This window comes from Pieris rapae, chromosome 3 (assembly GCF_905147795.1).
Source record: "Pieris rapae chromosome 3, ilPieRapa1.1, whole genome shotgun sequence".
In the NCBI taxonomy this organism is placed as follows: Eukaryota; Metazoa; Arthropoda; class Insecta; order Lepidoptera; family Pieridae; genus Pieris; species Pieris rapae.
Window position 1 is genome coordinate 1,496,196 of NC_059511.1, and position 117,709 is coordinate 1,613,904.

General features: G+C 33.5%; 1 protein-coding gene across 1 annotated transcript; it reads left to right on the forward strand.

The window, feature by feature from the left end:
- Nucleotides 1-650: 650 nt before the first annotated feature.
- On the forward strand, nt 651-115,358 carry LOC110991503 (thrombospondin type-1 domain-containing protein 4). Its single transcript, XM_045634728.1, has 17 exons — nt 651-768; nt 16,209-16,370; nt 56,961-57,018; nt 59,827-59,966; nt 67,705-67,828; nt 68,371-68,473; nt 69,577-69,707; nt 107,987-108,170; nt 109,738-109,898; nt 109,982-110,515; nt 110,676-110,948; nt 111,509-111,650; nt 111,750-111,925; nt 112,438-112,633; nt 113,591-113,662; nt 114,071-114,177; nt 114,366-115,358. The coding sequence occupies exons 2-16, from the start codon at nt 16,333-16,335 to the stop codon at nt 114,175-114,177; spliced, it is 2,439 nt and encodes an 812-aa protein (XP_045490684.1). The 5' UTR covers nt 651-768; nt 16,209-16,332; the 3' UTR covers nt 114,366-115,358.
- Nucleotides 115,359-117,709: the final 2,351 nt, after the last annotated feature.

Below are 117,709 nucleotides of genomic sequence, written 5' to 3' on the forward strand. Positions count from 1 at the left end.
CATACATACTTAAATATGTACTTACACTTATGAACATGAACATTAAATAATAGGACTTTATTTAAATTTACTGCTAATTCTCCAATCATGCGTAGTGCGAGTGTGAAAAACTGACAAGAATGTTTCCGCTGCAGTTTTTAATATTGGTTTCTGGCTTATAAGGAGCTTCGACTCCATGGTTCACTTGACGTATTGACAGAAAATATTATATTAATAATAGTTTGTGCAGGCAGAGATTAAAAGTGATAATTTTGCTTAGAAAATTAAAAATACCCCGCAAAATAAAGAGCGGAATGTAGAAAATGGTTACTAAGGTTTATTTATCGTAATAATTAGATAACTCATTATATATCTTTAAACGATTTAGAAAAAAGGATAGAAATTAGCACCAGCTAGCACCAGACAAATTGATTCGCTTTTAGTGTATGATATCAAAAAATGTATTCTGAATATCACACAAACAAATTGAGTAAATAATGTCTATAGCACACATGTATAGAAATTTTGAATATCTACTTACGCCGCAAAAACAATTTTTTTAGAGCGTAACGGAATTGAACAATTGGAATTTGTGGAAACTGTTTTCAGGTGTATTGAATCTCAACCCGTGATGTCTGTGTTTGCCGGCAATTCTAACGCCATAGTCGAACATACGGCGCGCTAGGGACCGGACGTGCCATACCAGAGCTGTGTGCACTTCGCGTCGTTTAAATCTAACTCAAAACTTTGTTTAAGTGTATGTGTGGATGATTTTAGTGGCATTATGAGGTCAGTATATCTGATAAGCACTTTTACTTAACAGTTTGCGTATTACGAAAGTGTTGCGCTTATCTCGCGTATGTAGATCGCATTTGTTTCTTTACGTTTTTGTGTCATACGATTGCCGGATACATAGAGTTCAGTGAATTAACCTTTACGTAATTTTTATTTTACGAATTAATTATTATAACAGTACCAATACACTTTGAGTTTAGAATTTAATTTATAAATAATTCAATGAATAGAAATGTCAATCTAAAAGATTTGATATGATATCAATATCTATGAATTATTAATGTTGGGGTCAATGACTTTTTATGTTTTTAGTAATTATAAAGGAGTTTTTATATGTGATATTTTTTGCAATATACTCTCATTAATATTTAATTGACAAATTTTTGTAGTTTTATCTTGATTAAATTGATAATTTTATTACTTATCAAGATATCATGTATACTCATTAATATTAAGTCAATATCAATAAAAGATAGCAATCTTAATTATTGAAATTTATATATGCCGTTTAATTTATTGGTGATAAATTTTGGTTGTTTCTTTTGTGTGTGTTAACTAATTCAATAATTATTATTTTTAAGCATAATATAGGTAGAATACGTTCGAGTGATATATTTCAATAAAATTTAATGATGCATTGTTGCGTCCTTCATTTGCGATTAACGAAAATCTTAATTCTAAGCCATCCTCCAAAGCTCAGTGGCTAACAGAAATTTCCTAAAGGTTCTAAGTTTTTGTCTCTGACGAAATAGAGTGTATAGACACAGAAGAGTGACGATAGAGGAATCACATAAACCTATTAATGAAACACTCAGAAATGTGTACCCCATACCACCTCGCTACTTCAGGGAGGTAGGTCTTAGAAACCTTGTACAAAGTTTTCAGGGAAAACTTTAGAACCTTTTTTTAGAATCGTTCGCCATTTAAAGTACAAAGAAAGTACTACTTAAAACTTGACCCAGTTAAGTTAAAGCTTACGATTACGCTGCTCGTAATTCGAAACATCTCTGGCAAAAACTAGACTTAACAGGAACAAGACTTTGCATATTTTATGGGCGTTTAATCCTAATAATTCTTGAAACTACTTGGCTTACAAGGTGTTAAAGATCCCGTAAGTTTACGTTCCGATTTTCTTTGTAAGTTCTATTTGAAGCTGAATATAAACTATTTACGTAAAGTGTTATAAGTATGATGTGAATCTACATGGTACTTACAATTTATTTATGCCTAAAATTATACAAGTAAATATGACATCACAAATTTTACAGGCATACACAGCAATTATATTAGACGATAATCGAACGAAAAATTAAATAAGCAACCATATAAAAATCAAAAAAATAATAAAAAAGCCCGTTAATTTCCAATCATGTCACAAAAATAATAATATACAGGTTTGTTACATTTTATACATCCTTTATATCCTATCTACCTTCAATCAGAACTCCTTCGCGGGTATAGGCCTCTCGGCCTCGGCCTCGGCCTCCAGCTTTCTCCAACTGACTTTGTCCATAGCTTTCTTTCTCCGTGCGATTCCTGCGAACGCTCCTAAGTCTACTATCCACCTTTTTAGTGGCGCCCTCTTCTTCTTCTTCCTCTTGGTCCTTTTCATAAAGTTGTCTTTAAAGTAAATAAAAATAATAATAATAATAACTAACACTGAATAGAAACTTAAACCTAATTAAGAGCATGAGATATAAAGTTACGGTAAGCGGGAAGTCGATATATCAATATGTTGTTTGTTATGCTGATGTGATATTTGAATGAATGATGGTTGAATTTAAAATATTTTTCAGTGGTAGAAATTTTACACGCTTAATTTTCAGATATATTACAAAACTTGTGTACCTACTTTTGTATTAACTATACCTACTCGTGTATGCTGGTATACAAATGCGATGATGTGATGAAGCGCGAAGGTTCTCTGGGATTACGTAAAAATTGAATATATTGAACTAAATTTATAAATTATAATTTGTATGTTAACGTATGTAAACGTATGTTATGGTACATTACTATTATCTCCACTTGCTGCAATCCCGCGTGTTATCTCATTTACTTTTTTTTTATTATGGCCCGCACGGTTTGTGCATTGTGGCCCAGGGTCAAAACAGGGAAACGGGTAAAAGTATAAAATTATCGGATGGAACGGAATTAAGGAAAGGAAAATAATCTATAAAATAAAAGATCAATTCTTAATTACTTTTACTATGAGCGGAGTGTCTGAAGGACTCGTTACCATAGAGTCAAAAATTATAAAATATTTTGTCCTATTATATATTATATATTAATTTTTCAGTTTGTAACACTTAGTTCACTTCAATTTTCATATATTTTAGATGGAATATTTTGTAAAATATGTCGTAGTTTTAGTACTATGATAACATAAACTAAATAAATAAAGCTTAAAAAATACGTTAATTAGTTTCAAAACAATTTTTATAGGGTCAAACTTTTAACTTTCACAATTAAGTTCTCTTTTTATCTATTTAAAATTTTTAATTACTGTTACTATGTGGGTTATATTGTAAGTACATTATTATTTGCTGTTTGTATTTCCTGAGTATACAAGCCGTCAACATTGACGTCGATCCTTGATGCCAGTGAGTAGCAGGGAGCTGGCTTCAGATGGAGCTTTGCTGGCATAATTAGCTAGGACTTTACGCACTACGGACCAAATCGGCGTCAAAGTGCGGAAACTATAATGTCAATAAAATAAAGCGGAATTTGTAATTACCGTTTATCAATTATTCAACTTAGCATTGATGACGTGAGTGTTGAGTCACAATTATAACACTTTCGGGTCACTTAGCGCATCACGATAAAAATATAGATTTGTTTGTAAGTAGTTTATGGAGATCAAAGCATTTGTAGGCATTACGTTGTAAAAGGTTTTAGCATGTATTTAAAGACTGATTTATTCATAAATATTTGACCAAATATTTCATCTCTAACACTGATCTGAATTTGAACACTGATAGCTTCATTTAAAATAGACAATTAGATAAGTTTCATGTTATCCAAGGAAATAAAATTCATCTTCTGGCGATGCCTGGTGGGCACTGGAGGTTGGCTGACAGTCTTGTCTTTTTCTGTGCCAGATGTAGCAATCTTTCGCTATAGCAATTGCGAGCGGTTTTTTTCCTTTATCTCCTCTCTTACGATTTGGATTAAAAGTTTTATTAATTATTTCGATATATGTACTTCAGAAGGTAAATGTAATATTCGTATATTTTGTAAAGAGTTATTACCATGGCAACGATGACAGTATTGCGTACATATCAACTAAGATTGTGATGGATTTCGGACACCACAGCCAAAGGCGGCCTTGATACCGTGTTCCGGCTGCGCTGTCCCTATTTCCTGCTTTGGCCGATCGCTGATGGCCCCGTAGGGTTTAAGTGGGTACGCACGTCAAAGCATTTGCCCACGAAAAAAATGACCGATATCACTCCTAAACGATATGGCGTTACGTAGACCAGGCACGTTAAAGATAATTAAACAGCACAGTTATGTCAAAAAAAGCTTTTGACAACGTTATTTTTTATGAAAAAAATCTCACAATATGGAAAAACCATTCGGTTCAATGACCTTTGGATCGACACTTTGGTGCGCTGATTCTTTCAACTAGGCCTAATTTATATGAAATTTCATGGTATCATTATCTGTATTAATCCGTTGTAAAATATATTGTTTTTTTTGTCTATTTGTAAATTTCTGTAGACGATTGTAAATTTCTGTGCGTATACGTATACGCATATTACGTTTTTTTACTAGTACAAAGGGGGCCGTCTCCTTATTAATGTTATGTATTAAATATTTGTTTGTTGTGTCGTACTGTATCGTATTGTAAAAATATCGAGAATCTCGTATATATACAAATCATACAAATAATTATCGAACCGTTATGATACCTGATATTAAAATATTACACGAAATTTTATTGTCACCACCCGATAAATCGTGTCCATACGTGATATAATTATCACCTGTCATAGAATCACAGCTCTCGGATGATTCATACGTACAATGAGAACAATAATGTTTTTATGCGGAAACTGATGGTGAACATGAGTTTGCCATAATTTTTTTGTCATTTATAGCTTTTTGTAGAAAATGTGTTAACTTTGCATTAAAGAATATTTGGCGTTATAAAACAACTGTATTTATTTCCACCACATAAAAAAAAACCTAAACTCTTATATTTTTAGTCATATTTTTGACCCACTGGACTGATGATTAAGAAGTACTAAACGTTGTTAAAAAAATTAATACTGTAATCAAAATAATAGTCTTATCCAGAAGATATCGCTTCTTTTACCGTTCGTCGACAGCCTATAGAAGTATTTTACAACTAAATAAACTTATACCTTGATACTTATACTTTGTACCGTACTCACCTTCTGGTAGTGCATTTGCCCAGTTTATATCAGACGCCTAATGATATCGTCTTCACCTTCTAGTAGTCTATTCGCTCACTTCATATCAGAAACCTCCTAATGATCCTCCGTTCAATGAACACCTATACATAAACATAATAAAACATAGTAAATAATATATTAGTAGTGGTTTAATTAATTTATTAATACCAGTAAAAATAGTTATCACGTTTTTATCTAGTTCAAATCCTCTTCCTTTATGTGTACTAATTTTAATATCCCTTTATCTATGGTGAGTTAAATCGTACGATTTAATTGGGATGTAGGGCAGAAGATAAGCTATGTTACCAATTCAATATTTGAAAGGTTGATAAACTGTGTTGTTCTTAAACTTAACCCATAGGTTCCATCACCGTTATTGATATTTAGTTGCTGCTGAGTTCAGTTTCATCAGACGTTGAGGCAGAATACGCCATCCGTATCACCTCGACGATTTTTAAAGCAGTTTTTGCCGCTCATCAATTATATGTAAAACCAGCTGCCAACTACTATTTCCGAACAATTCTTCAGCGTACCAATTCTTTAAAAGCCACGAACTCTCGAGAGGATTTGAGAGTTTTGGGTCGCATTCAGCGGAGTGATTAAAAATAAAAGGGTGTTCTAAATTCAAAATTATCGATTCCATAAATTAAGTCTATAAAACCTCTTTGGTACTTGGCGAAAGAAAGTTGATATTGATGGGTGTATAAAACAGTTGAAGGCTGACAGTAATTGCCAGTTAGGTACTAATTAAAAAATCCCGAGAATGCAATATCAATGTGTCCTACATTGACACTTTTTGCTTTGAAACCAGCTTTGGAGGACATGCGTCTTTAGATTCGAGTCATTTTTAAATCGAAACTCCACAGTCTTGTGAATAAACGTTGGTTTGCTAATTGTCCTACTGTATTTGTTGGTTACGATGTTTTTATTTATTTATTTAGTTAAAGTTTTCTTGGTAAAAATATGTTAAGGGCACAATGCAGTTTCTCCCGCACTAATTTGCTTGTCATAGATATATTTAGATAGTTGTTGAACTGGACTATGTTTTTGACAAATCGCAGCAATTCACAAAATTCTTTACACAATTTCATAATATTACGAGTTCTTGGAGTACTTTTATCAAAGAAAAGTATATTTAAAAGTTATTAAATTATATTAATAAAATTAAATCTGTAGCGCTAAAACCTCTTAGGCCTGAACCTCAGATTTCTGATAATTTGTTAATCTAATAGGCAAGTAGGTAGCCTTCTATGCCTAACACGCGACGACGACTTTTTGGGTCTAAACATGCTGGTTTCCAAACGATGTTTTCCTTCAGCGTTCGAGCGAATGTTAAATGCGCACATAGAACGTCCATTGGTGCACAGCATCGAACTTAGAACCTCAGGGAGTCGTACGCTGTAACCACTAGGCTAACACAGCTCATTAAATGATTTTTAGTATACATTAACGATTTATGTTCACTTCAGCTCACCAATGCTAAACTCTTCTCTTTCGCTGACGACACAGCTATAGTCTTTTACTCACACTCTTGGGAACAAGCCTCACGGTTAGCTCATTTAGGTCTTCGACAAATCTCTCAATGGCTTTTAGATAATCTCCTATCTCTAAATACGTCTAAGACCAAATACATATGTTTTCACATCTCGAAAACCAGCAAACCAAACCCTATCCCCCCTATTAAATTACACTCATGTCTGAACCCTTGCAACCCTTGTAACTGTCCTCTCCTGGAGCCCACGAAAACAACCAAATACCTGGGATTAATTATAGATTCAAGGCTTTGTTGGAGCCCTCAAATAAACTATCTATGTTCACGAGTTCGCAAACTTATAAATGTTTTCAAACGCCTTAGAAAACCTTCTGACCCACATACAACCAAGATAGTGTATACTGCATTATGCCAGTCGATATTATCCTACTGCATATCGGTATGGGGTGGAGCGGCATTGTCCTCGATGCTGAAAATTGAGCGCACCCAACGGGCCATTCTTAAAATATCCTTCAGAAAACCTTTCCGATACTCAACCTCAAAATTGTACAGCGAAGCAGGGCTCCTAACTGTAAGACAACTTTATTTAATGGCAATATGCAGGCTTTTTTGGAAACAAACACCCCCTACACCAAATCTAACCAAACGCAAACCTTTATATAAGCATCCTAAAAAACGCACTTTCTTCGCTCAACGCTTTTTCTCCTTCCGAGGTCCATTCATCTTTAACCACCTTATCAAAAATAAAATTATTACTAACTTTTCAAAAATCACACTTCATACTTTCACTAAAAAACTCAAAAAATATCTTATTAAGCTGTCATATACTAACACAGAAAACATTCTTATCGTAAAAAAATAGAATAGGTATAAATTTGTTAAGTAAAATTAATTAATTAAGTAACGTTTAGATGTAAAAGGAAGAGACTGGCTGCCCACAACACAGGGAATCCTAGTGTGGGGGCCAGAGCACTCTACTTTATAGAAACAATTATTGTATTTTGTGTCTAATAAAGTTATTTCTTTCTTTCTTTCTTTCTTTCTTTCTTATTTCGTCATATTGTGTATACGTTAGGATTCTTCTACTGGCCTCTCCATTTTAGCTACGGTGTCTTGGAACCTTGAATCTTCTAAGGTGTCTTGCAGATGCAGCAACTCTTCCGTACGAAACCATATATTTTTTCTTTCTAACGTTCTGTTTGGCTTTGACTTTACCCATTATAATTCATAGTAGGGACTGGAATCGTGAATGGCAAGTATAACGTTTATTTATTTACGATTTTATTGAAACAGACAGACAAAAATGTGATTCCCAAAAAAAGGCTGGACTACTTCCGGGGTTTGAACCGGAGACCAAACTCTCGAAAATATTACAACAAAAACGTGCCAAAAAAATTCATTCAAAAGTTGAAGGTATGTCATTAACGGAATCAAAGGAATATTATTATAACTTTATTAACAAGTGTACGAAATACATATTGTGTAAAGATGTATTGATTAATATTTTGACTTTGCGTGCTTCAGATGTTTTTAGGAACCAAATAAGTTATGCCATCATAATAAAACAATCTATTAAGAAGGATCGCATGTCAAAATACATACATACAAAACAAAACTGTGGTTTATTCGTCGGTCTTCTAAATGCCTTTTAGCTCTGAGTATATTTTAGAAAAAAATCTTGTGAAAATTGAGCCGTAATCTATAAAACTTTTTTTTGTATAAAGTTTTAATTAGTAAGATACAAATACACCCGTTATATGTATATATTTCGCGCGTATTGCTTTACCATGACCGTAATTGTGTGTAATGGTGTCAAATTCTCCTTACAATTGTATGTTTACTCTCAGTCAACTGAGCAAATAATGGTCTACCATGAACTAATTTACATTTATAACCTATAGAAATACAGCGGATGTCATTTTTTATCGCACTTTTGATTTGTATTATAATGTAATTTACCATAAAATATGTTGACTGAATGCTGTCAAAAATTAAAAAACTAAAAATACCAAGCGCAGTGCGCAGTAATGGTCTAGAAGCTTCATATAGCGAACCCCATTTTCTGAATGGACTCTTTCTATGTGCGCATTTAATATTTGCTCGAATGGTGAAGGAAAACATCGTGAAGAAACCGGCTTGCGTTATACACAAACAGTCGATGCTGTGCGTCAGGCACAGAAGGCTGATCACCTACTTGACTATTAGATTTAAAAAAATATCATTATACGGAAATCTGAAAGCCCAGGCCCCAATAAATAAACCGTGCAAGCAATTATTACTTTCTGTTTAAATTTAGTAAAATAAATATAATAATAAAAAGCGATTAAGGGTTCGTTATAACGAATGAATCGTTTTTATTTCATTATTACGTTTTAATTAAAAGATAACTGTAAAAATGCTTTATTATAAACAATATACTGAATTCTTGCTTAAATATTTCCATTTAGAATTAAAATAGCTCTTACAAAATTTGTAAAAAGTCTTGATTACGATGAAACAGAAAAATTGACATCCATAGCTATTTGAGGTAGACTGAAAATTAAACTTTACACACTCTTATACGTATTCACACACTCTATTACGCATTAACACACCACTTAAGTCTAATGTATGTAACGTATGTAGAATTTGTACATTTTCTGTCCGGAAAAATTCCAGTACTGTTACCACAGGACTTCTACGGGTCCTATTATAGGCTGTCTCTCACAAAAATGTTCATTACTTGCAGCAAGTAAACCTTAATCACTATTATTATATCTTAGAACCGCTTTGAATGTTCAATCAACCTAACACGAGTATATTAAGCGAAATTACTTTGAGTGTCACAAGTTACTCAAGAGTTCGAGAGAATTGGGTTGTGGACAGGGTAAAGATAACGTGCCATAAAAATAAGCAATGACCAAATGACCTAATTAAATGTACCCGGAAAAAGGAGCACGAAATATTCTCTGATATAGAGAAAATCACTCAAACGAAAGTGATAGTTCTATAAAAAAAAATATATTTTACTAGTCTTCGGGGCTGAGAGAAGCTCTTTTAAATACAAATTTTCTTCTCAAATACAATAAATCTTTGACGCAACAACCTTTTTTGGTATTAAGATTTCTTATTTATTTATTTATTAACACTTCGTTACATTACAATATAAAAATTGAACATAGTTAAATGAAAAGGAGGACAACTGGCGGCCTTATTGCTTTCAAGCGATCTCTTTCAGGCAACCACTGTGAGCGAAGAAAATGTATTAAATTACATAGGGTAGGCAAGAAGTGCAAAAACACATATTACACATAGTTATTAAAAATAAACTGAACTGGAACAAAAAAAAATACTAAACTAATACTGAATCCGTGAAAAACAAAAAGTAAAGAGTGCACATGAATCACGAAAATCTAAATCAAGATCATCATCATTTCTGTATCTGTTTCATTCTAATGTTTGTCTCCTGTGTTTGTTTGGGTCTAAAGCAAGCCGGTTTCTTCACGATGTTTCCCTTATCCGAGCGAGTGAATAAAGAAAAGTGCACAGCTGGATAGAACCTACGACCTCAGAGATGAGAGTCGCAGTCGCACTCTAAGACTAACTACAAGATACTGTAGTATACGGGAATCCTATTATAAGACTCCATATAGCACGGTCGCGGTAGTGAGTATTCTAACAGCAATTTGAAGGGCAATGACCTTTATATTTGCACTTTACGCGTAGTTCTCACAAAACTAGCCGTACGATGAGTTTGCATTACAAACACTCAATTAGTTACACCTTTGATGCTTGACAGTAATTTTCTTTTAGTAGTAATTTGGAACCGTACAACACAAGACACACGAAAGCATACTGCTACTAAGTTTGTCTAAAGTATTTCTTAATATTAAATGATATTTAAAAAGCTTTCTGTGTTGGAAATATCAGTTTGATTAAATCGTTTTTACCAATACATTGTTAGTAAATTGAAATAGAACTAGTCTGGCCATAAATAATGTTACATAAAACTTTTCTTTTTTTTAAACTTCTTTTTATTATTTTGAATTTGGAACGTGTATTTTTAAAAATTTCTTTCGATTTTGCGCCATTTTTTCGTGTCATCAAATTACAATATGGATTGGGGTGTTAAAGAAAATAGGACTGCAGTGATCGCCTGATCACAAAAAAGGTATGGAGCGGTCGGTCATTTAAAGACATTTTAAAATTTATTTGTTAGAGATATAAATAAATATGTAAGTATTTATTATAATAACATAACTTCATTAAATAAATGCATTTTCATTTGTAACAGAACTTTGGCTGAACAAAGTATATTATATCTAAAGCCCTATTCTCACTAATAATAAAGCTACTGTGTAAAGACCTTGACAGTTTCAAAGAAATTAAATTTGTCGTCACTCCCCTGGCTCGTCGCGGTCTAATTGCAACAATAATTTTATGGACATACCAATTTAACAATACTAAAATCCTCCGCCAGAACGGCGTCCATACGAGACAGCGCATAATCGTTAATTTTAAACGTTTTCACATCGTATTCACACTTTGCCCATTCATGTAATTAAAATTTAGGCAGTTCGTTACTCTTTAATGTATTTATTTCTTTAACAGTTTTTATAGGAGCGATAAAATGTAAACCAATAAAACAGAACATTCTAACATTGCTACTAGAGTCTCGATAAGTCGAATGGCAAGGGGACGACAAAAAAATCGAGTTAACGAGTTTTTAACTTAACAAGAACTTCGTGATACATAAGATTTAACTGCTGAAATTTCGACTTAGAGTAGCGCGATTTCTACGTGTATTTTTCGATTTGTAAAGTTGAATTTGTATAAAAATTCAACTTAAGTTTTGTATGTTTATTTTATTATTGATAAAAATCAATGTTTTCTTTCATTGCACGTATAGAAGCCTCTAACCTATTTTTTTTTTTACTATTTCAGGGAATTCCAAGTAAGTCATTTTATTTTATTAACTACGACTTACAGTCTTCTTTTTGAAATTCAAGTTATAGAGCATAAATATGTATTATCAATACTTCATAGGGAAATAATATTTGATCGAGTAACAAAGTCTAAATAATTCTAGATACCCCGTGTTTTTAAATAATAAATATACAGCGTAATATTTGATACCACGTATTATTAAATAATCTTCTAAGAACATTCATTAATTTCATAATTAAGTGGCTAAGGTGCTCATTTTACAGACAATTTTACAACCAAATGCACTTGCAGCATTCGAAAATGTAATTAAAAATTTAGGTTAGCTTTGAAAGAGATTCCGCTGAAATAGGACAGGTACTCGAAAATAAATAGGCTCTTTTCAATGTTGAGTTTGTGTTGCAGACTCAACACAAACTTACTTGAAAAGAGCCTTCTTCATTCTAATTAATGTGGGTAAATTGTCAGTTTGAAAATGACACTGAGGGAAAATTTACGAGATGCGATGTGAATTAACAAGAGTTACTTACTTGGATTAATTTTAAGCTTATATAATATAAAAAAACCGTACTATACATTCAAAAATTATTTTTAAAATATGTTAAAATAGTGTTGGCCTAGTGGTTTTAGCGTGCGACACTCATCCTCGAGATAGTAGGTTCGATCCCCAAACACAAATAGACTTTCTATATGCGCATTTAATATTCCTTATTAGATTGACAAATGATCATAAAACAGATACAGAGATAAAAATCTTGTAGATAAACTTTTATATTATAATATATAATACTTTTCATATTAATTTTTGTTAACACAAGAATTTGTTTGGTCGAAACATAGGCAGGCTTCCTTTGTACCTCTGATGATCGCGCCTAGACTCATGATAATCTGGTAGCAATTAAGGTTATGCATAGAGTGAACTTGTCTATGCCTATAATATCTCCAGCGTAAATCGCCAATCCATGGATAGGCCATACACTGCGAAGGGATCCAAATCATATTCCCAAGCAGACGCTTGATCCAATCAAGGAAACCCGCAAGGAAAGCGAAGGCGTGGCCGTCCCAAGCAAACCTGGCGCCGTACAGTAGTCGACGAGGCAAAGAGAGCTGGTAAGACTTGGAGCGAGGCGAAACACGAGGCTCAAGACCGAACGCGATGGAGACTTGCTGTGGACGCCCTCTGCCCCATCTAGGGGTTATAGGACATGAAGAAGAAGAAAGAAATCGCCAATAAAACGCCAAATAATTAATTCTAAAGAATTTAAAAAAAAAATCGAATTTGATTCATAGCTGTTGTAATGTGGGCGTTTAGTGTTCTAATACCATTATAGAATCATTTTGAACTTTGACAAATGGCTATTTGATGTTCCGCTAACGGTTGTGACAGTCTGTGGGCGATCTTATGTTTTTTTCTTTACTACTTAATACTTTCTTTTGTGCCAGTCCGCCTGTTATGCTAATTGATGTCTATGTTCGAACAAAACATAAAGGAGATCATGTTGAAACATTTTTTTAACATATAAATATTAATCGTTTTGACGGGATTAATTATTTTAAAAAGCACGGAATGAATAGATGTTTCATTTAGTTTAAAAGAAAACTATATGACATTTTAACAATTATATTTATTTTTTAATAATAAATATTTTAATAAATGATATCTAAATCCAAGAAAATCTTATTAAATTCCAGGATATTGTGAAGAATAAAACTAAGTCATTAAATAAAAAAAAATCAGTGGCGTTACAACCTTATCAGATTTTTGTATCATGATCACTTGTCTAATAGGCAAGTAGGTGATCAGCCTCCTGTGCCTGACACACGACGACTTTTTGGGTCTAAAACAAGCCGGTTTCCTAGTGTTGTTTTTCTTCACCGTTCGAGCGAATGTTAAATTCGCAAATAGAAAGAAAGCCAATTGTGCATAGCTGGGTATCGAATCTTAGGGATAAAAGTTGCACGCTCAAGCCACTAGGCCAACACTGCTCATATAGCATGTATTTTAAGCCGATAAACTTTAATCTATTTATGGTCACCATTAAGTCTAATAGCTTTGGGACGTTAAACTGATTTATTTTTCAAAACACGTGGAAAACGCAGAAAGTTGGTTTTAGACTATGTTGTGATTGAATTGACTATGTTGAACGCCTACCCAATAATGTAATTATACGGCCTTCTATGTATACAATTCTACAGTATTTTAATATAGATAATTGTTAAATTGTAGTAAAAATATCCGTTATATCATAATTAAATCGAGTGATGGTTGCTTCTGCGTGCGATTCTCATCCTTGAGTTCGTAGGTTCCATCCTTGGCAGTGTACCAATGGACTTTCTTACTATTTGCGCATTTAACATACGCTCGAACGTGAACTTATTACTAATATAAGTGTATATTATAAAGGAAATTAACGGAAATCTTTTCTCAGTAGTTTTGAGTCGACTATTATATTTCCTCAAACTTGAAATACGATTAAATATATTATTTAACACTCGTTCAAGGTGATTCTTAATTCCAGCGTAATTGCGAGAGATTTTAACACTACACTGCATGAGTCACGCTAGGTACCAGCAGTGCCCTTGCGTTAAATTTCCGGGGAAAACCATGATTGTTTTCTTATGCTTATATTGTATACAGTAGACAGTGAGAGGGGTGGCCCATACCCATGTAAGGAATCAGTTAAGAAACAATAACTGTTTAATAAACTTTCTTATCAACGTTAATAAGTGGATATTGTGACATCAAAAAGTCGCACTAAGTCAAAATTCATTTATGAATAAATATATATATTAGGTAACATAATGTACACTTATGAACGTCAAAAAAAAAGAAATATTAATTGAATCTAATTTTACATTTACTGCCAGTTCTCAAATCAAGGGCGTAGAACGGAAGAGAAGAACTGGCAATAAACTCTCCGCCACTCTTTTTAATCGCCAAGTTTTAAAGTGATCGATTAAGACTTAAGACAATTAAACGTCAACACGATTTATTTAACATAACCAAAATTTAAATAAAGAGTCAATTTATCATATCATCTATGGTACTTTCCTCTCGGAACATAATTCAATTAATCTGTGATAGCTTACATCAACACATCAACAAATCACTCTTCTGACGTTTCAATTTTGACATTGACACGTAACTCATCTCCACATTGTTCTGTGTTCGGAAGCTCTCAGACATGTCTTAATAAATTTCTAAGGCGCCTCTTAAGATAAAGTTACCTATGTCGTAATAACCATTAATCTTTGTTTTTAGCACGACAACATCGAATTCCATAAATTAATCACCATAGGCTTTTCTATTTTTAAATTCTACGATTGAATTATGTTACCATAATATATGTTACCATAATATTATGTTACTCAGATTAATATTTTGTTACTGAAAAAGTAATGATCTGTGATCAATGACCTTAATAAAATGAATCGTCATAACTAAATTATCCGTTTAGAAATATTTAAATTCCTGATATACTTAGTTTCTATTAAAGTAGTAGTTGTTTAAATATATGTACTACTATGAACCAGAGGAATCGATCCGGAAATATTGAATTTCCGTATCGAATAATTTCAACACTGAAATTGTCAAATCAGGAATGGAATTAAAAGTTTTATTATAGTGAATTGACGCCACCAATAATTTAATCATTACAGATAAAAACAATTTAAAGCAAACAGTAAAATAGTTCTTTATCAAATTTTTATAATTAATTAATTAACCTACAATTTTTAAATATATTCTATATTCTATTCGGTATACTAAATTTGATAATTGTTTTAACAAATTCAATACGTTACTTTTAAAACTAAATTTATAGTTGAACCAGTCAGAGAATTAATTAATACAGTAGACATTCCAATAACGTACGTGGGAAGCTGTACGCACTTCAGGGTAGCGCGATTTATAGACTGAGTTATTTGTTTTACGTCAGAAATTGATCGATTGACCGATGTGGTCGAGATTTTTTCTATTTTTATTTAGCTTTTTATGTGGAGGATTATTTCATGGTATCAATGGCTATATAATTGAAGTTCTATTTACTGTAAATTAATAATATTGAAATATCTCTTAATCTCATAATTATTTCATTACAATTTTTAAAAAATCTGTCAAAAATACGTCCCGTCTTTAAAGGGACTGTCCCCATCCCCTAAATGGACGCAAAATTGTCCCGTTTTCAGGAACCTCGCGAAACTTAAGCAAGTGCTAAGTTTCATTCTTATTTGAAATCGTCACCAGCTATATTAAAACGAATTTGTTCTAAGTATAACTAAGCAATTTGGGTAAAAAAACCTATATTTTGTGATTCGTAACTTTTAGGCCTTTAAGTTTTTTTTAATAAATAACTTTAAATAAGTGTTTTTTTTTTCATTGACTCATCTAATATATTATAATCTTAAAAATACATCTAATATTATTATATATATAATAATATTTAATATTTGATCAAAATTAAACCAATTTCCCGGTTTGAATCGAAGAATAAATGCTCACTTTAACCATAGACAATCCTGTGGAAATTTTATCAATATCCAATTTACGTATAATCGCAAAAACAACTTTATCTTCTAATACATTTATCTTTTTCCAGATACTACGCTATCTATGCGAGAATTCAAAATGACTGAAACTGGAGTGACATGATACTAAAAATCGTTAGTAACGATTAAAAGTGAAGTGACAAAGTGGAAAAGTGTGTGAGTGACTGAACCAACATGTTGTGTCCTTTAGTATTGTGTGTCTGCATTTCAATGTAAGTATTGTGTTACAAAGTTTTTGCTTAATTTTTTTGCGTATGAAATTACAAACGGATTGCTTATACAATTGCGAGAGCACAGGTGTCAATGGTATGGATTTAATTGTTTCCTGTTTGCTTAAAGAAAGACGTCTATAAAAATAGAATATTATTTAATATTAAGCTACACAATCGTTAAAGTACATAACTAAAAATGTAAGTGTGTACAGGATAATCATATGTTCAACATCAACGTCTTTGGTAGATTTTTGGAGGTTCATTCATTTTTATCCAGTACGCCCTGCACTGGCCTCTCTGCATCCACTAGGAGCGCTCCTTGTCCATGTCGTCAGTCCATTTAGTCGGTGGGAGGCCGCACCGTCTTTTGTTCTGCCGAGGTCTCCATTCAAGGAGCCTGCTGGTTCAACGGCTCTTGATCATGTGGCCTGTCCTACACCAATAAAAAAAAGTAAAAAATCATTTATTCATATAGGTAACAATGTACACTTATGAACGTCAAAAAATAAATATACATTAAATGCTTCTAATTTTACATTTACTGCCAGTTCTCAAATCAAGGGCGTAGAACTGAAGAGAAAAACTGGCAATAATAAGATATTATTTGAAAAAGAAGTCGGTTAGCGCCTCTAAGTTAAATACTTAATATTTGACCAATTATTTATCTCGAGTTTGAGAAAACAATTTTAAGTTTAAAACTAAAATCTTCTGTACATTTAATCATAGTTAGCCGGTTGAACAGGGTTCTAATACTTGTACCTGACTTTTTCACGTAAAATCTAGCCAAGTTATTAATATTATTCAGTTAATAATCTTTAACTTTATGCGCACGTTGTTTTAGAACTTATAAATAAATACAATATAATGATTAAATATCAATGTGATAGCTTAGATGTTAAAGGATCAAGTGTATATCAATATCAAAATCTTTTTGTCAGTCCCATTATATTATTAATTTCTCTCTTTCAATTGAATTACACTAAAGCTGTGGTGAAAAGAGATAAATCTGCTGAATAACAAGACAGCTTATAAATGTATCCACTGAACATTTTTTCTGGACCAGAAAAAAATTGATTCCCGTTTATATACTGTGATATTTTACAAATCACACAATACTAAAAGTGACGAAATTTTGTGACTCCAAAGTACTGAACATTTTCCAAATAAGTTATGACTTAAAGGCTTAAATAAGTTATGTTATAAAATTTAAAAAAAAAACACAATACTAATAAAATGGTTTGGTTACAAAGTTCGAAAGCTAATAACGCCGCTATAAACTTTATAATATTTGCTTAACTGTCTGACAACCATAAACTAAACTATTGAATTTTATAAAATGATTTATGTTCTCTATTGATTCTGTGTACAAGATACTTTATCTATTGAAACATTATTGTCTACTTAAATTTGTTTTACAGTTTATATTCTAGCCATAAAGTTGATTTAAAAACGATTGAACAGGGTTATAATTTAATTGTGATTGACCTTTCTTAATTCGTGTTTTATGTTTGTAAACTGTTTGGATTAAATTAAATTATGATACTATACTTATTTATTAAGTCAGACTAACGAAACACATACAGAGAACACATAACATATAAAATACGTGTGTGTACATACTTATTTATTTATTTTTTAGAAAGTTAAAATCTTTTCAAAAATTTTATCTTTCGGCTTTTTCTACGTTTATAGAAATCATCAATCGTCAATAGAAAAAAACTAAAATGTTGTCTAGTAGTAGAGTAGCTAACTTCAGGGTGTCGCCATTCGACCACCTTTCATCTAGAACGGGCTACATGCCCGTATCCATATTTTGAGTTGAAGTGTTTTTTTTTATAGAACCCCCAGTTTTACGGGCAGGAGGCTCACCTAAATGTCTGTGGCTAAGCGTACAAAGTTTTATGCGATAGTTGTTAATACGATTTGACAACTTTGTATAAAGAAGTAGTGACAATACTTTAAAATAAGATAAACACGAAGTTGCAAGTGGAAAACCTGTGCTGTTTGTACAGTAGTGTGAATTACAAAGTTGTTATCAAAAGATAACTTATCAATGTAGTGATTTATTAACTAAATCCGCGACACCATAAATTCGTTTAAGGAAAAGTTTACGTAATTAAAGCACATTCAGCTATTACTTTAATTGCATAAGATATTTATGAATGGCTGTGGGCGATCAGGGTTTGCAAATTCCACCTCATTTGGTAATCTCTGGCAAGTGTTGAGATCTCGTTGTGTGAAACAGATAATTAAGTAACATCTATATATAATTAGTTAATATAGTCAAATAAAATGCAATATATAACAAAACACAAAGAGAGAGAAATATCGATTCAGAAATTATAAACACGAAAATTGATTTCAAAGAGTGCGTGAAGGAACTTATAATTTTTTTATTATAAGAACATATTTAGTCAAGAACGCTGTTAATGAACGAAAAATTTAAGACAAAGCGTTTTATAAAGTGCTTCACAAGTCAATGTAGAGTGTTGCCGCATAAAATTTAATAATTTCACTAATACTCAGAAAACTATAAATAAATAACAATAACTTAAAAAATAATTTCTAGAATATATTATTAAAAGGTCCCTTTACGCAAGGTTACGAAGATACTGGCAGCGTGCCCTCTTTGCTCGACAAATTCTTTGTCCAAGTAGCTGCCAGCTCTTCTGTCTCCTGTGATGTCGAGTAACCTTTTTTCTATTTCTTTAAAAAGTCTTATAGCGCTAAAACCCCACGCATATAATATACATACAATATTACATACTCTTTTGAAAACTAGCACTAGTGATTGCAAAAAGCTTTCATACCTTTAAAGAATACACTACAAAAAGCTATATACATTTTTGCAAGACCCTTAAATCAAATTCATTGTTAGAATGATCTATTGGACATGGAAATGAATTCGTTAGCGTAAAATAAAAATATATTTCGCATTTTCAACGAGAAATGCTCTCGAGATGTCAAAATGACAGTCTTTTTCTTATTTATTACCTATCTTTTGAATCGTAGGACACGTTCACGACATTCTGTTGTTTGTGAAGATTTATAGCCGGAATGGGGATTTATTCTGTAACAAATTATAAACCTTTTGTTAAACTTTATCATTGTTTGAAATATTTTTTTAATTTTCTAGATATAATATTCAAATTTTAGGAGGGTAGATTAAAATCATTCACAAGCCTACCCTCACTTTAAATTGCCGATTTTTTTTGCCTTTGAATTGTGAATCTTAACCATCCAGAGCACCACTAACGCATTAAAAACTAAGATTAAATCGCTTCAGCTGTTTAAGAGGAGTTCAATGACATACGTACAGTTGAACTAATAGAATTTTTTATATATAAATTTATTCAATTATAAATATTATATGTATAAACATAAGTACTTCCATATAATATATGAGAGTGCTTAAAAATACGCTAAATTACCTATTAAATTTGTAACATTAAAGAGAGAAACATACTTTTACCTTAAAATAGTAAGATCAGTAGTATATATATTACTTTTTAAAATAATTTATATCCAATATTTATATCCAAAATGGTCGTTTCAATGCGATTACAAAACATCACGTTTCATTCTGAGAACTAGACATAATGCAAACTCAATACACGAGTGAATTGATTAATAATTCGTTTATAGCAGAAATCAATTTCATACCCATCTATGTACCTGTCGCGCCTACGTTCAGCCGGACTTTATTTTTTTAATATTTAGAAAATCATATCAGTACGCTGCTAGTATCTTCTGAACTTTGCCTATAGGTACTCCTTTTGATAATATTTATTTATTTATATTTTAATTGTTTATTTTAAGGTAGTAACATTAACATGGTCACTCTTTTTTAAAATTACATACTTAGTTCGTAACGTATTTGTTTAAAACAAAGTTCATATAGTTTAACTTTGTACAATTATTTAATAAAATGCTTTTTTGAAATAATACAGTGGCCGCCAAGGCCGTAAGTGCTTAAAGGGCCGGCAATGCACTCGCGAGCCCTCAGCCATTGAGAGTGTCCAATATCACTTAACATCATATAAGCCTCCTGCTTGCTTTTACCCTGTTCTCTATAAAAAATACAGACTAGACGATTCCTATTACGATATAACTATACGTTTCATAAGAGCAATATGTATAAATCGCTAAAATACCGATAGGCAAAATTCATGGTTAATATCTAATATAGTCCAATATGTTAATTAGGCTCAAAAAAGCTTGTTATATTTTGCATGACCTTCAAATATACGGGTACCAGAAATGGGTCAAAACTGATGAGTGTATATCTATTTATTTAAATCAGTATTTAAAATCCATATAACTCAATGTCTTTCTCTCTATTTCAAGTCTCTTTTCAACATTCACATTTATTACTTGTGTTATAAAAAGGTATGTCTAAATCTAATTATACATATTTTTTACAAGCTACTCATACCTATATTCGTTCAATGTCAATCGTTTCACAATACCGACGGCTGTCGATTAAATGTTATATCGGGAATCGAGTGTTCAATTGGATAGTTGAACTTCATAGCAAATAGTTCTTCGTGTGAGGCTGCGAATAGATCAAAGGTTTTGCTGATCGTTTAGATATTTTAAGATGAGAGATTTACGTACACTGTGGAGTGTGTACTAATACTTCGTCTGAAAGTGCCGTATTAAAGTGACACAATACGGGACGTTGGTTTAATTCTGGTCAAATAATAAGTAAAAATAAATAAAACATTCTTCATTTAAATCTTGGCCTCAGATTTCTGAATCTGTTTCATGATCAATTTTTAAATCTAATAGGTAAGTAGGTGATCAGCCTCCAGAGCCTGACACACGTTGTCGACTTTTTGCGTCTAAGACATGTCGGTTTCCTCACGATGTTTTCCTTCACCATTAGAGCAAATGTTAATTGCGCACAGAAAGAAACTCCATTGGTGCACGGAGATCGAACCTACGACCTTAGGTATGAGAGTCGCACGCTGGAGCCACTAGGCCAACATTGCTCGTGTAAGTCAAATAATAAGTATTCAATGAAAATTTGTTATATTAATCAGACTAACAAATTTGTTTTAATAACGTTACGATAACGATTTCAAATAAGAATGAAATTCTTGGCAATTTTTTTTTAATTCGACTCAAATTTACCAGGCTGCAATTTTTATACAAATAAATCGTCGCTTATTAGTCACTTATGAAGGCTGTAGGCAACATTCTACTACCGATTGATGATATAAACGGGTCATCAATTAATTGCCAAATGATCCAGTCCACTTCATATCATTTTTATTCACGTTAATTAACAAACATTATTATTATATTTTTTTTTCGTATCTCTTTCGCTAGTAAAAAAAATGTCGGGCCGTATTTAACATGGTTTACCTTACATTTTACACTAATATAATATTAATACACCAAAAAGAATCTATATAAAGAAGTGCAGCAGAAAATTTCACCGCAAACCCCACTTTATGAAACATACTTAAATTAATGGTTGATGCGGATTAAACCCTTGCTACTCGGGCATCCCTAAACAGCGTTAAAATATTTAATAAAACAAATTTTGCAAGTATCCCTTACTAAAGTCTCAATATCGTTAAACAAAACAAATGTATCGATACAAATAATATTGTTATTACATCTGTTGGCGACTCATAAATAGAAATATAAATATATTATAAGTTAGGTTTGAAAATTGTAACTCTATAGATAGAAATTATGTGCGAGTGTTAAGAGTTATAAGTTAGACAAAATATGTATACAGATTTAAGTGAGAAATATGGTTCATTTATAAATGTAAATATATTAAATAAATAAATAGAATACTTCGCCGAATAAAAGGGTCACAGCTCTCGACGCGGTATACCGGCGCAAATGTATATAAGCGTAGCTCTCGTCGCGGTATACTCGTGGAGTACTTAAGCTCGGCGCGGGCGAGTCTAGGGCAGTCGCGGTTCAGACTTGACACGGTGCACACGCGCAGTCTCGGTTCAGACGTGACACGGTGCAGACGCGCGTAGAGACTCGACTCTTTCCTTTATCCCGTGACAACGAGCTGTGATCCACGAATAATCGGCGAAGCAAGAAACAAGAACAAGCCGCAGTTTCATTTCAAGACAACACCTACAATTACGCACTAGCAGGGGTGCGTGGGTCGAGGCGGTACCAGCGTTACGACGAGCCGTCTTGACAAACGAGTACGAAGTCAAACCCCACCGGTATACAAAGCCGCACCGAGGTTACTTAGGTTACCGCACGGGTGTTATCAAACGAACACGATTTAAACGTACTATACCGTGCGGGCCTTAGTATATCTGCGGAGGTGACGTCGGTGGGTGATTGGCTAACCAATCAATAGTGGTCCTTCGAGCCGGATCCTGCAACGGTTGTCACCAAGAAGTGAATATTGCGAGAAGGAAATGCCAGTCACAAGATCACAGAACGGGATGCAGCGAGGGGAATCGACGTTGACTGTTACCTCCGCCACTACGTCCGAAGTCCGGACCACAGGCGAAGAGAAAACGATCGAGCAGTCTACGTCGACGAGCGCAGCCAGCCAATCAGAGCAAGCATTGACTCTGATACCAGCGGGTTATACCCGGCGGGCCGCATCGAGAACCGTATCAAAAGCCAGCTCAAGAAGACTAGCCGAGGCCAGAGAAGAGTTGGCTCGCTGCGAACTGCGGGAAGCGCAGGCAGCAGCACGCCTGGCCAGATTACGATTAGAAGCAGAAACGGAAGAGGAAGACTCCGTAATAGAAAACGTCAACGATGACTATGAAAAAAAGGTAGCAAACTGGATGCGCTCATCGGAACAAAAGCCAGAAGAAAAAGAAACAAAGAGCGACATTCGAGCAATAGCGGACGCAATAAAGGAAGTCATGACGAACCATCTAATGCCGCAACCGAAATACATTCAAGAGCTGCCAATATTTGAAGGGTACAGCTCCGAATGGACAGCGTTCCGAGTTGTATACGAAGATACATCTCTCATGTTCTCGGACGTTCAGAACATGGCGCGGCTGCGTAAGGCGATTAAAGGCACGGCGAGAGAGAGTATTAAGAGCCTCTTGTACTCAGAAGCGAAGCCAGAAGAAGTTATTAACGCTTTACGCCGAAGATTTGGTAGACCCGACGCATTGGTGTTAGCCGAACTTGAGAAATTAAAAGCGCTTCACAGAACGACGGAGAATCCCAGAGACATATGCGTATTTGCTAGCCAAATAAACAACAGCGTGGCCGCCATAAAAGGATTGAAGAAACCGCAATACTTGTACTCACCGGAAATTGTGAAAATTATCATAGAGAAGATGCCTGCGATTCTGAGGTTCAGATGGTACGACTACACGGCTGCGAGGGGAGACGAATCGTCCTCAGATATTCAAACAATAAGCAACTTCCTCAATTCAGAAGCGGATAAATGCGGCGCATTCGCGATACTCGAAGAGAGCAAAAGTGTACGACCGAGCGCAACGATACGAAGACCGGTGAAGCAAGCTACTTTTAATATTGTTGAAAAGAGTAGACCAGAAGAAATCAAGTGCCCAGTTTGTGAAGGCAACCATAAGCTCAAAGACTGCCAAAGATTTCTGAATGCAGTAGTCAACGATAGATGGGAAACGGTTAAGAGGCTTAAGGTTTGCTTCAAGTGCCTTGATGGAAAGCATCGGAAAGAAACATGCCGAAGACCACCGTGCAAGTTGTGTCGAAGATGGCATCACAGCTTATCACATGTGACATCGGAGAGCGAACTATGTCATGAAGAGGCAGCGACCAAGACAGCGACGGTCAATACAATTAGTACACCGAAAGCTATTTTAAAGATGCTTAAGGTGGAGCTATACGGACCGGCTGGGAGCAAACAAGTACTGGCGCTGCTAGATGAAGGCTCAACGGTGACACTGCTTGACGAAAATGTGGCTGCTAGCATCGGCATTAAGGGTCCTCGCGAAACCTTAAACATAGAAACTATCGGCGGAGGACAAATAAAAAATCACGAATCAATGATTGTAGATATCAAAGTGAAAGGGATAAGACAATGCGAGAAGAGCACACTTAAGCGGGCAAGGACTATCAAAGAGCTGAAATTAACCCCACAACTTATCGATAAAACACGGCTTAAGAAGTGTTTGCACTTGCGGGGTTTACTGCAAGACGTGTGCTACGAAGCTGAGGCGCCGAAGCTGCTCATTGGCCAAGACAATTGGAAATATATTGTCTCGTTACAGATACGACGCGGAAAGCCAGGGCAGCCGGTGGCGTCAAGAACAAAGTTAGGATGGGTTATCCATGGCTACGATAGCAACGGCGTGTCTCCGATGAATTATGTGAACACATGTGCACACGCAAGAGTCGTCGAAGACAAAATAAATCAGCCAGTGAGAGAACGTCTTAAAATTGAGTCTTTGGGGGTTCAGCATGACAGATACGACGTCGGACTGTTGTGGAAAACGAAAGACGTACAACTTCCAAATAATTTCTCAGCGGCCTTCAACAGATATCAAGGAATAGAGAAAAAGCTGCGTGAGGCCGCTAAGTTTAAAAATGAATATAGCACGCAAATAGATCTGTTGAAAAGCAACTACGCTGAAGAAGTAACAGCCGACTGCACATCGAACAAAAAATGGTACCTGCCTCATATCCCAGTGAAGAAAAAGCTAAGAATTGTGTTCGACGGTGCAGCCAATCACAACAGAGTCAGCCTCAACGACATTCTGCTGTGCGGACCGGACTTCAGGACCGGTCTACAGTCAATATTACGAGTGTCACTGCGAGTACGTCAAGAACTCGTATCGATAGCGGCCGATAAAAAAGAAATGTTTCTGCGGGTGAAAATATGTGAAGAAGACAGAAATAGTCTCAGGTTCCTTTGGCAAAAAGACAAGAAAGCGCTAGTGAAGGATAACAGAATGTTATCAGTGATTTTAGGAGCTGCGTCACCTTGTGCCACGATTTATATAAAAAACAAAAATGCAAAGGCCTTCGTACATAAATATCCAGAAGCAGCGCAAGCAATAGAGCAATATCGCTATATGGATAACTATTTGCAAAGTTTTTACTGTGTCGACGATTACCAACGAGCTATACAGCCAGTGAACTTGATCCACATGAAAGCGCACTTTGAGTTACGAGGATGGACGTCGAACAAAAGAGTGATCGTTGAAGACGACACCGAAGCTCGGAAAAGCTACTTAGAGCATATCGGTAGAATAAAAGACAATCGGCTGCCGCGATGTATGTCACTATTCTGCACTGAGGGGGAGCTGCATACTGTCGCAGACGCGAGTGAGACAATGTATGCAGCCGCAACTGGAGGTAATGGAAAATACTTAGTAAACCTCGTTGGTGCCAAGTCGAGAGCAAAGTCTCGGAAATCAATATCTACGCCGAGACTTGAACTGCAGGCAACCTTGTTGGGGACAGAACACATAGACAATTCTAGACCAATCACGAACCTAGCTGACAATTCGAAAAAGGAGACGCTAAAACCAAACTACATTCTCATTGACCGATCCAGTGGAGCTGCGCGCATACTACATTTTCCTGATGCAAAGCTGGTGGGCAGAAAAGATTTGAAGTCCGTCCAACGACTCTCTGATCACTTTCGGAAGAGATCGCTACGGGAGTACTTGCCCAAACTACTGCCCAGGAAAACGAATAAACTACAGAAAGGCGAGCAGCTGCAACCAGGCGACGTGGTTTTTATCGTAAAACGCACGCTACCACGATGCACTTGGCCGAGGGGAATCATGGAAACTACATACCCCGGGCCCGACGGAATAACCAGAAATCGTGGACGTCGCAACCAAAGGGGGAGTGTTACGAAGACCATCGTCGAGGATCCTGATCTTGGTGCCTGCGGAGTCGCCGTGCAGAAACGACGGTGCTACGCACGAGGGGGAGAATGTTGGCGACTCATAAATAGAAATATAAATATATTATAAGTTAGGTTTGAAAATTGTAACTCTATAGATAGAAATTATGTGCGAGTGTTAAGAGTTATAAGTTAGACAAAATATGTATACAGATTTAAGTGAGAAATATGGTTCATTTATAAATGTAAATATATTAAATAAATAAATAGAATACTTCGCCGAATAAAAGGGTCACAGCTCTCGACGCGGTATACCGGCGCAAATGTATATAAGCGTAGCTCTCGTCGCGGTATACTCGTGGAGTACTTAAGCTCGGCGCGGGCGAGTCTAGGGCAGTCGCGGTTCAGACTTGACACGGTGCACACGCGCAGTCTCGGTTCAGACGTGACACGGTGCAGACGCGCGTAGAGACTCGACTCTTTCCTTTATCCCGTGACAACGAGCTGTGATCCACGAATAATCGGCGAAGCAAGAAACAAGAACAAGCCGCAGTTTCATTTCAAGACAACACCTACAATTACGCACTAGCAGGGGTGCGTGGGTCGAGGCGGTACCAGCGTTACGACGAGCCGTCTTGACAAACGAGTACGAAGTCAAACCCCACCGGTATACAAAGCCGCACCGAGGTTACTTAGGTTACCGCACGGGTGTTATCAAACGAACACGATTTAAACGTACTATACCGTGCGGGCCTTAGTATATCTGCGGAGGTGACGTCGGTGGGTGATTGGCTAACCAATCAATAGTGGTCCTTCGAGCCGGATCCTGCAACGGTTGTCACCAAGAAGTGAATATTGCGAGAAGGAAATGCCAGTCACAAGATCACAGAACGGGATGCAGCGAGGGGAATCGACGTTGACTGTTACCTCCGCCACTACGTCCGAAGTCCGGACCACAGGCGAAGAGAAAACGATCGAGCAGTCTACGTCGACGAGCGCAGCCAGCCAATCAGAGCAAGCATTGACTCTGATACCAGCGGGTTATACCCGGCGGGCCGCATCGAGAACCGTATCAAAAGCCAGCTCAAGAAGACTAGCCGAGGCCAGAGAAGAGTTGGCTCGCTGCGAACTGCGGGAAGCGCAGGCAGCAGCACGCCTGGCCAGATTACGATTAGAAGCAGAAACGGAAGAGGAAGACTCCGTAATAGAAAACGTCAACGATGACTATGAAAAAAAGGTAGCAAACTGGATGCGCTCATCGGAACAAAAGCCAGAAGAAAAAGAAACAAAGAGCGACATTCGAGCAATAGCGGACGCAATAAAGGAAGTCATGACGAACCATCTAATGCCGCAACCGAAATACATTCAAGAGCTGCCAATATTTGAAGGGTACAGCTCCGAATGGACAGCGTTCCGAGTTGTATACGAAGATACATCTCTCATGTTCTCGGACGTTCAGAACATGGCGCGGCTGCGTAAGGCGATTAAAGGCACGGCGAGAGAGAGTATTAAGAGCCTCTTGTACTCAGAAGCGAAGCCAGAAGAAGTTATTAACGCTTTACGCCGAAGATTTGGTAGACCCGACGCATTGGTGTTAGCCGAACTTGAGAAATTAAAAGCGCTTCACAGAACGACGGAGAATCCCAGAGACATATGCGTATTTGCTAGCCAAATAAACAACAGCGTGGCCGCCATAAAAGGATTGAAGAAACCGCAATACTTGTACTCACCGGAAATTGTGAAAATTATCATAGAGAAGATGCCTGCGATTCTGAGGTTCAGATGGTACGACTACACGGCTGCGAGGGGAGATGAATCGTCCTCAGATATTCAAACAATAAGCAACTTCCTCAATTCAGAAGCGGATAAATGCGGCGCATTCGCGATACTCGAAGAGAGCAAAAGTGTACGACCGAGCGCAACGATACGAAGACCGGTGAAGCAAGCTACTTTTAATATTGTTGAAAAGAGTAGACCAGAAGAAATCAAGTGCCCAGTTTGTGAAGGCAACCATAAGCTCAAAGACTGCCAAAGATTTCTGAATGCAGTAGTCAACGATAGATGGGAAACGGTTAAGAGGCTTAAGGTTTGCTTCAAGTGCCTTGATGGAAAGCATCGGAAAGAAACATGCCGAAGACCACCGTGCAAGTTGTGTCGAAGATGGCATCACAGCTTATCACATGTGACATCGGAGAGCGAACTATGTCATGAAGAGGCAGCGACCAAGACAGCGACGGTCAATACAATTAGTACACCGAAAGCTATTTTAAAGATGCTTAAGGTGGAGCTATACGGACCGGCTGGGAGCAAACAAGTACTGGCGCTGCTAGATGAAGGCTCAACGGTGACACTGCTTGACGAAAATGTGGCTGCTAGCATCGGCATTAAGGGTCCTCGCGAAACCTTAAACATAGAAACTATCGGCGGAGGACAAATAAAAAATCACGAATCAATGATTGTAGATATCAAAGTGAAAGGGATAAGACAATGCGAGAAGAGCACACTTAAGCGGGCAAGGACTATCAAAGAGCTGAAATTAACCCCACAACTTATCGATAAAACACGGCTTAAGAAGTGTTTGCACTTGCGGGGTTTACTGCAAGACGTGTGCTACGAAGCTGAGGCGCCGAAGCTGCTCATTGGCCAAGACAATTGGAAATATATTGTCTCGTTACAGATACGACGCGGAAAGCCAGGGCAGCCGGTGGCGTCAAGAACAAAGTTAGGATGGGTTATCCATGGCTACGATAGCAACGGCGTGTCTCCGATGAATTATGTGAACACATGTGCACACGCAAGAGTCGTCGAAGACAAAATAAATCAGCCAGTGAGAGAACGTCTTAAAATTGAGTCTTTGGGGGTTCAGCATGACAGATACGACGTCGGACTGTTGTGGAAAACGAAAGACGTACAACTTCCAAATAATTTCTCAGCGGCCTTCAACAGATATCAAGGAATAGAGAAAAAGCTGCGTGAGGCCGCTAAGTTTAAAAATGAATATAGCACGCAAATAGATCTGTTGAAAAGCAACTACGCTGAAGAAGTAACAGCCGACTGCACATCGAACAAAAAATGGTACCTGCCTCATATCCCAGTGAAGAAAAAGCTAAGAATTGTGTTCGACGGTGCAGCCAATCACAACAGAGTCAGCCTCAACGACATTCTGCTGTGCGGACCGGACTTCAGGACCGGTCTACAGTCAATATTACGAGTGTCACTGCGAGTACGTCAAGAACTCGTATCGATAGCGGCCGATAAAAAAGAAATGTTTCTGCGGGTGAAAATATGTGAAGAAGACAGAAATAGTCTCAGGTTCCTTTGGCAAAAAGACAAGAAAGCGCTAGTGAAGGATAACAGAATGTTATCAGTGATTTTAGGAGCTGCGTCACCTTGTGCCACGATTTATATAAAAAACAAAAATGCAAAGGCCTTCGTACATAAATATCCAGAAGCAGCGCAAGCAATAGAGCAATATCGCTATATGGATAACTATTTGCAAAGTTTTTACTGTGTCGACGATTACCAACGAGCTATACAGCCAGTGAACTTGATCCACATGAAAGCGCACTTTGAGTTACGAGGATGGACGTCGAACAAAAGAGTGATCGTTGAAGACGACACCGAAGCTCGGAAAAGCTACTTAGAGCATATCGGTAGAATAAAAGACAATCGGCTGCCGCGATGTATGTCACTATTCTGCACTGAGGGGGAGCTGCATACTGTCGCAGACGCGAGTGAGACAATGTATGCAGCCGCAACTGGAGGTAATGGAAAATACTTAGTAAACCTCGTTGGTGCCAAGTCGAGAGCAAAGTCTCGGAAATCAATATCTACGCCGAGACTTGAACTGCAGGCAACCTTGTTGGGGACAGAACACATAGACAATTCTAGACCAATCACGAACCTAGCTGACAATTCGAAAAAGGAGACGCTAAAACCAAACTACATTCTCATTGACCGATCCAGTGGAGCTGCGCGCATACTACATTTTCCTGATGCAAAGCTGGTGGGCAGAAAAGATTTGAAGTCCGTCCAACGACTCTCTGATCACTTTCGGAAGAGATCGCTACGGGAGTACTTGCCCAAACTACTGCCCAGGAAAACGAATAAACTACAGAAAGGCGAGCAGCTGCAACCAGGCGACGTGGTTTTTATCGTAAAACGCACGCTACCACGATGCACTTGGCCGAGGGGAATCATGGAAACTACATACCCCGGGCCCGACGGAATAACCAGAAATCGTGGACGTCGCAACCAAAGGGGGAGTGTTACGAAGACCATCGTCGAGGATCCTGATCTTGGTGCCTGCGGAGTCGCCGTGCAGAAACGACGGTGCTACGCACGAGGGGGAGAATGTTGGCGACTCATAAATAGAAATATAAATATATTATAAGTTAGGTTTGAAAATTGTAACTCTATAGATAGAAATTATGTGCGAGTGTTAAGAGTTATAAGTTAGACAAAATATGTATACAGATTTAAGTGAGAAATATGGTTCATTTATAAATGTAAATATATTAAATAAATAAATAGAATACTTCGCCGAATAAAAGGGTCACAGCTCTCGACGCGGTATACCGGCGCAAATGTATATAAGCGTAGCTCTCGTCGCGGTATACTCGTGGAGTACTTAAGCTCGGCGCGGGCGAGTCTAGGGCAGTCGCGGTTCAGACTTGACACGGTGCACACGCGCAGTCTCGGTTCAGACGTGACACGGTGCAGACGCGCGTAGAGACTCGACTCTTTCCTTTATCCCGTGACAACGAGCTGTGATCCACGAATAATCGGCGAAGCAAGAAACAAGAACAAGCCGCAGTTTCATTTCAAGACAACACCTACAATTACGCACTAGCAGGGGTGCGTGGGTCGAGGCGGTACCAGCGTTACGACGAGCCGTCTTGACAAACGAGTACGAAGTCAAACCCCACCGGTATACAAAGCCGCACCGAGGTTACTTAGGTTACCGCACGGGTGTTATCAAACGAACACGATTTAAACGTACTATACCGTGCGGGCCTTAGTATATCTGCGGAGGTGACGTCGGTGGGTGATTGGCTAACCAATCAATAACATCTAATACTTCCAAATCAGAAATTACTCAAATGAAATTGAGGCGTCCAATTTGTGTCATCGACGTATGTGGCCGATTGAATGTAATCATCTTAATTGACACACACTTTCTGATAATTTTTATTAGTCTATTTGATATTCGTTGTAATTGTTGTTTGGGTAAATAATTTAATTAGTGCTGGATTTATTATAAGAATGTTTCGCTAAAATTGCGGGAAATGTTACGATTTTTTTCAGTATACTGAAAAGGCAGTATCTGAATTCGATATACCATCCGTATCGACATAGGGTCCTTCAAGAAATAAGCGTTCCAATTGTTAAATGACCGGCAACGCACTTGCGAGGATAAAGAAAAACCTTTAAAATGCCTGTTTATGTATCTATACTAATGTTATAAAAAGTGAAATGTTGTATAGTTGTGTTTTTAATTAAAATAGTCAAATAGTGCTGGTACAAATGTAATAACTTATAATGAGTGTTCGAAATACATAATTTATGTTTAATCAAATTTGAGGATACAAAATATTTTTACTCGGCTTATATAAAAATAAATCAGTGGCGCTACAAACTCTTTAGGTCCTGGCCTCAGAATACTGAAGAGATGTCGTTATCACTGCACCATTTCTAATCAATCATATTGTCAAATTATGAGACAGCGTCTCACTGACCGCCCCAGCTAAAAAAAATTTTTTTTTATACATAAAACTACTTCTTTTTGTACATCTTTGTAAATAACAATTAGTATTTATACATTCGTAAATAGTAAAGCAGTGTTTTACAAAATACTCAAATATTCCGCCTTTGATGCGAAGGTATGAATAAAACATGTACTCTGGACAACGTGTATTTTCGTAAGGAAGCGAAAACTTTTGGATGAAGCAAATTTTGGGGATTATATTTTTATTATTTATTCAGAAACAGTGATAACAAAATACTAAATAATATACATAAAGTACAGGCAACCCAAATGAAAAGAATAATGAAACAAATGAAACATGATATTAATCGATAATCATTAAAGTCAACCTTACATATGGTCGTAATGTAAGTTATATATTTAGTTCATTATTTCTTAATCCTACAGATAAATCAAACTATATATAACTAAAAACTACTATTATACTATATAGGTACTGAGATATAGCCAAAGATGGACTACATATTATATTAAAAAAGGTCAAACATTTGTGAATGGAAAAAAAATTAAAATACATTTTACTAAGTAATATCTAATTCGGCTGTATTGTGTGATGGTGGTTTGCCATACCCACCTTTGTACATACCCGTACTTTGGTACGGGTATGTACATGAGGGTTCGTTTGGTGTGCTCATGATTCATCATTGATGGTAATTTAGTGATATGGATTATATATATATATTCTTCATACTCCTTTTAAGCATAACCCTCGATAGCTATTTTATGATTAGCTATGAAAATAAATAAACTATTTTAATCAAAACAATGCAGTGCATAGTAATGAGGAAGAATCAACGTGAAATGTCAAATAAATAAATTGCGGGGCAAGTGGGTGTGCGAATCGTCACGAGTGGTTTTATAGGTTGCTTGGAGGTCCTGTGTTCTATTTAGATATTCATCTATCGTGACAAATTTGAATGGCTTTTATATGGAATCTCCTAAAATATTGAATGTTTTAAACCTTTAGTAATATATAAATGTAGTGATATAAATTATTAAATAAACAAACAAAAATATCTTTAATCATATATGTAAACAAGTATATTTTTATGAACGTCAAAACAAATTAAATAAATTGTAAGTTTACATTTACTAGTTCGCAAGTCAAGGGCGTTATTATCATTAAGTTACGAGTTTTTTTTAATAGAACACGTGGTGTTATTTTGCTGTCCCTGCCAGGATTTGCGAGTTCGTTATCGGCCTTTAAAAAATCTATAAGCTCTTTTCTTTTGGACCCTTAGTCATATTGGTTCGAAATAATAATAAAGAAAACCGTTAGCGCCATAACCACTTAGGTTTAGGTATTTGGTTTCTGGGTTGTCCACTATGTGGGATTACCACTAGGTCACGGAGGAGTATTTCATATTATATGCATCTAAGTTTCTCTCATGTGTTTAATAATACTAAATATATATATATATTATATAATAATTATCAAATGATTGTGTTCAAAATACTCTGAAAACTATTTTTAAAGAAAGATATGAAGTTACTATTATTATATATAATAATATTACTTGCATATTCTTCTCCCTATGAGAACTACCTTCATTTTTTTATTTAACACATAATTTTTAAAAGTGCTGTTCCAATAGGCCTAATTGCAATAAATTATATGACTTTCACTTAGTAAAATAAAAGAGATATGATATTTATTTATTTATTTATTTGGAAACCAAAGAGATACATCTTTACAATAAAAATAAACTTAAAAATAAAACATAAAATAAACACATTAGATGTATCCACAATAGGTTTCACTTATATAACTATATGATACAAACAAAACAAAACATGACAAACAATTCAACTCATAACAGTGCGTCATAAAAGCGAAATTCACACACACACTTACTGTCGCTTTCGTACATAAAATGTTAATAAATCAAAGTTCTACACCTACATCTAATATGATTGCTAACAAATTCTATCGTAAAATGAAATACCCATTATGTTTATGTTGTTACAATATACGATATTGATGGGTCGATTTTCGTCGTCATCGACGTTATTAATTAGCGTGTCATAATGTGAAAAAAATCCATTTAAGAGTAGTGTTTGCCTAGGCTCAGTGTGAGCCTCTCATCCCTGATATTGTGGGTTCGATCCCCGGCTTTTGCACATGCGCATGTAAGTAAATTAATTGCAATTATATTGACAATATTTTACCATATAACTTCATGCATTAATTGTATTGTCTAGCGAAGTGATTTAAAGTAACTAGATCTAAATTTCAGACGTTCTATGAATATAACCTTGGTTCGTATTTTGATGTATGATAAGTGTGTTTTTTATAAATAGCTTTTTAAGTAATTCCTCAAATTGACTACAACTGTGACTGTCATGACATCTGCATATTTTATTAAATAAAGGTACCACCTTTACTTACATATTTGTAGAGTATGGGCTGTACTTAATTTTATCTTTCGCCTTATTCTATGTCACTTACAATAGAACTAAAATGTTGACTATAGCTTACTTTAGAATGTCGGTTTTTGTGACGGCTTGAGCGCGCATTGTAATAATTTCCTCTCATAATTCTTCCTTAACGCGCCAAAAGAAGTATAACTTCAAAAACTGTGATGAAAAATTACTCGGTGGACATTTTTAACAACTCACAGAGATCTTTATCCGAGTCGTTTTGGCAGCCTTGCTTGTTTATTATTCTACGTATTATTATTTGGAGCGGTGTTGCTGAGGTCGTAGATTCGATCCCCGCCTGTGCACCAGTGGAGTTTCTTTTCTATGTGCGCATTTAACATTTGCTCGAACGGTGAAGGAAAACATCGTGAGGAAACCAACATGTATTAGTCCCAAAAAATCGGCGACGTGTGTCAGGCACTGGAAGCTGATCACCTACTTGCCTATTATGAAACATGAAACAGATTCAGAAATCTGAGGCCAAGACCTAAGGAGGTTGTAGCGCCACAGATTTTTTTTTCATATCATTATTGTATTCTTTTGCCTTTATATATTCCTACATTATTGCTATATTGTATATACGCGGTTGCTTGGCGGACGCCTGCGACTTCTTTGATACAAAAGTCTCCTCGGGAATTAAGTGCTGCGTTTACTGCACAAGACGCCATGCGACATAATTTCCATCTTAAATTCTGATATGTAACTACTAAACGAATACATCAACAAAAACCCCGTTTACTCGATCTCCCTTTCTCACTCTCTCTCAATCAGTCTCAATAGCTCTCTCTCTGTTCTTTAACAAAAACGCTGCACATATTCGTGACGTTCCGTAAAAAATTACCCTCATGCGCCTAACGAAGTTTCACTTTCATATATTTTCATAAGTATTTGTCCAAGTTGTTTGTTTGTTTGAATACATAAAATTATAGAATCGTTTTTCGTTCATAATTCGAATACGATAAAGGATAAAATATCTTGCGACACCCATGTATCGACCAGCCGATCTAATAATAACTGCAGACGCCCAGCCTATGGTGACTGGTGACATAATTTTACGCTTTGTTTAATCTTCTTAACGATGTACGTACATAAAACGTACTTTGTCTGTGATCTAAATTATTATTTTTATTTACAAGTAATATAAATATTTCACATACATTAATAAGTTAATAAAGTATCAATGATTATAAGAAAATATTGAATGTGTGCAAAAGATCTCTTAGAATAAAGTTTCTTTAAAGCTTTTGGGATTGAGTAACATTTCCAGACATTTATATTATATACATAATAATAATTTAATTTTTCCTGTTGCAGTGTGTATCTTTAATACTGGCAGCATTTACTCGCTGTCTTGCGATAGTACTATTAGTAGTACTATCTACCAGGCGCCATATTAAATCATTAAATAGCGCCGGTGCGGGTTGCACAGCCTCTACTCCAATGGAAAAAAAATCTAAGATTGAGGAATATTTGTGGAAGATGACATACATGCACATTACTTATACATTTGCTTTATTTGAATGAAAATATCACAATAATATTCAACTGAATATTATTGACCTTAGCTCTGTGTAGCGAAATGTACGAACGAATGTGTTCGACGTTAATTTACCTAAAAAAATTAATAATACGTAAATTTCTTCGAAAAAATTGTGTGCTAAAAATGTAAAATAAATGATAAAATGCTTTAATTTAACCAAAATATCACAGATTAAAGCCATCAGCTTCATTGCTTACAAGCTCCGTTTTAAATTGTAAATTCGGTGCATAATTTCGTATCTCCGAGCTTTGCGAGTTAACCAGCATGCATAATGGATTATGACAGTACACGACTACTACACAGAGGCAGTGACAATTCTATTCTGTGAGCTGTCATAGTGTTTATTGTAATCACCCAGTTCTGACATGCATTTTCGATATTGAGAAACATTCATAGCGATTTGGATAACGGAAAATATGTTCTCTACTGTGTAGTTACGTAATTAACTGTGTCCAGTTTATGTTTCCAGCATACAAACTTCTACTATTTAAGATTATTTATACAATAAATAAATAAAAAATAAATAATTGTCGAAATTCAGTTGTAATGACGTGATTAATAGTATGGTATATTTTATAAAGATTATTTATACACCATACAAGTTATAAGACCGCCGCCCATGAGCACTCACACTGCGAGAAGGCTCGCTCGTTTCCGGCCTTTCATAAATTGGTACACTCGTTTCTTGAAGGGAGATACTTGTATATTTAAGATTCCTTTTTCTTGTTAATATTGTTTTATGGTATTTGGAAAATGATATCTGACTATTACACTTGAGTTTATCCTACTTATTGCGGCGAATATAGCAATACAGATAGGTAGCCGCTTTCTTACCTAATATCCCAAAACACGTTTGTACAATAATCTATACTTCTACAAGTCAGCAGTACCCTCTGCTCACATAGGTTATCATCATTTTATACGCTCGGCGATTACCAAAATTGTCGGATTTACGCTCCAAAAGTATATATACACATGCACTCTTCATTTTGAGCATTTGTGTAATATAAATGTGTATGTTATTAATAGCATTCAGAGGTTGTTTAACAGCAGAGGAATCAGTCACCCACTGGAATGCGAGACCAACTTTCTGAAATCCAGTACGAGGTTGCTCCGTGTAGTCTGCAAAGTGCCCAGATGTCTTCTGTGCATTTAGAAGGAGTTAGGCTGGCGCGAGTCCATCAACCGTTAACCTCTTTTTAAAGTTATACTTCTTTTGGCGCGATGAAGAAAAATTATGAGAGTGAATTATTACGATGCGCGCGCACATCAACACCTAAATTCGACATCGTAAAGTTAGGTCTAGGTGGCATGGAAATCGATAACTATGTTCAAGTTGTATATTGTAGTATTTTTATATTTAGAACACGTGTTTCGTAACAGTATTCTATCGTAGTATCGTATTCTGGTGCCGGTGATAGTATTTACTAATTATTTATTTATTTAAATAAAATCTTTTTGATCAACTTTAATATTTATCGTTAATCATTATTGCATTTTAGTTATTTTTTTCCTAACGCCAAAGAGGCGTTCTAACGCGTGTACATAACTACACACTCTTTTTTATGATTCATTTAAAAAAGAGGGGTTATATAAAGTGAATATTATATTCTATATTCAAAGCGCCCCCTATCCCAGGAACTGTAAAACATAAGCGTTTACATCACATAATGAATGAATACTTATGAGACAACTGTCAGTAACAAATGCTTTCAGGTTTTCTAATCGCCGATATGTTTTCATATAACTGCTTGCTCGTAATGGGGTCAAAATCACTTAACAGCCATGCTTTCAGTGATTCAACGTTCCATGAATGGATCATGGCCTATATTGTATGTCCAGTGATGCGGATCATCGACTCTGTTGCAATCCCCTACAAAGGATCACTGTCTCTTTGTCACCGACAATGGTGGGGCATTATTACCACGTTTTTACACTTCCCCCTAATTTTATCGTATGTTAAATTTACTTTATGAATACATTATATATATAATAAAAATCGTTATATCTACAATAATAATAAATAAAGATATGTTTCTAAAAATTTACGATAAGCTTCATGTCGCCTACGCATTGCTTGAAAAGTATGAAATTATGCGATGTCGGCGTATAGTTGATAAACGGTTCGGTTTTCGTTAGATCCGCCATTTAAAAAGCTTCAATCATTTGCCTTTCTCGGACTAAGATAGTCCACGATTCTTCTCCATACGGGAAGATACAAATTACAAGGGCACGGATCAGTATAATTTTTTAGTTTTGATAGTAATTCGTCTATTCTTCCATATGTTTCCTAAAAGTTTCACAACGTCTTTCGCCGATTTTCCTTTTTTATCTCAGAGACAGTGCTGTCATTATTGAAGATTTGCGATCCCAAGAGTACATAGAAAATATGCCTGGGAGTTTACCGGATCGACGCGCTATCATAATTTTGGTTTTTCTCTGTTCACTGCGAGGCCAATGTTTCTACTTCCTAGCTCGAGTAACAATTTTTTTTTCAACAGCTAATCCTTGTCCTCTATGGAGGTTCCAGAAGAGCGGTGTCGTCGGTATATCGTAATTACGTCGTTACTAATCTTTATCTATTTGAAAACTTTCTTTCTTGAAATACATTTTTCATTGTCTTTTACCCATAAATATCATGAGAGGAGACGCCAAAGTAAGTAAAGTCGCTTTTAGGAAAGCGGAAATAAGACACTCCACTGATACTTAGCTTCTCGGCGACAGATCTGCCTGATCACGTGGTTAATAGAAAATCAGGCGTCCGTTATAAGAAAAAAAACTACACTTATAATATGCTATAAAAATAATAAACACTGTCAAATTATATTAAGTCTACTCGCAATTTTAATGGTTACATTGTAATGGTGTATTTAAATCTGTTGGACGTCCTGGTGGACAGAAAAACTGCGTCCAGTTAATGTTCCAACTTCTCTATTAAAATATAATTTTATATTATTAAAATAAAATAAAGTTATGTTAACTAATTATATATAATTTTACAATATATCAATGTACCCGATATTGTACAATAAAGTTTAATACCAGCCATTATAGCTGGTCGAACATCATTCTAACTTTGATTGCATTGAATGTGACATTTATGTGTGTTCGCATAATATGGGTTAATAGATAATATTACGTATTTTAATTATGAGTTAAATATAAATTATAATGCTATGTGAAAGTTTCGCTGTGTAGCAAGTTCATAGCCATAACCTATTATATTTTTTTTACAATAATTAAAATTACAGCAGAATGCTTTGTATATGACATTATCAAAGTATTTTTACTTACTTAATGACGATTTTGATAAGTTTTAGACAGTGAGATCCATAAATGAGAGGTATGAGATGCTGTTGGACATTTTAGGATATCAAAAATAATCTCTGTATGCAGGAGGCTTAGGAACCGAAATTCATAAAGTCAAATTCAATTCTTTGTTACTAAATGCCCAAAACATTTACGCAAAAAATTATTTAGAATACCTCAATAACTAAACATACCAGATCCCCGAGATCCCAGTTTTCCTAATATTTACACATATATTTTAATTGCTTTCCTTTGTTCTATTATTAGTCTTATGTAGTTTTGCACTGTTTGTGCTCACCTTTAATTTTAAATCGAACACGTTGAGTCCGCCAGTCGCCCTCCTTTTTATTAATTATTTTAATTGTAATGTATTGAAGTTTAAATAAATAAATAAATATATGGAGTGATCTCCAATCTCCATATTTTCATCATTAATCTGTGATATATTCTGCTGTATTCTACTTCTTCCCTAGCTGTAAGTAATTATTGAGAATTCTAAAACAATACCTACTTGACAATAAACAAAAGAGCACAGACATTGCGGTAAATCATAATAATTCATTTAGGCTTACTGTCACAAACCCTAAAAGTACTTAGAATCGTGAAACATATATATGTAGACGACAGCCCTTTTTGTCATACTGTCAACAAAAGCGGACATATAATTAAACTGTTAACATGTTAATACCAATTCCTTGAATCAAAACTTATTTATATTTCAGATGCTCTTGTCACATAACTGCATTCCATATAGTTTCTATAGTAGATTTAAAATTAGGTTTAAGTGAAGTTTTGGTGAAAAAGTATTGTTTAGAAATGGTACTGTAAGTTCCAATCACCATTGTAAAATAAAAGTATCCGTTGGGATCTTAATATCGTAAAGCTTACTTATACAGGCTACATAGCCATGTAAATTCTGAGGCATTTGTTGTGAACTTCATTGAAGGAAAAAAGTTATAAATATTGACGTATTAGTAATTATGAGGAATAAACTACATTTGTAATACCAGTTTTATTGATATAGGAAGCGAATGGTAAACATTAATTAAAACTTTTAATGACGCGAAGCTATTGCAATTTCTAAAGAACTTTTAAGTAAAGCTCTCGAATGCTTGTTAATATTTATAAAAAGCTTAGATTAAAAGATTTTAAGATGAGATACATAATATTAAGAAAGATTATTATGATAATTTATTGAAAAAAATATTTTCTGAAATACGGATCATAAATTAGCCAATAATTGCAATAACTATATAGTGATTAATATTGACGTATTAGTAATTATGAGGAATAAACTACATTTGTAATACCAGTTTTATTGATATAGGAAGCGAATGGTAAACATTAATTAAAACTTTTAATGACGCGAAGCTATTGCAATTTCTAAAGAACTTTTAAGTAAAGCTCTCGAATGCTTGTTAATATTTATAAAAAGCTTAGATTAAAAGATTTTAAGATGAGATACATAATATTAAGAAAGATTATTATGATAATTTATTGAAAAAAATATTTTCTGAAATACGGATCATAAATTAGCCAATAATTGCAATAACTATATAGTTATTGCAATTATTGGCTAATTTATGATTGAGCTGATGAGCAGAAAAAGTAAAAATATTTTTATATATTTTTATATAAAGTTTATAGATTATTAATTTTATTCAAGGAAGAGCTTTTGTACTTGGAATACTTGAATGATATTAGCAAATATTGACTCGAACAATGATAATGTGTTAAGTGCAATTGATAGTTCTTGCATATTAGCTTTCTTAGCAAATAAATGTGGGTTTACGTTTACTCAGTGACAGAGACAACATGGTCTCGGCTTGTAGGAAATATCTTGTATTGACTTTGAATAAACACATCTGAGAAATTTATTAACACGCGCATTATTGCAGCATTTATAGAATTTCCGGAAAAGCCTTATAATTGAAATATTAATTTAATTATAATAATGTAAAGTAACTCCCTCTTATATATAAAAAAATCAATCTTTTAACTACTATTTCGTCCCTTTCTTGCAAGTTGTGATGACAAGAGACGGGAGAAAATCGAAAATTACACCTGATAATCACATCGTGACACACACACCTGACATCAAGGGCAATTTTGGGCAGAAACTACTTGACATGTTAAACGAATTTATATAGAAATATAAACAAACGGATTTATTAATATAGTGAGAAGGAACAAATTTTACTGCCGTATAAATGGGCCCCAGTTCAACAGTCGAGTTAAAATCACACATTATTGTATTTGATAGTTTTGTTATTACATTAACACAAAATTTACTATCACGGTTCGATTAACAAACATATGATTCAATTTACAATAGATTCACCTGGATTAAATTAACCAAATCGTAGAGAGCTTTACGTATTTCGCAAACTTTTTAAAGTACGCTAAAGCTCCATTTGCAGATTACCTAAACTAAATTTGCTAGCAACCGTTTTAATATGTATGAGTGCTAGTACAATTTCAGTATAAGGAATGTGTGTAGATACTTTGTAGTCTGTAGTATATTTCCTGTGTCATATTACGCTCATATTGTTATTAAGATCAAATGACCGACTGCGTAGTGGCCTATGTTTACACAGTAAACTAATAAAACATACAGGAAGATAATATAAACGTTAATATCGGAGTTTGGAAATATCCGGCTTCTAAAAGGGTATTTTACAGACATTATTTCTATAAAGAGACTTGTATGGAGCGGGTATTTGAATACTTGCTTTACAAAATCTTTGATCACATGCTTCTTTTCGTTACATTATACGTGATTAGATTTTTATTCTGACGCGTAACTGAACGAACTTTTTTAGCGAAATATTTCATTTAATTTCGTGTTCTGCCGACGATGATGAATTTCAGCGGTAGGTATTAATGCGAACAACTCTTCTGAGTCTGAACTCTTCGTGGTAAATGCAGTGTATGATTTAGGTATGTTACGTAAATTGTTATCCTAAGGGCCTGTTTCACAATGTATGGATAAAGTACCAAATAGCTATGCAACACATATTATTTGGAAGATAAAAGTTCTGAATAAGAAACTTCGCGTTTCATGACGTATAGCGCTATCTGACAGTCGTGAAACGCAACAGTGTTTATCCTACCAATAAGTAATAAATAGTTTATTTGGAACTTATGCGGACATTTTGAAACAGGCCCAAGTATTTTATTATGTGTGCCATATAAAATTAAACACAACTAACATAATGTTTAACAATATGCAATAGTAATGAAAAATACATTATCTGATAACAACATAGATAACTTGAAAATAGATCATGCGGTTCATTTGTTTCTAGTTTTGCAGTTACTATACTACTATTTTAGTTAATTATGTAACAGTTAAATATTCTGTTTGAAGTAAACCGTTTGCTATTCGAATCGAACATAAACTATTTGATTTATATGTGATAAATCAATTGAATTAATTATACAAGAAGATTTTGCTGTGCTGTATATTTATTTATAATATGACTGTTTTATTCTGACATTTATCTAACATTTAGTCTGGTTTGTATAAAGAAAATCTTTGTTCTGAACAATATATCATGGCACGTTTGGTAACGAGAGAAACGTAAAAAAATCGAAGCGCCTTTTTAGGTATAGGCCTCAGATTTCAGTATCTGTTTCATGATCATTTGTCAATCAAATGGACGAGTACGTGATCAGCCTCCTGTGCCTGACACACGACGTCAAATTTTTGGGTCAAGCCGGTTTTCTTACGACGTTTTCTTTCACCGTTTGAGCGAATGTTAAATGCGCATATAGAAAGAAAGTATATTGTTGCACAGCCTAGGATCGAACTCAAGACCTCAGGATTAAGAGTGCTCACTGCTGTTGAGATAAATATATTCCAAAAAAAATCATATAATCGTATCAGCAATTTACAGCTAAATGCTTAAATATTGGGTTTGGAACGCAAAATATCTAAAACCCTGCAAAGTATACAAAATCAAATATTTTAGGATTTTATACGTAACCCAGAGCTGGTCTGATAAACGGAATGTTCCTAACGGCTACCGAATGCCCGTTATCACAAAACACAGACGCGTTGACCTTTGGCAAACAATAGGACGATCCTTTTTTATTCTTAGATTATGGCAATTTGCATTACATTTGGGAAATAAAAACTTTTGTGTTATGCCGTCTTGTATTGTTTAAATAAGCGTACCATTATTTCATTTTTATCTAACATTTCGTTGCATACGAATAATTATTATAATATTTGTACTGGTTTAGTATTGACTTAAATTACTGTAATAATTAGGAGGACAACAGACGGCCGCCAAAAAGATTTTAAGTGATTAATTAGTATATTAACTAATGAAACATACCCTTACTTACTCCCTGTCCTGTGCTGGCCAATTGCTGGATTTTAGCTGCAACATGTACTCCTCCACAGTAGATAGGTAGATAGGCGGACCTATTGGTATACGACCTCTAGGCTCAGGTAAGCTTTCATCGCCATTGGCTTATGCGCCCAAGGTGCTCCATCCAACTTAGTCAATTTTTAATGCTTATAATGTTGGACTTGGTTGCCAACATTTACAAAATAAACAAACACATAAAATAACAAAATAATTAATAATAATTTTGATTTACGCCACTTGGAGAATTTTTGCATTGCCTTAATTACCGTAATAAAAGTATTACAACTTCCTTATAATTTTTCAATGTCGTTATTTATTTGAAAGATTCCTTAAATATACCTATTATTTTGTAAAAACCTAAGTGTGACTGTAAAGTGATTGTACGCTTCGTTAGATTATAATTGGCCAGAAGTAACTTTAGTCCAAAACGAGTTGACACGCGGCAAGTTAATAAAATACATAACTTATTACAAGTATATAATACTTTATAATTATTTCCAGATACTTCATAAAAATTTGATGAGAAATGGATACATAAAAATCTGAGTCCCAGGCCCAAAAGGTTTATGACCACTGTTATTGTAATTGAAATTTAAAAACTATATGATTTTACAATAGTGTCATGTTCAGGTGTTATTATGAGATATTATAGAACGTTTAATAGAATAGACAGGTTAGACTTATTGAAACACAATTTTTTTATAATTTTGACTTAAGAAACTTTAAACGAGAAATAGAGCCTCGTAAAATATAATCATTAATACAAAATTTAAGCCAGTCCAGGCGCCACAAAGTATGCGTAAAAAAATAATTTAATTTGTATATTAACATCTAAAGATAATGTTAGAGAGCTCGCGAATATATCTTTTAAAGAAGAATTGTATAATAACTGTTTCAGATGTTATGCACGGCATTACATTTTATCACAAAAAGTTTAGTATAGTGTAAGTATTTCTTTACTTAATCCTTATTTGCTAATTTGTTGAATCGAATGAGTTCTTTTGATTGGATTGGATCAAAACAAAAGAATGGAACTTTCACTCGAAAACAGATAACCTAACTCCACAAACTTAAGTCGATAATTAAGTTGGTATAGGTAAGAGTAGTCGTCTTTCTTAATGTTCATATTGTATATTAGAAGCTTTCTTCGATAATTTGTAAAGTTATTTATGTTGAAGTCATTAAATTATATAAAGATGTATATATTTGAAAGTCAATATACATCGCAAAACAATAGGATCCATTCTAACGACTTTGTTTTTATCTTAATTGTATACATTGATTATTTTAGTTATAAATGGGTTCCATACCTGAAGTCAGGAATTCTGAGAGTTCACTCTGTAGTGCAAGTAATGTTTGATATATAAAATTTTGTAGGAAATAATCTTAAATATATATTATATAATATATTTCACTCAACGTGCTGTATTCATTTCTAACCCCTTCTGACCCCCGAATGTTACAAATTCAAGAATATTGACACAGAAAGCTGAAGGACTTTAACATACACAAGATACCATAATTACAAATCAGCTGTCTGCAAATAAAACACATATGAAGAACCACACATAAGAGATAAAAATTATTGCGAACTGTCTGCACACAGCCTTATTGAAATGACCTTTTAACCAGCACTAGTTTTTCTAGTTTCGTGTGTTTGAATAAAGCGTGACTGTAGTGTACATATTTTATTATTCCAATACAACTTTATGAGGTTATTGTGTTTATATTTTTAGCATATTTATAAAATACATAAAATAGTTAAGTTACATCCGTTACGTGTTTTTGAATGCCTGAATTATAACGATATTCATACCGAGATAAAGGAGTTATTATTACAAATATCCCGAGATCAAATAGTTGTTTTATTTGCATTAAAAACTTGGCGATTGCAAAGAGTGGCGGAAAGTTTGTTGCCAGTTCTTCTTACCCGCTCTACGCCCTTGACTTGCGAACTGGTTGTAACATTTACAAATACAAATGTACAATTAATTTAATTTGTTTTTTTTTTGACGTTCATAAGTGTACATGTTTACCTCTATGAATAAAGATATTTTTGAGTTTGAGTTTGAGTTTAAGGTACATCACAAATAACCTTGAACTGTTTTAACGAATTTAATATTCTTACAATTTGATTTAAAACAGTAATTAATAATTTTTGAAATAATATAAAATCAGTGGCCTTAGAACCTTTAGTTCTAAGCCTGAGACTTCTTTGTCTGTTTCATTAATTTATTTATTAAGTCCACATTTTTTTTCATGATAATTTATACTTAGAGACAAGTAGGTGAACCGTGTCCTGCGCCTTAAGCACGCCGTCGACTTTTTGGGTCTTAGGAAAGCCGGTTTCCTGACGATGTTTTCCTTCACCGTTCGAGCGAATATTAAATGCGCACATAGAAAGAAATTCCATTGGTGCACAAGTGAGAATCGAACCTACGATCTCAGATTCATAATAAATTAAGAATTTAAATTTATTTTATTTCGTAAATGTTTGAACCTATTTGTATTCCATCTTTGGCTATTTATTAAAATTGGTTTTATATACTATACATGTTAGCTTTAGGATTATGAAATAAATAATAAAAGTGTTAACAGCTGGTATATTCGGAGCTCCTTACAATGTCTCCTTTGTATGTGCTAAGTATAAACATACAGATTCCTAGCGGAACTTGGCGCCTGGCGTACGTTGAATACTTCCATAACATAATATGGCGATCTTTATCGTTTAAATTCAGTTCATATAGCGATAACTGAAACGATAAACATGGTGAGAATATTATTAAGTATATTAAGTGTGAAATTACTGTATCGTTGTAGCGTAACAAATATTATTTGTAAGTATGGAAAATATGGAATATTTTCACGTAATTCTATAATCAAATTTAATGAAGTCTGATGAATCTTATGATTAATTCAAAATTAGAACACTATCTAATGCATACATGTAATTCACACACATGTAATTTCCCTCCAATAATTCTGTTGCTAGGCAACCAAACCAGTTGTCATTTTGTATCTATTCCCTTCATATTTTATTTATCGAATAAAGGAAACCAACGAGGTTGATCCGTGAAGGTTTTATTCAGTATGTGAAGTATTTTTTAGCTTGGCAAAATTCCTTGCCTTTGTAGCGTTGAATCGTAAAATTAAACCTTATTTACATATAAAATAATTCAGACAGATGAACCAATTTTGCACAATTTCAAAATATCAATGCAATTGACATTTACCAATTAAGTGTTGGCACCGATGCCTGCTAATACAAGTGCCTTATCCAAGCAAACTTAGTGTTGTTCGGTAATACTAGTACTAATCCTTGCGAGTATAGAAAATACTACTTAGAATATCTATTATCTAAAATAGCTAAATTTCTGAATATTGACAGAAGAATATTAATTAGAGTTTTGTGAGCGGGTTCAGTATTATAGGCTAAATCATAATGTGTAGCTAGAAAGATTCAACCTAAAGTTTGGGAGCTTACAAGCAATTTTTTTGACGTCAATGATGTTGAATAAATTTTTTATAGAGCAGGAGGGCCAAAAAGCCCGAGCTTTATCAGCCTTTCGAAAGAAGCCTTTATACTCTTTCTTTAAACTCGTCTTTTCTCCTAGTTCGCAAGAAAATGTCTTATAGCGGACCGTGGAAAGAGTTCCAGTCGGGTAATGCGATGATGATGTGATGGTGATGAAACGTACAAATAAAGTATTTCAATTAGTGTTATATCGATACCACAGTAACACATCACTAGTAATCCTATACCACAGACGTGCCACGAGATATAGTTAATTGCGAGCTCAGTGTCTGGAACCGTTACTCGCTTTGTCACGCATTTCATGATACACCAAGTACTGACTTCTATCAACTAGGACAAATTGAAGATACAAACCCTTTTACAGGAAACATTTGAATATGGAATATCAAGAGTTTTGTATTCTATATTTCTTTCTTATGTTATATTTTTTACACCATTCGACTTGTAGCCTACGATCTGAGCATCACTCCATGACGTCATATCCTGAAACGCGTTGACGAAGTTATTCCAGAAGAATATAGAACTTCTCAGCCGAGAAATATTCTTAACCTTAATAATTATAGGTACCTATTCAAAGGTCTTATGTTTTGTATCACGCAGGATATGAATCGCATTACAACGACCAACAGTTAAGCCTTGACTTGTTAAAGCCATCGCGGTATATGCTTAAAATAATATCTATAACTAAGTGGCGTAGTTTTGCTCTTTCGCGAATTTTGTAAACGTTTTTGACATTCATAAGCATGCCTTAAGTCGCATTTAAATTGAATAAATAAATTTTGATTTGATTTGATTTGATTTAAGCATTCTCATACTCACATACATACTCTCACTTTCACACAACACAACCAAATTTGGTATTACTTAGTAAAATGTATTGAATAATTTGTTTCGTAAATATTATGTATTTCAACTTTGTTTATACTTTTAGTGTAATTGTTTGTAATAATATATTTTTTTGTTAGCTGTAGGGTTACGGAATAGATAAATAATTAAAAACGGATAAATAAAATACTGAAGTGTTTGGTACTTGTCACACAAGTACCTTTAACGCTAGCGGCATTAAATTTCTGTATTTCAATACTGAAATAGTAATTATATCAGGTATATTTTTCTATTATACTCGTATATAAGAAAAAGTCTCATATTAAAACTACGTGTATAATACTAGAATACAGGATTTTAATGACAAATAAATTCGTTTATATAAAAATTTAATATTCATAAAAAAGATACAATGTGTTACAAACAAATCTTTCGCCTTTGTAAAAGGTGATAAACCTAGACTTAAAAAATCTAGATTTCTAGACATCAAAGCGGTTTACGACATGTTTTATTGACTCATGAACTATATTGTTGCTAAATGTTTAAAAAATTTTTTTTACCCATCTGCAATCAGCCTCTTGGATTTCATCAGATTTTATGATATGTTTTAAGGGAGTTATGTAACTCGCTATCTATCAAACAGCGGCAACTAAAAAATTAAAAAAAAAAACCCGAGGCCCGAAATTAGGTGGTTGGCGTGTTGCTGCAGTTTCCTTTTGTATTATTCGGTTGATCTTAAATGTCTTCTTCGATTAGCAAATATTTATGGTTGGTATGGTTTAATAATAGTAAAATATGTATGTTTTAGAACATAAACTACAAATCCGTGAAAGTTTCATCCTCATGCGCCTGATGTAAGATGTATCACTTCAAAAAATTTTATACATAATCAAAAGGCGTAGCCAAATCGGACTAAAGAATATTATTATCTTGTAACAATTAACTCAAGTGGCACCTTAATGGATTATAAATAGATATGAAATCGTGATCACAGTAATTAGTTATGACAAAGACAATGGTCTACATGACCACAGTCATCCGGTGTTGGGAGTGGTTTTGCACGTTATGATGTCATCCACTGATTAGGCTATTTTTATTGCTTTGAAATACTTTATAACCTAATTTGAATGACAGCTTCGATTGATTATTTAGATGTGAATTAATATTTAGTGAACTGTAATAGAACTCATGCGCGAAAGATGCATACTCTGTGGAAATACACAAATGTATGGTCAGAAAGGGTCTGTTCTGATTCAATTAAAAAAATGCAGTATTATAAATTATATAGATATTTTAATAGGTATTTTTTTATATTGCTTAAACTTAACGTACAGAAACATCAAAGCACCACTAAGAGCTTTAACCTTGGTGCATCATCTTAAATCTAAGCAATTACATCCCATGGCTAAAAACTACCTTGCAATTTTTGACTGTTATTTTAAGATTTGAGCAGTGTTGGCCCAGTGGCTTTAGCTTGCGACTCTCATACCTGAGGTCGTAGGTTCGGTCCGGGCTGTGCACCAATGGATTTTCTTTCTATGTGCGCAATTAACATTTGCTCGAACGGTGAAGGTAAACATCGTGAGGAAACCGACATGTCTAAGACCCAAAAAGTCGACGACGTGTGTCAGGCACTGGAGGCTGATCATCTTGCCCAGAAACAGATTCAGAAATCTGAGGTCAGGACAGCGCCACTGATTTATTTTATTTTAAGATTTGAGGGTAAAAAATTAACAAAACTCGGAACAATATATGAGGTTGTCTGTCCTCGTTCTTGTCCGTATTTCGTTTACTAGGCGACATTGCCCGAACTAGGTCACTTCATGGTAACACTTTTGTTTATTGGTTAGAAATGTCATTGGATACAATGAGCGCATAAAATCACACCACATCAAATGAACTTATATCAACTTACCCCACAGACCACTAAACACAATCCGTAGAGAAATTGAGACAAATCACACCTTTTAAACTAGACTACGGCAAAAATAGCCAGTTTTCCAAGGAAACTTATTCAATGCATAAATGGTTCTTGTACTCCCTCCCGTTCGGTGGTATGTTGTTTCGTACTCTGATAATACAGGGTGCCGGTGTGGGCAATTTTAGAACTGGATGAGGGCTGTGGCGAGGGTTGTGTTTGTGGAAACCAAACAGCAATGCTGAACTCGATCCCAGGGTGGTGTCCGGGGGCGTCAAGTCTGGTGGTATGTGGGTCCAAGGAGTATTTTCGGCATGGCCCTGGTGTCGTGATCAGTGGTTTTAGGCAGACTCTTGCCTCGCGGACAAGTTCTACCAGGAAGGTCCAGGGGGTCACCAGCAGTGGAAGCTGCGGTTTCTGCCCTAATTTAGTCCGGTGCTTAATCGAAATTGTACATTATTTATAAAACCTAATTGATGTGATTATCCGAAGAAGTTAAAACTTGTGTAGAGCACAGTCAATTTTAATTATAAAATGTATACATACAAAATTATGTATATATATAATTATACAAAATCGTCGGAAATGGAACCATTGGAGTTGCACCACAATCTTTCTCATGAAACTAAGCTTGCGTCTTCTAAAAGTTAAATACAAATGACAGGTCGGAGAATCAGTGCCGATTCGCTTAGCTAGTAATACGTGTACACAAAGGGCTGATCTTATCGCAATTGTAAACATTAATTATCACGTTATTTACATAGAACGGATACAGTTGAATTTGGTTAATTAATTTAATTAAGTGATTTGAATTGTTTCATTAATTAACATCATTTGGTAGCGATTTTGATCGCACTAAATTCTATTCTGTATTTAAAAATTAAACGTATTATGTGCAATGTAATTACTGAGCTATAATAAAAAATAATAATAATAATCAATCGTTTATTTGGAATAAAAAATGGTTCATTTAAATCTATTTATTATAAAAATCCGCACAATAAGATGTATAATAATAGGCATGCAATTGTCATATAATAAGAACATTAACACAATGTTAAAATACTAAGTAGTTATTTTTTATTGTTGTCAAACTTATATTTTAGGTCTAAATACTCGCATAACCTTTCTATAAAAGCACCTTTTCTTTAAAAATTTAATCACCATACCAATTGTAAAAAAATATAGGAGAGAGACAAATCATTAATAAAACTGTATAAATAACGGCCTAATAATACATAATATGCTTTACAACTACATGGACAAAAGAAATTTATCAACAAGGATTGTAGATTAATCTTTAGACAAATACAAAAAATGTAGAAAGAAATCTAACACAATAATAAATTGTCCCGACGCATGACTTCATAATGACAATTCATATTTGTTTTCACAGTAAAATTAGTCCTATCTGTCAGCTTTCAATGTAAGCCTGTGATCTCATTTCGGCGGAGAACTTGATTTATCGGCAGATTACAGTAAAAATGACGCAAGCGACCACCATACCGTGACAGCTCCACTCCTCGGTACTTTAACCTATTTTTATGATCCAAATTCCAATGGGACAGACCTTGCTACCACGAGTGATTATTGACACAAATTAATTGATTTATTATGTGTCTGTTTTGGTGTTCAATTTATGTATTATATATGTATGTAGTGCTTGCTTCTGTTTCCGATAAATATTAAATCTTTGTAATTGTCTGCGCTTAAACACTTTAGAGATTTCATCATTTGTTACATTTATATTTATTCTAATATTTAAATGTGCGCATATGTGAGTAAAATAACAGCACAGTTTCCAATTACAATTCAAAAGCACGATAGAAGGCAGCTTTGAAGCCTGCGTTAAAACTCGACCAAGATATAAGCAATCAATTATCTGTGGAATATTTGAAGTTATACTTCTTTTGGTGCGTTAGGGAAAAATGATGAGAGTAAATTTATACGATGCACGCGCAGACCGTCACAAATAACTGACACCCTGAAGTAAGCTGTAGTCATCATTTTAGTTTTGAAGTTAAAATTTTTGTGGTGCGTAAGGGAAAAATGATGAGTAAATTTTTACGATGCGCGCGCACATTCTCACACAAAACCGACACACTAAAGTTAGCTATAGCCAACATTTAAGTTAATTCTAATGTTAAATAAGACGAAGGATAAAATGTTTGAAAAGATTTTGTTGTTAAGCCAACAAAGAGTAACTTCTAACGCGTGTACCTATATAATTTTTTTTCTTATAGAAACAAAACACCATCGACAAAATACGATACAAGAAAAAAAGTTCAAACCAAATCAGTGTCAACAGTGTCGTAACACTTCATGACAAATTTTATTACGCCATTTCATTCGTGTCTGAGTTACAAATGCTTTCGAGGGAGGTTTTTTATACGATAATAATCTAGTTATAGGTGTTTAATGATAGATTTACTATTATAATGTATGCCGTTAACAGTAGGAGGGCACTTATTTATTCAAAGGACAGCCCTTTCCGATCATATCGCTTGTTTCGTATTCAAACTGTCATTTATCGGCGTTATAAAGAACACGAACGATTGTGACGGTAATGATAATTGCAAACTTAGATTATGACTAATGTAAGTTTGCAGTCTATGAGATTTTTAAGGACCTATACTATCACCAAACTCCAAAAAAGTATAATATTGTTGCTTTCCATTTTTTCGATCCTTAAAGTAGGCTAAATGGAATATATATATATATATATATGTTGGAGTTGAGTAGTTTTTTAAGCATTTTGAAAGATCGATACACGATTTAATTAACTTCGCTGCATAGAAAAAACATCCAAACAGCGAATTTTTGACAATTTATGACGAATATTTATTTATATATATAGAACATGATTTTGAAATTTACTCGATATACTTTATCACAAGCCTAGTAATCCATTTTAGAAATAAAATGGTAAAATTACATAAACTCAATGTTTTAGATCACTAATTGTTCGGCGCGCCTCACTGCCCTCCATTGCGCCATTGGGACAGGGCCTTAACGCCCATATCTATTTGTTCTAACTGACATAATCTATTATAACAACATCGACGGGACTTATATATTTTGTTCGTCACAACCGATAGTCGTCACATCCGTTGACATTATTAGTAAGTAGCTAATACAAAAGAATTCAGCGACTTTTAATATTGGTCAATATAACCGGTATGTCGTTCTAAACGATGTCGTCGTAAACGATTTTGGCTGTATATAAAAATTAATTGCTGTTCGTTTGTCTCGCTGAAACTCAAGTGTGGCTGGACCGATTTGGCTAATTATGATCTTGAAATATTTGTGGTAATTCAGAGAAAGTTTAAACGGAAGATTTCATACATAATTAAGTAAAGGTTAATAATAAAAACGACAATTGAACTTTCCAATAAAAACTGTTCCTTTGAAATATTTGTTGTCTTTCGTCTTTTTGTTTTAATTTTTTTTTTAATAAAAAGACGAAAGACAAATGGGGAATTTTAGAAAACGACATCTCTAAGACTTACTATGAAGTATGGTTTAAAGATAAAACATGTAAATAAAAAAAATAGTATATTTTTTAAACATTTACATTAAAATGGTAAAACAGAACACTTATATTAAATAACAATAAATTAAGGTACTCATATTCTATTTCTCTTTCGCGATTTTAATTGGCTGAACAGTGCTTAACCTGTAGTGAGTCGATCGATTTTAGAGAAAGCATTGTTGGGTGCCTTTTTCGAACCTAATTCGCGGTTTTGCTGAAGATTTTTTTCTCCATTACAAAAAAATTCTGAATTTTTTTTGTGTGCTTATTTTATCTTGTATATGTTTTAATTATATTTTTTTGTAACACATATGTTAACTTCAATTGTCATACATTTTAGTTGGAAGATTAATAAATAAATATCAATATTTGTTATCTCCTAATAAGTCACTAGTTCAAGTTGTCCTCTTCATCATCATGAAAAACCAACTTCTTTCCACGTAGTCCATCACGAGTAGCCCTCTTTCTCGGCGTACTCCTCTTCTCGGAGTCAACAGTTGGTGTCGGAGAAAGAACTAGATTTGGGGAAAACATTTTCGCCGGAAATGCCTCAAGAATCGGCGTTGACGTCATCAGTCGCTTAACTTTACTAACCTTCCGTTTCTTCGGTATAGAATTATACTTTTCAAGGCGTTCACCAAGGAGTTCGCAAATCTGTGACAGGCTGACTTCCATATTTGAATTTGTTGTTTTACGTTCAACTCAACAATTTGTACTGAAAAAGTAATGCACTTGTATGACATTTTATACTAAATTTAATTACTTTATTAATTGCACATCTAATTATTTAATAACAAATCAGTTAATTGAGTCAAATATTCTAGGTAATTACTTGATTACTAATGAGGGTAAATACCGTGTGACTTGTTTTGGATATTTTTCGTAAACATTGTCGTGTAAACAAGAAAACAATATTGTTTACGATGTTTGACAATGACCTCTGTTACAATGTTATTTACGCGAGGAAATTTAAGTGGCTCGCCGAGGCTTTTGTGGTCAGGTTGTCAAATTACTAGGATTTAAAATAGACAGGCGTGGGTACTAGGTATGTGTTCTAACAATAAAAGCGATTATGGCTGTTACTATTTATGTATAATTTCTAAAACAATTACTCTTCTTTATACAAAATATACGATAAACATCAATTATATTAGAACGTATAAACTACCAAGGAAATAATAGAGGATAAAACCGGAACAAAATTGAAACTTAAACCTCATTAATATAAAATCGGCATAGTTAACAAAATAGCGGTAAGGAGAATTATTGTAAAGATACACTCGACACTCCCCTGCTGGTTAGCCACTCGATCACATATCTGCCTGATTCCGTGCCTGAGAGGCTTGCATGTAGAGGTCCCTGTATAAAAAAAATCATCAGATGAGCCTCCTGCCTGTTTGTCCCCTACAAGATTAGGAGATTTCGACACTCCCCTGCTACTTAGCCACTCGGTCAAATATATATGACTGCCTGCCTGATAGGCTAAGATGTAGGGGGTGTATATAAAAAAAAGTTAAGTTACAGATTTTCGATAGAAATACCATTTAAACGAAACCATCGGTGATCAGAAAACGTATCACATTCAGCGATCCGTTTGTCTAAACGTGCAATTCGCGAATAGTTATGACTAAGTTCGCGATAAGGAATAAATCGTGAGCACTGTCTTCATAAATCATACCAGGCTTCCTATTGTTAGCGATTCTCTAAACAGGTGAGCCCGCATTTGTGTTAATCTGATTCAAAACACACAGGTACCGTTTGCCTAGTTTAAATACAAGGCTTAGAGGCAGGTCATGGTCCAGAGGCTTTTATGTTTGTTCGTAATGGATATTTTATTAATTTTGTTGTTATTTGACACGGCCAATTGATATGACATTTATTTTTGTTGCTTTCGCTTGCATTTGTTATTATTACTTACGCCCTCAACGTTATTAATTTTTGTGTTGTGAAGTTTTGTGTTTGTACTGGACTAGGTTTTACTTCTTTGAGGGCAAGGTGCCTTTATAGCGTTGGCGAGTATTTAGACCATTATTTTGACACTATTTATAAATAAATTATTATTATGGCATTATGATAATGTTGTTAATAATAACATGTTGTTAATATGACATTTCTCTATAATTATTAGATATATATTAAAATTAGATAATTAATTTTATATAGATTAATTTTAAATATCGTAATTTTACCAAAAAACGATTTAGTCAGATATAATAGACATTAAGTCAGATCGGTTGTACCTAGAGATTTTTATCTTTTGCATTGTAAGTATTATCATGTTTTTAGTAAAGTGTTAGCTTATTTGCTATAGCGTGCACTCTCATCTCTGAGGTCGTCGCTTCGGTCTTCGGCGTGCACCAATGGACCTTCTCTCTATGTGCCCATATAAAATTCCTTCTAACGGTGACGATTCATCGTGAGGGAACCAACCCAAAAAGTCGCCGACGTGTGTCAGCCACAGACTGCTCATGCATTTGCCTATTTGATTGACAAATAATTGTCAAACAGATCAGATAATTTTTTTATTAATTATTTTTTTAAATAATTGTATAGACACTATGCAGGCAGGCGTGTTAACAGAAAATCATTTAAATTATTCCCAGTAAATTATTTTTAAAAACAAACCTATTACTTACTATTTAAAAACATTTCAATCAAATGTGGTGTACTCTAAAATTAACTTGCATTATCTTTTGAATCTCGGAAGTGAGGATTTAGGTCTGCATGAACCATATGCTCAGATGAACGGGATATCTCATATCCTTGTCATAATGGTATCACGATTCTAATTAGATGGTACTTGTAATGAGGAAATGTTCCACCAACACGTAAATATTCTTCTAATAGTAAATTTGATTATTAACGAATTAGTATCAAAAGTTCAATTAGATTTATTATGATTGCCGTGTTAGTGTTAAGCGTGCAAATCTCTCCCGTGATTTCATACAGGTTTTTAACACTTGTTTGTATGTTAAATATCAGATTTTTTATCGGACCTGTGAAAGAAAAAATGTGTGAGCACAAAGTACACATATCAGAATTGAAAATTACTTTGTAAATTAATTATTACTAAGGTACAAACCCCAATAGATGATAATGTACCCCGTATATAATCCATCCATGTATTTTTAAATCTATATTCACACTGTTTACACAATGTAAACGAGCCAATGATAATGTTAATGAATAATAAATCTGCGTCTACTGCACAAGACGTTCTGCGACAGAATTTCCGTCTAAAGTTCTAATATGTAGCTGCTAAACGAATACATCAACCAATAGCGTGTATTTTTTCTCGATCTCCTTTCTCACTTTCTCTTAATTGGTCTCAAGCGCTCTATCCCTTTTCTTCGACAAAAACGCTGCACATCTTCGTGACGTTCCGTAAAACTTAACCCCCATGCGGCTATAGAAGATTCACTTCAAAAAAAATCATTATCACCAGGCATTTGTTATCTAGTAATAGTAATGTTACAGAGTGTTTCTGCGAACTCAGGTGCACAAACACGACAGTTTTGTTATGACATATTATTGTGTTTAAAGTGACAAATTATTGTTCCAGATCCATCAGTACTGCACTTAGTGATGCAGACATTGCGACCACAGAAATTGGAATACCGGTAAGTACCTAGAAAGTTTCCGTTAGCAATAATATGCACCTTTCTAGTAGGCTTTTACTTTTTATTTTTTTATTGAAACAGTAATTAATATGATAAAAGATATGATCAAATTGCATAATTTATTGAATTGATGCAAAAAAAACTAAAAACCAAAACGCAGGAACTCAGCGGTTCATGAATTACAATGCAATACACAAGAATAAAAATACATGAACTACTCAAGTCATATTTAAGCAGTATAGGGTATGGTTAAGAAGTACATATTTAGAATCATTTTAAAAGAGGTCAGAGATTAGAGGTTCCACAACTTAATGGCGGAGATCCTAAACGAAATGCCTAAAAAGGATGAGTTGAGAGATGGAGTTTCCAAAAGCATCTATTACAGGAGCGTAACATATATTTATAAGGATCTGAGGACTACTGTGGGTGCATAATTAGTATTTTAATTACTTAAATTCCCACCATAAGCCTAGTCTGATAGTGCAAAGATTAAATTTTGTAGCTAAATATTTAAGGATATTGTTTATATGATTTCTTCTGCATTTATCTATCTATTCTATTTGTATGAGAGCAAAATGACAAACTGTATTTTACTGATGAATGCTATTGACTGCACAACTGATTTAAATGACAATTGTAAGACTTTACTTCTGAATCTACCGTGTCAAAATATTACCGTACAACGTGTTTGCGGCAAATATTTATTTGAAACATCGTGGTTTTAACTGTGTAAGATTTGTTCTAATATTTGTCAAAGACCAGTGTTGGCCTAGTGGCTTAAGCGTATGACTCTCAACACTGAGGAGTGAGTGGGAAGTGGGTTCGAATCACGGCAGAAATGGTTTTCCACTCTATCCTCAGCTTGTCCCAGTGTATTGGTGATTTTGAGACGCACAATTGTCATAATTTCGAGCAACCAATAGGCAATCGATCCCGACTTCTCCTGCAATCACATAGAGTTGTAGTACCACAGAATTTTTAATATTGTTAATATTTGACAAACTTTGCCAAAGTCATAGTAAACGTCCAAGAAGCTAAGTCGGTGTTCATTGGTAACCACAACCATATAGAGACTCGCAATACTCATTTGACACCTGCCTTTTGGAGAGACTGGAGATCAAGGTACCGACGCGTTCTGTGCGCATCCAGGAATTATTTATGATACCTATGACTGATAACAATGTTTCCCAGAATGCTCCGCTCGTAAGAATGTGCAAATATTATAATGCTGTGTGTGCTGAGGTTGATATTTTTCACAATAATATTTGTAAATTTAAAAAGATAGTTCATGGTAAATACTTGCAACTTTAATTACTAATTTAATTATTTAATGTATATATATATGTGTATGTTGTTCAGTTGATATTTAGTGTAGATGCTGTGTACAGATATAATTGGAAATCAGATTTTCAAATGTTGTTTAGTGTGTAATAATTGTATGTATGTAATCAATCTGTTTTCTGTTTTTGTACCTAAATGTAAAAATAAAATAAATAAATACTAGACTGTGAGATATCGCTGGCATTCCAAAATTGGTATGATTTCCCTCGAATGGTATTCAACGTCATATTGGTTCGAAAATACCGCTCATCTAAGCTATTTGAAAATGTCATTAAACGCGTTTCATTTTAAATTATATTAATTATAGATTAAGAAACGTTTGTTTAACCTGTGACTAATTGAGAATAGCATTGACAAATGACAGCTATTAAATGTCATAATTCATTGTTTAACAAGCTGATGTTTCGTGGCCAGTCAAACATTGCATTAAAAATTGAATAATTCATGAATACAAGGGCCCTTTTGGCCAGTGTCGGCATCGTTCAAACGTTGCCTAATGTCACATGTTTCATTTGCCAAACGGATTCTCTCTTACGTCAATGACCTATCAATATTCCCAATCAATATAAATGGCTGGGACGACCGCGCGTTCTTACTATTTTTATTAATAAATTTAAGTGGACATTTTTTTCATGTGTTTTCAATTTGCTGTACCTACTTTAAATTTTAGATCTTCTATTCTTTTATTTCAGTTAAATTTTTTGTAACTTTGTTACATGTATTAAACTATAACTTATGCATTCTGCAGCTCCTAAGGAATGCGGCAGTTATAGTGAAATATTTTTTCGGATTTAAATAAAGCGCACTTTTGGTTGATAAAGATTTTTATTAGAAACAATTCATTATTATGTGTAAATAAAATAAATAAATCAGTGGCGCTACAACCTCTTTAGGTCTTGGCCTCAGATTTCTGAATCTGTTTCATGATCATTTTTTAAATGTAATAGGCAAGTAGGTGATACACACGCCGTCAACTTTTTAGGGTCTAAGACATGTCGGTTTCCTCACGATGTTTTCCTTCACCATTCGAGCAAATGCGCACATAGTAAGAAACTCCATTGGTGCACAGCCGGGGATCGTACCTACGACCTCGGGTATGAGAATTGCACGCTGAAGCCACTAGGCCAACACTGCTCTTATAATGTGTAAGATTTGGGAATTCTTTTAAGTAAAAAACCTATGTTAGGGTTCCCAGATCTTCTATATTTTTAGTTTTATTATTTTTAATTTTTTCATTCATGGAGTTATTTACTGTCGATAATGTGGGTACTTACGTATTAACGCCACCGCTAAACCTTTTTGGCTTCGAAACTGTTTTCATTTTATAAAATTGATTCATTTTATATTTCATCATCAATTTAGGCTTAGGTTGTTCACGCTAAAAAAAAAATTTTGGTGGCATTAATACGTTAGTACCATAATCTGTTTTAAACCAAGATACTGACATGACATTCAATGTGATTCCAGCAACCGAGTCATGCAACTCCAACGAATCAAACGAGTATGTATGCTTGGAGTTCCTGGGGTGCATGGAGTAGCTGCTCCAGGACATGTGGCGGTGGAGTCGCAGTCCAGGAACGACAATGTTTACCGCGAGATCCTACTAGGTATGTATTTGTTTTACTTTGATTTGTGTTGTTCCCCAATCAAGTATTTATATAGGATTTAACTGCCAAGTTGCGAGCCCTCTGGCATTGAGAGTGTCATGGCATGGGCGGCGATATCACTTAACATCAGGTGAGCCTCCTGCCCGTTTGCCCCCTGTTCTATAAAAAAAAAGTAATCTGTTAAAGTAGGGTCAGGCCACACAATATAATAGCTGGATCGAAATTCTAATCAAAACTGTCTAAAAAATAACTATAATGTTACAAGTGAAGGACATACACATTATATTCCCATGAGTGTTATTGTGCCAGGATTGTTTTTGTTCGTCCCAGAATCTTCGACGATGAAGGTGTTTAAAGATCTTAATTAAAAACGATGTTAACTTTAGTTTAAATTTTAAGAGTGTACAATCTAATAAGTTCCTACTTCATTATACCACAGTATCTTCAAATCTTGTGTACGTTATTTCTTTCATCTCATTAAAAGATTGTCTGTTAAGACTGGTAATTTTGGCTGTTGTAATAACATTATTAGAATCTTCATACATTCGTTTTTCCCAATGATGAAGTATTTTTATAACGAAATAGTTCATTACGACGGATATTACCTAATATTCAACTCGTATGTCAAAATCTAACACATTTTTTAAGTAAGTGAGACAGCACTAAGTCTCCTTTCTGAAGCTTACCTTTAGTAAATACAAATTCAAAAATTTAATATAATATAAATATCGCTTTACTTAAGATATATATTATCAGGCAACTTTTAACAGAAATGTTATATAATAACGTAAAGAATATTATTTTTATTACATTTAAACATTTGTTTAAGTTACATACATTTTTATCTAATACACCAGATGTCCCAGTTTTGGTGATAGGTAGGTGTGTTTTAAACATAGGCCTCTTCCAGCTCCATCCGTTCTTTTCCAATCTTAGCTCTTCTTGCCCGAGATGCCTCCTATCCTCTCTATTTTGTTTGCCCATCTATTGGTATGTCTTCCTCTTTTAGGAAAAAATTCGGCTAGTAGTTGCCAGTGTGTATTTTTGTCGCTTGTGACACATGATAAGTTGAACACCGAACCTATTAAGGTTCTTGATATTTGAATTATCAAATATCAAGAATCCAAATCGAACCCTTGAATAACTAAATTTACTTTACATATTTTTTTTATTTTTAATAATCTCTAATAAATCACTACATAGTATAAAACGACTACCCTTGAATTGTAGTAATTTAAAACAATGAACATAAACAATAAAAATCATACAAATTTGAAATCATAGGGCCGCGAGAGCTCAAAGATAACTTTATAACTGTGGTGCGCGGACGCATCATTGATCATAGATCACAATGATATCTAATGATACGCTGGATCGATAAAAGGATCCGTGCCCACCGCGGGAGAGCCTACAGCGCTTTGGTCACTTCACATCGCTACTGTTGGATCTCGAAAGGGCTAAAATCGAATCGAGAATACAAATAATCCTCTTCGTAATGTTTAAAACATTAGGAGACAAACAATAGAGCTGTTTAAAACTCGAACATACATTAAAATTGATTTACCACATTTTGTATTGTTTTATTAAATTGTGTTAAATCCCTCGTGGTTAAGGTATTTATAAATTGTACTGAATATTTCTAAAATACTTCTGAATTTGTTTGCTCTTAACCTACAGAGTAGTAATAATAATAATTAATAAATAGAAAAAAAAAAGATATTTATTCACTGAGCAAGAAAAGTACCAGCTCTGGGGTCACCGGTACTATCGACCAGGGGCAACTTGAATTTATTCTATTGCACTTGAAATTCAAGTCTTGAATCCCATTATCCAAAAGTCTTTTACTACTTGGCTACCCTAAATAAATTAAATATTAAATTAATGTATTGGTTCGAGTTTTAGTAGTAGTACAACGGGAATAACATGAGGGGCGACGGCGTATCTTTGTAACGAAGACATCATAATTTACTAGCGTACTTTAATTTACCAAAAAAAAAAAAACATTCTCAAATTTTTTAACACTTTAACCTAAATCACCAATTACTTATGAAAGTTCAAGAAAAATTTACTACTATAATAATAATCAAATACATCTACAAATTTGCCTGTGTTTTTTGATTTTTTTTTGTATTCCTAATGTTTGTATGTATATTATTTTCAAATTGTTCACTTTATTTTGGGTCACAACTGATTGTAATAGTTTAAAATATGAGCTTATAACAATCATAAAACTATGGATTGCGAGGCTAACAAAAACTAACTTGGCTTATCTAAGGGTTTACAAATCTAAATTACACTTATGTTAGGACATTATCAGAAATGAGATTGTTAAAACATAATATGAGTGTGGTAAAAAAATGTGCGATGATTTTTTACATTTTGTTTACGCTTCTAATTATTTACCAAAATTAACATAACTATCTGGCTAAGGAAATTCTTAATCAATATAAATATGGATGTCTGATGGTTGGGTGGTTACAGCTCCTTACAACCGTTGTGTAAAAGAAAATACTTGGCGATTAAAAAGAGTGACAGAGAGTTTATTTCCAGTTATGGTGATTTGAGAACTGGCAGTAAATGTAAAATTAGAAGCATTCAATGTATTCTTCTTTTTTGACGTACATAAGTGTACATTGTATAACCTATATGAATAAATGCTTTTTGACTTTGACTTTGCATTGTTGGTGTTAGAAAATTTATATCAAACCATCATATTATATAAACGCAGGCATGAATAAATTTATCCTCGTCTCTACAGGTATTTGGAATATTTCCTTTGACGAAGCCTTTCACATTTCCCACAAACCTAACGCGAGGATTGAAATATTTTCTTCTCTTTAGAAATGCTTATAAACTTTCACTTATTGCCTAAAAAGGAAAATTTTAAAGGTTACTAAATGATCTATACATATAATAATATAAGTGTCTTTATAGGCATATTGCTAATACCATGATCTGCCAAAATAACCAATAAGTTCATTCTCAACCAACTAAAGATTATTAGAAGACTGTCAACTGTCTTTTATATTACCAGGAAAGACCTGAACAGTTTCGCCAAACTATTTATGGCGAGATTGAGACTGATAGAAGATAGAGCTGTATGGAGGTGGAAGTTGTCGTAGAACGACAGTAGCCCAGACTTGCAGTAATTAAGACTAGGAAGAGAAAGAAGAGTGTTATTAAAGAGAGTTCAGAAAAATGAAAGTCAAATTAAAATCAAAAATATAATTGATGACTGTCACCACAGTTGGCCATCGACAATGTGACCCGCTCATTGCTATTTAAGCTTATTAATTTTTTTATAGCAGGGCAGGAGGCCCACCTGATGTTAAGTGATACCGCCGCCCATGGACACTCTCAATGCCAGAGGGCTCGCGAGTGCGTTGCCGGCCTTTTAAGAATTGGTACGCTCTTTTCTTGAAGGACCCTAAGTCGAATTGGTTGGGAAATATAGTAAGATACCTAAATAAAGTTGGTCCAATCAAATATTAAAATATCTCTCTCAATAAACATTGTTCATCATTCCCATCATTAATACAGATCAAACAGACGAACGCATGTATTAAAAACATCGCATTCAAATAGGCCCATTTCGCCACAACCCTTTGACCTCTAAGGTAATACACAAGATGTACTTTTGATGGACGGACAATAATTTGAGGGCTTTTGCTAATGTATGATTGTTATCTACTTGTTCCGTGTTTGTTTGGGCCATTAGACGTAACGCTGAGTCAGCGTGTATCGTTTTAAACATGAGACGACTAACAAGACGTGTATGTGTGTATGTATGGTTTCATCACGGGATGCAATTGTTGGGATATTTAGTGAAAGTTGTGTACGAATGAAAGCTGTGTGGGCCAGGGTGTGCGTGTGACTCGAGTTAGGTAGGTTCGAATCCCGGTTGGGGAACTTTTCTTTCTAATTCAATTATTAAATAGTGAAAGGAAAACATCGTCAGGAAATCATGAATCGAAGTCGAAAAGTAGATAGAAGATCTCAAATGTAGGAAATACATCATCATGAAACTGATAAAGAAATCTGAAGCCGAAACCAAGAGTTCGAGTTCCACTGGATTTTTGGGTTTGAATGAAAAAACTTTAACACGTGTTTTGATAACTAACTGATAAAACTTATTAAGGCTATTACATTGTTGCCTTTTTTAACCATTTGTTAGCACTTACAACTAAACATAATTAATGATTATTATACTGTTCATAATAAATATTTAATGAAATTTATATTTTAAGATCACTTTTTAAGTTTTGACTAATTCAATACCTTATTAGAATTTTTAATTATTTTTTTTTTAATATTTAAAGACTATGTAAAAATTTAAATTATATTTTACTGTTCCATTTTGGGGTAGAGACTCTTGGGCCGTGTAACTGCACTGGCGCTAGTTAAAGGTTTAATTTGGCACCAGGGCTAGTGCTTTCCTCGCTCCACGAATAAGTATAACAATACAGCGAAGAAATGCTGCCAGCCTTAAAGGTGCCACTGCCAGAGGGGTCAAACTTTATCAATATATCTTATAATATATATAAATCTCCAATACGATGTTTGTCCGCGATGGACTCCTAAACTACTTAACCGATTTTAAATTCAATTGGCACACAGTGAACAGTCTGGTGCAACTTAAGAGATAGGATAGCTTTGATCTTTAATTTAATAAAACCATAGCCACAGCAACGTTTGGCCGAGTCTGCTAGTATGTTATAATTTTAATTATTTTCATTATTACTACGTTGTAGGTAAATATTTTGTATTATATACATCCAATGTATTTATTTTATGTTTTATTTGTAACTTTTAGTTTTATTGTAAAGATGTATCGGTTATGTTTCCAAATAAATAAATAAATAAATATGTAACCGTTGTAAAATGTTTCTTGCATACGTTCAAACCAAAAATCATTACAATAATGCAGTTGTGTAAGTTTTGACAATTGAAAATAGATTTTAATTATGCATTTTAGTAGCGGAACAAAACGTTTCCGACGTGATTTAATGATTATTTAAACAGGCGCGTGCGTCACTAAAACAATAAAATTAACACAAAATGTGCACACCGGGCCAATAGAAATAATTATAATTACATCATCAGACGTCGAGGCAGAATACGAAATTCCACTCGTATCACCTCGACGTCCGCCGTTCCACAACTGAGCGTTTTTCTAGGCAGTTTTTGCCGCGCACCACTTTGTTTCCGAACCAATTTGACTCAGGGTTCTACAAGAAAAGAGCCTACCAATTCTTAAAAGGCCGACAACGCACTCGCGAGCCCCCTAACATTGCGAGCGTCAATGGGAGGCCGTATCACTTAACATTAGGTGAGCCTCCTGCCCGTTTGCCCCCAGTTCTATATAATAAAATACCGCCGTATATATCCTTTTATATCAATGATACTATTTTACTTTGGCGGCAGAGTTTTGCTTTTTAAGCACTTTTTAAGACACTTCTTGTTGCGCATCATCTTTAAAGAACATGCTGCCTTTCTAAATATTTCCGACTCAGGGGCCTGCAAGGAGAGTGTAACCAAAAGACCGGCAACGCACTTGCAAACCTTCTGGTGTTAACACTTAACTTTAATTGAACCGATTCATTTGCCTAGGGTCCCATAAAAAAATAACCAAGTTTAAATACCTGCTTCATTATTTAACGTGTGTACCATAACTACTAAACCTAATTTTGACGGATCTGTGAAAAGCTAAATTAAATGAGAAATATCTAATGATAACGATCACTTCGATATATCTTTTACATACACTTACGAAATCCAAAATTCCAGTACTTACATGAAAAATAATAATATTCTACATTATTTAAAATGCACGTTATCACTGCGCAAAGAAAGCAGATAATAGCGTTCTTAGAATTGTCTAGTACTCAAGTCTAGGGAAGAATTTTTTAATTGAGTTAACAATTCTGGATGACAAGAGAGGGGAGAAATGTATGGAGGAAGCTGAGAACAGATCCAAATGCAAGCTTCAGGAGTTACTTTAACGCTGAGATCCATACTACAGAACAAAGAAATATAACTTATAGGAGTATAATAACATTTCATTTATGTTTATATTTCATCAGTTTTTTTTTTGAATCGTCAGTAGTTTTTCTTGAGTTAAACCTGAGTGATTTAAGTGTGCGTGTATGCGATATATCAAACGGCTAGGTCCCGCCGGATACTCGGCTATTCGGTATAATATCTGATATCCGGTATCCGGCCAAACTGCTATCCGGTTCATCTCTAATTATTATTAATATAAAACTCAATTATAACATAAAATTTATTTACCAGAGATATTAAACAAATGTGAGTTTAACGAATCATTTTGTAACACTATTGATGAAATGCCTTTAATACGATTGTGTAATTACGACGCAATAAAACAATGCAGCGACCGGTATTAAAGCAACAAATCATCATTCACAAAACCAATTGCAGAGTCATATGAGTTTAATATTAATTACAAGGAAACAATAGCTGAATGTATTACCGATACACAGAAACAAATAGCTTACAAATCGAAGTAACCAAAACATTAATAATGGGATAGATTTTTATCATTATTTTTTACATAGTAACATTCTTATATAATTGTAAGAGGAAGATGAGTCTGGGTCCCATATAGCCTGGATCATCATTAAGATTCATTATAGCAATAAATGAGAATATGTTTTTAGTGAAACATTGTTTTTTTAAAGCCGGCAACATAAACACTAACATGAGCTGCTGTTGCTATCTTTTATGGCTGTTCCTTAGCCTCGTATATCCTCCTAAATATTAATAGTGTTTATTATCTAATAAAAGCACTATTTATTCTTCATCCAAAATGATTCGCGATTCGGCGCCTATGATACACGCTTCTTTAATTAAAAAAACACAATAAAATATCGTGTTACCATCATAAAAGTTAAAAATAATAAATAGTAGAAATGTTGCCATTACAGCTAGTATAATTATTTCTGAGATTTAATTACAAAACCGTTGCCAGCGGACAGCTTTAAGATCGTAACTTTTTGCGTATTACGCTTTTAAAACACTTTGCGTTCTGTAATTTGTGACGTCAAGTATCTTTTAAACATTTATATGTTCTTTATGATTGTCAAATAAACAATAGATACTAAATAGCTTTATTTTGTTTTCGTTTGTGGTTCTTTTGTTTTTATCTTAAATCTGGAATAAAATTCCTATTTTAAGTTTTTTTGAGTGAGTATCATAGCACTGTTTATAATAGTCAACAATATCTTGTAATTGCAAACACTCATCCACAATATAGTTTACACAATAGTTTTTCTTAACAATATTCTGGATTTCCCGTTCACTGTCCTCGGTTCTTGCAGCAATCTATCATTGAGATCCTGCAATTTCTTCTGCTCCAACAAAGCCTGCTTTAGTCTCATTTCAATATCTTTAGTTGAAGCTTTACGAGTCATCATTTTGTGGTGTTATTGTTATCTAGGCAGATGGGAAAAAATTGCTCGATCACGACTAACTAATCACTGTTTATTTGTTCACAATTTATTATGTAAAACTATTATTTACAATATCCCGTGTTCCGTTTTTTAACCTATTTATGCACTAATTCTATTTTAAAGTTTTTACTCCGGAAAACCTAACAGTCTCTGGGGTTGCATAGCAAAATGTTCCATGTTGGTATGTACTATAAAGATAGGCTAGGCAAAGGTGTTATTGAAACCCATAACACGCACATAACTTTATGAGCTATATTGACTTTTAGGTGGAGACGCAGCAGAAAAAGGAGAAAACTCGTAAGAAGTATTGACCGGCTTCGAAGAGCACGCGAGACTCATGTACCAGACTGTCCAGGTCTTGCGAAGCGCTATCATGAATGTAATACAGCGGTAAGTAGACTGTATGTTATAGGAAATAAGGCTTAAAATTAAACTTAGGTTCTTTGCTTGGTTAGATATGGAGAAAGACAGAGAAGGTAAAACAAAAGATGCAAGACGGGAGGTTGGGTCAATGGTCAAACGGACGTAATAACATGTCGCGTGTCAACTTGTACTAGAGAGAGAGAGAGAGAGAGAGGTAGATATGCTGTTGGCCAATTATAATTGAATGGAACACACAGTTTTATTTGTGTTTGTGTGTTGTTAAGTGCTTAACTAAGTATGTAAGATATGGAAGTAACAGTTACAGACGATCCTAAGGAAAATTATTATATATAAAAATGGATTATAAGTTTTAATGTTTATAAAACATTTATAATATAAGTTTAACTATATAAGGTTATAACCTGTAGGTTAAACAATCTTCGTTGAAAAATTTTTTTTATATATATGATTAATATAAATTATGCATTTCTTCTGTCATAAGTGTATATTATAATCCATTGATCCAAAGAGAACCCCACAGAATATACAATTATGATTTATAATTCCAGCCTTGCCCCGGGCCAGTCCGTGATTCCAGGGCTGATCAATGTGCAGTGTACGATCGGAGGCCATTCCGGGGAAGGTTCTACACGTGGGTCCCATATGTCGACGGTAATATTAATCTTATTTATATATTAAAGTTCACATGATATAAATGCTTTATGTACAAAATACGATACAAGCTTTCTTTTCTACAATACATGATAATTATGGTTAACATAAAGTTATCATATAAACTGGCTTGAAACGTTTCTTATGGCAGTCTCTTGAAGCAATTGAAACGAAGACTTTTTAAACTGGATTAAATATTCGCGTTATATCTATTAAACACATTTATTACAATGATAGTTGCTGGTTTGGAAGGTCTTGAAAAATATCCTGAAATATTAGTATTATTGTGATGGCGTTTGTTTTGGTGTAATTCAAATGTTACGTCTTTTCAGCCATAACAAACTAAATTTTATATAGACAATTATTTTATTAGGTATGTTGTAGGTATTAAAAATATCGTATTCGAAAATGTAAATTTTATCAAAATCGTATTCTTGAGTTTCGTCTTTGATTGTATTAATTAGTTCACAATTAATTGTTTTGTATTGCTTGACTCCGTTTCTCTATTTTTAAATTTAAATCTTCGTAAATTATCTATGTATCAGCGGCCTGTTCAAGTAAAACGTAACCAGATTCACTGCAATTTATCCCCTCCCTCCCCACCTCTTGCCGGCAAAAGTAAGCAAAGCTCAAAAAAATCATAGTATAGAAACGTATTTTTTTTTGGAGAAATGCTCGTAAATGCATAATCACCAAATAAAAAAATCAAAACCCTCTCCTCACTCCAATGCCTACGTAACACCTGAACGACACCGCAAATACGAATAAGGCGTCCCCAAATAAAAAAATAAAAGATAACTTTAGTTCTGCCAACTTTAAGAAATGTCAGCAATCAAATACTTGTAAATCAATAATTGGCGAATATTAAATCCGCTCGTACTGTGAAGGAAACCATCATGAGGAAATGCCTTAGGTCCAAAAAGTCAACGGCGTGAAACAGGCACAAAAGGCTGGAGGTGCCCATTTGAAAAACAAATGATTACGGAACAAATACAGAAATCTGTGGGAGAGCGTAGAGATTTCAAGTACTGGCTCAGTACTTGAAATCACTGATTTATTCAAGTTATGTTTTAGAGTTTTGTCATAAATATATTCTATTTCAGGTAACTCGCCATGTACACTTAACTGTCGTCCCCGGGGTCAACAATTCTACGCCTCCCTAGCGCTGGTGGCAGATGGTACTCCGTGCACGAAGCCTGGCTACAGAGCAATTTGCGTCCAAGGCGCTTGTAAGGTTCGTGTTAATTATTTCAGGAGATATCTATATTCATAACTAATATACAAATAATAAAATAAAATATTCTTTACTAATACAACAAATAATATCTTTTGCTGTAATAAACTTGTGTTGTGTTTTGAGGACAGCGCCATCTAGTATCAAGTAGATGTAGCGTTCTATTACTATTAGGTAAATGAGATTGATATCAGAAAATACGGTTTCAACAAATAATTCTATGAAAAAATTCCAAGGATTATAATTTTTTTTTTCACACAAACGTTAGCGTGTTAGCGTTTTGTAATTATTTTGTCAAAGATATGACTTAACAAAAGTATAAAAAAATATCAATGCTAATTAATCTTGTCAGTGACTCATGCAATTCATGTACATTACGTGACAAAATCAAACTTTGAAATTAGAGACAAATTGCGAAGAAAAATCATTTATTTGAATCTCAACTTCTAAAAGTAAAACAAAAGTTTAACATCTAACCAATCATCATACCGCAGACTCTACAATAAATACATTATTCCGTAAATTTAAAAACATATCGTGTTTTCGCATTTTATATATAAGATTTAATGCTATGAATCCCAGCGCTTCTTGAATGGAGATCTCGGCAAAACAAAAGCCCGTCTGGATCGACGATATCACACAGCAAATAAAATCCAAAAAACTGAAGTTGTAGGAGAATGGAGGACTGTATGTTTAAAGAAGGACTGAGAAGAATGGCTGATGATGATATCAATTAAACAGCTACACAACCACTATGATGACTATTTGCTTCCCCATAAGTCTCTCTCCTCAATTGGTCAGAGTCTGCAAGCAAACACGGAGCGGACCATATACTTTCAGCGATTTCTCATCCCCTCTGCGCATTGTATAGCCATCTTCATTCGTAGAATTGTACAATAATTTGTGTATGATAATAATCATTACGCGCCAGATCTTTGCTTTATAAACCTTGATTAATTTAATAAAATGAGACGAAATCGCAGTCATCCGCTAATTTACTAAAGAATCCACATTTGTGTTAATAGATCCACTTTCATACAGGAAGCTGTCTATTAAATCCTCGTAATTTGTTCTACTCAACTACTAAAACAAGTAAGACGACAGCTTTCGAGGCGCCCATAATTAACGCATACAAATGGGTGACCGAGCTTCGCCTTGTTTTTAGTACTTTGTATGGCGAAGATTAAAAGGATCTTTCAGCTAGTGTTTTTAAAATGTTACTAAAAGATTTCTAAAGCTTTAAGGAACACTAATTAAGCACTTTTAAACACAAAAATCTTAAGTATAATATAAACCTTTGATTCGCTTCCAAGAATCTTGAATCTGTATAATACTGTATTTAATACTATTCCTATTTGAGTTAATTATTATAATACCATAATTAATAATTACTTAATTTATCTTTTGTCAGAATTCACACGATCTATTGATTAACGGTACAAAGTTAACCACTAACATACCCAGAGATGGAGGCTTTATTTTATAAAGTGTAAGGAATTTGTTTATTCTAAGGATATTTGCAAAATATTTCGCTGACAACTAACAGTAAATTCCGTGGTTTATAAATTATAAAAATACAGACAAATGCAAGTGTCCATAACGAGTATCCGATAATGTATAGCTGGGGGCGCACAGGTTACTACAAACCGTTTTGTACAGCCATGAAATTTGCGATTACGAATAACATGAATGGGCTGCGACTAGAAGTTACTCACTTCCTTGTTGCGTTTCATCTAATTAAGCAACGTCTTGAAATCGAGTGTTAAATGACACATTTACAAAAACTTACTATTATTATTAAACAATTCATTAAATCAAATCTACATCAAAATTACAGTTGTTTTGACCAAATATTAGCAATAGTGTAACTAGGGCGTAAACTTAATGTTGTTAAAGTTATATATATTATATACATTATTATGTACACACATACAGACTATACTATAGACGATATATATAAGTATTATTTTCAATAATGTGCCTTTTTTCTCGTTTAGGACTATACTCTATAGTTTGTAACATTAACCATAAAATAAGAGTATCAGTGTTGCCCTAGTGACTTCAGCACATGTCTCACTGTCCCTAAGTTTGTCCTTGTCTTCGAAGTTCGTCCTAAGTCGGTCCAAACCCTGGCTGTCCAACAATGGACTTTCTGTTTCGTGCACATTTAACTCGTCGCGAGTACGGTGAAGGAAAACAACCATACCTAATCCAGAAAATCGACGACGTATGTCAGGCATAGAAGACTGAATTGAAAACCTATAAGAAAAAAATCAACTAGTCAGAAATTAGAGGTAGAACTGAAAAGGTTATGGAGTTAACGTGATAAAAATAGCGTTTAAGTGTATGGTATCGACTAAATAATCGCCAGTCGCAAATAGTATGAATTAATGGCCATACAAAGCAGCCCGCAGCGCTGATCCATCACTTGTCTTCGAGTCGGGAATTGTTAATGCTATCTGCAATTTCTTTAACCTTTCCGTATGCTTAGGATTTATCTAATGAATAGAGTATATATTTTGCCAATAAAGAAGAAAAATATGACTTTAATCTTATCGCAACTATTAAGCTGATCATGGAGCTTTTAAGGCTTTATGCATATTTTATATTACATGTTGAGATCTTAGTTTACTATGAAAATTGCCGCTGATGAATAAAAATACTATATTGATTTATGAACATATGTATTAAATTATTTTATATAACATATTGGTAAGGCAAACGCAAAGTTTCAAGTGCATCTCAAATTACGGTTTGAAATAAATGAAGTTTGGTTTTTTAAGTGATCCAAAATGTATGCTGCATTTCAATTTTTAATATTATAGATTGATTTTAATCTTTTTTCATCAAATACTTTTCATTAACCGATCAATGAATCGTTTTTCTAAAATATTCGATTCGAATTTGAGAAGTTTGGATTGAAAATAATTTTAGATTATAGATCGAGTATAGAAACGGCCGTTAGTCTTATCTAACAAGGAGGCATCATGATACCATTTTTTATACATCGACAAACGGGCAGGAGGCTAATGAAGTGATACCAACGCCCATGGACACTCTCTAAGCCTTCTGGCTCACTAGTGCGTTGCCGACCATTTTAGATTTATACGATGCGGGGCGGGGATTGAATTATGCGTTATTGTTAATATTATTCTCCAAAAATTGCGTGACGTATTACTTGAACGCTCCCTAATAACACGTTTAAGGATAGTGTTATATATAATATCTTGTTAAAATCGCTCGCAATTTCCCACAATAGCCATCAATACCGTAATAGCCGCAGGCTTCGGTGAGCGTTAGTTTAATCTTGGTATACGGCAAGGTGTTGAAATAATTGTGTTATTTTACAAATTACTGCTTCCGATCTTTAATTACAATGTGTTCGTAAATTATTGCCCATGAATTATACCGTTTATTGGCTATAAATATTTTTAATGACAACATACCGCTGATACGTTAGTTCACACTTGTTACATAATATAACCTTTTTCACAGGTGAAATAATATTGTCTATTAAATCAAATGTATTTAAAGGGAAATGATAAAGACGTTTGGTTAGTTGGTTTTTAATTAAGAATAGCTATGACCATTGTTCGATTAGGATTTCTTAAAAGGCCGGCAACGCACTCGTGAGGCATTGAGAGTGGCCATAGGCGGAGGTGAGGCTCCTGCCCATGTGCCCACTGTTCTATAAAAAAAAATCATAATTTACAAAATTTTTACTTTACAGTTTTCAGAAGTCTCTCGACGGCTAACTAATATTTTTTTGTAAAATAATAAACTGCCCACAAATATAAAAAAATATTACTTCTTTCAATACATTGAAATCGAAGTGAATATGTTAAACAAAATTACTTTTTACTTTTATGTTTATTTCATGTACGGCTGTCGTCTTACTGTGATTATTTTGGGAACGACTAATGTCATGTTTACCAAAAGTATTATTCTCATATCAGTTGCATTTGTCTTTTTTGAGAAATAAAGTTTTTAAAACGAATTAATTGTATTGATAAAGTCATCACAATCTCTGGTTACCAGGTCGTCAACGCACCTGCGAGTCTCCGGTTTTCTCTCAAAAAAAAAAAATTACATAACCAATGACGTATCAATCAAAATGTATAGAATTAATGTAAGTATAGAAAGTTTAATAGCATAATCATACTATATTGAGTAAAAGGAAGTGGACGCGTAATACTAATGAATTTATATGGAATTGTGGCCTAGGTGTAATGACTAGTGGGGATGACAAATTAATCGTTTCATAATGACAGGCCGGCATTTCTTGCGAACACCAGTCCACTTCTAATGGATATCCTTGTTTATCGTACAGAAATCCTGTAGATAAGTAAGAAGTCTAATTAGTTATTAATAGAGGACCGTTGATAATAGGAATATATTATGCAAGTTTATTTGTAAACAACAAATACACAGTATTTAAAATTTTCTTAACCTGTAATAATCAAAATAATTAAAAAAAATTAAAACAATTTGGTCCAATTTGATCCCTGTGGCAGTCCCATTTATTTAGTTTATGTCATACATAGTACGAAATCTACGGATTAATTAATAAAATCTTCCATCTAATATGTATGACAATTAAAGTAAACATAAATGTTACAAAAAATATAGTAGGTCTTATTAGTAATTAGTTTTAGTAGTTAATTACTGCGGTAATTGCTTTAAGAGTAAAATTTGCGTACAGCTTTGGCTGAAAATGTCATTGTCATGAAATTGTTTTTGCTTCTAGTTTCTATAAACTTTAAGTACTTGGTTACTCATTTTAACCTCTTATCTACCATACATTAATATTTAAATCAATCTTTTTCGAGTATTATCCCGAAGCCACGAAATTTACTTTACTTTTTTATACCTACGCAATTCAATCTCCTATCGACACAAATACGTAATCTGTATTTGACCCATATAACTAATCTCAAACAAATAAACGTGAGGATCGTTCGGCTGCTTCGCTTAAAATGCTATACATCGTCGTTTCTCTTGAACAAACCGTTAATTCACAGATTAGTAAATAGTACTCAGTCTTGTCGCTTTGCAGCGTTTATCGCTGATATGTATGCTGTGTATTTATTTATTGTGCCGTGTGCCAGTGTGTACACTGCACAATCTTTTCACACAAGCTTTTCAAATTTCAGTTTTTTCCGCGCACGAAAGACGAATTCGACTTGGGGTCCTTCAAGAAAAGACCGTACAAATTCTTAAAAGGCCGGCAACGCACTTGCCAGACCTCTGGCAATGTGAGTCTATGGGCGGCGTCATAACATCAGGCGAGCTTCCCGCTCTTTGCGTCCTATTTCATTAAAACATTTTCTGCATTGAAATGCACTCTCTCTTGTTATTGATTATATTTGAGCTTGGAGCTGTAGCTGTGCAGTGAGTAGGAAGAAATCTTTGTATGCTTGGGTAGACAAAGACTTTCAACATAATAGAGATTCGTAAAACCTGTCAAAGAATACTATACATTTGAATATTTCATAAATAAAACAAATACCTTATGCTTTTGCGAATTAGCGAATTGTGAAATCAACTCTCGGGGTGATATTATATCTATTTTTTTTTTAAAAAGAGTATACTGCTCTCTCAAAGGTCGGCACTAAAAATATCCATGCCTGCTGTTTTTGGACGATATCTACACTATTATAACAACTATTATAGTTAGGTATTATAACTAATTTCTAGAATTTAATTCTTTGAATTCTTAAAACAATTCGGGCGTACAACGTTTAAACTTTCAATATCTTTAATAATACACTTAACTTAAAGAGCTTCAATTGCTGGTTAAATTGATGATAGTGGCGGTTTCCTTATAATGTCGGCAAAAAGGCAATTTTTCATTCAATATAATGGCGCTTTTTGTGCTTAAAGCTCGATTAATGGGTATAAAAATGACGAGCACGAGCCAAGATCGAATATCGTTGGAAACTGTAAAAGAATCTTAGGATAAAGTAATTTGGTATTATGATCTATAATAAAATTTAATAAGCATTATTTTTATATTATACACTCGATATCTAAATACAAGGGAGGTTTTTGCATCTCCTAATTGTATTGAAAATGTCTTAAACGAAAGTACATGTTGATTTGATCGATTAAATAAAGCAAGTAGTGTCAAAAATGTGTTTATTTAATATAAGTACACATTTGTATTTTCTCGTACTAAGATTGCTCTTGAAAAAAGAATACCTAGTAGCGAACGAAGTCTTTCTTTTGTCACTAGTGAACTATAGATTTGTTTCCGGTGGGGCTCTTCTCTGGAAGATACAAGCCCCTATTGTTCAATGATCAATCTCCTCCCTCATAGGCTGGCCTATTAAAAATCGGTGACCATGGGCAATGACTGCCCCTTTTCCTCCCTATCAAATAAGCAAAGGATGAAATCCAATATCTGAAGAATAACAATATCCTTTCTTAGATAAGACAATTACCATATAAATTCCACTATCCAGGAATAGAGGTTTAGAGGATTTTGAGGCTGTAAACTAAAGCCAAAAAACAATTCAATTTAATCTGAACTTTGATGTAGAATCAAACCTTGATCTTTACCTTAATAGGAGTTATATTAAAGATATCTGAAGCCTATAAAAACATGTACTATAAATCAATTATGCCAGCCGAAACCTCGCTATACAAATTAAATGAAGAACCTACGGCCTAGGCCCCAAGTGCTTATAAAAGATGCACGATTTCGCTCTGTATTACATTACCTTTGGTCTAGTTACTTCAACTATCTTTGTTTCTACCTCCAGTATATAAACTCATTATATATTCTGATAAATAAGTTCTTATGTAAGGAATCGGTATTGATAAATGACCTTTTTTGTTAAAAATTAATCGGTAATAAAAGCATATTAGATGAACCGGTGATCTTCGTGTCATCAAATATTTCCCAGTTGGAATTTTTATTGGAAAATTCAATTGTCGAATTTAGAATTTTCGTTTACGTATAATGTTATGTTTTGACAAATGAACATCAATTCACATACAGATTTAAACAATACCACTTCTCAAGTGCTTCGTCTCATGTTGTTACGATAAATAGGCAATAATAGACTTAATATATTAGACAGTGTGAAACGAAAACCATAGTGGTAGTTATAACACAATCTAATTGTTATATCTCTAAAAATCTATACTTTTATCTTTTTCACATTTAGTATCAACATTATTTTTGAACTATAATGTCAGTGACAAAAACACAAGATAATTAAGCACTGCAGCGACCACAAAGCTCACGGCAGTCTCTTTCCGTACTTTACTATTATTATTAAACTTTATTATCGTTGGAAATAAAGGTTTAATAGAAATTTTACCTTTTAGATTATTTAGGATATTATTTATTCTTTTATTTAGAGCTTTTTACAAAGCACTTAAAGCTTAAATTTTTAAGTTACTTTCGGAAAGTTCGACTGAAAAGTTTCATCTTTTTGAAGCCAAGTTATTAAAAAAAAAATAACAATATGCACAATCTAAAACTTTATACAAATCTGTAATTATTACGAGAGTTATTTGCATAAAGCATCCCTGAAAGGAGATAGATATAAATAGTATTCTTATAGATGAAAAAAATTGCAATATTGTGTTTATTAGCTAGTTTTTTCAGGAGTAGATAACGTTCGTTATATAAATGATTAATTAATTATATGATTTTTAATCTTATATCAAAATGAACAAATACTTGACGAAACGTCATACAATTTTTTTTATGTCTACGTCATAAAATTCGAGCACAGATTAAGTTCAGTTTATTTATACATAATCTGTGACCAATAATTGTTTCACAGACATGACACTGTCTTCCATCAGATTTTAAAGTCAAAATTATATTCAAATAAAGTAGAGAATCACCTCGTTACAATAATTGGTTTAAACACAAAATTGTGTGTGCAATGGGCACTTATGGGTGATCAATCATTTGAAAGGTTTATGGTTCTTTGTTAATACTATTGTTATTACAATGTAACAAAATAGACAATATCATAATAATTTTCTAGGACACGTTTGGTATGTTAATTTAGATTCATGTACACTGTACATACTTCAAAAATAAAGAAGAAAACACTTCACTATACACAATAAAAATATATATTAAGGTAAAATAAAATTGACATGTTAACGGTGATTGAAAATAATTTGTACATAAAAGTTAATGATCAAATAATATACAGTCCGGTGTCCATGCGTCGGGTTGTCTCTCTCCCTAAAATATGGCAAGGGGCCTGATGGTTGGCCATGCCTCGTATTCGTGGATTTGTGGTGAATGGTCGGACTTGAATTCGTGTATACGGTGATGTTAGTTATTTCGAATATGATTTGCGTGTTGTTCCTTCAAGAATTTAATGTGTGTTTCTTTTTTTGACGTTTTATGTGTACATTCATACCTATATGATATAAACGATTTCGACTTTTCAGTAAATTCATATTAAAAATTTTATCCCAGTGGCAGTGTACCTGTAACACTGGGAGGATTTCCACGCTGTATTGTTGTGCGTCAAAACCACCAGCTATGGGGTCACCGGTACTATACACCAGGGGCCAACTTAAAGACTGAAATATTAAAATATTGTTGCATAGTAAGAATATTTTAAAAGATCGATCAAATGAAAGACTCATCGTCTTCAAAACTATACACTGCCATAAGAGGCGCTAGACCGAAACCGAATAGATTGCTATCGTCTGAAGAGAGAGCGTATGTTTTGTAATACCGGATGAATGTTTCAATGAGTAAATGAGGCGTAATTATTATTCTAATGAAAAAAATAAAGCTAAAAAATTAGCTACGAAAATCATTTAAAAACCTTCTGACAAGAGGTATGTACACAAATAGTTGCTCTATGTGGAAACATTAGGAGGGCGTAAGTGTGTTGACTTTATCGAAAACCCGAAATCAAATATTTTCTTGTCATATTTCGTATATCAAATTTAATAAAGTAAATAATAGATATAAACTGTTGTGTACCAATGGCCCTATTTTATGGAGCAGGGGGCTAACGGGCAGTAGGGCTCATCTGATGTTAAGTAATACCCCCCCCCCCCCCCCACTCTCAATACCAGAGGTCTAGGGCGAATCCGGCCTTTTAAGTATTGGTACGCACTTTTCTTGAAGGATCCTAAGTCCAATTGGTTCGCAAATCGTACTTCAATAGGTAGCTTGTATTAAATTTCTTTAAATATATGTATATATATTAAAAGAATATTATAATATTTATATATATATACATTATTACATGTATTACATATACATATAAATGGAGCGTAAATATTACATTTGGAACATATATAGTTAATATAGTAATATTTACATCGTTGGAATACGGAATTGTACACACAAAATTTTATTTACAAGTAAAACCCCAATAATTCTCCGATATCCTCAAAATTTGCTGAAAATAACTGACGTGTGGAAGCTGACAATAATTTAACATTTTCACGAACTCCACTCAACCCGTTCTTTGTTCACAAACATTTTATTTATTTGTAGAATGTCGACTGTTTCTGAATTATGTGAAACCTTTTTCAATTTGTTTGCTTTCATTTTTCGTGTTCCAAATTCAAAGTCATCCGTGACGCATCAACCACAGACTGAAAATAACGGTAAATATTATACCTCTTGACTTTGAAACTCTTTTTTAACTCACGATTTGAATTACACAGAATATTTGTATATTAAATCGTAGGTTATTTGTTCGATTTTATTATTATTTTAGAAAAACAAAACATTGGTTTCACTAGTTTGAAAACGATAGCCTTCAAATAAAACTAAATTTGATTCAGTATCCAATCATTGATTACAAATTTAACTTCAATTTAAAATTATTCCATAAATTAGATCAACCTTTTCACTTTTGATAAGCTGTACTTTATTTCTGTAGGTTATAATTTGTGATTACTGCAACAGATTACAAACGCGAATGACAAATTATCAATCAAATCGTCAATCTTGCATTAAATTATAGTCTGTGCGTATTACTTTTACAAACAAAATTATAACCTTACAACGGTGGAAATATATTTCTTTACATTAATCATGTTTCTCTAAACAATTGGCTGGCTATTACTAATCATTAGTTCAATATTGGTTTTTATTTGGGCTATAAATTACACATTATGAAAATAGGTTCATAGTAAATTCCAAAAGCTACTATGTCTGAATGATTAATTATAACAACTTATAAAAAAAACTTAGATTGTGGATTCTAATAGATTATTGCTTGTTATACTTAAATAGCACGAGGTAAATAATCACAAGATAAAAGACAAATCAACTTTAAAATAAAACGATTTAATTTTGACTACAAGGTAAGTACCGAAAGTAGAATTGTCTTTGATAAGATAAGTGGCGTCTGATAACGCGCCAATTATACAAATGCAGAGACTTTTGTGACAGATGTCACTGTTGACATGAAAATTCCTTTAAAAATGTGTCACGCATGATTTGACAGGCTGTTTGCATAACTCAATTTTTCACAATGCCAATTTTAGATGCAACTTAAAAAATATGAACGTGCATTTAAAAATACATTCTCATTACACCGCTAAATCTAAATTACTATTTTCTCTCTTTTTGTCATATTGTGTATACGCTGTGAAGAAAAGAGAGTTTATACCGAATTACCGAGTACTTTATTCATCAACAAAGACGACAATGACTTCATAAAATCATTCAACTTTATAACTTGAATCACAAATACGTAATAATAATACTATTTCATGTTAAAATGAAACTATGATGTTCCGAAAACTCGCTCATTAATATATGATATATGTATGATATAAAGATAAATAATTTAATATTTTGTTCATATTACGCGGAGGCTCACATTTCTGTAGGCATATTAACCTTCACATAATGAGATAAAACACATTTTTGATGTCCAATTTCGGATCGTCATTTGTCACTCCGTCGATTCAGGTTAAACTTCTTTTTATTATTTATTAACCTATTAATATTTTCGCTTCGTATATTCCACGTTCATTAACTGTTAAAACGTGTATTGGAGTATGTACACAGTATGTAGACACTTGCCAAAATTAATTACCAGCGACATTCCTAAAGATGACTGTATTGTTTTAAGAATCCTGCGCACATTCGTACATAATTTAATGTATTTCATGTTTATATGTTTATATGACGATATATATTCTATATAAAACTAATACTGTATAAAACAATGTCGAGTTACACATTAGCTGCTTTATTATTTTATGAAAGTAATTTTATAAACAAAGTCACTCACAATGCTTAAAATCGTGAAACGGATACAGATATCGGAATCTAAAAAAAATGTAGTGTTACTGATTTATTTTTTTATTTAATAACATGTATGATTTATTTACGAAAGATACCAACACATATTTATTACGACATGTTGCCATAGTGACAAATGGGTGATGATGTAAGGATCCCAGTTCTGTTTCATCTGAACCGTGACGATATAGATTTCCTATTGGTGTATGATCCCACATTGGCGCCGACTTGCGCATTGACCGAATATAATCATTTGAATCATGAACACACGGTATTACTTAACATTCCTATTGATTATTAAATAAATTATTAGACCAGATTAGTAATAGCTATTTGGAAGATTATAGGCTGATGAATGCGCTTACGTCATTTTTTTGTTAACAGAAGCATAAGAACGATTATATTCCTTCATAGGAACATATATTCTAGTTCAAATAGAATATTTATCAAAAGAAATAGTAGAAAAAAAATTATTCCTGAGGTAAAAATCTCAATGATCATGTACCAGTATATGATCACTGCATATATTTGTATTTATTATGCAGTGCTGTTCTTTTGAATGTCATTAAAACAATCTAGCCGTATTAATAAGCCGTGGCTCGAATGTCACCTCTGCGTTTAACCTATTTCATGAATGTTTATCTATTTTGGGGCAAGAATAAATCCTCCCATGGAAAATGGATACATGAAGCCACTAAGTAGATTATCAGAATACCGCGTGATCCATTTATCGTTTAAACTAAATTAACTTTTAATGATCCTATGAAATTCTAATCTTATTGAATTGCTTGCTATGTCGATTTTTTTTCTAAATATATAGTATTTTTCTGTCATGGTTCTACTAAACCCAGTATCTTACCTCCCACCAAATGATTTAATAAAATTAATTAAATCTAGTTTCTGGGTTTGATTTTATTTTTATTTTAAATAGTAACGGTTTTATTTTTCTTATTTAATGTCACTTTGTGTAATTCATATACACCCTGTATTTGTGATGAGTCAGCTATACATTCATGAACATCATAATAATTTAACTTGGATTGGATTCCAGATAATTACATAGACATAACTTGAATTTATGAACAAAAAATATTACATTTTCTAAAAAAAATTGAAAAATTATTACATATTTAAATATGCTTACATTCGAAAAGTAGGTATGATAGGTACCTAACTACACTTTTTTAACTTTCTCAGCTTACCTTTGAATAAGCTCTGGATTGGTTAATTCAACAAAAACACATCTGTGAAATCTATGTTAAGAATTTTTTATCGTAGTTTTCCTTGAGAACGTTCATGAGTTCCGATAAGACTTATACAAATATGTTTTCGCATATTTTCGACAGATTCATTAAGCTATTTTCAAAGCAAGGTCATGGGTTCAATGCCCATCACACTTCTAATGGACTCTATTGTCGTTCACGACAAAAATAGATATAAATACAAAAATATGTATACTTTAATTTTTCTTTTTAAATGTTGTTGCCAAGATTAAATTAGAATAAAAATACAAGTGCTCAATAGTTTTAGTAGTCTTTAACTATACCATAAAGTATAGAACAATTTTAAAATTCCACATCAAAAGACCAGGAAAACCGGCCACAATTTAAATAGCCGAATTTCGTTACATATGGCAAATGATTTATGATCAAGCTAACCAAGGCTTTGTTGTGCCTTTTTGGGAAAAGTAAACTTTATTGCCCACAACATACTATTATGGGAAACCTTGTCATGTTTCTTTCAACTTTTACAGCTATCGCCCACTGAGCGTAATATAATGTAGTTATTGTTTTTGTACCTATTATTATATGCACTAAATATGTTTATAAATAGAACAGGGGGCAAACGGGCAGGAGGCTCATCTGATACTGCCATCTAACTATTAATTTAATATTTTTATTGCATATAAGAAAATAAGAAATCTGAGCAATCAGAATGTGATATAACACATGTTTCATTATTTCGTAGTTGCTCAAGAAGTATTAGAAAGATATAAGGTTTGAAAGACGAGGATTTGTGAGTCACAGAGTGAACTGTTCCAATAAAAATCATCTTCAAGAAAAGAACATACAAATTCTTAAAAAGCCGGCAACGCACTCGCGAGCATTGAGAGTGCCCATGGGCGGCGGTATCACTGAGCCTCCTGCCCGTTTTCCCCCTGTTCTATAAAAAAAATGTTATATAATAATGACTTATGTATTTCAGACTATATCTATATATAGTTTTAATAAGGGTATCATATTATAAAAACATATTAAAGTATGGACATGTTTTTAAGATTGGTGATATTTCTAACACGATGTATCAAGGGAGCCTCTCTCGAAAGATGGCTTTAAAACAGTCAGTTTGGATGTCGGCAAAAATAACATTTCTCCAAAGTCGTGCGTGATTTTAAGAATGGGCATATTGGAGGGAGAAATAATGACGCATCTTCGAATAACTGAAAGTAGGTTAGTTCGCTAAATTTGGTAACAATGTAGCAGATGTTTATTTACATTAAAGGATTTTTATCAGAAAGGGACTGAAGTAAGTTGGCGCCAGCACATTGCTCAAAACGTAATCTAAACAAAACTCACAGAATCCGATAACTCAAAAATTATGTAAATATTTTTCACTGAGACCGTCGTGAAGACGCCGACTAGCAATTTATTACAATCTCGTGACGTTAATTACGAACTAAGAATGTGCTGTGTAAACTTTTTTATCTTAGAACAATTGCATAATGTATGAAATATTCGCGAATTCCAGCGTTTGTGTGCACTTTGTCTAATATTTAAGTCAACTCTCGCGTCCTCGTTCACAATCGCTGATGTTTGTTTATTGACGTAACTTAACATTCCATTACCGAATCGAATATACAAAATTCTCATGTCATGGTGTTTGTAATTAAACTCTAATTATTTTTTAATGAATCGCAAAATATGGTGCTTAGTGCAAAATTTGACTGGACTAAAAAAATGTAGTAGTTTTTAATTTAGGTTTTATTCCGGAAAAGCGAATCTTTCGAGCATGGAATAATATATTGGTATGTAGCTACTAAAAAGGTGGGCTGAGTAAAAACAAATTAGGGAAAATGAAGCTACTTAATGTAAATATAAATCGGTTAAACTTGACTCTCGAGTTTTGAATCATTTTTGTCATGGTATTTTGCTTCTTTATTTATGGGTCCGGCTTATTCTAGTTTCAGCTAATTATGAAATTCATAAAAATATCTTCCTCTCAGTGATGTAAATAAACTTATCCACTTATAGGGGAAGAAAAAATTAAACAGCAGTTTTTGCGTTAAGAATATTGGACCAAGATTAAACAGAAAATCATCAGGGACTCTATAAACTTTCTAAGTCTGAGTCTATGATTTATATATCAGTTTCATGGACAGTTGTCAGGCAAGCACCTAAACCTTATATGCCTGAAACACGCCATCAACGTGTTGGGTCTAAAACAAGCCGGTTTTCTAACGATGTTATCCTACGCTATTCGAGTAATTGTTAAATGCGAAAATGGAAAGAAAGTCCATTGGTGCACACCCGGTGATGAAGCAACGATCCCAGGGATCAGAGTCACACGCTGAAACCACTGCCAACACTGCCCTTAATAACATTTAAAACTCATAAAACAATAAATACAGTGTTTAATCTGTAAATAGATTCCGCTATCATCGCATTAACATATCACAGAATATCTAGAAGGGCAGCGTGATACTTTGCATTAGACACGTTATCATTGAGCGTCGATTTGCCGGTAGTACTCCGAGTTGCTAATTACACCTGTCCATCAATTCACAGTTATCTGAAAAGCTTTATCGTGCATTTACCCGCAGCTGAATTGGGATGAACACGAGCTGAGCGATTGCCTTAGATAAATGTTGTTTTTTTGTAATAGCTTATTCCTGGGTGATGGAAAGAACTAGCTACATTGAAAATGAAGGAGGAATTCTTGATTCAAATTTTAAATATATATTTAATTTTTTTGTGATATGAGTTTTTATTAATAACTTACATAAGTATTGGGACACAATTTTACAGCAGCAACATTTCTCTCACAATAAAACAAATACCTGTTACCTGTTACAAAAATAAGAGTGACATTTCATTATTTTTACACAGTGTTGATGTGTAAAGATTATACAACCTAATATCTTGTCTATTGTCATATAATAATTGGTGTGTATTAAGTTGTACAACTCGCATGCAAGACTTATTTAACAATAGAGCAGAAGAAGGTAGTTTTTAACAAATTCTATAAAAAAATATCTTTTTGAACTAAAGTATTATTAATTAATAATAAATTAAATATTAAATTGTTCCGGTTACATGGGTAAAATTTAAAATAAACATAAATGTATAAGAAATTAAACAAACGTACTTTTGTATCATCTTATTTAGATAGCTTATTTATGTATTATCTATATGTAAATCACGTTGTATTGTTACGGGTTTGATTCTTAATCAAAACTCTTAATTCTATTAAATAAATCGCCACCGCTCTTATCGGGTTACTATCTTTAACGCCTATGCGTTTAATTTCAATATTATGACGTGAATGTATAAATCCAACTTGACACAAATGCACGTGAAACTGAGCCGATTACAGGCAAATTTAGCTTACATTATGAACGTGTTTAGAGCTATTTTTGAATGTTTTAAAAATAAACATTGTATCACGATTTACGATAGAAATGTGACGTCACGTGTAACGATCATCTTGATGAAGTGGATCGTGGATAACTGATTAATCAATTATGATAATTGCTTTTCAATGTCTTATTTATAAAAGTTGCTTACACGTGTAGAGAATGTTCGAAAATAACAATTAGAGATCGATCTTAAACAAATATAATATTGTTTGCATTTACTTTTTTTTAAATCTGTTTTAAAAAATTCAACCAACATAGCTAACCTTACAGGTCATTACTATGTATATTATTATAAAAGTATATTTGCCAGGAAGACGTACAATGACACCACGATGAAATGTTGTCTTCTTTCACTAAAAAATCTTTAGAAAATTCAATCTACATAAATATTTAATAAACGTTTTCAAAACTTTTCAAGGTATTTCATGCAGCCATTACATCAAAAGGGTATAAACAATATCTTACAATATAAACGTACATTTAACATGCTGTTAAGATACGCCATAGGCTTAAATGACAGTTTCCGTATTCAAAAAGACATTTTCATCTATGGAACCTTTGCAATTTGAATCACGCTTGGCCATTTTAATTCTTTTTTCATTTCCACTCTATTAGTTTTTGTAATCGTAGATCTTATTTATTAGTCTATAATTTATGCGTAACGGTGGCGAAAACCAATGTCTGTGGTTATGCTTAGCATTTGATTACGAAATAATTTGATAATAACAGATTTTATCTTAATTATACCAATTGACTGGTCTCTGGCGTAGGGTCAAATCAATGAATTTTTAGTTCCGTTTCAGGTAAAATAGGAATTTATTAAAGGCATTTTAATATGTTATCTAAATTTTTAAAGTAAATGTAAGATATTTAAATGAAACAAATAACTTAAGCTTTTTGAGTTATCGGTTTGTGTATGTATCATATTTTGCATAAGTGGCATAGTATATTTTGTCGACAGTATTGTTGTTGTAGTGTTGATATCTATAAAGTTTATAGGAAAAGATTATTATCTTTCTTTTAATAGTAACAACGCTGCCTTTTAAAAATGCAATAGGGCAATTATTACTTATTATTAGGTTCCTTTACTAAGCTAAGCATTGTTTTAACACAAAAGACAAGACATTTTAGTCTAGCTTCTTTATGGTGCAGTGCAATTAGTATACAATTGCCTCAGCTTGAAATGTTCAAAAGATTTCGAGTAAAAATTATCAGTGAAATGGACGTCTAATTCCTTAATTAAGGCTTTGATGTCACAAGGGAGTTGTGGAACGCCGCATCTGATCTATAAGAAGATACTATGTCATAATAAATGATATAGCATCATGCTCATTCACGCGATATTATGATGAACAAACGTCATATATATATCTAAAATAAATCAAAGGCGCCATATCTTTTTTAGTTCTAGGTCTCAGATTGCTATATCTGTTTCATGATCATTTGTCACTTTAATAGGGAAGTAGGTGATCAGCCTCCTGTTCCTGATACACGTCGTTGACTTCTAAAAAAAGCAGGAAAACATCGAGAGGAAACCGTTCCGTCCGAATGTTTAATGCACACATAGAAAGTCAATCGAACTTACGACCTCAAGGATGAGGACTGAAGATACTATTTATTATAAATAAAATCTATTTAATTTCAACTCTAGTGTCATAATATATGTTTTAAATAAATATCTAAAGAGAAGTTCTTTTGTGGTAATCCCAGTAGTAAATAAATATAGTTTAACTAACAATTGTGGACCGGCAGGAACAACATGGGATTTCACTTACGGACATGGGGTTTCGCAACCCTTTTTAACTGAGGCACATAACTGTCATGAATTATTTGAATAAAGCGTTAAGATCTCAACCTTAATGTATTTTTTTTAAATAACTGCATTTGGTTTAAGAATTCGAGGCGACTCATTTTACTCCTTACTATAATTTGATATAAATAATCATAATTATTAAACCCGCTTATTTTTTTCGGTATGTGTTCTAACTTCCGTTACCAATGAGCAAAACCCCTTCATGGGTGAAGGTGACCTCCAACTTTTTCCAAACCTTTCTTTCCATGGCTTTCTTCCTCCATTCGCTTCTTGTTAGTGCTTCAAACTGAGACTCAAACTAAATTTTTATTGCATTACGTATTGTAATATTTTACACGTGACACGTTATAATTTATTACAATAAGGGCCACGGCCCTGTCACAACATTGCTGTTAGGCACACCTCCACCATAGATAATATTTTTTTTTTCCTTACATACTTCTATTACTTCTTTCGTCATTAAGACCGTCCATTTCTCTTTTTTAACGTCTTTAAATAGTAAAAACATAAAGCCTGTGATTAAAATGTATTTTAAAGCTCTGTTTTTTACAAAGATTATATTACAAAATGTGTAGTACACTCCAATGTTATTAAAAAAATAGGTCAATTATTTTTCAATACTGAAAATATTATCGAGTGCAATTATGGTATTTCATATCAAGGAAAAACAACTGACAATCGTTGAATGAGCCAATTAATACGTATTTGAATTTTATTCTCGAATATATGAAAAGTGGAAAGAAAGATAATATAAATGTATATATTTACATAATTATGATAAAATCTATAACATGTAGCTTACGAAGTGATAATATGGTTAGTCAAAGTTTCATATAAATTGCTGTTTATTAATTAAATATAAGTTAAGTAACCAGCCACATTAATTATATTAGATAAACATAAAAAAGGCCATCTGTCTGACCGATGGGAATATCAAAATCGACCATGTGACCTATCCCATGGAGAGGCATGTTATTAGTGCGTCACGTTCGTAAATCGTAAGGTAGTTGGGCGCGTGGTTGTGGCACAGTCCATAACGAACCCGCGCCGCGCCGCCACCGTATCACTTTCCGCGCGCTCCGGAAAATCGCCGCGAAAATGCGGAACTGTCATTTCTGACGTTTTAATTTACATTTAACGGACATAAGTGAAGTGTTACGTAATATTATCTGTGGAAATTGTAATGTTATATTCAACTAGTTTCGAGTTTTAATTTGTTACTAAAATATTTGTTAATTGAAGTCGATAAAATTTACGCCCATTCGCCACGCTATAAACTTGACCAATTATCGCCTTGTCAAACACAAGTTGAGCGTGGAATATGACGTAAAAACGGCTAGTGTTATGACTGGATTAGCCTATTAACTTCTTACATGACAATGAATTGTATACGTAAGATAAAAACGTAAATTTATGGTATACGTTATGCGTCATCTTATAAGATATATTGGTAGAAAACATTTCGTACATTAGCTAATAGAGTTTATTCTATAAATCAATTTTGCTGAAGCATACAGCTGCTTTTATTGTGTAATTTGTTATAATCTGCTATAATTTTATTTCATTTCTTTCGCACACATGTTTTAAAAAGTAACTTTATTTTTCATGCATTGGTCACGCTCCTAAACAATACTGTTATGCATACCATGAGTAAACGTATATTATAATAACAAAAATTACCAAACGACGTCAAAAGTTCTGCCATCAACTAAAAAGAAACATCTAAATATACGTTTAAAAGTGAAAATTAGCAGCAAGGTCAGTTGGGACCCAATGTCATCAGTCTTATCAGTTTATCTGCTTAATTTGTTATCAGCCCACATCTGGTAAGTAGGTTACACGAGTACTTATGCTTAGAAAAGGGCCAGTACAGAATATACAACGTTGATGTTGCAACGGCAAATTATTTGCACTGATATTAGTTTCAGATGTAATTGAGAGCATAAGGGGTGTTTGAACGTCTTCATTGTTAATGTATACTTTCAAACAAACGCAATGGAATATATCATTTATACAATTAGGGCCGCCATCTTTCTCTGTATTAGATAGTTTTCCTATGATATATGATTAATGTGAATGTAGACTGGAAACAGTAATGTAAATCCAATTTTGTTTTCCAAAAATCTCAAACATATTTATCAATTACACAATTATACGTACGTAATGTAAATTTTTTACCAAAATTCCTCTATCCCAGCATAGGCAGCATGTATTCGAGATGTTAGTAGCTATAAGTCAGTAATGCTAAGTCCCAGACGGTGCGTAAGTCCCATATAACTACGAGGATGCTTTTCGTCTGTGCTTAAAAGATAAGACAGTACGTACTTATATATTATATATCAAAAACGTATTTTTGTCATACGGAAGTCAAAGTAGATCCTTAGTTACCAGGGATACATAAAAGCAATTTAATATGTTTACTTTGATTTACTTCGACAATAATCACAGTGCAGTTATCATAATATCTTGTTACATTCCGATTGATGTCGCCGCCTGTCATACTTGTCATTAGAGACGATTTAATGTCTGATTAAAGCCGTTTTAGACCACCTAGATTGATAATAAAGTATATAGTTAATGCCTGTCGGTTACCAATTAAAATATACTAATTTCGGACGCTAACACGGGGTTCAGTCTGTTTGAAAATAATCATAGATACTATTTCCGAATTGTTTTATGACACTATGGTTTAAGTACCACAGATTATCAAAAGCACGTAAGAGGAATTAGGTTAATTATAAACTGTTAACTCTACTATTTATTTACTACTGAGGGCCTACGTTTCCAAAAATATATGCATATTTAAATATTAAAATATTTTTTTTATTTCATTTGATACATTTTGTATGCTATAATGGAGGCTGTAAAACAAAAATCTTGGAGATTTGAAAGTTTATTGTGGGTTCTTCTCGTCCGTTTGTTGTCCGTCCGTTGAGAATTAGTAAATTAAGAATTACTTTAAATTTATTGTAATAATATTTTTTTTTTCTGTCTAACGCTAATTAAATTCTGTAACAGATATCAGACAATATCCATATCACATCGATATTTTATCTTTTGATTGATGCTATTTTGAAGATACGTTGGCCCAATTACAAAATATAAATATTGCTAGTGTGTACTTTATGTGTCCTCGGTGCCCTATGAAAACTGTTTGCTTACCCTAAATTAACAAAGGGCCCGAATTTTTATCTCCGTATGTAAATTTGCGGCAAATTTAGATTAAAGTGCTACCAATAATTTATATAAATAGTTCTTCCTTAGCTTCTTATAAATAATCATTAAATTGTTTGGAAATTACTTCTTCTGCTTCTAGTGCCTCTCCATTACTGGAGGTTGGCCGTCAAGTCTTTTGCAGCGTCTTTCCTATGCTAGATGTAGCAACTCTTCTTCATTTGCAATACCCGTCCACCCCCTTACCTTGCGAACCATGATTTCTTCCTTCTACCCTGGATTCCTTCTACCGTTTACCCTGGATTTTTCCCATTATAATTTTACTCATTAAAATAAAATTGAAGGAAGTAGTGGTCATTGTGCAACGCGTGGCCCAAGTACGCAACTTTCCGTTGTTTAATTTTCTACATAAGTTTTTTTACATAAATACATAAATAATACCTAAATACCTGCGTGCGTATTATGTATTAATTACTGTACAAATGTCTGGTTTTGCCACTCCCTAAAAATCAGGAGTGATGTCTTTTTACTACAATTAGGTAGGTACTTAATGTAATGATGATAGGTCGGCATAACATTTCTAGTACCTAAATAAAAAATAAAGGTTTTAACGAAAGCTTTCCTCCCATAAAGGCCGGCAACGCACTTACTGAAAATTTGTGTCCATGGGCTGCAAGGTGAAGAAATATTATAACGAAAATAAACATTTTTATGAAATTAATTTAAAATCCAAATGTTTATCTTGCTGATTTTCTTTTAAATCTCTGTTTATTATGTAGTATTTAATGAATTGTAGGTAAATTGTAGGCATAAATTAGATCATCATTTAAAAATATAATGTCTTATCTTGTCTTACGCGACGTGCCATAATAGGATTACTTTAGGATTGCCTAGAATTCCATAGTTACATAAAGAAATGTATCTTGCTGATTGAACGTCAGTAAGGACAATTAAATACATTGACCCTAACAAAAACAAGATGGGTTATCTCGCAATATTAGGGAACGGGCAGAAAACACCACAAAAGTATTTTTTGTGTCTCAGCGTAAGCATAATTTTTAATACTACTTAATTAAGAATTTTTTTGTAATAAATCAAAAGTGCTACAATCTATGTCTGGTCCTCAGATGTCTGTATCTGTGTCGTGATCATGTGTCAGACACACGCCGTTGACTTTTTTGACTCTAACAATCCAGTTTCCTCTCTTTCTCCTTCATTGTACGAGCGATTTAACTCACATAGACAGATACATTGTTCATAGCGGGCTTTGAACCTAAGACCTCAGGGATGAGATTTAGAAGTCACTAGGCCATCACTGTCAAAAATGAAATTCATTTATTTCAATTAGGCATCTTAAAAAGGCACTTTTGAAAGTTAAAATAACAAATTTAATAAAATAATGACTAGGTGCCAAATCTAAAATGTCATATGGAGAAGAGTGAACAAGAAACTCTTTACTTACTTTTTAAAATAGTTTTAACGATATTTTGTATGCACTGCTCTTGGTTGTTAGTAATTTCAAAAATTCTCGGGTAACAAGCTTCACCCAGTGCCGCCGGATAAACGTATAAGCTCCAATTGACGAACAATTACACGAACGTAATTTGAATAAAACCGCTATAAAAATCACAATAAATAATACCACAATTAAGTCATAACATGAAATTAAATATTATCTGGTAAGTAATAAATCTTGGATAAATCGAGCGGTGGTCGAAAACACTTGAAGGTGTGATCGTAAATCTACGACGTGATAAAAAAGTTTCCCGAAGTGTTGTATTTCACACTATTAAAGAAAAATCTATTTATACAAAATGTATTAGACGTTTAAATTTAACAAGCTTACAGTATATTGAAATACTGACGTTTAAAATCTTTTACATACAAATATTTTTTTAATAAAAAGCTCTCGTGAACTTGACTCGTTTTAGTCAGTGAAAGCTTTTGTACCTTACCTTAAACTGTTGTTTCTTTGAGAATATCCATATATAGTAAATCTATATAGTGTTGTATGTAGTGAACCTGTACTAGATATATATTTTTTTAAATAGTATTTTATATTCTAGGTAGATAGAGACTATTTTATAACTGGTATCTAAAATGCCAGTTCGATACTGTTTCCTTCGACCATATTTTGAAAGTAATTAAAAATATTTTTTTTACAATATTCGAATAATTTACTAAACTCAATAATTTAAATTAAAAAAAACTTCTTACATTAAATCCAATTGTCTTATTAACAAATGAAGCCGTTCGTAATAATATATCGTTAGTTACAATATAAAACTGTTGTGTATCCCAGTTTTAGAGCTAATATAAATTACAATACCCTTATCTGATATTTGAGGCTGTAATAAGACCGACGTTCTTCACAGCTCATTAAAAGCTACATACATTTTCCCAATATTTTAATTATGAAGTGTTTTACGTTTGTTGATGGCTTAAATTGTCTTTGATATTAAATTTTATTACTATGACGAAATTGGTATTAGTTGTACAACAAACGGTTCTTTATTCATTTTTTTTTATGTAAAAAAAGGCAAAGGGGAGAAGCTCTCGCTGATGTTATATGATAGCCAATGGATATTCATTGCTAGAAGGCTCGCATGTGCGCTGCCAGTCTTTGAGCTCTTAGCTTCTATATATCAACTTTAAATTTATTAATCTGTAAAAGTCCTCTTTTGCTTTCCAATAGGATTAAAGGACATAAATTCGTTTATTTATAGCGCCTTCTTTACAGCCAATTATCATTATCGCCACAGAAAATTAATTGTAATTATATATACTTTACAATAGCTGGTCGTATTTTGAATTGAAGGCATCGTCAAATTATATAAATGTACAGTAATTACATAGTATATAAACATTTTTTTTATGTAATAGGGGTCAAACGGGTAGGAGGCACATCTGATGTTAAGTGATACCGCCGCCCATGGACACTCACATTGCCAGAAGATTGCTCTTTTTTCTATTCTAAGTCAAATTAGTTCTGTAATACTTTAGTGGCAACTGGTTTCACATACTGGCGGTGCGCAGAAACTGCCTTGATAAACCTCAGTTGTGGAACAGAGGTCTGCCTTGACGTCTGATATTGAATCTCTGCTGTATTAGACCAAAGAACTCCTCTGAATACTAACAATGGTAAATGTAGTAGATGCAGAGAGACGCCACATCTCTACGCAACGCCAATTAAACCCTTAACATTTTTAAATAAAAACTTAATAAGGTTATTTTAGTTAAAACCATGTAATAAAACGTTCTTTGTGTATAGAAGCTGTTACTAAAAGATAAATATTTTTCTATTAGAGACTTTTCCATTAAGAATTAGTATATGTGTGAACAAAGCAATCATTGGTCTGGCATTGTGCCAAGATGTTTCAGACATTTTGAGACGTTCATTCATGTTGTAACAACACAATAACAATCACAAAAAAATCAAGTTATACCTATGTTCATGTAAAATATTAACGAAGTATTTTTAGATATTACTACAGAGATATTTTTTTGGATTATTCATCACTAATGTTTTTATTTTTCAGTTTTTGTAAGTGCCCATGGGAGGCGGTATCACTTAACATCAGGCGAGCTTTCTACCTATTGCGTTATATAAAAAATATTTACTGTTTTACACAGAAAATGATTATTATTAGTAATAGCACTAGTGACCTACTCGTGACAGATCACACGGCAGAAACAGATAAAAATTTAAATAAATAAACCAATGACGCAAACTGTAGTATTTTAGTACAAGTTCCTTAATAAAACCGAAATCAATTTACTGATCTATTTGAAGATGATATAAAATTTATTTTGTTATAAAATTGTTTGCGTTAACACGCCGACCTTGCTCAGACCATAATCCATGACGAGGATGGATTAAAAACTATTTTGAATTCTTGATTTCCAGCCAATTAACTTGTTAAGAAATCAGGGCTTAACATACTTCACAATTTACTGAAACCACAAAGAAAGGAATAGAAATATGTCAAAATGCATAACTTCTGGCTTTGGACAGTTACAAAATGTTTAAGACAATAAATATATCCCAATGGAGCTTCAACTTTTCAGGTCTCAGATTTCTGTATCAGTTTCGGGGTCTTTTTGAGTCTAAGATATCCCGGTTTCTTTACGATGTTTTTCTACACTGTACGACTTAGTGTTAAATACGCACCTAGACAGAAAGTCCATTGGTGCAGAGTTGGGGATTAAAACTACGCAGTCACACGTTGACTAGACCGACACTGCTCAGTTTAAAATAATTACTTCCGATTATTTAATAATAATCGAAAAGGAAGATACAAAATAAAGAATGCAGCTATAAGAAAAATAACTAAGGTAACAGATGTTAAAGTAATATAATAGTGAAAATGGGCGTGGCACATGGTAAGAGGATCAGAAGAAAAGGGAGACAACTTAGAAGGTGGATAGTCCAAATTAAAGAATCAGCATGTACATGACAGAGAGGAATAGCGGGATTTGGATGAGGTATTTGTTAAAAAAAGACAAATAGATACTCTTAGAAAAGGAATTATAGACTATTATTATTATTTAATTTAGTCTTAATGACTATCAAAATCAAAAACTTCTTAGAATGCACGATTCCATAGGGCTAATGTGGTACCAAAACCTATCTATAGAGAAACGGGCGTATAAATACAAATATTTATTAATTTATACATTTAGTTAATTGAAACATACTTGTCAGCTGTTGTTGAAATTTTCAAGGAGACGCTTTCATTATAATGAGCTCACAGCAAATAGAAAAAATATACGCAGTTCCTCCTATCTGAAATGTAACTCTATATCAATGTTTACTCGTTACAATGTTGTATTAACATACATTCAAGATCTGTATGAAATATTATCTTTATTTTAAATTTTAATCTATAACGAATATCTAAAATACCTCAGTTGTAACGGAGCCATTACAGATTTTATCTACTTAAAATGAAAATTTCATAGTTTTTTATCGGCCAAATTGGAAAATGTTTCTCTACATAAAGAAGTTATTATACGTTTTTATAAATAACTGGCATGAACACGTAATTTTTTTTTTTGATAAAACGGGCAGGAGGCTCACCTGATGTTAAGTGATACCGCCGCCCATGGACACTCAATGTCAGAGAAATCATTTATTGTAAAACCTTTCTTGAATCCACTTGATTACACAAAAATTATTTAAATTTCTACCAGCTGTTTAGAAAGTAAATTTGAAATACACACATAGAAGATTTATATATAGAAAGATGCGGCATGACTTGACGGAGATGACGACACGGGTTATTGTTCTTAAACTATAAATAATTAGTGAGGCTTGAGAAGTAGTTCGTTGCTACAGAAAATTGAGGCTCAGGGCTAAAAATTGGCTGTACCGCCACACATTTTCCTACAAATAAAAGAAAATATTCTCAAAATGTCATATGGAACATGGTGTAATGGTTGCAGCTCCTTACAAACATGGTTAAGAGAAAAACTTGGCGATTAAAAAGAGTGGCGGATAATTTATTGCCAGTTCATCTCTTCCGTTCTATGCCCTTGATTGAACTGGCAGTAAATGTAAAATTAGCAATGCATTCAATGTATATTTCTTTTTGACGTTCATAAGTATACATTTGTTGTTGTCACATGAGATTAAAAGAAATAACAACTATCTATGGAATGCATTTAATACTTTAAATGTTACCATTTCTAAATGAATTTATCATACTTCGATACCGTCGCAATATATTTATGATTTGAATCGCCTCTCATCCACGCGTTTGATTTGATAACTAGCACTAAAGGTAAATTCAGAGTTTTTATTGACGTTAATAATTTTTTTTATATAGAACGGGCAGGAGGCTCACCTGATGTTAAGTGATACCGCCCATGGACACTCGATGCTAGAGGGCTCGCGAGTGCGTTGCCGGCCTTTTATATTTAATAATATTATATTTATTAAATAATAAATATATAGTAAACACTAGGAAACAAAGAAATACAGTTATCCCCTCTATAACGCGGTACTTTAACCCTAAAACGCGGAGATTTCTCAAGTTATATTTTTGTGGTGTATAATTAAAATCCATAATTAGTTTCCATAGTTTTGCACCTTTTTCAATTGTGTTGTTATTAAATTAAACGGTTTTTAGAGTCCTACAACGCGATTTCAAAAAATATATACGCTAAAAATACTTTCTCGCAAAGAAAATGTACCTTTTACTATCAATGGATATTTTATAGCGAGATATTTTCAACTAGGTACATTCCATTAGAAATCGTTACGCATTTATGAGTCAAACATTCGCAAACATTACCTAAGCCTGCAGAAGTGCATAGACCTTCTTATCAGCCAATGTCGATGTGTAAGTCATATTTTTAGATTTCGCGATATAAACTTTTGATAATCATAAAAAATAACTAAAATTGATAATAATAATAAACATTAAGTAGACAGTTAAGAAATATTTTTTTACTGAGCAGTGTTGGCTATAATAATAATAAGCCATTTTTATATCGTTACATTTATAGAAAACCAAATAAGTTGAGTACGTAACCAAATGTTAAAAAATAATCTATAATTTTACTAATTATATTAGATTATAACATTAGTCTAATAATACACTAGGTATTATGTGATCAATTTTAGTTTCAAAGTTTATGTTTCGATTGCTTTAGTTTTTTGTCTAATATGTTCACTATTGACTTAGTGTATCTTATTATATTTGGTATACTTTCCTTCAAATTTCTTTGTTGATCTAATCTTTAAACTGATGTTTGATCACCTACGTTTGGCAACCGTGTAACATGGATGTTAGTGTTTCTATATTTAATTTTAATTCGTATTGATTGAGTAGTCCTTTTACGATTGAAGGATCAGAATGTCTTTCACATTTACACGGTGTTAGTTTTTCTTGCGTCATCCTTATTTGATTTATAAAATGACAATTATTTGCCAATGATTAGGTATGTCATGTATACCTAATAATACTGATAGGCGATTTAAAGCTGTTGATATAAAGAATTTATTTATTATTTAGAATATATTTAAAATTATCAGTTTATTTGAATTCCCATAAAATTTGCAAACATTAGAAAAAAATTGTGACCACATTCCAAGTGATTGGGTCATAAAACGTATTAAGGTTATCTTTGCTATTAAGAAATCGTAAACTAAGACGTTATCGATAAGTATTCTACACGATACATTTTATCGGCAAGTTATAGATTTCTTAAATTTTTATCTTAAAATAATCTTTAGTTTCACAAATGTTTACGTATTAGGAATTTTGTTGTCTTTACACAGTCAATCTAGAAAAATTATTTAAGCTATGCAAAACCTAATTCGCATTCGATCCGATACTTTTTCGCCTTCTTTTCCTTTTCGAAGTCTTACCAGGAAACCATAGTAACTAGGCAGATCCCTTTGGGGAGGAACAGAGACTGAGAAGACTAATATCTTCTCTAATCAAGACATCTGCACTTGACGTCGTAAAATATCAACTTCAAATGACAAAACTTGTGTTTGACAATTAAAATATTAAAAAAAATATCTACTATTTTAATAACACACTTTTCCGTGACAGATATACAAAACAAATAATGTAACTAGATCATATATATAATAATATTTTGTATACTAATAAGCCTGATACAGTTTTCACAGATGTTATTAGCATTTTAATTTAGCAACAGTTCTTTTCGAATAAAAGTATATTTACTTGCAAAGAGGTGTTTTGAAAACAGTGTCGACGAACTTTGAAAATGGCGAACTTCCTAGTGTTTACGATAGCTCTCATGGTGAGTACAAAAATATATTGATCATAGACAATGTTTTGTATCAAAATAATTTGCAACGTGTGAGGCCTTTGCATTTGCATAAAATTAAGGAAATTTAAATTTCGAACGCTTTAAAAGTCAAATGTGTTCACAGCAGCAAGTGATAGTATCGGCGCCAGTAAGACGGTTGATTTTATAATCAAAATCAAGACCTTGATTATTTAGCACCTTGATTCTACACTTCATTGTATGTATGTACATTAACCTCGTTGCGTCTTTGATCTTCAATATACCTAGTTATGGGCAAAGTGTAAATCACTTCAAATTAAAGCAATGTCTAGACGCTCAATTTCACATCATTGTGGTCACCTAGTGTTGATTAGAAAATTTGTGTATGACATTTGTGTATTTGGGTCGTGTAATGGCAAATGATTGCGCACGTTATAAATCGACAAGTGTTGATTGGTGTAATAATTCCTAATAAACCTCTCCAATGCACGATCAAGGCTGATCAAATTTTGAAATTTTCATTCAGTCTCTCGTAACTGATGTTAACAAATATTTCAGCAATATAAACACCTTTCAGCAAATGTGAGCCTTTTAAGGTCGCAAAGGTACACTTTGCACACTTCAAAACCACCAGATTAGTTCCTAATAGCATGTTTAATTTTGTCATGTGTTTTATTATATCTGAGTTTTAGGTTCATATTCCGGATATAATATTTTAACAAATTAGAACACTTAGTGTGATGTACTAAAATGTGGGCCGTGGTGTCTTCTTATTTATCAGTAAGTAAACATTACACACATCACAAATACCAAATACGTATAAGTAATTTTGTCGTAGCCATTTTCATCAGCTGCCATTTTTTTTACATATATAACTCAACCATGTAATAATGTGGTACTGCATGCTCTTTTACCTCATATAGATACATTGTACAAGTCGTAAAGAACAAGAAAATTGGAGCTGTTTTAAAGTAAAACCGTGATTCGATTCGAAATATTAATAAGTTATTATAGAAGTTTCTTTAACTTAAATACATACATAAGGTTTTTGTTGTTCTTTTATGAAAGTATGGGGAACGCAACTTAAACTAAACAAATTAATGGCCACAAAAATGTAAGTACATCAATGTATATCTATATATGTATATACATTTATGTACATGAGTACAGACACAGAATTTGCATGGAATATGCCTAATATCTTATTTATGATTCAAAGAAAATGAGAGGCCCAGAAATGTGTTCGACCTAAAATTATTGTTAGAATCAACAGAAATTAATACACAAAAGGTTGTAAAGTTTGACATTGAAATTGTTAGTTTACTTTTAGTACCAGGAAATCATCAAAAGTGAGCCGTCATCGTTCAGTTACATGTGTATTATTTTACGAGGAATAAGTGGTATTTGCTATGTTCAAGAATGTTGGCGCCACATATTTACATTAAGCGGCCGCACGTATGGTCACTGCAAACTTTTGATTATACATAGCGGCTATATTTACCGAGTAGTAAATTCCAAAAAGATTTATTCTTTAATATTTGTCTATGGTAATAAAATTCAAATTGTTGAAACATGTTTTTAGACCGCACCTCCCTTCTGATTTTTTTATAATTACATGTTCCGTTTCCCATTAAAAACTCCTGACTATTTATCCTTTATTGTATTAAAAATATCTTTCATAATCCGTAATAATATTAAGATTTAATTTTTATGTAATTATTATGTTTTATCTAGTTTATCCCTTTGTTTCATTTTAATGTGTTTTTTTATTTTTTCTCACGTATAGTTTCCCTACATTTTACTTCAAATTGGCATAAACTTAAAACTATTGCCATAAATTAAAAAAAAAAACAAGTTTTTAAAAAAGGATCATGCGGAAAGTTTCACATATTACACCTTAACCAACTATGCACAAAACTCAACGAACAAAATTTAAGCTATCGCGGAATATAAAAGGAGTATTAAATACTCTCACTTTTACACCATCACACAACACAGCCGAATAAGGCATCACTTAGTTAATGCATTGATTTTTTTTCTTTGTTTGTAAGTATTGTGTCATTATTATTTTTTCATCTTTGACTATATCTTTAGTTTAATTGTTTTTTTCTTTAATATAAATTATGTTCGTTACGAAAAAGAAATAGTAACGAGTTTTGTATTGTTCTAAGGGTACTAATAATGATATTTCAAATAGAGGTTTTACATTCGGTTCTCGAAAACCAGCAGGAAAAAAATACAAATCTAGATCATTATAATATAGAGAACACTAGTAAAAGCTGAGCTGCGATTTTCAATATAATTTAATAAGATCAAAAATTAGTTCAAAACTGTTCTGAAGTTTATTTGATTCGCAAATATTAATCTTCAAGTTAACAGACTATTTGATAGTCTGTAGTATCATAATATTTATTATTAATGGAGCAATGATGTTTTAGCGCACTGCCATTGTTCCGACATATATTTATTAACAGTTATATACGCATAATAAATACAATACAATTTCTAAAGAAATAAACGTTCAAGATGCATAGTTAAACGACACTATTACTTCATAACATTATTCGTATTATAATACACTGCATATTTAACAATATTCAATGACTATTATTGTTGCATGATAAATAAGATGCGACCTACTTGAGAACGTACACACTGACATACATGTTATTGTAACGCTCCTGAATACCTTTGTCTTCTACTGAATCGTTAACTAATTTAGGATACTTATCTGATTCAGTTGTTCAGTCGACCTTGTTAAGCGCTATTTACTGTGTTATTCTGCATTCCAAATTCAAATTTAATCAGTGTTACGACTTTGGATTGAGACGTTCCAGAAATGTCTGGTTTGATGTCACTGGCTATTTACATAACAGCTCAGTTGATATCGAAAACAGATAGAAAGGTGGATCTGTGGGTCGGGTATGTGAGATAGACTTTTTTTTATGGAACGGGGATGCTATCCTGATGTAAGTTAACCGCCCATGGACATTCAATGCCGTCACGCGAGTGCGTTAAAGTTAAAGATTGGTATGTTCTTATCCGATTCACTTTCTCTATTATAAGCTACTAGTAATCAACCATTTTAAAACGACATAAAATTTCACAGAGGATATATTCATTGCACCACAGTTTGTGTGACTTTCACTGGTGGCAAACTAAAAATAAATATGAGACAAACTGATTTATCCCTACATATCTCCACCGCCCATGGGCACTCTCAATGCCGTCACGCGAGTGCGTAAAAATTAAAAATTGGTATGTTCTTATCCGATTCACTTTCTTTATTATAAACTACTAGTAATCAACAATTTTAAAACGACATATAATTCCACAGAGTATATATTTATTGTACCACAATTTGTGTGACTTCATTCACAGGTGGCAAACTAAAAATAAATATGAGACAACTGATTTATCCCTTCATAATTTCACATTATCCCTGTACTACCTACTGTTAATTCATATGTAATAATTTAATTAATATTCCAGCTTATAAGAGTCAAGAGATCCCAGAGCAAATAAATTTATAATTCTACTTTGTCAACCTCATCGTGTATGATAATGGAAAGTCAACGAATGGTCCAGTTGTGTTAATGAATGAAACTTGGCTGTAATTTATAAATGCTATTCATTGTCTTAATTACGAACTTAACGTTTCAAAGGAACGGAGAATTATAGGTGCCATTAACGTTCTATTGTTTGGACTATCTGGATTTTTTACTTGTTTAGATAGATGACGCATTGGCCCCATTTTCTATGTATGCAATTGCATTCCCTATAAGCTTTGTCCTTGTTTTGTTTGGCTGACACACCGAGCCAACAAAAGCTTGATAATAATTAAAAATACTATAATATTTAGGTTTAACTCGTTTGCTTAAGAATTGAAGTTCGGTAATAATACAGGTAGGCGTAAATAGTTTCTTATTGCTTTAACGATCGGTTTTTATTGTATTTTATTCGATAGTCTTGATGACTGGATAAACATACGACAAAGCAATATATTTATTATTTGTTCAGAGGAATCAGTCACCCACGAAGTCCTGGAATGCAGTTAGGTCGATCTGTAAAGCCTGCGAAAAGCCTAGGAAACTTATGAACTTCTGGAAGGAGTTAGGCTTAATTAGTCCGTGTCTATACACACAACAGACGAAATGGGCCCCTAAATGCTGCGTATATGCATATAGTATCTTGTAGAGAATAGTAGATGGGTGATAGAATAAGTGTGAGCTTAATAAGCCTGTACAGTCGTCAGTCATAATGTCGGAAGAACCAGCAAACAGCGATGTGGAAGGGAACCGAAATCAACGACCATTATTTTTTCACAGAATATAATTATGGTTGAGACAAATATACCTATAACCTGTAGTCCCTGGTAGACCTTAGGTAGTCCGTGGGTATGACGAATCTTCGGAGGCCTCACTTGGAAGGTCCATAGTTTATATGAAGACCTTAGATGACGTTCGAAGAGTCATAGAATGGATAAAGACATTGTTCAAAAGCGCGGCATTCAGAATTAAACTATAAGTGGCGATGATAGCCAACCAAAGAAGATGGCACGATCTGAAGAATGCAATACTGAACATACTTTTTTAAGGAGCAGTTTTTTTTTAAGTAGTTGTTTTAAATTCTTAGGGCCTGTTTCACAATGTATGGATAAAGTGCCAAATAGCTATGCAACACATAAATTATTCGAAAGATAAAAGTTCCGAATAAGATACTTCGCGTTTCATGACATATAGCGCTATCAGACAGTCGTGAAACGCAAAAATACTATTTATCCTACCAATAAGTAATAAATAGCTTATTTGGAACTTATCCGGACATTGTGAAACAGGCCCTTAGTATTATTTGTTGCTTTTAAATGTCAAATTTCAATTTTTTTATTTTATTCTTTTGTTTTTTTTTAAATGTATCTTTGTCTTTTAATGCGCTTGCTTGTTTTCTGTTTGTCTAAACATAATTTGTTAATCTATGTAATCTGTTTTGGCTTTCTGTATTGTATTAGTATTTTGTATAATAATATGTATTAAGTAAGCTGTTGGATTACTTATAATTAAATAAATAAATACTAGTTATAGTTTGAGTCTGATAGTTAAAGTTTTTTAAACGTTACTATATAAATTCACGTAATATAATCCTGTACTCTTACTAGAAGGTATTATTGTTAATCCAAGCATCCTATAGCAATGGCAATCCAGACAAGTAGGCTATACAATTGACATCATAAACATCTATTTACAAGCACAATACTTTTTATAATACCAAACAACGACCGTAAATAAATGCTTAACTACTCAAACGATTTTAAATAATGAGTGGGTTTTTATGGCTTCTGATTGTATGTAATGCCTTTGTACCATTTGGAACCCGTTTCCAGCTTAATAGAGAGCTTAAATGTTATCAATTGATCTTTATAAGAAAAGTATGGCTACCGGATTGAGCAGTTGTCGCTTTATATGACATGACAATTAATTTAATCTTTTCTTCTTTGGCTATTTGGATATTATATTTACAAAGTTATAAAAAAATTAATCAGTGGCGCTACAAACTCTTTAGGTCTTGGCCTCAGATTTCTGAAGAATCTGTTTCATGATCATTTTTAAATCTAATAGGCAAGTAGGTGATCAGCCTCCAGTGCCTGACACACGTCGTCGAATTTTTGGGTCTAAAACATGTCGGTTTCCTCACGATGTTTTCCTTCACCGTTCGAGCAAATGTTAAATGCGCACATAGAAAGAAATTCCATGGGTGCACAGCCGGGGATCGAACCTACGACCTCAGGTAAGAGAGTCACACGGTGAAGCCAACACTGCTCATTTTCCAAAGTTATAGTGATGTTTAGAATAACTTGGAAACCAGTCCTCTGGATGTAACCAAATGTTTTAAAGGCCGGAAACGCACTCGCGGCATTGAGTGTATGCAGGTATCACTTTGCATCAGCCAAAAACATTAATTTTAAAAATTTCACTTTTTCAAAGTGTTACAGATTTAAATTATTACTAGTAACATTGAATCAGCTCGTCTTTGTGCTGAAAGGCCCTCCTTGATAGATAGATGTCCACGTGTAATTTGGCTCCAGTGTAAGCTAGCTGTTCTTTATAATTCCGGCTTGAAAATATAATTTGATTAGGACAAAGGAAACATAAATCATGACAGCCCTTGTGTCCTCGATTTGGGGGACAAATAATTTTATAGTTTCTTCACACACTTAACGATTAAAATTACTCCCGCGTCCAATACAAGATTTAGATGTCGTTATCTGTAACACGCTCGTAAAACTGACATTACTATTCACTAATGTTCTACACGCATTAGTGTCGCATTAAATATTACGAAATGATGTAAGCATCTAGCCACATGCATCTTTTAATTCTATCTACAGGCACAATAGGTTTTAATTAATCAACGAATGAAGATTTTGATATTTCTCTCTCTCTAAGTTCCCGCTTACAAACACATGTGTTGGATTTTGACAACTTCAGTTGCGCTCTTCATTTCTGGAGGACGTGTACTAACACGAAACACAAAAATAAAACATATGAAATTACAAAAATTACAAGAAATTTACTTACTATCTGTCGGAACTAACAAATAATCTTACTCCAGTCACCCAGCTCACTCAACGGACAATGAAAAAGGTCCATTAACTTATGTATTTTGTTAAGGTAACACAATGTACATTTTATTAATTCAAAACAAATAACATAATACATAAAAATATATCTAATAACTAACCTTAAAATTTAATTATTAAAAAATATTATTAAAAGGAATATTAATTTAATATTTATTTATATTAATTTAATATTTATTTATTTTGTTTAGTAAATTAACACACCGAAGAACATGTGCCCTTTGCATATGGTTAGTCCTAGCTGTATGTCCCCACAGCACATGCAGTAACGAAGGAGAATGTTGCTTTCTGACATATCCATCAGGCACATTGAAGCTAAGCCACTAGGCACCGCACTGTCATAGTCATAGTCATAGTCACTGTCTCCGGCAAGCCTTTGTACATGATCATACCTTTTTTTTAAAGAAATCACAAGTTGTAATTATCAACTATTAACAATTATAACTTAAATCAACAGTATATTTTATATTCCGTCTGTAAAAACCAATGTTCAGGTAATAGGTAAATTTTTAGGAATGGAAGAAACTGTTTAGCTCCTTTTAGGTAATAATCCGCATTAGGCGAAGTATTTTATAAACGTAATTACTAAGTAAGAACTAAATAAAAATAAAATAATAATTTTTTATATATTTTTTAATTTAAGTTCACCATAATTTTAATGTATTTCTTAAAAATAAATAAATAGATAGATTTTCAAAAAGTTTTATTTATAGTTACACAAATATTCCATTCAAACAATATTGTCGCACACGCACCTTGATTCCTAAAAATTGCTAGTAGGCAAAGAAAACAGTTTCAATTTTATCACGCATATTTTTATAATATAAACTGTGGTATCTCGTTTTATCAACAACATAGTTTCGTCATTAGAATTTTGCTGGAAGCCTGTTTAAAAACTAGATTATAAGTATTATGGAGAGATCATAAACAGTTTATTGCTAGAAAGCAGGTATTTTAGATAAAAAAATAATAATATAGAATCAAAGATTCGTTGACTGTCTGAATATTGCGATATATCGGTCTTTTATTTACCTACCGTTTGAATTGAACTGCCGTACATTTCGCAACCACGTCTGTAAGTCTTTTCAAATATGTGTTTGAAATTCTTTAACCCCTAGGGAAGACAGATTTCTGCGAATAAATGATATTTTAAACCTAGGCAAATTAAAATTGTTTTGTTAGGAATCAAATCCTGCCGGAAGTACTCGATTTCTCCACATACATAAATAATTCGATTAATTTTATAATGAATAATAAAAAAATCCAAGTGGTACATTAAGATCGATTTATTAATAAAAATCAGCCACATAAGTGGGCATGCAAATGTCACATTCATTTTCATTAATATAATAACATAAACACAATGTCATAATATTACAATAAATAAGGCTTTTCCAATTAGTAAGAGGAATAGGAGTTCTATGTTAGTTCAATTAAAGCATGTATAAGAGCCGTTAGCCATTCGTTAGAAATGTTTTGCATTCCTTGATGATATATCAATTGAATGAGATTTTTAATTAGCCATAGATCATAAGTGCTTGTATTAAAACATGGGAAGGGTGTAGTCGGATCGAGACTAGTTCAACCGCTTGGTAGATTCAAATCTATGTATTAACTCTACATTGAAGATGTACTTAGAATTTATTTTAAGTAGTAGGTAGTAAAAGTAACCGGCCTTCTATTATTTCATTTATTTGTTAAAAAAATACATACATAGACTAACCTTACAGTACAAGTACTAAGCCAATATTAGAATTGAAAAAAAAATGCGTGCGTACAAAGTACACATGTCAGAAATGAAACTTCTTTTTAAATTAATTATTACTAATTTAAAAGCCTCAATAGATATACCATATATGATGACTCCTATTATTTGTATATCTATATTCACAATCATGATATAAATAAATGAAAAATCAATAGAATATTATAATATATATAAAAAATTGGTTCTTATGGTAGTGTACCTTTAACGCTGGCAGATATTCCTGGCTCTATTGCAATAGTTAATCGCTTAACGATTAACTATATAAAGGAAAGCACCACTTTTGGGGTCACCGGTACTATTACTAGGTGTCTACTTGAAACCCACGGCCCAAGTGTATCTACTCCAAATGAAACAAAATCAGAGTAAAATATTTAATCGTAAAATAGTTTTTGATACTAAATAACATCTTTAAACCTCAAATGCTAAGTTATAGTTACATCGAGATATGCGCGGGCGAAAGACATCCGTGAAATGCGTTGACGTGTTAATCCCCATCCTCACAGATCGCAGTCAACTAAGAATACGCGTGACTGATTTAATATTGCGTAAAATGGCTCGATGCGTTTTAATGGCGCGATATGGTGTGAAGTATTTTCTTTATCTACTTAAGAATATAATATACATTGTTTTTGATGAAGTTTGTTTGTCAAGACAAACCACGGACGGAGGAATTTTGACTAATTCAATTTGCACACACAAATTTAGGTATTTTTTAATACATATGTGTCTTTACTAAGACATGATGGATAATTACGATCTAGCTTAAATTAGGTCTAATATGTAATTTAAGTCTAACCTTAATTACTAATAAGGATTATTTAACATAAGAAAGTGTTCAATAACATTGCTTACAATCTCTATTAAGAGACAACTATTACCGTGTTCTATTTTTTTACTTACTTTATCACTTAACACTAACATACACAAACACTAATTCAAATACAAATTTTGTCCGTTTCAATCTTTCCTTATAATTTTTTTTATTATGTATACTGTAATAAAAATAAACTAAATCAGTGGCACTACAACCTTTTTGAGGTCTAGGCCTCAGATTGTTTTTCTTCACCGTTCGAGCAAATATTAAATGCGCACATAGAAAATCCATTGGTGCACAGCCGGGGATCGAACCTACGACCCCAGGGAAGAAAGTCACACGCTAATGCCACTAGGCCAACACTAGGCTCGTTTCGTAATAGGTAAATAAAAATAGTATGTTTTCAGGTTGTAGGTAGAGAAGGCGTGCTATCTTCCACCGCAAGCCGAGAGCTACAATGTGGCAAACGCCTGGTGTCAGGACTCTTCTCTCGACCCAGACTACCCCTTGGATACTCCTACGTCACCACCGTACCAACTGGGGCCTGCAGACTGAACGTCTCAGAAATTGCCTCCAGTGAAAATTATATTGGTAAATACAATTTTTATTTATTTATTAAATTCATATTTTTACACAGTTATTTAATTGTGGCATAAATGGGTCAGCTGCACTGTAGCAGAAAGGATTTAATTGAGTTCATATTAGTTCAATAAACATAAGTAGCCCGTAGTTAATAATGAGCAGATGTTGTCTCCAAGGCCGTGCAATAAAGCTTTCGGAACCAGGCCTAGGCAATAGCTTTCAATTTTTATTGAAATGATTTAGTTCACGAATACTGGGTCACGAGAGATTTTAATAGGACGATGAAGTGCGTAGTGCAAAGATTGATGTTGAATCGATTAATTGAAATTGCACGCATGCATTGCGGTTGTTCGATTGAGGCGCCTACGCCTAGAATAATTGCGAGATAAATCGAGATAGCGGTCTTAGCAATTGGTGGCTAATTATTCGCATGACTCAGTCGGCAATCGTTTCGCCAATTTGTTAATTGTTCCGTAAATATAACACGACCGTAACGTCTTCACGTTTGTTATGATGAGTAATTCGATACCCACGTGTAATTAGATAAACTATTTGTGTGTGTACATTTGCGGAACCGTCTTTATACTTTCAATTGCTTTGTGATTTATTTTTAATGTTCGCTTTACATTAGTTTCAGATAGGGATGTATCGATACGCCTTTTTGCCGATACAATGCCGATACCTTATAGAAATATGGAATATTTTTATATTATAGGTATATTATCTTAAACTAAAATTAAATTAAGGTAAAAATATATCAAGTTTGGTTTTTAATTAAGTAAAAAACTTTAATTAAGATTTAAGGTTTAGTTATTTACATTAAGAACTAAGAACAATAATTATATTAAAATAAAATAAATAACTGCGAATTATCATGATTAATATTGATAAGGTTTTTGTAATTCTGTACTAATTTAATTTGGTATCGATAAAATACTACGCGCGCTAGCAGCTAAAAGTCAACTTAAGTGTCTAGCGAAATGGAATAAATATAAAACGCGGGGATTCCCCAGCCATAGACAGTCCGAGCCTCGTTTGCAACGGACTAGATTAAACAAGATGCCTGTATTTATTACTTTTTTAAAGCGCGAAATTTATGTATCAGCAATTAATATATCGACGATATCGGCAGACCCAAAGTAGGTATAGCCGATTTATCGACATCGGATGCATCCCTAGTTTTAAGATATCTATAGATATAGATATCACACTTAGCTTATTGCTTAGGAGCCAGTAATAGCCAGAATCCACATCCAAAACAAATTGCTCAGGGGAATTGTCAATGCTCATTGGTACATACGACCTCCATCAAGACTAGTGGCTATGTTGGCCTGGGCCTAGAACCTTTTGTACTAGTAAATTAGTGATAGTACACGTTACTATGTATTAAGTGCTAAACAGCGAGCGAGAAAATAGAGTGTCTTCTCTTTAAGAGACTGTAATTAGTGATATTGGACACTTCTTTATGTTAAAATTCCTTTTTAGTAGATTAGGCTAGACCTAAATAATTTATTAGTCTTAAGTTAGACCGTAATGTTCCATTGTTAAAGACACTGTACTTTCTTATTCATTCTAGCTCTGAGAGTTTCGAATGGCTCGTACATTGTTAACGGCGAATTTGCTGTTAGCGCTCCAGGCACCTACGAAGCGGCCGGAGCACGATTTATATATTCGCGTTCTGGGGGACTCGACAATATATTTGCAATGGGACCTATACATCAAGCCATCGACATTATGGTATGTAGCAATCAAAGTTGCAATGTTATCTAATCAAAATACTTCCATTGTCTATTAAATTTATTGTCGTATTCAATTTGCAGGTTCTATATACTCAACCGCATCCTAATATTAAATACGAATACTTAACTGATTCATTACCTGACGAAACAAGCAACGAAATTCCGACTGAAGTCAGTGTGCCTCATCATCAAGTGCAGAGGCATCATCGTCATCATAACGCCGAATCTCACACCAGAGATAAAATCGATCCTACATTATCGAAACATCCCGATTATAACTCAAAAGAGAATCAAATCAATGTTGAAAGTAACGTCATCGGGAATAGACAGTTCATATGGAAGATATTGTCTTACACGCAGTGTTCTAGATCTTGTGGTGGAGGCCTTCAGATTGGTAAATTCAAGTGTGTAGAAGTGGTTGGCAGAGAAGATAGAGAAGTTTCTCCCGCGCATTGTACTGGATCTCCTCCATCTGCCCGCCGCAGGAGATGTGGCGGAAACCCTTGTCCTCCTCGTTGGAGAGCTGCAGCATGGGGACCATGTCCAGTGTGTGGCCCGGCCCATAGGACAAGGATTGTAGGTTGTGTGCAGGATCACGCACGAGGGATTACCAAGGTAAGGATATCCAACTTATGATGATCGCCAGCCTTTAAAGGAATATGGCACTCTTAAAAAAAGATTAAGATATAAAACTTCATTTTAGTCTAAAGCTATTAATACTCACCTTTAATTTTTCTTCTTCATTTCAAATCTTTAAAGAAAATCAATGTTTCAGATATCTGATCAGAAATGTCCACTTCCGATGCCTCCCAGCAGTGAACCTTGCGATATTCCTAATTGTGATGGAACAACTGAAAGTAAAGATCAAAAGACACCAAGATTGGATGCCAGGCGCCAAGTGAGAACAAGAGATCATACGGACACGTTTAGAGAAGGTCCTGTTATCTCGCTAGCCAGCAATATTTCTGAAAACGAAGTTAGTCCAACCTTGGGGCCATCGTACAGTTTCACAGCAGCTGGTGGATGGCTTTATACAGAGTGGTCAGAGGTAAATGAAAAAAACGATTTTAAAACAAATGGTGACTTTCACCAGTATAATACGCGTAATAGAACTAATTTGAGTGTGCGACCAACCAGGCTCCAGAAGATAAACCACTCCTTATATGGAAATTGTATTCGTTTTTACAACAAACTCCCAAGCGAAATTAGAGAACTGTCACTAAATAAATTCAAAGCCCTTGTTAAAAGTAAATTAATTAATAAAGCCTTTTATAAATGTGACGAATACCTAAATGATCCTAATCCTTGGGATTGATTTGCTCCAGTTCAAACAATTTGTATTAAAAACTTGGCGATTGAAAAGAGTGGCGGAAAGTTTCTTGCCAGTTCTTCTTACCCGCTCTACGCCCTTGACTTGCGAACTGGTGGTAAATGTAAATTTACGATTAATTTAATTTGTTTTTCTTGACGTTCATAAGTGTACATGTTTACCTAAATGAATAAAGATATTATGACTATGACTATGACTAAATGCCACGTCTATACAAGCTATTTTTATTATTCATTTCTCAGGCATATAAGTGACTGAAATACAATTCTGTTTTTTAGTGCGTTGGTGCTTGCATTGGGGGTGGAGTACAATCTCGAGGAGTACGGTGCGCTGACCCAGCTGGTTGTTCAGCTCTTCGTGCACCACATTCTTCCCAATCTTGTTCTGCGAGGAAACAGTGCGACGCGCAATGGTTCACGGGTATGATTGTACTAATTAACAATTTGGGATATTGGTTGTGTATGTGTAGTGTCAAATAGAAGGAAGTAAGTTCTCTTGCTAAGCTGGTAAACATTACAGGAGACTGGTCAGCCTGTTCAGCTTCATGTGGTGGGCGTCAGATTCGTGGAGTTATATGCATTGGTGGTAATGGAAGACGGCTGCGAGATGGATCTTGTAGGGCACCAAAGCCTGATGCTGAGCGGGCTTGTGGCGGAACTTGTGCTCCATCGTGGTACCTCAGTGATTGGGGAGAGGTAATGAGGCAATTTTTTAGTTCAGATTTAAACTTAGATATTAATTTGTCGCAGAATATTATATAATACTAGCGAATCCGACGACAGGCAGAGATGCTGTACAAATGTCCAAAAAATCTATTTATGTAAATCATTCTCAAAGTAGTTGAACACACAAAAAGTTTCATCTAAATATGTCCAGCCATTTAGAAGTTTGTTAACGAACACTTGCACAGAGGTTTTATATAAATACCAGCTGTTTATTTTCTGTATAGTTAAATAACCTAGATACCGACTGCAGAGCCATCTGCTGAGCTGATTTGTAAATCTAAACCATTTAGATCGCCACCCAAACGCATAGAAAAAAAGTTTAAGTTGAGTGACATACACACGTACACAAAGAAAAAAGTTTTGACTATTATATCTTCACCTGTAAAAAAATATAAATTAGTTAAGCACTATACTAGTATAGTAATATTTAAAAATGATTTTTTTTAATATACCTAGGTATAATTAAATGGAAAATGTTTTAGTGCACGGGTCCATGCGAGGCAGGCATTCAGACACGTACTGTCTGGTGCGCGCGCGGCGGTGTTGATGGAGCAGAGGGTGCAGCCAGAGACTCCGAGTGTCCCGGCTTGAGGCCTTTGGCTCGAAAGTCTTGCGTTCCACCTCGGTGCACGACACGGCCTGTTGTGAAACCAGCTGTTATTAACCCTGTGACCACTGGTAAGAAGGCAACACCAGTTAATAATCCTTGATGTCGTAATACATCTTAATATATAATAGTACTGTATGCAATATTTTGATTCGTTTATGTACTTACTGGTAGAAGTCTACCAGTAAGTCTACAGATAACATTTTAAAATATAAATTTACCTTTTCTGTAATCTTTAATTATTAAATTATATATAACAAAGATATAGCCAAAAATGGAACATAAAAAACGTTCAAATGTTTAAAAATAAATACAAAAATAAAAAAAAATTAAATCAAATTAATACCTAATTTGGCTGTGTTGTGTGATGGTGTGAAAATGAGGGTGTGTACATATGTGGGGTGTGCTCATGTTGCAAATGATTTAGCGCTATGTATATTCTTAATACTCCTTTTATGTTCACAATTCAAGACTTTACTTACAATACAAAGGACGTTAAATCACAAATTCTGCTCCAATATTTCCATTGATTCTTTATCATAGTAGCCACAAAGCATAAATAAATCTGAAAGATAGAACATTGTCTCATATTTCAATGTCTTCCATCGGCGATATTTGTTTAAGTATTTTTACCTTACACCCCTATTTTATTTCATTTATAGATTGCAATAAAATATACTATTTATTTTATTTATTTAAGTATACCACATCATGCATAATGCGATATTTACAATAATTTTATAAGTTATATTATTATAAAAATGAATATACCTAAATATCACAAAAATTACACTTATACAAGCAAAGAATAAATCCCGACAAACAGATGATTTGGTATGAGATAGCCTCTTAACAATGCTTTCTTTCAAGCCACAGCCCACTACTGTATAATATATCAATACGGATCGAGTCTTGGGTAAATTATGATAAAAATGCACAAAACACACTTTTCTGTAAATAAATACTCAGTAAAATATAACGAAAGAATACGTCAGTAGGATGCTTAATGTTTTTTTAATATTTTTTAGATTCCCAAAATCGAGTGACTAGGCACCAGAGTCCTAATATTCAGAGTGTCAAACAGCGAACATACAGTAAGGGTAAGTACAATTATCATTTCTCCGACACGAAATAGTTCAAATACCTGAAATTGCTATGTCGAGTGCTCTGTCAGTAGTCAGCGACAGGCCTCAAGAAATAAATAGATAACAATTTGATACTGTTAGAGCCACTTTCAATGTTACTTTTATATACGAATTTACGATTGCAATATTCCGTATTTTCACTGGGTTTAAGTTTCTGGACCCATAAATATTTATATATTGGAATCCTCATTGCACAGAGAAAGAATTCGCATAATCTGATACATTACTGTTAGTATGATTATTGAATCCTTCTGTATCATTAATTTATATTCTTTTTACATACAGTTTTTCAGCAACGATGATGGCAACATAATAAAAATTAAAAAAAAAAGACATATTTGACTAAATATTTTAAACTTTCAGGAGGATGTACAGATAAGCTGAGCAACTGCATGTTGGCGGTGCAGGCTCGTCTCTGTCATTACCATTATTACGGAGATAACTGCTGCAAGTCCTGTCATGGACGATAGGTAGGTTAACTTGGTTATAAAATTTCCTACGTCGAATTTATTACGACGCCATGGGTGCAATGCGCCCCCTCACGTCCCCAAAATTATCTTTTTATTAGATTAAAAATATTGTTTGTCATAAATGAACTTAAATTATTAAAATAAAAAAAAAACGAAAATAAATTTGTAATTGATAATATTCTTTTCAGGCGCAGGTGCCGTATGCAGAGATGTATTGTGATACAGTTATGACTATCAGTGATAAGTGAGAGGCACTGCGTATACATATTCTTTTTTAATCCATAGACAACTAACCATATTTTTTTATATAATTAAAATAAGGTTTCATGTAAAAACGTACTGGCATCCCACATTTATATTTTCGAATTGTCATTGCACAGAGCAAGATAATCTTTAATTTACTTCTGTGTACCAAAAAGGTTTTTATCTAATCAAAAAATAACACATTCCTTTTTTTCTTCAAATGTATACGGACTGCCTTAACTATCCAATGGAAATTAGGTTTCCATTAAATTACAATCAGACATAAATAATCTAGAATTGTATTTCCGTAGCAATAGTATGTGATCTCCAGTGTATAAGTCGAAGATTTCTGAATAATTACATTTTTACTCAAATAATTCGTGTAGTATTGAGATTTTATCGCATTAAAAACCTATAAAGCAATCTTAATCAGCCTTAGCCTTCTCCTTTCGTCAAGCTATAAACACTATAAGAGAGAGAGAGAGAGAGAGAGTGTGTGTGTGAGATTAATAAATCTCCTGTGTGCACAGGATAGTATGCACATAATTGAATATTTGCACCAATTTAACATCATTGAATTTTCGAATAATAAATAATATTAAAATTTGTATTATATTTAGATTTTAATTCTAGCTTTTAATAGGATAGGAAAATTGTAGTATTCCTCTTACTTTAAGTGTGTGTTCATTATTTATTTATAACGATTTTAGCACAATTAGCTGACACATAAATAGTTTGTCTTGATTCTTATTACAAGATCGATTAAAATTGATTTTAATTGAGTGTATATAGTTCTGTATAGCGCATTTATTTACTGGCTGTTAAGTATTTATGTTTTAGTTAAATAAAACGCCATAATGTGTACCATCATAATTATAATAATTTCCGTACTAATAACGCGTATAACAATGTACAAAAATAATAAGCTTTAAAAACTACTTTTCGTTTTATTTCTAAATATATTTTGTATATCCCAAAAATCACGTTTAAAGACTGCCTTTATGCTGATATTAAGATTCCTATTAAAATTCCTATGTCCTCCAAGTGGGGCAGATGACATCCAGTATAGAAAACCAGTCTAACTGATTTTACTTCTCGTCATACCAGCTTCCCTCGCCTCTGTACTGATCATTACCTGTCTGTTTTGGGCGGCCACATTTCCTTTTGCCTTGAGGATTCCAGTCGAGGGCTTGCTTGGAATGTGACTTGGATGCATCCAAGGCGTGTGGCCCATTGCCACTTTCGGCGTATAAAAAGTAATAAGTTTTATTTATGAATAATATCTACGAAGATTTTCTACAGAAGCAACGATAATCTTCTTTGCCCGTCGTTGCTAAGCAACGAAAGAATAAGGGATATTAATAAAAAACAATTCTGGTTTCCATTTTATATTCACGTATATTTACAATTACAGCGTATTTATAAAAATCTCAAAATCTATATAAATTTTTTAAGTAATTCTGAATTATGTAGATACAATTGTTTGCTTATTCAACACTATTAAAATGCTTGACGAATGTCCACAACCATGGGCGGATCGTAAATTTTGGGGCTCTGGGCTATTTAGGGTAGTCCCCCAAATAAACGCTCACACCGAAAAATACACCGACCGAAAATCAGCGACGGGGAATCCCCGTTCCGTTCAATACTCGCGCATCGCACAACAGTTGATTGATCTCAGGGATTCCAACATCATGATTGGATTTTTTTAATAAAAGATTTTTTTTTATTAGAAATAGCGCCTTTTGTTTTCAGTTAAGACTGGGAATCCTTTGTATCCCCGGGTCCCTGGGCTGCAGCCCAAGAAGCCCTTAAGTAGATCCGCCCCTGTCCACAACACGTTGTCGCTTAAATAACTATTTTAGTACATTAGGCATCATTACGTATAAATACACTTAATATTAAAATATGAGGAGAAAGAAACAGTTTATTATTTTCCATAATCTTTATACAATTAAAATTAGTGTAAAAAGATAAATTATCGCATTTTATAACATTAGTATACATTTTCTTTATTTTTGATAGAAACAATTTCGTCAGGTTCTATGCGCTACTACTACATATGCGGTCGTTACTACATAAACTATTTCATTAAATTTGCTGACACAGAACCACCATGAACGCTGAAAGATGTTTTAAACAAAAATTTCCGTCTGAACACTTTGATTAAGGCTGTTAGTAGGGGAGCCCAAGAGGGGATTTCGGGATTTACTCAAGCGCGGCAGATTAATATATAGGGGGATACCTTGTACCCGGTTAAGTACCTCCACCAAATATGAGGCCCATATATAAGGCCGCCCGTGAAGGATACAGGATCAGATTAGTAAAAAAAATTGATCATCAGACATTCTCGAGCGCGTCAGATTAAGGTAGTGTGAGTTAATCACATCCTAAAAAGTGTATATTCCACTAATCTGACAATTTGAGAGTGACGTAAAGAGAGGGGAGGGCAGCAAAGTTGTAAAAAAAAAACGTCATCTTGACATTCTCGAGCGTAGCTAATTTTTTTTTTATTTTGAATGAAATAATTCAAGAATATTGAAAAATATATAATCGTTCGTGCGATAAACGCGTGCAGCTGCGTGATGCCTACATTTCCTTCTCCGCGTTTCCCTCAAAATTAGATTTCATGTGAATTTAAACCGATTCGGACCGATAGATTTTGAGAAATTTTGAAAAATCTAAAAAAATAACAATTTGTTTTTTTGAAAGTGTTTTTTTGCAATAACTTTTAAACGGCTTTATCCATCAACTTCAATCAAACAATCCACCTTTAAGCTTGAAAAACCACGTCGATCGCCACCAACCTGGTCAAAATCGGTTGATTCGTTCGAGAGATATCGTGAACGAAAGAAAACCGAAAAAAGTGTTTCTATCACATAACTTCGACATTTCATATCGGATTATCGTTTTTGATGAAATTAAATAATTAGAGCTTAAAAAATGCGTCGATCGCCGTCAACCGCGGGAAAATTGCTTGATCCATTCAAAAGTTATTGGGGTTTGAAAATTTCAAAAATAGGGTTCTATGAAACTTCTATCAGACTTTCGAGCTGGGAGAACTCAAACGCATAGAAATATTATTTCTTTGAACTCAGCGAGCTCATAAGTACAATTTTAAGCGCCCAGGAATGGTATTGCAGGCATGGCCTTTAGGGTGAACCGTTTTTCTAATATTTTTTTTGTCAGATCAGGCAAATCCCTCTAGATAATCGTCAGATTATGAGACAGTACGTTTAAAATATAAATCTGAACCATATATATCTTAATCTGACGCGCTCGAGTATTT

Bases quoted from the DNA above. Each gene is read 5' to 3' on its own strand.
- LOC110991503 (XM_045634728.1), top strand. From the start codon at position 16,333: ATGTTGTGTCCTTTAGTATTGTGTGTCTGCATTTCAAT. The intron at 109,899-109,981 runs GTATGTAGCAAT...TTCAATTTGCAG, and splicing joins ATCAAGCCATCGACATTATG to GTTCTATATACTCAACCGCA. The intron at 113,663-114,070 runs GTAAGTACAATT...TTAAACTTTCAG, and splicing joins ACAGCGAACATACAGTAAGG to GAGGATGTACAGATAAGCTG.